This window comes from Melanostigma gelatinosum (genome assembly GCF_949748355.1).
Source record: "Melanostigma gelatinosum genome assembly, chromosome: 10".
In the NCBI taxonomy this organism is placed as follows: Eukaryota; Metazoa; Chordata; class Actinopteri; order Perciformes; family Zoarcidae; genus Melanostigma; species Melanostigma gelatinosum.
Window position 1 is genome coordinate 25213610 of NC_136643.1, and position 140281 is coordinate 25353890.

At 44.0% G+C, this 140281-nt stretch overlaps 3 protein-coding genes across 3 annotated transcripts; 1 reads left to right on the plus strand and 2 right to left on the minus strand.

Moving 5' to 3' along the window:
- Positions 1–40755: 40755 nt before the first annotated feature.
- tbx15 (T-box transcription factor 15) lies at positions 40756–76597 on the minus strand. Its single transcript, XM_079277595.1, has 8 exons — positions 76093–76597; positions 59920–60127; positions 57979–58080; positions 52664–52835; positions 49759–49926; positions 49352–49416; positions 44081–44178; positions 40756–42296 (listed from the first exon to the last, which is right to left on the minus strand). The coding sequence occupies exons 1-8, from the start codon at positions 76277–76279 to the stop codon at positions 41485–41487; spliced, it is 1812 nt and encodes a 603-aa protein (XP_079133721.1). The 5' UTR covers positions 76280–76597; the 3' UTR covers positions 40756–41484.
- LOC306783783 (uncharacterized protein) lies at positions 64742–73078 on the plus strand. The gene is made up of 11 exons (XM_079277594.1): positions 64742–64999; positions 66393–66481; positions 66721–66870; positions 67157–67290; positions 67467–67603; positions 67762–67855; positions 68443–68560; positions 68810–69033; positions 69179–69350; positions 69462–69589; positions 69744–73078. Exons 2-11 carry the CDS (start codon positions 66394–66396, stop codon positions 70059–70061), a joined length of 1563 nt encoding a protein of 520 aa, XP_079133720.1. The 5' UTR covers positions 64742–64999; position 66393; the 3' UTR covers positions 70062–73078.
- A 4060-nt stretch (positions 76598–80657) lies between the features above and the next one.
- wars2 (tryptophanyl tRNA synthetase 2, mitochondrial) lies at positions 80658–99211 on the minus strand (the record flags this gene model as incomplete). Its single annotated transcript, XM_079277065.1, has 6 exons — positions 80658–81433; positions 82677–82795; positions 83521–83603; positions 83961–84041; positions 88030–88290; positions 99119–99211. 6 exons carry the CDS (start codon positions 99209–99211, stop codon positions 80985–80987), a joined length of 1086 nt encoding a protein of 361 aa, XP_079133191.1. The 3' UTR covers positions 80658–80984.
- Positions 99212–140281: the final 41070 nt, after the last annotated feature.

Sequence of the window (140281 nt, forward strand, 5' to 3'; positions counted from 1 at the left end):
CACTATCATGATGTGTTCGGATGTAATCCTGTCAGATGATTGACGAGAAAAGAATACAGTTGTTTGAAAGAGATGTTTTCACAGCAACAGATATCATTATTAATGGTAATTATGACCCGTTTCACCTCCTTATATACTGCATTACGCTGTTAATGCACGAGTGTCAGACCGGAACTCAATATCAACAGATATACAAGTTCAGGTATCCGGAAGAAAAAAATGAAAAATGTTGTCAGATCATCTGCAGTTGTTTCATATCCAGAGAGACAGCTTCTCTCATCACACTCAGACATCGCTCTCCGTTATCTCTGCTGGGTTCTCCGGGGTTCCCCGCTCCGGCCCCCACCTGAAGGTCTCAGTTCTCCAAAGTTTATTCTCGTAAGGTTCTCACCTGCTGTGGCCATGAAACCCAAACTGGCAGTAAAAGTCCAAAAAAGAAAAGAGAAATGATTTCTTTGCTTTTGTTTCCCTCCCCGCTCTGAGAGCAGAATATGGGGGTTTGGTTCTGAGTGATGAACTGCGCTGTGCTCATGTGTGGGAGGCCATTTGGACCGGAAGTGCCGGCGGAGTTCTGGACTCGACTGTTTCCTGTAATCTCCCTCTGCTTCCCCCAACCTCTGGATATCTATCAGTGTTATGGTGCTTTTTACGAGGAGAGAGCAGGATAGAGCTGTACTCTACGAGGGTTATTTAAAAGGTCTCTCTCTCACACTCACACTCACACTCACACACACACACACACACACCATCACCCCTTCATCCCTGGCATGTCGGACCTGCAGTGGAGCGTGTAATCGTAACACCATGTCCAAGGCTGGAGAGAACTCACAGGCCAAATTGTCCGTGTCATCGCCCGCTTCTGGCTGTGAAATACTGGATCTGACATCATCGCCCGTCATGCAGGAGCACGGTGGGACTGGAAGAGGGGTTTTTTTTGGGGGGGGGGGGGGGGGGGGGGTCAAGAAGATGGAGGGGTGAAGCTGCTTGGAATGTCGTGTCTGTGGAAGTCGTTACGTCGGATTTTCCCAGGTAGACATCTGAAATTATTACCTGCTTCCTTTTAAATGTTGCTTCCTCTCTTTTTTTCCTGTCTTCCCACCATTACACTTGCCTCCACCGTCCTCTTCTGTCATTGGTCACTTATTCACTCTTTGGGGGGTTTATTTTAACGCAGCAGGACACATCTGGAGCATCTTCGTCGAGCATCGAGGCAAACAAAGCAACAAAGTACTTTTGGTGTGATTTCCTACCAAAGGCAGCAACCAAACTCAATTTCATCTCATTACAAACTGTCTTTTTTAAATAGACTTCAGTCTTCAGTCAAATGTTTGTGGCTGAAAATGAATTCCTGGCAGAAGACAACGTGGAGAACACATGACTGAAGTGTGAGGAAAGAATCTGCCTGCTGGACTTGATTCAAATCTGTCACCCTCTGAAGTTTCACAAATGTTGAACGCGTTGCTAAAACCGGTGACGGAACCAGAAGTCGATGACATCCGATGTGATGCTAAGGAGCTGCTGAACTCCATTCTTAAACTTGACTTTGCTCAGATTACACCCCTGTGGTAGAGACCTGTCAATCACAGTAAGCCCCGCCCTAAAGCATCCCCTGCTTTATGGTCTGTGTGACTCTAAATGGACCATAATGTACTAAATGAACATCATGCTGTATTGAAGAAGACTTGAAACTAGAGATTGAGACATAAACTCATGTTTACAATGTTTACTGAGGTAATAAATCAAGAGAGAAGTAGAGTCATTTTCTCATAGACTTCTATACAACCAGAGGAGTCGCCCCCTGGAGGTCAAAATAGTTTTGTACCAGACTGTAAACATGTTTAATTCTGCTGTGAAGTTATTTCTTTTAACACGGAGGTCTATGAGGATCGACTCGCTTTTGGAGCCTCGAGTGGCCTTTTGAGGAACTGCAGTTTTTGGCACTTCCGTGTTGGATTTATTTCTCAGCATCGGAGGTCGACGTGTCTCAGGATTCAGTGTCTGACTACTTTCCACTCAGCAAATCAACTGCTGGCGTGTACAGATGACAAAAAGGGAGAACATGTCTCGTGCATTGCAAACACCGGGGGTTCAATTCCAGGTATTTGACCTGCACACCCTCAGCCGAGCCGAGGATGAGGGTCCGTGTCCTTGATGCTGGACTAACTGCTCAAATAGATATTTTAAATATCACTGCAGGCGTTCTCTAAAGGCCAGTCGGTATCACATCAGCAAATATCACGTTTTCAAAGATGGGTGTCACGGGGTCCACTTCGTGTTTCAGTGACGGAGGTTGTGGACGGGCAGCTGCGACCCCGGCAGACCCGCGTGCATCTCTGCCCGGTGCTCACCGGCGCCGTGTTAAACGTTTGACAGGTTAAAATACGACAAGCTAATCCCTCTGCCCCCCCCAGGGGCACGGCCGGAGAGAAGACCATTAGGCCTTGGAGTTTCACATGCAAATACATTCTGGAGCAGACAACCAGCCGACCCACCCATAGACCCCCCTGCACACACACACACACACACACTCCTTCAGAAGCAAACAATCACTCATTTCTGTGAGGAAAATCGTAAAACAGCCACGCGCACACACACACACACACACACACACACACACAGGTTGCACACATGTTGATACTCATTCGCTTCTCATTAATCCTACAAAATAAAACCAATGACACCCACTGTGCAGAGATCTAAGTTTAGTTGATGTGGTACATTTCGCAGTCAGGCCTTGTCTTCACATAAACACCTGAAACACGAAACCCAGCGGCCCCAGGAGCAGGTCGGTGAATACATACTGCACATCTCTTCTATTTATAAGGCGTCTGCTTTACTTTAACGTGATGTCAGTGTGGCTCACAGGAGGCTCTCGGCTCGCAGGTTTATATTCAGCCGCTGTGAGAGTGAATCACACTGCGCGGCCGTGAAGACGAGGCTCGGTTACATTCTGGCCGGTTTGCGTGGAAACCCGTGAAGAGGCCGTCCCGTGTGTCTGTCCCGCAGGTTCTCATGAAATTACATCTGCTCTCCGTATTAGTGAAGCGAAAACACAAATCGTTCATCATTTTCTCACACAAACATATGCAGAGCAGAGCAGAGGAAGTATTCATTTCAACAGAAAGATCATAAAAGCATATCCAGTCAAATTTATACTTACAGAAATGGATTTTATATGATTTCATTATTATCATGACACAAATTACCAAAACCAGCTGGTTGGAAGAACATGTTTCCTTTTAAAAGGTTTGCAAAGATTACACCGTTTATCGTATTCAGAAGCTGTAGAAACAGACGTTATTGCCAGATTTACAACATGCCGACGGACTTTGAACACATCATCTGTGACGAACGCTTCAGGAAAAACAACCAAATTCAGGCTCAAAATAGTGATAATTCACGAAAATCATTTATTCTCCATGTCTCATTTAAAAAAAACTAAATTATTTAACCAGATTCTGTAAAAAAAACTTAAATTCTGAACTCCTCAGCACAACTAGGAAGCCGTGATTGATTGATTGATCTGAGACCAGCAGTCATGTGACCAAACAATCTGTGAAACTTTGACTGAACTTCAGGAAGTTGAGCACAGAGCGGAGAGGAGAGGAGAGAGAGGAGAGGAGAGGAGGAGAGGAGAGAGAGGAGAGGAGAGAGGAGAGAGGAGAGAGGAGAGAGAGGAGAGAGGAGAGGAGAGGAGAGAGAGGAGAGAGGAGAGAGGAGAGAGGAGAGCAGAGAGCAGATACTGACTCATTCAGTACGCTCACTGTCTACAGAGATAATAACAATATCAATTATTCAAAAAGATGGCAACAAACAAGCGTTTTCCCCTTGTGGCATAAATGCCCTAAACAAGATCTCCTTCGTCCTGCGGCTCATTGAGCACAAAAAACAAGCATGAAGAAAATGAAGTCATAGCAGAACCGATAAAAGCACATTTGCACTTGTTCATTAATTCATGATACGGGTCTTTCACACTTGTGTCACATGAATTTGGGTGCAAACTGTGACAAGACAGCGATGACAGTGCTGTAGTGTCTCTCCTCTGATCGCATACAAACAGATGGGATTACAAATGGGATGATCTGTGAGCTCTCTTTAGTCACACAAGGTAGACAGGCATGATGTCTGCACACTGAAATATGCTTCCAAGGTGTTAAATGAATTCATATTTTAGCTTCAGTCTCCAACCAGTGATGGTTCACACACCTCAGGTCATATTTCAGCTCTTCTTATTGCTAACGATGTTGGAGGAACGGTTCTGTTTTGGACATTTCCCTCCGGGTCTAGAAAGTGGTCGAGAATGACCAGATCTGGTTCATGTCATTGGGGAACATTTCCCCTTGTGGTGCTGATGGTTGTAGAATGATGTGAACTGTTCTAACTGCAGGTAAGAGGTGTTGAGAAAGATCATCTCAGCAACCAAACCAAACACACCTCGCCTATTATTAGAAGGCTGACCTCTGATGGCATCACATGCTAAAAGACTGGAACGTTTTCACGTGAGGAATATCAGGAACGCTTCCTCCCGTTAGACCTCCAGACCTCTACATCTGCTCCGCCGCGCCCCCTCACAGATAGTCTTTGTGGGTCTGTAAAGTCCGATGACAAGAGCCGAGGGACGGCCGGCCGAGTCAGCTCGGGGCTTGTTAACACGGTTTTGATGTTTTCCTTGTGGAAGAAGCTGATATGTGATCTGTTCTGTTTAAAGATAATGTTTGTGTTCTTAATCCAAACTTCTCTTACTTGGAAAATTCTCTAAACTGCCAAAACTTGTGTTCATGACAGTTGATCATCAGCATAATCAAAGTCCCAAATAGAGAAAACTTTAAACTTGCTTTCCCAACGGTTCAGACAGTAATGTGTGTTTGATGTTTGTTTGCTTGGAAAGAACAAAAGAAGAAGAGTTGTTAGCATGAGCAGAGCTAGTCCACCAGGGGGCGACTCCTCTGGTTGTATAGAAGTCTATAGAAAATGACTCTACTTCTCTCTTGATTTATTACCTCATTGTAAACATGAGTTTATGTCTCAATCTCTAGTTTCAAGTCTTCTTCAATACAGCATGATGTTCATTTAGTACATTATGGTCCATTTAGAGTCACACAGACCATAAAGCAGGGGATGCTTTAGGGCGGGGCTTACTGTGATTGACAGGTCTGTACCAGAGACGTATACGGCGTCTCTACGTCACTCCTCCAGTCCAGATGTGGTCACTTCCTGTTTAACCGTTTACATACAGTCTATGGCAGCGAGAGAACACTTATCTAACGAAGGACACGCTATAATAACACTGTAGCCGTTCGCAAAAGGAAAGACAATCTTTGATATCACGTTGCACTTTGTAGCGAACAGTCAGCAGCAGTTAGAAGCGTGATGCATCACGTAGCGTAGAGAACGGATGTAATGCGTTTGACAGTGCAGAGTGCGGTTGTGTTACACCGAGGGGCCTTTAGGAAGCCTCCGGTTGGGCCTGCTGAGGGAACAGGTGGTGGACACGTGCTGCAGCTCCTCTGATGCTCACATTCCTTATGATGAGTACATCTCTGCCATCAAAGGACTTCTTTTTTGGAAATCAGGGATTTTCCTTCTTTTTCGGTTCCAGGAAAAAACCTGGACGGCGAAGGAGCCAAAAGGAAGTTCTGCTATCAGATTTCTTGCTTCTCATCCTCTTTGAAAAATGCAATCTGTCAAGACGAATATCGCAAACACGTCTGTGGAAGAGAGTCAAATGAAAAGGGAGAACCTGAGGAACGGGGAGGAGAGAGAGAATATCCAGCGAGGAGATGAAAAATGAGAAAGAAATCTCTCGTTCTAACGAGAGAGAGAGGACTGATATCTGAGAGGAGAGCGAAATGACGGTAAGAGGTTAGGACCACACAAAACCTGCACACAACTCATGCTTGCTCTGAATCTCAAGGGGACCCTAAGCCGTGCAGTGATGTAATTCAGACCATCTGAAGAGGGGCCCTCCATCTTAGCTCCATAAAACAGGTTCTTGGCGGGTGGATTCAGGTCCACGCGGTGACACTCAGCTGTGATATCATGTGAAATAAAAGTGGAGAAGATTTCCACCGGAGTGGATCACAAAGTGGAGCTTCGAGAAAGAGAAGACCGGCTCGTCAACAGAGACTGAAACACGGCGGATTGTTCAGGGAAAAGAAGCTGCAGCAAAATACAGCAATCACACCTGGATCTGAGTACACGTTCTAGATTTTATCAGGTGTTTTTTGGTGCTTATACCCCGGCAACGTATCCTCATACAACGATAAGTTTGGCTTTAACAATACAGTCAGACTGGCCACATATACGGTGATGTCACTCATTGGTTTGTGGACGTTTTGAATGCTCTTGTTCGGTATTTTGTCCGTCACCATGTTTTTTTTTGCAACCAGAGAACAGGAAGTGACCATATCTGGACTGAGGAGGAGTGACCTGTCAATCACTGTGTAGCCCCGCCCTAAAGCATCCCCTGCTTTATGGTCTGTGTGACTCTAAATGGACCATAATGTACTAAATGAACATCATGCTGTGTTGAAGAAGACTTGAAACTAGAGATTGAGACATAAACTCATGTTTACAATGTTTACTGAGAGGATCTTCTGGAATCATCGGCCGCAAGAAATCTGCATTTCTTCAAATAATTATTCATAAAAAGTATAATTCGTACATGATTTCTGGCTCATTAAGTCCTGTACGTTCCAGGACATGAATCAGTGATATCAGTGGTGTCTCTTCCTAATGTGCACACCACATGAACACACACAGGAGTGTGTGCAGACACACACACACACATCACGCTCACTTGATCAGTGCACCTCCTATAGAGTGGACCTCACCACAGCCAGAAGTCACATTCAATTCGGTAGCGATCAGCTGGCGGATATTCTTGGATGAAGAACGTATATAGTGAATATGTGCATCCTTAGTGAAATGCTAGGAGAAGCCTTAATCTCATGTCCAGGAGGTGAGAGGATCAGTGGTAAGCTTAGCCATGTTACACTATCGGTCAACCTGTCAGAGCTTCTGTGTGAGGACGGCAGAGGGACGGACATGTTGTCCTCTGGAGACGTGTGTGCAGCACTACGAGCCATCAGACTTCAAAGAGGAACACCTTTGCTCTTTCATACAATTTGCATTCAAATAAATTGTGGTGTGTTCTGTATACTATGACAGTGTTCCTGATATTATCACAATATATATTGCCTTGCTTAAAGTATCGCAGTACATCACAATACGTTGAATTGTCCCCTGTATCATGATTTGTATCATCAGATTCTTGTCGACATGAAGTGAACAAGGTTTCATCCCAAATGAATTCCATGTCATGTTGTGACAGGAAGAGAAAGTGTTGCTCTCCTTCTGCCTGAGCTGAACCAGCCATGAGGTCAGCATCTGAGTCACGTCTTGACTCAGACTCCTCTCCATCTTTTTTAAAGCCCCTCAAGCCGGTTCTCACTCTCGCTTCCCAACACTGACTCACATAATCTCAACATCCCAGAAGTGACTTAACTCTCCGACAACAACAACGAATGAGGACAAAGGGATGGAGTGGGATCCGAGCGCTTTAGCACCTGAACCCTAGCGAGTACAATAAACGTCACGGGGATATTTATAGCGCAGTATATATATGGAGAATGTCCAATTCCCCTCTCCGCAGTCACGCGCATGCATCTGCTAACGGCATCAGGGCGAAAACCCTCTCGCGCCATCGAAAGGTCGGAGGGGGGGAAAGTGAAAATAGAAAAGTGCATCGCATCAGCTCCTCTCCGTGCCACTGTACACTTTCTATTAACTTACATTTAAGCCCCTCGTAACCCAAACCCCAGCCAACTGCACACCCGGGTCTGAGTTATATATACACACACACACACACACACACACACACACACACACACACACACACATCCAACGCTCACCTTTACAAGTGCCAAGAGAGCGCACAGATTCCCTCAGGAAACTAAAAGTAGGACGTGTGAGACGAGGACGTCTCCCTCAGGAACTAAGACGGTACCGACAGCAGAACCGATAACTCAGAACCGCATCGATACTCCGGGTTCTTACCGTCTCCCGTTAAGAACCGGGTTATGGGGCTCATTCAGCGTTGTTTGTCAATCATTTTCAATTGTTTTTATAAATAAAGTTGCTTTAGAAATGCTGCAGTTGGCACCACACTTGTCTTTTCCTGACTCCTTATGAACTCTCCTTCCCATCTTTTCTTGACCGTTAGCGTTAGCGTTAGCGTTAGCGTTAGCATTAGCGTTAGCGTTAGCGAGGTGGTGAAAGGCCTCTCACAAAATGACATCTGGCTCTCTGAGAAAGTGTGGATGTGGTGTGAAAGTGGTGTGAACGCGACAGCTCTCAGTGCGCTGACAGCATCACCGCCTCGCTCCGTCTCTTCTGCCAGGACTACGTCCCCCCCCCCCCCCCGACGGACCGACCGCTGCTCAGACCTGCTGTCCCGTGTCCAGATACCGAGGGTCCAGATTGTGTCGAGATCCACTCAACGCCGATTACAGTTCGCGTCAGGATGCTTCTCAAAAAACATCTCGAGTCATCAGATTTCATTTTCTCACTCATTTGATTTTGACTCTGTGGTGAACTGCGTGACCGGAGACGGAGCGGTCAGCTGTTCAGTGGAGTCGAGATGGTGGAACATCAAGTCAGCAGAGATCTCAACTGTAAAGACGTATGTGTTGCTTTCATGTTGTTCAATGCAAACATACGCTTGAGTGCCTAGAAGCTGAAACCAGACTTTGTTCACTAACGAGCATTCATGATGGTTTTAAATCCAGAGTTCAAACCACAGAAAGCTCTCCGTGGACTTCTTCTTCACCGCTTTTTATTGTCTTTGCGTAGAACTGAAATGTGACAGTTCTCAAATCATTTACACACTTTTGGCCCGATGATGTCATTTTGTTTTTGCTGCATTTCTGCCACTTTGGCTCCAAAGAGAGTCAGAGTGTCCTCGAGCGAGATACCGAACCCCCGAAGTTGCTCCTAACAATGCTTGGGATGGTCAAACTTCATTAGAGACGACAACATCTGCACCGTCGGCTGTGAGATGTGGAGCAGCGAACATCTGCCGAGCACAGTGAGCGCTTCTTGTCCACAACAAAAGGTAATAATCTGCTCACATCATTCAGCTTTCCGTCACAGACAAATGTGCAAATTGATTTTACGGCTAAGTATTCGTGTCATGTGCAATTCTGCTGCAATAATATGCACTTGTGTTTCACACGTCTGTGTGTGTGTGTGTGTGTGTGTGTGTGTGTTTCTGCTGATATAAATCATTTCAGCACAGCTGCAGTCTGCTGCCCTATCAGGCTTCAGATAAGCCGTCTCAAATCTCCCTCCAACCATCATGAGGCCTCGCAGCGCTCACGGCCTGGCCGCCTCTCAAAGCTCTCACGTGTGTGTGTGTGTGTGTGTGTGTGTGTGTGTGTGTGTGTGGGGGGGGCAGCATGTGTTTAGGAGAATGTGCAAGTGAACAGAATGCTTGGGAGCAAATGTGTGTTTGAGAGGACGTGTTAGTGTGAGTGTGATTATGGGCGTAATAGTGCTACTAATCCCTTTGTGTGTGGCTCATGGTGGGGCCAGGCCCCATGGCCCTCTATTGACCAGCCGCCACTGCAACAGTGTAGTCAGATTGCTTTATTTGAATCGTTCAAACCAGACAACTAGACTGAGTAAAGAGTGGGAACGAGAGGCGAAGGAGGCGAGAGAAGAAGAAAGGATGTGGATGGTGGAGAACTGGTTGTGTAGGAATAGGAGTTGTGAGTGAAGGTGTGTGTGTGTGTGTGTGTGTGTGTGTGTGTGTGTGTGTGCACAGAGGCAGATGGAGTTTGGATTTAGGCTCCTGCAGACGGACCGTCACATTTCATTCTTCACTACTACCGAGTGACTCTTTGGTGCAAATCGCTCACACACACTCACACACAACACACACACACACACACAGTTGACGCGCTCTGGGTGAGAGCGAGTGGTTTTTGGATGAAGGCCTTCTGCACGCGTAATATAGCTCAATGAGGACACATTAGCCGTTAGCTTCCCAGCAGAGAGTCCCTAATGAGCTGAGGAGAGCTCAGCACCACACACACACACAATGTGCATGTGTAGCACCCTAACAGACATTTAGGAATGTATGCAACAACACACACAGACACGCGCCGCTTTACTCCTGTGGGATTTTCATAAGGCAGAAAGTGGAAACATGCGAGCGGCAGGGAAACAGATTCCACCGTCTTTCCTCTGGAATATATTGCTGTAATTATCTGTCATCTAATCGACAGCAAGGGCTCCAGTGAGTTCAGGCTCTACTAACAGCAGACACAGAATAGAATGTAGGACACATGAGGTGACGTGGTGGTTCAGAGGACAACGGCCAGGCTTTTTGATCACATGGGTCATGTGACTTTATATGTGAAGAGTTTAAAGCGGATTCACTCTCAAAACAAGAATAAAGAAAGAGTCATCAGAGTCCATCCAGCACAATCACCGATATTTAGATTTTCAGGCTCCAGTAATCTTTCATCAACCCCTCCCTGTTAATACGCTCATCTTTAAAGCTCCATGCATCAGGCTTCTTTTCTCCCCATCCAAAGACATCATAACATGGTTTTCACAGGCTGAGTAGTCGGAGCTCGCTCACATTTCTCTCGTTCTTTGTGCCGAGTGGACGATATTGTCCCTGCGTTTAGTTTTTACGATCAAACACATCCCCGGGCTCAACACTGTCTGCTTGCCGGGGGAAAGTTAAATATCACGTGGCTTGGTGTAACCTTCCAAAATGGCGAAGGCGAAATCGCCAAACTCGAGGCTTTAAAACGACTAACCAATGGGAGACGTCGCGATGACTACGCCCACTTCCTGCAAAGGACACATAGAAAGCACTGGAGGAGAGATTCTTAAAGAGTATCTTGCTGTCACTCGCAGTAACTGGGGAAATGTGTTTTATTGTAAACGTGGTGGATAAATCCTGTGATTGCCTCACAGCACATTCCCCACAGAGCTCCGCCATTAACACGTTAGCGACTGAACGTTGCTCTCCTGCACATTTCACTGCAGCGACTCTGCATAGACACTTCAGACGACATGTCCTGGATGCAGAGTTGGACGCATTCCAACATGCACGGGCCGAAACACCAAAGGATCCTGATCACGTCAAGACATTTGGCCCATTATAACCAGTCTGATCCCAGTAAAACACACTCACTTCTTATTGTGTCCTTTACCTGCATTAAGCTCAACTCAAAAACACTTTGAACCGAACGGACTCACGATGATTTTCCCGGTTTCAGTTCTCGTAACGCGACAACACAAAACACGTGTAGGAGGAAGGGAATGCTGCTGATCAGCACAAAGTCACATGACGTATCGGCCCTCACATTTAACCACTCGCGAGCCGGCCACCGCTTTTCTCTTCCTTCGCACAGGTGTTAGGAGTTCATGCCTGCCGGTCATGCGACGGTTTGGCTGGGCTCTGGTGCCTCCGGAGGCCCCGGGAGGCTTCAGGAGACGAAGGGAAAGAGCGTCAGCATTATATCCTCTGAATGCAATTTAATTAAATATAAATGGATATTTGTGTTGCTTCTAATTTGTTATCATAATTTATTTGATTGTATTTTATGTGCTTTTATATTAACTGTTGTTTTTTTTTGTTGGAGCATCCCAGCAAAATCATAAAAATCATAAAAAATGTATGACAATCGACAGCTTTAATTGAATGTATCGTTAAATGTTGAAAAAAAACAGCAATATTTAAATATCCCTCACATAAAATATACATGTATGTATTTTAAGGTGCAGGTTTATGTGTTTTGCGGTTTGTTGTTTTTCATTACATGTATTATGTTAAAGAGGTTCCACTGACGGCAGCCAGAGGCCATGAACTGACCGATCATTGATCAGCTCTTCCTCTTCCAGCCCTGCAATACCGAAGTCCTTTAAAGATTAGCGACACACACACACACACACACACAGTTTGACCTCATGCCAAGGTATCAGTTCATCTCATTAGTGAATCCCCCTCTCTGTTGGGGGGGGGGGGGGGGCTAAATCAAACAACATGTTCTCAGCAGAGACACGGAGAACGTTAGATAAGAACAAAACGAAGAGAAGGAAGAACAAGTTGAGATGTTGGAGCAACCTGGAGAGACGAAGATGTTGAACAACTTTCCAGGAAGACATGGAGACAGACAGACCCGGGCCCCTAGAGGAGCTCTGAGGCTGGGCAGGCTACACACACACACACACACACACACACACACACACACACACACACACACACACACACACACACACACACACACACACACACACACACACACACACACACACACACACACACACACACACACACACACACACACACACACACACACACACACACACACACACACACACACACACACACACACACACACACACACACACACACACACACACACACACACACACACACACACACACACACACACACACACACACACACACACACACACACACACACACACACACACATAAATCCTATTATTATGAGATACCGAGTCTTTATTATGAGAAACTCAGTCAGTTATTACGTCATTGTTTTGAGATACGAAGTCGCTGTTTTGGGAACGTTGGTCATTATAATGACTCACAGAATACTTTCTTTTCATTGAAAAGTTTTCTTCTTTTATTATTTGAATGGCTGAAATTGGCTGACAAAACACATTTATGAAAATGAAACTACTTGTGTGTGTAATCAGTGAAAGGCAATAGAAGAGAGAGGAAGATGTCTGATATTTGCTTATTTACCAACAAAAGAATTAGAAATAATAATTCTCACACACCTGGACATAAGAGATGCCTGATGTCAACAAACATCTATGTTTTTGACATTTATGACCATTATGTATAATTTTAAATACTTTCACATCAATAGAAATGTGAAATATACACAAAATTACACCCAAATAGATTGTAGTGTAAAAGTTGTTTTACTGTTAAATTGAATAATGGTGCTAATTAAATTGATCTTCTATGTTGCTGTATTTCTAGACCTCCTTTACCGTCTCTGCAGAGACCATTGCTTCAACCTCCTGTTGAAGGGGTGCATGGACACTGACAGCCACTAGGGGGGAGATGCGAGTCTTCTTCTGCAGCCTGCAGGAGAGGCTGATGCATTTAACTCAAGATGAGGGAGGAAGTGAAAAGTTTGGAGCCAGAATTCTTCTTTTTTTTTAACCTTCTAATTCTGTCTTGTTCCAGAGGGGAGGCCACACAGCTCCCAGTGTTCCCAGGCCGGGCGCACTGGGAAAGGGTTTCCACCTCTGCTGGTAATAGCAACCTCAGCTAATTAACCACAGGCATTTCATTTGAGCCGGAGGAGACCTGCGCCTCGCTCCCAAATGTCCCTGGAGGAAACGGGGATGAGGGGGGGGAAAGGCAGGAGGACCAATACAAACGGGCAGGAGGTGCAGAGGTTTTTGGGGCTCGAGCACCTGTCACATGCAGCCTGGGAGCAATGAATGCTGTTGATGAGCCGGGCAAGGTCGGGGGGGGGGGGGGGGCAAAGCCAGGGGGATTGTTGGACACCTGTCAATCAGACGGGAGGAGGGAAACCATCTGGACTCGGCTACTGTGACTCGGACCCCGAGGAGAGCTCACGACATTCTCACGGAAACCCCTGTAACAAGATAATGATCTTACAACAAATTGATATTGAGAGATAGTTTTTGCACACAAGCACGTCATATGAAGGACGAGATGAGTCACACACTCCAGCACTAAGCAGGCTTTTTGATCGTTTGTTGGGAAGCTGAGTCATCCCACCAACTGTGTGATGAGATGAATCAAGACGATTTCTGTTATTTTATTTTATTTAAATTAGGATCTTTGAAACACATGAGTCCAATGGATGACAGCGAGTGAGAGCCCTTATGCTCCAACATGGTCCCAGGTGATAAAAACCAGGCGGCAACCTCCAATGCTTCATGTCTTAAAACCTGCATTCTCTCTAGTGTCCACCAGGGGGCGACTCCTCTGGTTGTATAGAAGTCTATAGAAAATGACTCTACTTCTCTCTTGATTTATTACCTCAGTAAACATTGTAAACATGAGTTTATGTCTCAATCTCTAGTTTCAAGTCTTCTTCAACACAGCATGATGTTCATTTAGTACATTATGGTCCATTTAGAGTCACACAGACCATAAAGCAGGGGATGCTTTAGGGCGGGGCTACATGCTGATTGACAGGTCTCTATCAGAGATGTATACGGCGTCTCTATGTCACTCCTCCTCAGTCCAGATATGGTCACTTCCTTTCACTGGTTGCCAAAAAAACAAGATGGCGACGGCCAAAACGCTGAACTCAAGGCTTCATAACATCAGTCCACAAACCAATGACGTCATGATGACGACGTCCACTTCTGCTGCAGTCTGTGGTAAAAACCAAGACATTCTTCATGTTTGCTTGTATGTATGATTGACATCTCTCTGACCCTCCGATTAGTCTTGCAAGAAGAAAGAGTTTTTATCAATTTGGTCTGGTAGTCATAAACCTGATGTGTTATTTATTCAGAAAATGTGCACTCAATCACGTTACTATGACTACGGGACCTTTGGGGGGCCCCTGAGGGCCCGGAGTCTCGGTGCGGTTACCCACTTTGAGTTAAATTAAGCCGAAAGAAGTCTTTCTGGGTGTCTTTTCACAGGTGTTAGTGTGTGCGTTTGATCATTCACACAGTGGAGGTCTCAGAGAGCTCCTCCGGCTTGCTGGCTCAGCTCCCCGTAGGAAATGGCATTAGTTCAGGGAGAAGATGGGACGTCCTGTGAAAGCCTGGGCGATCCCATCGGGGACTGACCCCAAGATGATTGAATTTTTGTTTTTAGGGTTTAAGGAGGAGTCCTCCTCCTCCTCCTCCTCCCTTGCAGCTGTCCCGTTTCCCTCTCATTTTTTTTCTCCGTCAGATTTCGGCCTATAATTAGCAGAAAGACCTCGGTGACTCTCTCCACACGCATGTGAGTGTGAGCCCAGAGCTAATGGTCTAAATCCACACAACCCCCACCGCCCCCCACCGCCCCCGCCGAGCCTCCAGTGACAGGTTCACATGTGTGTGTGTGTGTGTGGGGGGGGGGGGGGGGGGGGGGACTTTGAGGCCGGACTCGGTTCTCACTGGCCGTGCAGCCTTAAAGGGCAAAATAAACCTCGGCCTCCTCCCGCAGTGCCAAGGGGGCATCTCTAAGCCCCCCGACAGAGTCCTTCGCCCGGCATTCCTGTCGTGGCACGGAGCTCCCACCTGCTGCCCGCGTCGCGTCTGAAGGCCGCTTTCATAGAAGCGGCTCAGAGTCGGGGGTCCGCGAAGCTACAAAGTGGAGGCTTCAGTGAGAACTTTTCCATTACATCCGCCGTCCAGTTGTATAATACGAGAGCAAGGTCCTGTCGTTTGCAGGTCGGAGGTTCGTCCGTGGGGAGTCGGCGTGCTCTCGTCGTGCCGGAGTGGCCGGGCAGTGCAGTCGGGCCTCCCTAGAGATCCATCCTGTGATCCAAACACCTGCTGCTATTCTGCCTCTTAAGCCATGAACACATGAAAAACAACAACTTCACATCTACCTTCAAGTTCGTGTTCACCGAATTCAACCACTTCTCTTATCTAAATCTAGAAAGTCATCCAAGTACTTCAATTATTTACCGAAACTTAAAAGGAACAGTGTGAAGCATTTAGGGGATCTACTGGCAGAAATAAAATATAATATTATCAAGTATGTTTTCTTTACTTTATAATCACCTAAAAATAAAAATAATTGTGTTTTTGTTGCGTAGGAATGAGCTGCTTATATCTACATACAGAGCGGCCGCCATGTTTCTACAGTAGCCCAGAAGGGACAAACCAAACTAGATTTTCGTGTTTTGAGTTTTGAGTTTAACTTCACCGCTAGATGCTGCCAAGTCCTACATGCTGGCCCTGTGAGTAAGATTAGCAATGTCGAAATAATAACCTATAATATAATAATAAATATTAATAATAAATTAAAAAATCCAAGAGTAAAGGTGTCGATATATTACCAGCAAAATGTATGTACCAAAAGAAAAAGTACAATTCTTGTAGGATGGCCCATTTTAATATATTATCATGGGGCCCCCAAAGTCCCAAACGATGAGGTTTTAATATCTTTTCATTATTTTTTAAAATGTACTAAATACTAAATGTAAATGTATTTATTTACTTTCCACCACTGAGTGTAAAAAAGAAAGAAATACAGAAAGGTTTTGGGGCGCCTGGTTGTGTTGGGGTGCATTTGCTACACTTGCTCATGCGTCTGTATTTTGGGGGTTTAATATACAACAATGCATCATACTTTATAAGATTATCATATGTTTGTGAAAAATGATCTCAATCTGCAAAATAACTGGTCACCAGAACGCTCCTACAGGAGGAAGGAGGCCGGTGCAGCAGCAGCGCGACAGCTTGAAATCCAAGCGGAACTATTTACAGTGTGACACGTCAGCGTGCAAAATGAGGCAAATGCCGACGCGCATTTTTCGGACGCGGCAATATTTCCGCGGAAACGCGACACTCATCCCAGAGTACACCGTGTCGTTAAAGGTATTACGAAGTCGTTCCTTTCCCTCTTTCTCACACTTCATTTGGGCATTACTCTGGTTTACACTGGCTTTCTGTGCTTATGGTGGATTTGTGTGGTTTATCAAGTTTTCCTGGATTTTATCCCTTAAACCCACGACACTAAATCACACATTTGTCTCAACAGATGTGGTGTTTTTTTACCCTCCATGACGTGCAACGTGGACTCGGCACCTTTTCACGTTTTTAGTTACTCGCACGTTCTCATCGATTGACTGGCTGATTTAGCAGCATGGTCCGGCCTTGTGTTGTTGCCCGACGCGATTATTCATCCAGAAAACAATCTAAACATGAGGTCGCTGCAGCTTGATTGACAAGTTCATGTGGGGAGATCTTTACTGTGGCAACAGAACTTTGGTTGCTAGGAACAACACCAGCAGATGATGGAGTGTCTGATTTTCCGCGCTGACCGACAGTAAGAGATGGCATCTGTGTGCGTGTGCGTGTGTGTGTGTGTGTGTGTGTGTGTGTGTGTGTGTGTGTGTGTGTGTGTGTGTGTGTGTGTGTGTGTGTGTGTGTGTGTGTGTGAGCGTCTATCTATACGAGCGTGGTTATGTGTAGGGATCTTGATTCTTCATGCCCGCAGTTTTGGCACCAAGAAAAAGTATTAGATTCATGGGGGGGGGGGGGGGGAGGCAAATAATGAACTGACATCAGCTGGTGAGGTCCAGGCAGAAGGTTGCTACTACAAATATAGAAGCTTTTTCCCTCAATAAATCGTATCGGCGGAGGCCTCGGGATTGACAGAAAACACTGCCAGGCATCCGCTGCAGCCCTGATTGATGTGACAGAGAAGTCTTTCTGCGGGCGCTGAAATAGAACATCAGACGGTCGGACAGCCGCAGAACCACGGAGTCCCCACCGACCGGACTGATACAGCAGGATATAAATGTCTGGTGTCCCACAAACACCCCCTGCTTTCTCACTCAACCTGCCTTCACTCATCTGACATCTTTATTATTATTATTATTATATGATTATTATTGTGCCGGGCGGTGAAATATTGCAAAATGTTCAATATTGAGAGGATATTGAACCGTTGACTATTTGGTGCTTTTACAAAATATTTACAAAAGGAGATTTTACGTAAATAATCAGTAATGTGGATGTAATGACGAATATAAACTGTACTGTAATGAGCCTAACACCAGGAGAAGACGGCACTTTTGCCAAATTACAACATTACGATGAGCAAAATTAATTATATCATTAAATTGCCTGACCATAAAAAAACCAACCCGCCTTATAAAAGCCTAAAGTGTGAATCTCTGGTGTCCCATGCTGGTTTTTGAAAACAATAATAGTTTTTTTTTTTTTTGGCTAGAAAATAAACAAAATTGGCAAAACACCTGAAACTTCAGTTCGAGTGTTGAGATGTTTCTTTCTAGCTGCAGCATTCAAAGCAGTAAAACTCGTCATTATTCCAGTGGGAAGTTCGTTTTTTCGGGACCTTTAAAACCTCATGCTACCACTGGAGTGACCCGCATTCGTGCACACTTGAAGATTATCAGTTGTGAAAGTGAGTGCGCTGCATGAGTGTGAGCGACTGTAATACGCGTGTGAAGACGGTCAGTAAACACCTCAGCGCATCAGGGTGTTGAGAGACAGTACCGAGGTGGGCAGCAGCTAACAGGGTGACGCACGTGGGAAGCTGCTCCGGCACCCACGTCGGCGTCACCGACACCTGAAGAGCAACCGCCGCTTCTTCCTGCAGGTGTATCGGCGCTGAACTGTTTTCGGCGCACGGTATCCGCCGCGTCATACAATTAGCGCCTTTCCTTAAAGACGGCGGTGATGTTCTGGAGAGGAGCCTGCCAACGCGAGGGGGGGGGGGGGGGGTGCTTTGGCAGCTGTGGGTTGAGGACGAAGCCGATGATATTTCTGCTTTTATTGACCTGTCAGCTCTTATGAAAGATGTTCTCTGTAAACATGGCAGCGGTCGAGTCCCTGGACGGATGAACATACCTGCGCTGGTGACGGCGTTTAACGAGGTGGACCGTTGATCCGCGACCCGTATAGATCCTCGTAACAGTTCGCACGTGAACCTCGGATTAATTCATTTAAATCAGGGGTCTCAAACTCCCGGCCCGCGGGCCGAATTCGGCGCGCCACGTCATTTTATGTGGCCGCGAATCCGCCAGCAAAAAAAAAGTTTAAATTTTTATTTTTTAAATTTTAATATTTTTTAAAGTTAGATTAATAATCATAAAAATATCCCTATTGTCGAAATTCTGAGATAGAAAGTCGAAGTTATTCGATAGAAAGTCATAACTATGATAGAAAGTCATAATTATGATAGAAAGTCAAAATGATGAGATACTTAAACAGTCATAGAAGCAGCTCTTTGGCTTATTGTACATTTAACATGGAAATGTATTGTGAGCACATTGAAGACTACTTTAAGCTGTGAATGCAGAGAGTTATTTAACAATATGTTACATTTACAACCGGCCCTTTGTGGGCGACCATGATGCTGATGTGGCCCGGAGTGAAGATGAGTTTGAGAGTTTGATTTAAATACAGTTTAACCGTCATAGTGTTCGTATGAAGCGATACCACCGATCGTTACCGGCTGACATTCAGTGAAAACAACATGTGATCTGGAGATGGGCATTAATGCTTTCCAGTCAGAGCAGGCTAGTCAAGTTAGCCGCACTGGTGCTAACAGCTAATGTATGGAAGTTCCATTACGATGAGTTCAAGCTCTGCTGCCAAGGTAAATTGTACATTTTTGGGGAGAAACTTGAATAAATCCAGTTGTTTGAGGGAGACTTTTCTCACAGCAATATAAAGTGGAGATTATAACTCGTTGAACTTCCTTACAGTATCGCTAAGCAGCTTATACTCATCACATATGTGTTGTGATGATCTGTAGCACCCTTCTGGCGTGTAAGGAGCCATTTCAGCTCTGAAAAGGAAGAAAAAACTGGAAGATGTAACTTTGCGCTGAGTCAGCCAGAATAAATTCAGATCACAGTTGGATGTTTGAGTCAACTATTGGCTTCTCCTGCTCAATACACACACACACAACTACTGGAATCACTACTGAATTACTCGTAGTAAGCACTTTGTGATGGTATCAACTCGAGGCCTTTTCTGTTCCGCTTCAGAAATACATCCATCATTCAGCAGCGTCCTGCCAGAGTCTGGCTTGTTTTCTCTTAAAACCAAAAAAGTTCTTAATAAAAAAAGCTATTTCTACTCACACGGGCCAAATGCTGACACACCGACACACACACACACACAAGCCAGCTACACACTGTGGATAAGCGCACTCGGACAAGTTCACAAACAGGTTACGCTTTGTAAACAAGGTACAGATCCCGACAACTTTGCACACAAAGTTGAGCTCAATGTCAGCCTCCAAAGTAAACCGCGGTTCCCGTCCAGCACTCGGCCTTCACAAAGGCCCACTGTAGTTATCACCTAAAGTGTGAACGGACTGCTCTCTCTGCTTTTTCACAAACAATGTGGACGGCCAAGAAAAACATCATCATTCCATTTATTTACTTTGAAAAGAGATGAAATCTCTGGCGCTGGATATCTCAGAGTGTATCTTCAGGCCAAAACAGGGTGAACCTTTTTTACACACCTCTCTGACTCCTCAGCGCTTTTTATTTGGGTTTCACATTCCTCTGCTGGGGCTCGCTGAGATTGCAGAGGTTTTTTTTTGGTGGTAGCCTGAAGGTTAGAGAGGCAGACTTAGGACCAGGACCAGGTTAAGAATCCCCCCAGAAACGTGGACTCGTGGCCGGCAGAGGAAGAGCGTGGATCTCAGGTGTGAATGTGTTTTAATTGCGTGAGTAACTTTACGCTACGGCAGCCGCAAAACACCAGCAGTGAGAAACAAGTCTCAGCTTAAATGTTTGTGGTGGTTGATGTCAATGGAAAGCAACGAGACACCAGAAAAGATAAAGTGTGTGAAGAACCTTCTAAGATTCTCTTCCTGATATTATAATTTCAAAGCACCAAAATCACATCAAGCTGCACCGGGAAGTCTCTGAAGGTGGTGCTGGAGATATGAAGATCGTTGCTTCTTGTGACTCATATAAATATATTCAATGAGGACTCCTGGACCTGGACCAGGACCACATGTTGGCTGGCACTCATTGGACGCTACAGGTGGTTAACGTCCCTAAAAGTCGACGTCCCTAAAAGTCGGCGTCTCTTTCTTTGACCTGTCAATCACAGTAAGCCCCGCCCTAAAGCATCCCCTGCTTTATGGTCTGTGTGACTCTAAATGGACCATAATGTACTAAATGAACATCATGCTGTATTGAAGAAGACTTGAAACTAGAGATTGAGACATAAACTCATGTTTACAATGTTTACTGAGGGAATAAATCAAGAGAGAAGTAGAGTCATTTTCTATAGACTTCTATACAACCAGAGGTTGTTGGCTGACGAGAAGAAGACGTTCAGAATGAGACGGCAGAAAGATGATTGGTTGACGGACGCTGTGAGGAATTCAGAGAGAGGATAAAGTGCCAAATGCCTCCAGTCAGTTGAAGCCGGTAAGAAAGTGCTGATGGGAAGTTTCATATTCTTGCAGCACTTCATTTGTAATTTAAGTTGCGGGACCGGGTGTACTTTTACTTCAGATATTTGTCAAGTGAGATTAGAGGGAAACGCAAAGCACTGAAAAGTCACAAGTTGAAGCGATGTCACACCTCAACAGATCTGTAAGTTGCTCAATTAATGCCCAAAAATAAAGCTTATTGTTGTGAACGACAACACGATGCTTGTTCCTCAATCAGAGCCACATACCACACACCCATAAACATTGCACCATACTGTACGTCTTACAGTACGTTGTCCTGGTGACAGATTAATGGTTGCATGGAGGAGGAATCTTCATGCGATGTGACGATATCTGGACACATGAAGCGGCTGCCCACCTGCATGCCAGAGCTCCCCGTCCCGCTTTTAGATTTCCACTGGCCTTTCGTGTGAAAAGCCCACCCTGCTGCAGTTTGCGCGCTGCTAAAAGCCGAGAAGTGTCTCGATGACGGGGGAAAAGGTCGCGGTGACCCCTGTGAGGAGGTGCAGCATTAAAAAAGAAAAGAAATCGCGACTGACCGCAGACGTATAAAACAGGAACTTTATTGCGAGCGCTCCCATTGGTCACAATCTTTCCTCAGCTCGCATGTCGCTTCGATGAGGATTGTAACAGAAATATACAAAGATTGTTAATACGCTTAAAAAAGGAGAAAATGGCTGAACTTCAATTGAACATTAAATGCACCGAATACAATATTTTTCTCATTTCAACCTCGAGCTGCATTACCATGCAGGCTTTCTATTCACATGGTGTGTATTGTGGTGCCCTGTACCTTGCGGTCTATCTATACCCCCATCTGGCTGAACAGGTGCAACCTTACACGCTGCCGAAGCGCTCTGGAAATGCATCCCCATAAATCAATTTAGATATAATTACAGACAACACCATTCATCAGTCAGCATGGGTTCATATCACGTCTTCTGAAATGATTAGCATCGCGAGCTATTCCCACTGATGGAGTGATCAAATCGTGAACCACTTTGGTCGTCTTTTATCCTTCGCCAAGCCAACGTTTCATTCGCATTCTGAATTATTGTTAAGCAGGTCACAATGTGTTGATACGTACGGCTCACCGCGTGCAGCAAAGCACTGACGTTTTTATGATACCGACACCAGCGGGATTAAAAATGACATCCACTGAATGCTTTAATTTGCTGCAAGATTCTTTAAAGTTCAAAGGGTCAAACGCTTGGATCGTTCACAGAACTGCGACCGCACGACGTCAGATTTACTCCCGACTCCTTTTTAAGTCTTCAACGGCAACGTGGAGGTTCAATTTAGGGCGATTCGGGGAAAATCAAATATCAGGATGTTTTTGATCAAATGCCTCGACAGCAGTATGCATGAAGGTAAATAAATTAAGAAAAATGACAATACTTTAATCCAATGCACTTATGCAATATTACCGTATCCAAAACAATATCTCGTCTCATATCAGAATGTAATATCGATATATTTCCCAGCGTTAGTTCAATCCTTTACTAAAGGTATTTTCGGGTTCATGTAAAGTTTACATTGTAAACAATAATTTTAAAAGAAAAAGTGCAAGATACGATTATTGTTGAGGGTCCAATACTGCAAACAGCCTATTGAAATGATCATCTGGTCCCGGCAGTTGAAGATATATTCATGCATCATGTTTTCAGACGAAAATTAAGAAAATGGTTCAAAATAAAATAATCTAGCAAAAACATAAAATAGGCATAAGAATAATTTACAAAATAGAAATAATGTCCTTTATTCAGAAATATTAGAGAGAGCCAGAAGTACAACAAGGAGTACAAACACGGCCTTCGAGACAGAAATGTACTACTGTATTTACGAAATAGAAGTACAGCTAATACAGAAGTACAGTTACATCAAAAGTGACAGTGGACTGTTAAAGACGGCATGTTTACAGCAGCAGGAAGAGAAAGACCAGCTTTGAAACACAGCCAGCCCCATGAGGACGCGGTCCAACTGAACTAAAACGTGGAGTGGACCATCATGAAGCTACTGGTCCGGCTCCACGCGGCTGATGGAGTCAACTTGTGTGACGTGTGGAATCAGGCAGAGCGCCGACTAATTAAAAGCCAGCTAATTGGCAGTCGTCTGAAATAAACGTAACGACCTGGTGACACAGTATGAGCGGCGTAAACGATCACCCTGACAGGGGGGGGGGGGGGGGGGGGGTAGTGTATAATATTACAGTATACGCACAGATGACGAGCACCAACAGCCACAAGATCCCCTGTAGTGGATTAAATGTCTCCTCAAATGTGAGCTTGTGCCTGAAAACAACTCTGACATCAGAAGTCATGTCGTAGATCTGGAGGTATGAACTCATCGTCTCACTACTTATGGTCTTGCGAATAACAGTTTTCTATCAGGAGGAAGCATACGTAAGTGACTGTAACACCACAAAATCTCTTTGTTTGGGTCATCAGAATCCTCTTATTCGATGCAGGAAACTGCAGTTCGCAGTCCATCTCCAGCCAACTGTTAATGTCGGTTTCTTTTAACCGTGACAATGATCTTTCCCCGACCTTAAGCAGGCCTTTTTTTAAAACCACAGCCCGATTGAAGGAAGCTGCTCGTTTATCACCGAACTCTGCAGCAGCCCCACAGACCATTTCAGTACCTTTCAGCAGATTCTTTTGGTCTCTACGACCTGCAACTTTGGCTGTTTTGTCTCACTCTGATTGTGCTGATAATTTCCACTGTTTGGATTAAAAAGCTTGGTTGAACCCGCTGCATGCAGTCTGCTCAGCACCACACAAAGTTAGCGACTCGCTGGTGAACAAAGTGGAGAATTTAGCAGCTAAAGAGCCAGATGTTTTCCTCAGGGGCTGGTGGAGACCAAAACAGAGCGAAAAGAGTCGGGATGCTTGATCTATTGAACGTGAAAGGTGCTCACAAAATGACTCCAAATGTATGTTCAAGTTCTATGTCCGCTGGATGAGTAAAGGCATCGGTTTACCGTCGCGTATCAACGAAAAGGTGGATAAAATGTCTGCATGTTGATCCACAGCCCCAAAGAAAGAAAATCAGTTCATATTGATCAAAGGGTTGAGGTGGCAGAGAAGAAACTGATCATAATGATTAATGTCTGTGATGGTTTAGAAAGCTGCTCAAAAACAATGTCGGGAGGCCGGAACAAACGACAAACTCCAGCAGAGACCGGTCCACCGTGGACAGACCCAGATCCTCCAGCAGAGACCGGTCCACCGTGGACAGACCCAGATCCTCCAGCAGAGACCGGTCCACCGTGGACAGACCCAGATCCTCCAGCAGAGACCGGCCCACCGTGGACAGACCCAGATCCTCCAGCAGAGACCGGTCCACCGTGGACAGACCCAGATCCTCCAGCAGAGACCGGTCCACCGTGGACAGACCCAGATCCTCCAGCAGAGACCGGTCCACCGTGGACAGACCCAGATCCTCCAGCAGAGACCGGCCCACAGTGGACAGACCCGGATCCTCCAGCAGAGACCGGTCCACCGTGGACAGATCCTCCAGCAGAGACCCAGATCCGGCTTCACAGTACCTGGAATCTGGTACCAGTGCCTTTTTCGCACTTTCGTCTCGCCCACAACTGTTTCAGCTGTAAAAGAATAAATCGAAACTTCTCAATTTCAACCTTATTTGCTGAGAACATTTTACAGAACACACAATGATGCAAAGTTTCAGAAACCATCCTGACGTTCTTGAACATTGAATTAGACGTATTTAAAACTCTTCAACTCTATTTTGCCTGTAGATTCTCTTTGTTTCCCTGCAGAGAGTTTAGTGCAGACAGTAATGACATTAGCAGAATCATAGAATGTCACCAGACCTCTGTCGCTGCTGTTCTCCCCTAATATGGTGCAGTCTTACACTGCATTAACAACCGCCTCTCAACAGATCAGTCGGTCGTCTGTCTGTCAGTATTGTGAGCAACAACTGAGCACCTGCTCCTGTACACGCACACAAGTACTGACACACACACACACACACACACTCACCTTCATGCCGGGGTCACTGTCACATTCTTTAGACAGAGACAGATTGCCTGTCACACAGGTGTTCCCCCCCCCCCCCCCCCCCCACACACACACACACACACACACACACACACACACACACCCACACACACGTAACCGTCCTTTTGCCCTCCTCGCAGATGAGCTCAGGAGAAACATTCTGGAATAACTGAAGCAGCATTCATGAGACAGTTAGTTTGCTTTGTCACACAACAGCTAAATGCATTTCTGTTACTATATATATATATATATATATATATATATATATATATATATATATATATATATATATATATATATATATATATTCATAGAATCTTCTTAAATCAGGGCTCAACACTTATTTTTGAGAGATGTTGCCAGGCCTCAGCAGCTGGTTGCTGACACCGAGTTGCCATTTTAATCAACACAGATGCTTGTGCGCACTTATCAAGTAAACGCATCAATGCATGTGGAGCTTTGTCACGTGCTCCCCTGGTGCAGCAGCCCACTGCTCCTAACAAGCGCTTACGATGGGTTCAAGTTAATATATACCTGTATTTAAAGTTTTTCAGGATTTAAACAATTTTTTTTTAAATTCAGGCATTTAAAAAAAAATCATCTGTCATGCACTTAGCTAGTACCTAATGATAAAACAGGTCATATATTGGTATATTTCTCCTCAACACTAACAATCCTAATCCCCCCCCCCCCAAAACAGTTAATGAGCAAAGAAGACGTCGCGCGCCAGAGCTCCCCTCGCTGTGCAGAATCAAGGTGTTAAAAACAGGGAACTGATTTGTTGACTTCTAATTGTTGGTGTGGATGTCTCTCCGTCAAACAGGGGCTGAGGTTCCTGACAGACCTCCGCTGAGTGCTAACTTTTGTCAGCTTGCAGATTCATGGCCTGAAAAACCTCCCACTGAGAGCGAATATTTTGGAAAAGTCGCAAAGTTGTTGCCACCACTCGAACGATTTCCCCCCTGGCGTCCTGGAGAGGGTACCGTTTCTTTCTTCCTCTCCACCTCCAGCAGGCGGTGATTAATGAGGAGGGGGGTGTCGGCCTAAAATATCCTGGGGGGGGGGGGGGGGGGGGGGGGGGTCCCAGACCGGCATGGCTCGCTGTAGATAGCAGGAGATTGCACAGGCTCAGAAAAAATAGAAAAGAAGTGAGGCTTGTCTGGCCGAGCTATTTGTGGAGCAGAAATTCCGCTTTGGACACATACTGTCATCCGATGATGGATGAGTGGGAGAGGAGCAGATCAGATGGGAGGGGGGAGGGGGGGGGGGGGGGTAGAGGGCATCTTGTTGCAACACACAGAAGTTTTGAGAAGAAACAAAACGTCAGCCGCCCCCAAAAAGCCACGTGGCCCCCGGCCATCGAAGCCTCGGCCGATCCCAGACCGGCTCCCGGTTTGTCTTCTTTGGTCTGACCCACAGATGGAACGCTCACTTCGTGGGTTTGGTTCCACCGGCAGCTCGGTAACGGTTGACCGTCAGCTTACAGATTCAAAACAGATCTGACTCCAGACCTGTAACTTCATCCACGTTACCACATCTCTGGTGTTCACATATCATAAACAATAGTACTGTTCTCTTCTGGACTTTATGTTGAACATTACGTTGTTGTCATTTCCTGTTTTAGTCGTTATTTTACTGTATTTACTGCGCTTCTATTTTGCACTGGTGTCATTTTTACTTCTTATACACTTCATACTCTTTTGTTGGAATCTTTGATATTTTTTCGGCATGGCACAATAATTGAGTTCAGGGTTAACGAAGTTCTAATCAATCAAACATGGGTTGAAAACATCTGAGTCGTCTTGACTGACATCGACTATTCTGTTTATTTCACTTTGATGACAGTTCATGTTTTCTTCTTGCACAATCCCCCTTTTAACTCCCAGTGTGTTATGCAAACACACGTACACACAATCACACAGAAGTTATGTCATTTCATATCCCGTTAACGGTACACATCATGACACGGGGATTGTTGTGGAAATCAAATTAAGAAATGGTTTCAAATAACCATAAAGTACTTCATCATTGATTATTTTATTCTTGTATTTGGAACTTTCATGCAAACAAAATCAACAAAACAAAAACGCCCTCGCATGAGAAAGTACAGTGTCCTCCTCCTCTCACCGCCACCTTCCCGTCGGCCGATCAGCTCGACTGCGTTTGGAATAGCACCAGCAACCCCTGGGGCAAAACTCTGCGGGTCGCGGGCCCCCCCACACCATCCACCCCCCACACCATCCACCCCCCACCCTGAGCCGAGCCCTCTGTGATTTACACATCTGCTCTGAATTTACAGCTTGTGAAATACTCCCCGTTAACGGGACGGAGAACCAAAAGAACAATGGGCCTGTCCACTGGGACACCGACTGGAGCGCTGGTGTGTGTGTGTGTGTGTGTGTGTGTGTGTGTGTGTGTGTTTTCCCCAGTCAGCGGAGCACCTGGCGCAGAGGAGAGCTTATAAATTCCCACGATAAGGAGAGGGGAAGTGTCACATAGCTGGGTGTCATTTGTTTAAGATGTGAGGAAATGCCGCCCAGCTTGATCTCCTTTTGAAATACAGAAACGCTGGAAATAGTGAGACAGTTAGGTTTCCCATGCTGTGCTCACTGCTATTGCTGTAGCAGGACAGTGGGAAAAGGGTCCTAACTTTCCTTCATTGGTTAAAAATACTCCAAACGTTGCTTTCAGACAGTTGAAGCTTAAAGTATCAAAGATCCGGCAACACCTGTGGTCCAGAGAGCGACTTCATTATGAACCAGTGGAGGTGACCTGGTCGTCACACCAGTCAATTAAAGCTGTGGTGCAGCGCACGTTGGAGGAATATCGCCTCATTTAATGTTAGAGCAATGTGTTGGCAAACAATTGCCATATCACGACAAACAGCAGACACAGAGCAACATTAGCATTCACCACATAACCGTCAGACAAACGATTAACAATGAATAAAATATAAAGATCCGATCTATTTTAAAGGCCTATGGCAGCAGGGACACGAGTTCTCAAGTGTCCTGATGAATGTAGGTTCCAATATTCGTTCTATTAGTAGCTCCGGTTTTGTCGCCACCAAAAACGTCTTGGTCTGAACCACAGACTGTAAACAGCGGACGTAGTCATCGTCGGTTTGTGGACGGACGTTGTGAAGCCTCGAGGTCGGCGATTCTGGATCTTTGATTACGGCCGTCGCTACGGCACTCGTATTGAATGGTTCACTTCAATCAACCTGATGATTTGACATGATGTCGGACAGAGAAACTAAATAGTCTCTGATCTCACCATTGACTTTGTATTGTGAAACCAAAAATTTCACAGTTATTTCCCAAATGCTGCTTCCTAAAATAAATCCCCCCCCCCGCCCCTTGGTGAACTGCCTCCCGACATCACTGCACTGCCACCGGCCCTCCTGGTGTTGATGACACTCTCCTATTCGAAGAGATGTTCCACACACAATCTCCCCATTGATTGGCTGTCAGGCGAGGTATCCGTTGCCTGGTCAACTGAGACATTGCTCAACGTGTCATCTCTCTTTTCATCAGAGGAGGTTTCTATGTAAACGATGGGTTTACATAGTCTCTGTTGACCGGGCGAGCCGGGGTGGGCAGGTGGATTAAAGAGGTTCGGGGCCGATGAGAAGGCCTACAGCGTCCACGCCTCTTTTCCACCGCTATAACTTTACTTTTATATAAACCATAGAACATTTCTGTCGTCATATTGTGCTAAGACTGACTTCAACCAACTAAATCTTCAAATGCATCTGAATTCTAAATCTCCTGGAAACGTCAGGAAGCTAAAATCCCTCCTCGTACATATTTGCTAATGTTTCAAATACATATTAAAACCTTTTATGGTTCAAAGTGCTTCAAAGATTTCAGTTTGCTGAGGCCGCTCAGGGCAGACTTTGTGCTGGTTGGTTGGAAGACCAACTTGAGGTGCAGAATCTAAAAATAGGTAAGAGTGAAGTCATTTCCCCATGTGAGCAACAACAAGACAAACTTCACCAAACAGACCCAAGTGGCCTCGACCAAAAAGTGACATAAATCACAGCGTGACAGTAATCTCTACCGTACTCTATCGACAACGCGACACGCTGAAATCAGCAAGACGTGGTAGTGGGCGCTGTGGCATGGTGCACGCCATCGTGGGTGGGACAAATCGATCCTTTGTGGCCAAAGTAAGAGGTAAACAAACAAACAGTTTTGCCGAATGTCATCGTCTCCCAGTTGCACGTTTGTCGGCGGGGGTCAAAGGGGGAGGAGGGAAGACGGGAGTGGAAATGTCATCAATCAGAAGGATTTTAGAATCTGATGACAAACCTAATTCCTGTCTGAAAAGAGCCGAGCCGCCCACCCCTCCCTCTCTGACTGTCATCGAAGCTGGCCTATAAACATCGCAGCTGTCACCCAAACTCGCCCGGACCGCGAAGGACATGCCATCGTGGTCTGTCACATGCTCTTTCCCCCGGCCAATTCTGGATCGCAGTGGCCGGCGAATTCCACTTTGCATTTTGTCACATTCGGCCACAGTGGGGGCTGAACCAGGACCGCCCCCCCCACCCCCAACTGTCACCCACAACCACCACCCCGTCTCACGCCCGACCATCTGCTGAAGGGCATTTACTCCTGCGAAATCGCTTCATCCGTCCATCACGCCCAAAACAGCTTGTGAAGCCTTAAAAAGGGAAATGTGGATAAGGGTTGGTCGGGGGTAAGAAGCAGAGGGGTGGTGAGTGGGGGGGGGGGCACACCGTGCTAAATGTTGTCACTGCGAAAGGTGAGTAGAGCAGCTTTAGAGGCCATTTTCCACTCAACAAACGCTCGGTGCGCCCCTCCCCCCCCCCGCCACAGGCAGCGGTAACCAGATCGCTCCCAGCGCGCCCGCTCTGTAACCGACACAACTAAAGCTGGCAACTCACTCACTGGAGGTAAAGAAAGACAAACTAAAAAATAGAAATGTAGAATTACACGGACATCCATGCATCCGAGGAGCACGTCTGTTCCGTTACCGTTAACCTAAAGACACATTTATACCACAGGCATCGGCACCTGTGAGTCAAATAAAAATGCATTGTCGACTGGATTTTTAAATGGTCTGGGCACAGAGCTCATACTTTTATAACCATTTAAGAATTAACACCCAATTCAGGATTTCTCTGCAGCATATTAGCAGCTGTTGGCTAATATTTCTGGTACCTCATATTGTATGAACCAGTGTGCAGCTGTTAGCGCTGTGCTCAGCCAAGTGTTGCAGTACAACACCCGCCCGACGCGCCGAGTGAACACTGGACTCCGTATGGGATGCTCATGTTGCTCTGCTTTAAGACAAGTCAGCGATGCCGACTTTGCTTTTTTAATGTTGGAAATCTCCAACTGGTTAGATGTCTGGAGTTTCAGTTTGGGTGTTAAAACATCAATAGTGTGCACACTTAACTCCTGCGCGTGTCGTATTTCACGTTAATCGGACATGTTGGGTGATGGCGTAGTCGGTGCTCGGGCCATAATTTGAAGGTACCTCACCATGTCGTATATACAGTAACTGTACATATGTCAACAACCCTCAGAGCAGAGAACACTGCTTATTGTTTCACGATTTTGAAACGTCATTTTAAATACGTGGCAATTGTTTTAATGATTCAAATTGTTCCGTGTGGTTTATAACAGTTTTCTGTGGTGCGACAAACTTCATTTTGTCTTTGATGCTTTCAGTGAAAACAAAATGTCCTGTGACATCAGCTCAACACCAAACCCAAACACTTTCCAATGTTTGTTTAAAACTAATTAAAAGCGTCAAAGTGTGGCAGCGGTTGATGTGTCTGGCCTATCTGCCCTTTGACCTGTAAAGCAGCCCCACGAAACACTTTCTAGATCTCATTTTGCCAAAGTAGGAACTCATCCGTCAACACCTTCCGCCTCTCTGTAGCCCAAACAGTGATGATATCAATCGCCGCTGCTGGCGGCTAATTGAGATAACAGCAGCGCTGAGGGCTCCGGCTCCATTGTCAGGAAGGTGGTCACAGTAATAGTCTTGTAATTGGCTTTAAGTGGATTAAGTGCCAGGCGAGGCAGAGCAGCTCTGGCCAGAGATGTGCAGTCCAAACACAACCGGTTGGCCAGAGTGTGAGGTCTCAATCTGAACAACAGACATGGCTCCAAGTAACATATATGTATATATATATATATATATATACACACACATATATACATACACACATACATCATGACGTACATCTTGATTTGACGACTTTGTAAAATACCCAATGAGCACACACCTGTGACCACAAAACAACCACTGAGGTGTCACATAGCAACCACTTTGTTGATCTACTGTTTAGGAGTTACATTGTGTACCAGACGAATAACAAAGTAAGTAAATCACTGTTGTGTCAACGGTGGTTTTAATGCAGCCGTGAGGCCTTTTGACTGCTAGATACAACTAGACATCAGCCTCAGACCTGTATGTAATAAGTACTTTATAAAGTATGAAGTATAAAGTGTACACTAGACCGAGAGGACCAGGAAACACTCCTTGGACTCTATGGAAGAGTAGAAGAACAGCTGTCGTTACAGCAGTGACGGCTGTGAATGTGAAGCTCCCGCACCACTAATTCATCCCACGCACACGTAAAACCATCATCGCCGCCATATCTCAAGTCATCATCACTGAACGTCAGAAGGACTTTACAAACGGCTTCACAAGTTAGAATAAAATGGAACCAGTGACTCAATCAATGACTCAAAGAATAGCAAACAGAAAGTAAATGACACAAAATATGACGCTTTCTTCCCATTTTCCTAAGAAGAACGCTCCTAAAACCTATCAGCATTTCCCACATGTCTTCATGGGAAAAGGCTCGATTTAGAATTAAACCTAAATGGGAATATCCAAACAGAATATGCTGTTTACATGACCCGTATGACATTCTGAATATTGTCATATTTGGAATTTGTGTGCATGCGACGCGAGTTAACTCGCGTCGCATGCACACATTGCACACATCTATATTCATTATGTAGAACGGTCGTTAAGTCTGGGACAGTTGAAAGGAGTTGAAAGTTCATTTTGAGTCCAAAACTATGTGCATTAAAATATACTACGTATACAAATACGTCCATTGTAATTTGGTTGAACCGATGATTTAAATGAAGCGTCAACGTGCCTGTTGGCTTCTTAATTAACGAGCTGCAGAATCTACAATACAAACACAAGTATCTAGATTTGTTTGACCTATTTGTAGAATTTCTATAATAGAAGATAGAAAAGAAGTAGAAATGGTAGAGCTGCAGGACTTTGTAAACATGAGCAGCTCTTTTGAATCCAGCCATGCTTCCTGAAGTCATTGCACCAAACTCCACACACGGCAGTGTTGTGTAGTCCAAACGTCAGAGCCAGCCTCAATTAAAATCTTCTTTCCACTGGGTCTTTACTCGTGGTTGTGAATTTAACTTGGCATTCCTTTATGGAGCAGGTGTGAGGGATTAGGCTGGGGGGGGTTCATAAACTGTACATGCGAGATCTGAACTTGAACTCTTGATACACCCACAGAAGAGGCTCCACGTACATGAGACACTGTAAACGCAGACATTCAAAGATATTCTCAGAGAAACTGACAGCCGGAGACACAACATCACAACACCTGCCATCATTACTGAGAAGTGCAGCTGGTGAAGACCTTGTGCCTCTTGAAACTTTTACAGTTTCCTTTAAAAGTTCACCAGATGGATGCTGGGTACCCGCCTGCCTGAGGTTCCACTTATTGAACACCTGAAAATCTGCTGTCAGAAGTGCGTCTTTATGATTCAAATTCACCCGACCTAGTAGGCCGGTTCTGTTTGTTTACTTTCTCTTTTAACTTGCTCCACTCAGCGGCAATAAGTATGTTGTTATAACACCACATCACCCGTCGACTTCAAATGACGTTACATTCAGGCAGATACATTGGTTTCTGGTAATTGGTTTAGCGAAAACCAAATCCCACAGACTTTTGCCAGCGGCCACCTTTGCAGGTTTGTTCCGAGTGTGGCCATAAATACCCCGGGAAACACAAGCATGACACGACCACGACACGACACGACCACAAGCACGACACGACCACGACCACGACACGACCACAAGCACGACACGACCACGACACGACCACAAGCACGACCACAAGCATCACACGACCACAAGCACCACACGACCACAAGCACCACACGACCACAACACGACACGACCACGACAACGACACGACCACAAGCACGACACGACCACGACACGACCACAAGCACGACCACAAGCATCACACGACCACAAGCACCACACGACCACAAGCACCACACGACCACAACACGACACGACCACGACAACGACACGACCACAAGCACGACACGACCACGACACGACACACACCGGTTCTCAAAAGTGTATCCAACGCGTCATGTGTCAAAGCTGCATTCTCTCTAGTGTCCACCAGGGGGCGACTCCTCTGGTTGTATAGAAGTCTATGAGAAAATGACTCTACTTCTCTCTTGATTTATTACCTCAGTAAACATTGTAAACATGAGTTTATGTCTCAATCTCTAGTTTCAAGTCTTCTTCAATACAGCATGATGTTCATTTAGTACATTATGGTCCATTTAGAGTCACACAGACCATAAAGCAGGGGATGCTTTAGGGCGGGGCTACACAGTGATTGACAGGTCTCTACCAGAGACGTATACGCCGTCTCTACGTCACTCCTCAGTCCAGATATGCTCACTTGCTGTTCACTGGTTGCAAGAAAGCCAAGCTGGCGACGGCCAAACATCAAACGCGAGGACAAACAAAATGGCACGTCCACTTCTTACAGTTTATGGCAGCAAGCAGACGACTTTATGGCTTAATGAGTGTATTCCACTCCAGCTCCAAGATCAGAAGGTTAAAAATAAACGTGCGTCGATTTAAAAATATTGATAGAGATGCATTTTCAGAGTCAACATCATCGATTACGACGACTAATCCCAGCCGCCCTGGTGTCGGACACATGCTAAAGGCTAACCTCTGTGCGCCGGTACTTGACAAGTTGGGATGGGTTGGCAATGGAGAAGAAGCCATTTTGGATTGTATTTCAGCAAAATGAGTACAAGAAAACAAGTGTCCATAAACACCCCATGAACAATCCATAAGCAAAGCATTTTTGATTGATTAAGAGAAGGTCATTCTGGATTTATACAACCAAGGACACACGAACAGACTTTGTCCTCCAGCTGGGCATCTCAGGGACTTAAAATAAGGGTTTGGCAGAGTTCAAGCATTTGTTCAGTGTGTGGTTTTTGACACAGATTTAAGGAGCTCGCTGACAATGTGCAGGGAAAAGAGCGAGGACCCCGGCTTCCTGTTTTCCCCTCTAGGCGCATGTCGCAATGCGATCCCGGCCGAGCCGCTGAGCCAGCACAATGAGCGCGGTGTGATACGGCTTTCAACAGGCCTGTTACCGGGGGGGGGGGGGGGGGATTACACCAGCGCTGTGTAATATGTGATCCAGGCCACAATAGACTGTTGCTTTAGCAGAGTTATAAGTCACACACTTTGCTCACATCACCGTGAAATTGCTGCTGAATCCGTCCCTGGCGTCCCCCCAGCCAGTGCAGGTGAGGTCCACGAGCGAGAGCACAGCTGCCACTCGCAAACTCGCATTCAGACACGCACCAGCAAGGCATGTAGCCCCCATAGCGAGATTGATGGTGGTGATGGAGGTGGGTGGTGGTGTGAGAGCTGCGTGGCTCTCCTGAAATCAGCTTTAACACAGCGGACACGGTCAGAGGAACATTTTACGTGACAAGCATTATAAAAAGGTGATTTACAGAACGCACGTGTGTTGAGCTGAATGTATTTTCACGTCTGCGTTTTCGGAAAAAAATAAAAATCGAACTTGGTAGTTTCGCATCGTCCATTTTGCTTTGACCGTCACACAAACGTCCTGTGAACATAATGAGCGTAACGAATGATAAACGGTGACAAGGACAAGAGAGGCGCACTGTTTTTACGGGACGGCCCTTCATGTTCCCGCGCTGACCTCCGGCCTGTACTCGTTCGTGCAGGGCCGGCCCGGGGCCACGCTGGTTATAGCTTTGATGTGAAAACGCCTACAGAGGCAGCGAGTGGAGCTTCAGACGCCACGAGTTGTCAATCACACCACGTTTTACTCAGTCGGCTTTTTAAAACGCTGTCTGGCTCGTCGAAACTATAAACACCTTTCTGGTGGTTGCACCAAGTTCTTCACATCAGTTTTCAGCCAGTTGGATCTGCTCATGCCGTATCCTTGGCATTTGATTGGACAAATAAAACTTGGACGGGCTTAGAAGGTAGCACATGCTTATTGGTTGGATTTTAGATAGTTCAGTAGGTGCACAGGATGACCGGGATGTGATCTAAAAAGTGCTAAAAGGCGATTATTTCATCGCAACTTTACATAAAAGTATAAAAACATTATATTACAATTAAATGTCCTGAACTATTAAACTGATAGTATTACTAAAGTAAGATTAACAGTGAAATGTACTTAAAAGTTTTGAAAAGTAAAAGTTGTTTTTCTGCTCGAAAGACAACTTTGTCAAATATTCAAACAAAAGTTTGAATATTTTTTTATTTTGTTTTTAATCAATAGCAAATACATGCAAGAGCATCAACATTGTGAGGTTGTAGTTTGTCAATATGGAACCCAGTAGAATAGAAAAATAGCATAAACTGGAAATACTCAAGTAAAATAAAAGTACTTACTTAAACTTAGCAGCCAAGCACACCGTCCAGTTCTTCCGTTCTCATGGAGCCCGGTAGCTGGCAGAGCTGTGTCATCTCTGTTCAGGTGCAGAGTTTGTATACCTGGCACTCCCACCAGGCTCAGGTGTGTCCCATCAGCTGACGAGACAAACAGGACACAGACCCTAGTGGGAGGGAGGGGTCGTCCCACTGTCAGTATGGTGCTTTGCCAGGTGACGTTCAGCAGATTCAATCTCATCACTGAGCTACTCGATGAAGTCGTGACCTTTTGTCTGCATCACAGTCAGCTTCCAACCCTCTCTCGTTCTAATGGAACAACAAATCGATCCATAACATTCCGTTCAGCACGAAGAAATAACATAAAATAACATTTTTAATTCCTGCTCTGGCTTTTTTTCATGGGGGAGCTCCAGCGCCCCTCTTCCATCTTTTTTCATCATTCTCACATCATAGCAGGAAAATCACAGGTGTGTTCAATAACTTTAATGACCGCTCTGTTCCTATAAGTGCCCCACGAAGCCAGTGAGCCAACGTTCATAAGACCAGGGCCCCCTTAAAAACCTGCGCACCAAAATGAAATGCAGCCAGCATTATTGGCATCAATTACCGGAGCTTTTCCTCCTGCGACAAGTGAAAATGTCTGCAGTGGAAAAGGTCAAAGGTCAAAGGTCATTAAAATAGAAGAGCATCTGTTCTGTCAGAGGTGTGTGAGATGGACGACTGAAGAAAACGTGACTGAAACTTTGAGCCACGCGAGCACACACTGTCAGTTGTTGCCTCCACTTGGTGATTCTTTCATGACACAATAATCTGTTCATTCTTTTCTTCTGTAAATAAATAACCAAGTAACCAATAAATAAAGCTTCCAGTTGGTGATTGCAGCCAGAGCAAATCAGGGACTAAAAAGTATAAAATAAACCCCCATAACTGTACATAACATGATCTGACGTTGTCACGTTAACGTGGCGTCGCAGCAAAGTGTCTCAGTGTCACAGCCTCTCACACGCAACCATCTACCAGGTGACGTCAGATGAGTCCCCGACGGTTCAGGGTTCAAGGGTTTAGGGCGACATCGGGATCGGGCCTATACCTTTACTACCTCACGCCCTTCTCACACTCCACCACTTCAGTTCTCACACTCTCAACTCAACCCGGGTCGATATCCGGGTCAGCGGTCCCGGTCAGTCACGCTATCCGCTGTGATCTCCGAGGACCCGACCGCGAGCCTCCGCGCAGCACCGGACCTCTCTCATTCAGACACGGGGGCGTCCCAGCGGGGCGTCTTTGTACTCAGCAGGCACGGCACCGTGGGACGGGCAGGGCCGGGGCGTTTTATCAGAACCACCTGCCCGTGCTGGTGTCGACCATATCTCAAACATCTCTTTTCCCTCCTGAGGAAGAAGAGAAAAAATCATATGGACTGTTTCCTGTTGACCTGCATGCCATGGCTGAGAGTGTGAGAATATGTGTGTGTGTGTGTGTGTGTGTGTGTGTGTGTGTGTGTGTGTGTGTGTGTGTGTGTGTGTGTGTGTGTGTGTGTGTGTGTTTCTGCTCTCCATGTGTGCGTCAAACTGAACATACGATGTGTCTAAAACGATGAAAACTTCAGTTCTCCGTCCTTAAACTGGATTAATGTCAGTTTAAGGTTTGATTTTAGGATTACGTTTAGTAGAGGATATAGATGGATGTTTGGTTTGATATGAGAATTCCTTCTTACAGGAAGCTCTCAATCTTTTTCCAGATCTCCTTTTTCTCTGATCTTCCACTCGTCTGTACATTTCAAATCTGTTCTAAATTTACTTTTTCCTCGTCTTCTGGCATCCAGAGATTTAAAGAAAAGAAAGCGGGAGAATGTGACTGACTGTATGTAGAGAAGAACAAAAGTTTCACAGTTGGCCGGCGGTTTGATTTTCTTTAGTGGTATCAAAGGTTTTGTCTGCAAATAAAAAAATATCTGACTGTTGGAGAGAAACATCTTTGATTATTGTGTGTTAAATCTGTCATGTGACAACATGAAAGGCAGCCAGATGACGAGAGGAAACCAGAACAAGTTCTACGATTCACATTCTTTCTATTGCAGAATAAATGTTGACCTGAAACACGTTTATCGTTATTTACACAAACTGTCGTCGTCATGATTCTGACATCGCGTCTTTAACCGGCATTGTGCTGTATTGTGTTTTATTGGTAATAAATGAACTTTTCCACCAGACCAACGTAATGTGATTTGAATTCACTTAATTAGACTGAAAGGCCACTTTAATGCAGAATCTTTATAACCATGAAAAGCAGTTGCTTAAAACTAAAGTTGATGTTGCTCCACTGATTTGTGTCAGTAGAGCTGGAAGTACAAAGTGCAGTTTAGTTGGTCTTACTCAATAAAGTTGAGTAACGGAAGTCCAACTGTTAAGTTACATTTACACAAGTGAGTTAAGTTACAATAATGAAAAATCTTTATGTTGAGTAAAGCAAAATAAACTGCATTTTGTTGAATGGAAGTCAGTTTGGTTCGCCGAACATTGATTCACTAAATCCAAGTACTTCTATGTTGTTTCCTCCATGTTGTTTACACTTTGAGTTTTATGATTTTATCCAGTTTTTGTTTCAGTGTTTAAATCGTGTTTATGTCAGTGTAGATCATTGACAAAATGTCTTGTGAACAAACTTGGTAATAGTGTTCCATTTAAATTCAAACCGGATTTATTTTAGTTTAGAGGGAATGGTTAAAATTGTTGTTTATTATCATAAAATCATTATTTTCTATGAAAGTTCTTCGTCACTGTCAGTGTTTTGTTGAATTTTGTAAAAAGGAACACGTGTTGTGAAATGTTTGATAAAGAGGTAAAAAATTAAACTTTATAGTTTACATGTTGCACTCGCTTGTCATTTGCAAGTGTCGTCATCATTTCAAGAGTTGATTCTAAGAATAAATGTATTTGCACCTGTTTCCCCAAAATCAGAGCATTCCAACGGAATTAATCCTCGACAGTTCTGTAAATATAACTGTTGATTAACTGTCGATAAATCGACTTTCTGGGTCATCACGCTTCAGAGAAGTACACAACTTGCCTTCAGAGATCTCTTCTTCTGTGACTGTAGAAACATTGGCCACATCACCAGACTTGACATCTGTATCATGACTTTATCAATCCTGAAATAGTTTCAAGATGTTCCTTGAAGGAGAAGGAGAAAAAAGAAAAGCCACTGGCTGAAGGTATGCGAAAGCCCTTTGTGATTTAGTGCTCCATGTACAGGCGCACTGTAACACCTTGGAGAAGAGAGTCCACGTCTGCTGTCAGCAACGATTTACTGTGAAGATGAGTCGAGGAATCTGCAGCAAAAGAGAGGAATAAACACAAGAGGGCAACAGTTTACCAGGAACGTCTGATATGAACTCACACTGCGTCTCAGCCTAAAACCAAACCAAAGGCCAAGAAAGTTTCTTTTTTAGTTCCCCAGAGAGAGATTCTTGAGTCCGTTAAAATGTCTGAAGAGTGTTGGAAGGGAAAGATCAATGGCAGAGACAGGCGGGGGATTATGGGTAAACCCTCCAGTCCGCGTGCTGTCACTCAAAAATGGCCTGAAAGCTGCAGATTAGAGCGCCGGATCTCTCTCGTTAAAAACACCCGGTCCTGTACCTCCAATTGTTCCAGTTTCATGTTTTTGTTTTTCTCATCTCTCTCTCTGTCGTTAATACATCAATGTGATCGTCTTGGTTTCCAATGAAAGGCGCCATGATGAGAGACAGAGCGCTAACGCTGCTCACGGCCTCGGCCATTCTTTTCCACTTAAGGAGCTGATGGATAGTTTACGGTGTAAGAACAGACCTGCTGTGCATTATGTCACTCTGCTGCCCCTCTTTCACAAATACATCTCCCCATTTAACAGGCACTGAGTGAATCTACTGTGAAGACGGGCTGTGGTTTGGGGGGGGGGGCGAACAAATAACGTGAATAATTATTGGAAACAACGTCCAGATAGATGGAGCGGAGCCAGATTATGAAATCATGCGCTTCTCTCGGGTTGCCTGCTCATTATTTGAAGTCATGCTTTGGAACAGAACAGGTGTTTCCAATACTGGGGTCTCCCCCCCCCCCCCCCCCCCTCCTTTCCGTGTTTCTGATGATGGCTATGATATTTCATGGCTGGAGCCGTACGCATGATAGGAAGTGATTGGGGGGAGCACGAGCTCAGAAGACATGCGTGTAATGGACGCTGATTGGCCCCCCGGTTAAATCCCCGGAGGAGCAATGATCCTAAATGCATGTCCCCCCCCCCCCCCTCTCTCTCGGAGGTTCACATGATTACAAAGGGCATTTCTCTGTCTCTGTAAACAGGTGCTGTATTCACGTGCATGGAGCACAGCAGCAGAGCTGAGTGCAGTTGGCACAGACAGCTTTAGTCCTCGTCATTAAACAGAACCAGCATTTGGTTTATGATCGATGCATTTCATCAGCGTTTGAAGCTGAAGTCTGTGATGTGGTGCAGAGCAGATGTTTTGTGAGCGGAGAACGCTCCCTCGCAGTGATTAATAAATCATGTCATTCGTTGTTATTGTTGCATGAAGGCCGTGACCGCCTGCTGGGTCGACTCCCACAGTTCGCCTACTTTTAAAAACACAATTCATCAAAAGTTAATCCGTAAATATCTGCGTAATACAGACCATCCAGCGTGTTGAATTGTCATTACTTTGTTGATTGCGGTTGTAATTCGGTCTCGCTTCAAATTATTGTTTGATGAGCAACTGATGTCGAGAGAAAACACAGCATCCGAATGCTTTGCAGCACAACGTCTCACCTACTGACGATGAGAAGAAGAGGAACAACTCAGAACCATGTTCATGAATTAAAGCGTTTATTGAGCCTTTTTACGTGCTTGGCACCTGTATGTACATTTTTTAAAAATGCTCAAAAAAAGAATTACTTTGCCATTTATTTTTTTTCACACATTTTCTTGATGACAGCTTGACCTGTAAAGTGTTGTTATAATGCTCAGCACTTAAATACACATCTCTACAACACACCAAAACATACTTTAATTACTCTGGTTTTTGCTATTGCTTCTTTTTATAACTTTTCACACGACAGCTGTTTTAAGCTCGTTATTGATCGCATATCGCCATCTTTTATATGTATGCCTAAAAACAACAACACGTAATCCACTCAAAAATAGTGAAGCCATTCCAGTCCTGAGGATGCCGGGCCGTGAAGTCGTGTGGTGGCGGCGGGCTGAACGGGTTTTCAGTTCCTCCGCCCCCCCCCCCCCCCCCCCCCCTACTATTGCACCATAACAGCTGATAATCCCTTCTGAACCGGAGCATGTTGTTGACGTCCCTGTAATCTTCTCTTCATTAATACAAAGATAATTAAATAATAGTTTGGACTCCCTCAATAATGCTTTGTATGCGATGTCTTTTTAAAAAAACAAAAAACACATGATATCCTTTTCTGAAAGGTTTGTTTAAGGCTTCATGTAAAAAAAACACCGGTTCCACATCAAACACCGAACCGGGTTCATAGGTTTGCATTTTTCAGCCGAAAGCCTTTTCAGGCCCGATGCCAAGCGTCTACACCATGTGCATGGACATCTGAGAGGAGGAGCCGTACTGGCGGCCATCGCAGGAGCCGCCGCCCTGCTGGCCGCTGGCGTTGCCGATCATGTGCATAGTGTCCATGCTTCCGTTGGACAGGTACTGGCGCTCGGCGAAGGCCCCGGCGGGAGACGAGGAGCAGAGCAGGCCTCCCTGGGGCTTCTCGGGGCTGGCGGCCAGGCGGGGGGAGGTGGGGAAGTTGTACCCGTACAGGTTGTACGGGTTGTGCAGGGAGAACGCGTTGTAGGAGCCCTGCTGTACGTGGTGGCCCCCGCCGAACATGTGGGCGGAGGAAGGGGAGGAGCCGGACGAGGAGGACGAGCCGGAGCCGGAGCCTCCCCCGGCCTGCATCACGTACTGAAGCTGCGAGGCCGGGAAGGAGCCCAGTTGGCCCCCGTAGGCATCCATCTTGGCTCCGGGGCCACCGCCGCCGCCCGCGTGAGCGCCGCCCTGCATGCCGGCGGCGATCAAGGAGGAAGTCCTCTGCGTCAGGAAGGATTCAGAGGGCTGAGCGGAGGCCACGCCGCCGCCCGCGGCCTGGAGCCGTCCGTAGGAACTGTCGGCCAGGCCGCCGTAGCCCTGCAGGGCCGCCATGTTGCTGCGGGCGCAGGCCGGGTACTCGGACAGGCCCAGGTTGCAGAGCTGGCTTTCCCTGCAGCCCACATTGAAGGTGTTGGGGGCAAGGTGGAAGGTGGGAGGGGAGCAGGAGGGGGACAGGAGGTGGGCCGCACCAGAGGGGGAGGGGGTTCCTGTGCTGGAGGTGGTGGGAGAAGTGCCTGTGCTTCCACCTGGAAAACACACAGAGGAAGACATCGTGAAATACAGACGCTATATTCAACAGAAGACCACGACACATAATACTCAAAGACTTACATAAAAAATCAAGAGGGGAGACTCGTGGACGAGACACAAAGAAGCCAGTGTCGTTATGTTTTGTTCTCTAAACCTGACTGAGTTGTTTCTGTGATCAGATCGGCAGTAACCGACACGTGTTGCTGGACTTTCGTAGGAAATCTCACCAAAAACGACGAGTAACTTTTCGTAAGACATCGAACGAACTGTTGTATAAAGATCTGTAAAATACGTAAAGTTAAAACAGACAGAAACTGCCACATATTGGTTTCTATTCATGAAAAATAGCAAATGAAAGATGTATCATTCATTTAGATGTAACAAGCAGAAATGATAAAATATTGTTTTCTGATCCAAGAGGTTGGGACATCTCGTATTAAACCAGGAGGTATGAAATATATTGAAGCGATGTTACAGCACATCAACACAGAAAATCACCATTTAAAAAGGGGCCACAGTTGGTCCGGCCCTTCAGAGTGAAATGATAGCTGTGGGATATCGATCGCATATTCCTCCATTCATGAGAATCTGGCCGGGTTTCATCCGGCTGTTGGAGAAATTCAGCCTGAGCCGTCAAACGAGGAGCAGGAGGCAGAACTAAACAATCCGGGACTCGCTTGGCTGGGGTTCTGATTTTGCACCATATGCATTCGATAATGGGGGGATAAAGTAAGGGGGGGGGAGAGAGAGAGAGAGAGAGAGAGAGAGAGAGCAAGGTAGACTTCTAAGAGGAGAGAAGAATAGTTTGGTGATGTCATGTTTTCCTCGGGTGAGAAGGGCTCGAGGTGCTTCAGTGCCGGAGGGGAATAGTTGATTATATGAAGGGAAAAGGGTGTCTGGTGCCATAAGGGCACACACACACACACACACACACACACACACACACACACACATATATATATATACACACACACACACACACACATGGTGACGCAGAGGACTTTGATTGAACCCGAATGACTTTGAAAGCAGTTTAATGATAACAAACAGACAGAAATACGGAGCGCCACGCTGACCCTCCAGAGGTGACCGGTGGATGAAGCGGAGCGGCGCTGACGAAGACCTCGTCCCGGGGCCCTGGAGCCGAGACCAGGAAGGGGAGGGCTAGACCCCCGAGCTGACGCCAGACTCGTGTCGCGAGGAGGCCGTCCAACAAGCAACAGGGTTTTAAGTTTAAGAGTTGAGCAGACAGAGGAACAGCGCGTTGGAGCTCAAGCAAAGGAAAAGCGTCGCTGATGGAGCGTGTGCTGACGTGTGCTGACGTGTGCAGACGTGTGCAGACGGGAGAGTTCAGGTCGTGTTAATCAACACGGAGCATCAGCAATAACTCTTCTGCATTTGTGCTAAGCTGACAACAAGTTGACGCGTGGAAGTGAGCTGTCATAGAAGAGACAACAGTGAGTATTATGGGATACCACGGTGGTTCTCAGAGCGTTCAGATCTCATGTAAAATGAAGAACGGTTCAGTTCTCCGTTGTCCTGACAACAACAACGCAACATTTTTGATATGAAGACTTTACATTTCTTACGGAGCTGTGATTTTAGGCAACGTGCAACATTATGAATGTATTTGAATATTTAGAAGAAGGCTGATGGAAACATCCACATCCGAATGGAAAGCATCATTATATTCCACCAATATTGTTCTTCAGCAATGAACTGAACACATTCTGCAAAGAAGGAAACGAGAACACTGTCAGGCAGCACGGGATTCACACACCTTGCTGCTTCTGCATGTTGGTGAAGTCTTCGAACGTCAGGGTCCTCACAGGAGGTCTCCAGAAAGCATAGGTCTCCATGATGGCCTCCAGGCCCGTCCTGACCGAGACACAGACAGAGAGAGAGACACGTCAGAGAGACACTTCAGAGACACTTCAGAGAGAGACACTTCAGAGACACTTCAGAGACACGTCAGAGAGAGACTTCAGAGACACGTCAGAGAGACACTTCAGAGACACTTCAGAGAGACACTTCAGAGACACGTCAGAGAGACACTTCAGAGAGAGACACGTCAGAGAGAGACACGTCAGAGAGAGACACGTCAGAGAGACACTTCAGAGAGAGACACGTCAGAGAGAGACACGTCAGAGAGAGACACGTCAGAGAGACACGTCAGAGAGAGACACGTCAGAGAGAGACACTTCAGAGAGACACTTCAGAGAGAGACACTTCAGAGAGACACTTCAGAGAGACACTTCAGACACTTCAGAGAGAGACACTTCAGAGAGACACTTCAGAGAGAGACACTTCAGAGAGACACTTCAGAGAGAGACACTTCAGAGAGACACTTCAGAGAGAGACACTTCAGAGAGACACTTCAGAGAGAGACACTTCAGAGAGAGACACGTCAGAGAGACACTTCAGAGAGACACTTCAGAGAGACACTTCAGAGAGAGACACGTCAGAGAGAGACACTTCAGAGAGACACTTCAGAGAGAGACACGTCAGAGAGAGACACGTCAGAGAGAGACACGTCAGAGAGACACGTCAGAGAGAGACACGTCAGAGAGAGACACTTCAGAGAGACACTTCAGAGACACTTCAGAGAGAGACACTTCAGAGAGAGACACTTCAGAGAGACACTTCAGAGACAGACACGTCAGAGAGACACTTCAGAGAGAGACACTTCAGAGAGAGACACTTCAGAGAGAGACACTTCAGAGAGAGACACTTCAGACAGAGACACTTCAGAGAGACACTTCAGAGAGAGACACGTCAGAGAGAGACACGTCAGAGAGAGACACTTCAGAGAGACACTTCAGAGACACTTCAGAGAGAGACACTTCAGAGAGAGACACTTCAGAGAGAGACACTTCAGAGAGAGACACTTCAGAGACACACTTCAGAGAGAGACACTTCAGAGAGAGACACTTCAGACAGAGACACTTCAGAGAGACACTTCAGAGAGACACTTCAGAGAGACACTTCAGAGAGAGACACTTCAGAGAGACACTTCAGAGAGAGACACTTCAGAGAGAGACACTTCAGAGAGACACTTCAGAGAGAGACACTTCAGAGAGACACTTCAGAGAGAGACACTTCAGAGAGAGACACTTCAGAGACACACACTTCAGAGAGAGACACTTCAGAGACACACTTCAGAGAGAGACACTTCAGAGAGAGACACTTCAGAGAGAGACACTTCAGAGAGAGACACTTCAGAGAGACACTTCAGAGACACACTTCAGAGAGAGACACTTCAGAGAGACACTTCAGAGAGAGACACTTCAGAGAGACACTTCAGAGAGACACTTCAGAGAGACACTTCAGAGAGACACTTCAGATAGAGACACTTCAGAGAGACACTTCAGAGAGACACTTCAGACACTTCAGAGAGAGACACTTCAGAGAGACACTTCAGAGAGAGACACTTCAGAGAGACACTTCAGAGAGACACTTCAGAGAGAGACACTTCAGAGAGACACTTCAGAGAGAGACACTTCAGAGAGACACTTCAGAGAGAGACACTTCAGAGAGACACTTCAGAGAGAGACACTTCAGAGAGACACTTCAGAGAGAGACACTTCAGAGAGACACTTCAGAGAGAGACACTTCAGAGAGACACTTCAGAGAGACACTTCAGACAGAGACACTTCAGAGAGAGACACTTCAGAGAGACACTTCAGACAGAGACACTTCAGAGAGACACTTCAGAGAGAGACACTTCAGAGAGACACTTCAGAGAGAGACACTTCAGAGAGAGACACTTCAGAGAGAGACACTTCAGAGAGACACTTCAGAGAGACACTTCAGAGAGAGACACACGGTTTGTTCAGATTATCCTCGAATTGGATTAAAATCGTATTCATTTGTTGTCCTTCTGTTTTCCTTGTTTTATCTTAAAACCTGTTTCATCTTTATTAACATGAAAACTGCAACGTTAAATCATAAATGTAAGAACTGTGATGTGTTCTTATTCCCAGTCTCTTTTTTTGTTTGTACATTTTTCTTTCATCGTTAATAAAATAAAACATTTGAATCTCTTAATTTTTAGGATTTTTCTTTTCCCTTTTGGAGTATTTATTTTGTATTTATTTTCATATTTGTGAATGCAAATTAATGTGGATTTGTGATTCATTGTTTTGCGTAAATGGAAATTTACAAAATACTTACTAAATAGAACAACATATTTAAGGTAAAAACAATAACACTGTTCATGCAGTGCTGTAGATGAAGTCATTTTTATTATGTACTTCCTATTCAACTGTAACACACTTTATATTGACGATACATTTGACATAATAAACGCTTCTTTTAACTGTATTATTATAAAACAAAAGCCCAATGCATGACTGTCTGTGTTGATGGATGTAAAAGAGAGAATATTCGTGAATAAGAGTAAATTGATATGGAATCCATCAGCTGACGAGAGAGAGGAAGTGATGTTGTGTGAATGAGGGAGGGGGAGGAGTCTGCTCTCTGGAAACTGGATCCATTAAAACAAGGAGCATGTATTTTACTGCGCACATACATGTGGGTGACGTTTCCCCCCCGTCACCGTGTTATTTTAGGGCCACTAACTCCTCGGCCTCGTTAGTGCGGCACGTTAACCGTCCGGGGCCCTCGCCATCACTGCACTCATTCATACCAACCGAAACCCCACAAATGAGCTGTATCGCTCTGCTGCAGGCCGTAAAGTCTGTAACACCTCAGCTGGGGGGACGTTCACATTAAGACGCTGTTAAGAAAGTCAGAGGAAGGAAAACTTCATTTTGAGAATTGGCACTGCAGGTCTGCCCCGTCTATTTATGCTGAACTTCCCCTCAGTGTGGGATTCGTTGGTAACGTTCCACAGGAAACACTGCCGTCACTCTGAAGCTAAAACACAAAGAACTGACTGCTAACGTCGCTCACATCCGATACCAACACAGACGAACAAGAGATGCCTCACCTGTTTTTACGTCTGCAGCTTCTTGTTTTAAATTGATAAATAAATGCAACTTTATGCATCTAATATTATTAGAATGAATATTAATAATGATACATTCAAATAACACTAATAATACATTATAATCAATACATTTAATTCATATAAAAATGACCAGCAACACTTACAATGAGATCTGGCCCCATGGAAGGAAAGAGTGACTTCCAGTATAAGATCAATTAAACTCCTAAATGACTATAATTAGCAAAAGCAGCATAAAGGTCAAGGGTCAGAGCTGGAGCTCACTTACAATATTCTCGACTGATCAAAGATTAGAAATAAGCAGCTGTCGACGCAGAGAACAGACTTTTTAAGACGACTGTGAAGTCACACGCTCCGTTATCTTTTCATCTCTTGCTTTCCTGCAATGACATTCTGATGCCAGTTCATAAATCAAACAGTCTATTGTTTGAAAAAACGACAAAAAGAAAGCTCTTGCGTGCCAATAATGCAGACCAGATGGAGGAGGGGGGGCTGCTTTCATGTGCGGAGGGGTCTGGTGGTTCAGTGTACACCCCCCTCTGCTTCCTCCTCTCCTCCACTAATGTTGAATATGATAATTCAGAGACAGAGGCAGAGAGAGAGAGAGAGAGAGAGACAGAGGGAGAGAGAGAGAGAGAGAGAGGGAGACAGCGGCAGAGAGAGAGAGAGAGACAGAGAGAGACAGAGAGAGAGGGAGAGCGAGAGAGAGGGAGAGAGAGAGAGACAGAGAAAGAGGGAGAGCGAGAGAGAGAGAAGCTGGAGAGGAAGCGAGTGAGGAGGAAACTCATCGAGGAAGACAAACTCAAACGTATCTAAAGTTCTGTCTGAGAACAAACTCATTGAGAGGAAACGTCTTCAAAGACGTTTCGTTACATTACAGACATTTAGAGACTCTACAGGTGAATATTCACCACTTCATCACTCACATTAAGAGACTCTACAGGTGAATATTCACCACTTCATCACTCACATGAAGAAGACTCTACAGGTGAACATTCACCACTTCATCACTCACATGAAGAAGACTCTACAGGTGAATATTCACCACTTCATCACTCACATGAAGAAGACTCTACAGGTGAATAGAGTCACAACATGAACTCATAACTTAATGTGTATTTTGGATGTTTTCTTTCCTCGCGTCTGAAAGAAAACATGTTGCGGAAGTAAAATAGACGGGAGCATGAAAAGCTAGCCTGTAACGTCTCGCCTGTAACGTGTGCAATGAAACATCATGGTCAGCATTAATAACCCTGTAAGCATGGATTTGGTGATTTGCAGGTCTGAAGATGTCTCGACGTCGAGGTAGAAGTGATCCACACTTCAGCTCTGCAGCTCCTGTGTGTGTGTGTGTGTGTGTGTGTGTGTGTGTGTGTGTGTGTGTGTGTGTGTGTGTGTGTGTGTGTGTGTGTGTGTGTGCATGTGCACCTCTGTGTCTGTCCACGGATAATATCTCATCCTGCTGCAGCACACTGCACAATATTTTGGGTGTCCAGTGTTGGCAGCATGTTGAAGGACCCCTCATGGTTTGCGATGACGAGCACCTTCTCTGAACACCTTTACTGCCTGCTCTCATTGACTGCCTGCTCTCATTGACTGTCTGCTCTCATTGACTGCCTGCTCTCATTGACTGTCTGCTCTCATTGACTGCCTGCTCTCATTGACTGTCTGCTCTCATTGACTGCCTGCTCTCATTGACTGTCTGCTCTCATTGACTGCCTGCTCTCATTGACTGTCTGCTCTCATTGACTGCCTGCTCTCATTGACTGTCTGCTCTCATTGACTGCCTGCTCTCATTGACTGCCTGCTCTCATTGACTGCCTGCTCTCATTGACTGTCTGCTCTCATTGACTGTCTGCTCTCATTGACTGCCTGCTCTCATTGACTGCCTGCTCTCATTGACTGCCTGCCGACTCCTCACTCACCACTGTGAAGATTTGCTCTCTTCAGCTGTTCTTATTCGCTACGTTCTATCTTTACACCATCATTAAAGGTCACACAGATGATCTGTGTGGCTGATATAAAACTGCAACAGGCTGTGTTGTGCAGCTGCTCCGTCAACAAACAGACGTGGTGACGGACCTGTTTCTTCCAGAGTCCCTGAATCCTTTGGCGAACGGGTTTCGGTCGATCTTTAGTCTGGTGATCTGCAGACAAGAAGAACGTGGAGAGATGTTTGTGATTGTTGCAGCTTAAAATGCACTTAAATACGTCAACATTTCTCTGCTTTTTTTCCTGTAAGTCGTGGTAATACTAAAGGCTGCAAGTCATCCTTTGTTTGTGCTTCTGCACATTCTTTCTCTACACCATCAAGAAGGAAACGTTGCTAATTAGCTCCATGATCAGAATGTGAAGCATTCTTCTGATTCACCCATCAACCATTTGAAAGAGGTCAGAGGGATTGTTGAGATTCTAAGATTTGCACATTTGTGGGGCGCGTGATTAACGTGATGGAATAATAATGACAATAATAAGGAGAGTGAACACACCTGCTGGTTCTGGTAGGCAGTGACGGTGGTGAAGACGGTCTCGGGGAAGCTGAAGGTCTTGACTCCCTCTCCGCTCGGCACCGCCTTGTTTTGAGACAGCTCGCTGCTGAAGTCCTTCCTGATGACGTGAACACGAGGCTGATACTTGTGCATCGAGTGGAGGATGATCTGAAGACGCGAGAGGAAAAGAAGGTCAAGTTTTGTTCTGCAATCATCAGCTACGCCGTATATCAAGGTCCTTGTAGTGAACAATCATAAATAGATGTTTTATTTTTACTATTATGTGTTAATAAGACTATATAAGAGTTAAAGCATTATGAACACGTTATTGTTCGATAATAAGACATTTCTGTTCACAGTTTATAAACGTCTTAAGAACGTTAACAAAAGCCTTATGAGTTTCTCATAACAAAGCATGAGAAATAGATTTTATTTAATAAGTTTAACTTATTAAGGCATTGTTAAATGCCTGCATTAAGGCTGAAAATGCACAAAAAGAATCTTTAAAAAACGGTTAATTTGAGCATAAAAAAGGATTTATTAACGTTAAGAAGGCATTCTTCTCGCTTTAGATTCTGTAGCTGCAAAAAGCATAATTAACTGTTAATGAATGCAAAATGAAATATCTCTTGATCTAATCATGGAGTAAAAACGTTGGTAAAGGTTTGATGATGATATAATAAATATAAATAAATACGTTATTATAGACAATCATAACAAACTCATAAGGCTTTTAAGTAGTCAATAAACTGTTCTTATAAATGATTATAAATGTCTTATAGTATAACAATAAACATGTTTAAAATGCTATTATTAACACTTAGTCTTATTAACACGTCAATAACTAATGAGGGACTTATTACCTATTAATGAAGCTCATTATAAGGACCTTAACATGAAGAGTTACTCAAATATCTTCCTCTCTTTCTTTAATCCCTCTGAAGTCATAACTGCAGGTAAAAGTCTAAATAAATACATTTCTATGAATCTGTTTTTGCTTGTAATACAAAATGAAATTACCGGAGAAAACATTGCTTTAATGGCCCGGTGACAAGCTGCATGAGTAAAAGATGTTAAACGTCTGTGGATCACGTTTCAGAGGATTGGACGAGTAGTTGTGAAGGATCCGGGTTAGGAAGTGATTTTGGTCTTCAGACATTAAGAGGTACAAATCTACACGAGCCTTTATCAACTCTGCACAACTTAAAGTCTCAGCCTGTAATTCCACGCTCTCAAAGTCTTTCTGTATATTTCTGCAACAATTAGCTCCACTGCTCCATCAGAGCCACGTGACGCGAAGCGGAAACCGAGTTCTCACTGCGACGACGCTCGCCGGAGGGCCGAGGATTACTTCACAGCGGAGCGGCGGCGTCAGACGGTGTCGGCCTCAGCCTCGCCTCGGGGCCTCGGTCTGCTCCTGATTAATCTGAGAGCGAGAAAAACCTTCTCAGAGCCGAGAGGTCCCTCAGCTCTGCTGCGAGCAGAGGGGGTCATTTCAAACAGGGCTGTGGGGGGGCAGAGTCCCAGAAACTCTACTTCATGTTCCAGACCTCAGATCACAGTATGATGGGAGGCTGCTGGATACACACCATTCATGCTAATCATCTCCCTCAGCATGTTCGCCTCCATCTGCCCAGAAGTCACCTGTCAATCAAACTGCGTGGGCGGAGCTGCGGAGTCCTTCTCCTCACACGCTCAGCAGATGTTGTGCAAAAATTGTGTTCACCAACAAACAGAAAATGGATGTCGTCAGGCTGTGGTTTTACAAGAAAGGGAGGAAATACTTCCAAATGTTTCCCGTCGGTGCTCTTTACGCCGTTGCAGACGTTAGAGGAGAAACAGCGAATCGGTTCATGATGGAGGTTGAACCACAGTCATGTTTTAGGAATAGAGATTTCACTCAGGGCCCTGAGGAGCCTGAGCTGATGTCGACTCTGAACTACAGAAGACTCGGAGGGCGGCTGGAGGACAGCTGACCGCCGCTCAAACACAATCAGGCTGAAGAGCCGATGTTTTCATTCAGCGACGCGCTTTTTCAACACTCTTTGAAAATCCTCTGGACGTTCACACCCTGAGAGACAAGACGCGTCCCGCTCGTGTCTCCGCTCGTTACCTTTAAAAAATAGTTCGGAAGAAAAGTATTTTCTGAGCTTTATTGCCGGTTTAATCATAACGGACCGACCAAAGTTAATAATCAAAAGCTAATACACTTTCTTCCACCTGATATTGCCCCTTTTTCCCATGAAACCGATTTCTAACTCCAGAACAGCCATAAGCGCCAATAAGGGACTGACTTTAGCTCGCTGCCCACTCGCTGATTACACACGAGGACGGCAGTAAATCCAGCAAATTCTGGCCTTAACTTGATGCATTAGAGTTAAATATTCACCTATAACCACATGACACATCCAGAGCAGCCAAGAACCAATCAGAGACTGACTTCAGCTCGCCACCTCTGTTACTGACTGGCTGCAGGCGAGGCAGTAAATCAGGCGGATTGTGGTCGGACTTAACGTTTAGCTCGGCGGTGTGGCTGCTGGAGCGTCCTACAAATCAAATCCAATCATTAATGCCTTTAACGAAACCGTTTAGTTACAAAAACGCTCACGTGAGAAATATCAGAATTAAATGTGCACAAGCGAGCAACACGTGCAGAGGAAAAGTCAGCTCTGAAGATGAAATAAAGAAAGTTATCTTATTGCTGTTTATGTGCAAAACAAACAACAGAAATGTGCAACTCAATATCGCTCCCAGCGTGGGAAGAATTAGCATATCTCTCATTAATATGGAGGTCTCTAAAGATGCTCTAAATATCTAAATGGAGTCATATACAAACACAAAGATGCCGTAACAAATGTTCAGTGAAAACATCCAGCGGTGCAGATAAGGAGACGAGGTCTCTTACGTGTCCCTGGTCATCCAGCTCGTTGTTGGTGAGTTTGAGCTTGTCGAAGCTGACCACCTGCCTCATCCAGGTGTCCCCCGAGGACAGAGAGTCCGGGTGGATGTAAGCCCGCGGAGGCACCGGGGAGTCGGCGTTTCCCGCCACCATCCACTTGGAGCTGTGGTACACGTACCTGGAAGACAAGACGGGAGGGGAAACTTAACACAGACGCACACCTGGAAGACCAGAAAGGCGGGACTTAAAAGCACCACCGAAGAAGAATTCAGAAAGAGAAAAGAAACACTCGACTTTTATTTTAAAGACGGCAACAGAAGAAGCAGATGTTCAGTATTTGTAACCTGCACATTAAATGATTACACCTCGACTACATTTGGTCGTTTACAATTTTACAGTCAAAGTTTTGTCAACCATATTAATGAAGGGTGGATGAAACATGAATGAATGACTACATTATTTCACATTTCACTTAAAGTGTGAACGCAAACGTCCTCCTCCAGCAACGTTATTGGATATATACTCTGAGAATGTTGTTATTGGGCAGAAGATCAGAACAATCTGCAGGATTAATATCCTGCTCGTCTCTTCCCTGTTCCTGAGGCTCATCGGAGTCTCGAGGTCGCTTCAGGGTTCAACGGTTTCTTCTCGAGGCTGTTTGGCTCCAAACAGTCGGCCACATTGCCACAACACGGGCTTTAAGGACCCATGTGTTGTTTCTTCATTGTGCTTGACATTTCTACAAAGAGCAACATAAAGTATTCCATATGCAGTCACACACTCCGCCGCATACTTTCAATTCAGCAAAGCAATAACATTTTGATGATGTTGTGTGTGAGTTTTGGGCGTCGACTCGCTGCGTCCCACCCGTTAAACAGCAGGGAGAGAGAAGAAAGACGCGGAATTTTGACTGAAAACAAGTCGACAGACCAGCAGCCAACACTGGAGGCATTGTTTGAAAAGACAAAGACAAAGGGAACAGAAAGGAAAGGAAAGGAGGGCAGAGGAGTGTAAGGAAAGGAAGTAGCAAAGAAATGCATGGACAGAAAAAAGGGCAGCAAGGAAAAGAAAGTCATCAAGAGAGGACGGATGAAAGAGAAGGTGGAGGACAGGAGGAGCGGCAGAGCGAGGTTGAGAATAAGTGGAGGAGAGCGAGTGTGAAGCACAGCTGTTTGCCTTTAGTTCTGTCCAAAGTGTTTTATCTGCAGCGTCTCTGCCAAACTCATCACTCACTCCTGAAACATCGACAAAACTCTCATTTGGTCCTTTTGTTATTGCCTCGAAGGGGCTGCACCACCCCGTCACACGCACACACACACACACACACACACATATATATATAAATATAAGAATATTATTCAAGCACAAACAAAACAGCTCACATCTTCACATATTTAAACGCATCAGGGGCGTAAAGTGAGCTCAATGTGACTTTGAACATTTAGTTTGACTGAAAATGAAACTTCTAGGAAGTGTTTCAAGTCTTCTTCAATACAGCATGATGTTCATTTCGTACATTATGGTCCATTTAGAGTCACACAGACCATAAAGCAGGGGATGCTTTAGGGCGGGGCTACACGGTGATTGACAGGTCTCTACCAGAGACGTACACGGCGTCTCTACGTCGCTCCTGCTCACTCCAGATATGGTCACTTCCTGTTTATCTGTTGCCAAAAAACAACAACATTGAAACGGCCGTATTCCAGGAGTGTGTCGGCAAAATCACCGAACTCGAGGCTTCAAAACGGCCGTTCACAAACCAATGATGTCGTGATGACTACGTCCTCTTCTGACATAAAGGCTTTGGTCAGTATGTGCAGCACAACACAGGTCTGGACTCGAGTCACTGACTCACATTGAAAATATCAGTTAATAGGTGACATGTGGGGCAATGAACCTTTAACTAGCTGCTTGTTTTTTACTTTATCTAACACCAACACACACCTCCACACACAGCTCTGACTTTTGACCTAAACACACACACACACACACACACACACACATACGCACACACACACGTACACACAAATGGTGCCAGGCGTTTGTGTAATTTCCTGTTTGGAGCTCTGTTTAGGGTTTCTCTCGGTGTAGCAGGGAAAGTGTTAAGAACGAGGAAACTTTAGCCCCAAACAGGACTGGAAATCTGATTAGCCCCCCCCCCCCCCCCCCCCCCCGCTTTCATCTTTCATAAATCTGCCATCTGGCACCCGATCAATAAAGACTGGACTTTATGTGACACTCTTATTGGACAGATGGGGGGGGGGGGGGGGGGGGGCCTTTCCCTTCTCAGCCAACACGAAAACCACACAGCTGACAAAACCACAAACTGTGATACACACTCTCATTCTCTCCCACACACACACACAATCACACCCACTGGGACAAACACACACTCAACAATGCGCTCTCACCTCATCACACATGCTAACACGGGCCGGCATGCACATAAACACACACACACACACACACACACACACACTTTCCAAACCGAGGCTGTATATTGGATTACTGTACTGACAGAGTAAATATTGCTATTGAATTACCATTCAGGGTTGACTGGTGTGTGTGTTCTGAGTTTGTAAGAGAAGACCAACAGCTTTGAGTGAGTATGTGTGTGTGTGTGTGTGTGTGTGTGTGTGTGTGTTGGATTCTTATGAGGACCAAATGTCCTCACACAAAGACAGATACGTGACATGGAGAGCAGGATTAGTGTTTATAGGATGTAAGGTTAGACTGAGGCTCAGCTTTGGGTTTGGGGTTGGGATAGTGATCTCTATGTATTTAATGATGATGTCCTCACAAGTATAGTCACACAAATGCATGTGTGTGTGTGTGTGTATGTGTGTGTGTGTGTGTGTGTGTGTGCGCTGGAGGAGCCAGGCGGCCCCCACGTTCAGCGGCTTAGAGCTCGGAGCAAACCGAGCGACTGTCCACATGAAAGAGCGGTAATATATGGAGCTTTAACGAGCGCGGTACCAATGTTCCTAAAGAGGGGCAGGGAGCCCAAGTAAAGCAAGTCCATTCCAATAAAGACCTTATTTCCAGACCCCTAAACTCCCCCCAGTCCCATGAGACACACCAGTGGCAGCTCAGCTCAGCCTGCAAAGGACTGCGGTAGATCCCCCAGCAGGAAGAAAACCCGATTCACGTTAATGAGATCTTCTGGCCTCTAAAGAGTCCTCCGTGGTGTCTTGGTTCATGGTGGCAGAACGCGATGAACGCCATGAAATGTAACGAAAATGCACACATGGCAGAGGACACTTTATTTGTGTTAAATGCGCTCAGCTGCAAAGGAAGGCCTTTAAAACACTGTTGTTAGAGACACGTCCCTCATGTTACGTCTCCTACAAAGTGAATTACTGTCCCGGTTTTTCGGATATAAATTCTCTGACTTTACATTTGAACTTAACAGAACAATTCTGGTGATATTCTATATTTTTCTTCTTGTCAAAAGAACCCACGTCTTATTCCTCTGAGCCATTGAGCTCATGATGAACATGGGTAGTTTCATAAACTACCCATGATGCGTCCCGGTGTCTTAAATACTCAATAGAGCACCAAATATGTATCATTCCGCCACTGAAAATAGTCCCCAACAAATGCACAGTGTACACCTGTTTGAGTGAAGTTTGATAAAAAACTACAGCGGCCAGCTGTTTGAGGACATTACTACGATTTAATATTCATGAGCCGTTTTTAGAGATTTACATCTTCAACAAGTGAATAAATGGATTCATGCAGTGCAGCCGCCGACAGCTGCACACGTGCACGACATCCTTTGTTTGTTGTGTTTTACTGAACGTGAGAGAGAAGTGTGACTGCGTGGCGATGAACGCAGTGAACACATAACCTGCCGTCACAGGCTGCCGACAGACGGGACTCACTACGACCCGGTCGCCACAACAAATGTTTGGATCGTGTGTTTCTATAAACCACAGGACACGTTGGATGTCAAAGCTTTGGAACCAAAAATATGTTTCATAAATGGTTCACTCAGAAACACACAACGCCAAAGCGATTGGTCGGGTTCAGGCAACAAAAGGACTGAGTTAATGTGAGAACAGAGATCATGTGGTAAACTAATAACGCGAACAAATGGTGAAGTGTGAGACCCTTCCAGCCGCGTGACAGCTGAAACCATGCATTGGCATGAACTCCTTTTGTTTTTTTTGCAGAATTTGAAAATATGTAGTCGATGTCCAGCCTTGTTCTTGTAGATTAATACTTCGCTGAATGAGGTTCATCTTTCCGCTTCACTCTTCCATAAGTGTCCAAAAGCTGCTTCAGAGGCTCATTTTGCGAAGTCTCAACAAAAAAAAAGGAATTTCAAGCTTCAATTCTAAACAGCATCACAAAACACACGGCCTCCTCATTTCAGATGGAACTGGCAGCTCTGGGTTGTTTGCCACATCATCACTTCATCACACAGTCACATCCGGTTTCTGCATCACTGAGTACGCAGGTAAACGTCACATATCTCACTCTGTCAAAACACCTGAAAAGATGATATTGAGCCACAGAGGCCACTCTTTAAGAAACGGCCGGCAGGTATACGAGCAGCATCGCACATTTTCTTTCCATCTCCGCCTCACGTTTCCCCCGTTCCCGTCATTAGACGTGAATGTTGAGCGTTGTCCTGTTTGCAGCCTCTGCTCTGCTGCCAGAGGCTGCAAACAGGATGATGAATACATTTCAATCTCCTCTCTCTGCGCTCGAGTAGCGCGGGCCAGGATATCCGTCTTATTACAAACCCAGAGAGGTCCATCATGTACATGCAAACCGTCCTCCAGCACATGCACACTTTAATCACACGCTCGCATCCCTTCACTGACGCGGGGTTGGAGTAACTGCTTCCTGCGTGTTGCCAAGAAGAAGACGGGAACATCGCTCGTTGGGAGTTACGAGAAATCTGCTCAATGGATATCTTTTGTTCGGTCCGGATCCTGTTTACACGGCACGAGAAAACCGCACAAAGATGAGCGAAAAATCCAACCGGGTTCAAAATGCTCGGACCGACATCTTAGAATCATCCAGGAACATACAGTTGTGTGCTCCAGCTGTGGCCTCGGCACAAGTCCGGGCCTCGATCGTGCCTTTCATGCAGATATGTGACTGTGCGTGTGCACATTATGTACAGCTGTGCGTTTGTTAACATTCCTGCAAACTAAAGTGGCCGAAAGCTGCTTTTTCTCTTCTGTGTGTGCAAAATACAAAAAAAAGAGCGTAAATAAAAATGTGCAAACATCATTTTGTGAGGTTTTACGATGTAAAACTGTTCATGAGGACACCGACGCAGCCATTCACTTCCACTCATGAGGTACCTGTATCTCTTGTTGTCCACGGGCACGATGTCCATGGCGATGTAATACTGCTGATGAGGGTCCAGACCGGCGACCTTTACTCTCATGGCAGGAAACATCCTCCTGAAGGAGAAAAGGCAACATGTAGGTGAGCCACACTTATCCGTCTCTCTCCATCGCTTACGTAAATGAACAAATAAATGAGCAGTGTGCTGAAAATCACAGAAACCAGACTGATGGAGTCAGCAGCTGTTGTAAAGCAGCCTGAACACATTCAGAGCAAAACAACAAACAAGACAAAACCAAATCACGTAAACATTCGCATTCCTGAGCTGAGACGTCTGCTGAAACTGAGATTATTTGATTGAAGCAAGTGTTTCCCTTCTTTTCATAATTACAGTTTTGATAAAAACAAACATTTGTGCAGAGAAATAAATATTTTTAGGTAAAGAAAACTAAAATAGCCACACCAATTAAACTGCAGGTATTTTTACATCATATATTTATCAAAATACAGCTTCATGAAGAGGCTGCACGTGACTGAGGGACATTTCGATTTCTCTCCTCGTTCTGCACTTCAAACGCTGAATTCCGCTCCGTTTCATTTGAAGCTCGTAAATCTGAAGCAGCTAATGAGAGCACAGCGCTGCTCTCGTTAGCTGCTTCAGATTTACGAGCTTATTATGAGCAGGCCGTGAAACGCGCACCAAGACGTGTCGTGTCCACCTTCATGTTTGTTTCGGCGCAAATGGAATTATATTCATATTTATGAGCTGATTACCAATTTAAACCCAATTCACAAAAAAACAGACAAGTCTGTAACGACACGAGAAGTGAGACGTGAGAGGAGGAGCTGCGACTGTTGGAAATTACAATAAAAGTCTGGTTTTAAAATAACATTATGAACAAACACAACTCTTCTGAAGTTTCATTTAGTTTCAAACATATTGGACATATAAACCCGTCCTTTAATAAGACTTATGCACGACCATTATGTTTTAACCATTTTGCAAGAAGAAATATTTCAAACATAAAACGCGTTATTAGCAACATCTTAACCACTTTGAGGTGGAAAGAAAATTGAGAAGAATATCCTGAAAATGCATTTCATAAAGTGCCCTGAACGGTATTTTCCTCGTTGTTAAACACAAAGTAAAGTAATGAAGCGTTTGATCAGAAGTATTTCACTTCTGTTGTAAATGTAAAGAATATTCTCACCTCACTGAGTTTATTCACTTCACCTGAGAACCAAAAGCGTTACGCGATCATACCTTGTTAAAGCTGAACATTAACGCTGATGTGTGTCGTGCGGATTGATGTGAGCAGAGGGGGGGGGGGGGGGGAAGTGTTAGTGGCGCAGAGGAGCGCTGAACAAAAAGGTCCTTTCCTGCAGACTCCGCAGGTCAACTTGCGCGCGCGCGCTCTGGTTTCGACTTGTTGGCCCGAACAGAGAAACACGGAACATGTTCGAGGGAGATTAATGAGAAGCAGCTCTCGTTGTTCGGAACCTTCCGCGTCACGAGGGCCTGAACGCAACACAGAGAGGCCTGCATGTGCAACACATTAACACCCGCCAAACACAGAGGTGTGTGTGCGCGCGTGCGTGTGTGCGTGCGTGTGTTCAACGCTAACTCAATGTGTCTGTGAAAATTACGCATTTGTGTTTGTGCGTCTTCAGATTTTCGGTCTACGCATGCGCTGAATCTATGCGTTTGTGTGTCTTAATAATCTTACCCCATAATAAATATAGATATATTTTAAATAATCTCTTAATTGGAATTATAAGGAACCCAATTTTCTGTTTGTCTTCACCAAATACAAAAAGAAAGAAAAAAACTTTGTAAGCGTCAAAGTTCGCCTCTTTTACGCACAGTCTGTGTGCGCCAGAATCTGCCGCAGAGCTGCACGTAGACCTCCTGGGGGTACTTCCAGCAAACGAGTGTGTGCGTGTGCCTGGCCTACCTGCCCGCCTTGGTGATGATCATCTCCGTGCCGATGTCATGGAAGCGCTTCCAGAGGTCTGCGCACTGCAGCTCCACCTGGATCTCCTCCATGGAGGCCGAGGGCGACGGCTCGCAGGCGACGGGGGCCAGTTCGGCAGGTGAGCCGAAGGAGCACGACGTCCTCTCGGCCAGACCCTCTCCGTCCGAGCCGGGACTCGCCTCCGAGTCTGCGAAGGGGGAGAAAAATGAGGAAGATGATGAGAAGGCAGCGCTGAAACAGTGGGATACGCTTTATTTTACGCAGGAAACTTGGCCCGAGTGCGCAGAGCACAGTTCTCTCTGCGCTGACTCCCAAATCACCTGCAGCTTGGAGAGAGACGCGGCTGAATTTGGCTCGCTGGCCCGACTCGTCGTGGAGTTCTGGGCCGGAGTCAAAAGCAGAATAAATGTTGCGTAAAATCTTTTGAAACGCGATGGAGAAAAATATAAAATGTCGTTCAGGACCGAGTTCAACAGACTGACCCGTTCAAACTCATCAACGCGTCACGATGTCACAGCTGATAGAAACCTTCATTCATCCTGAAACCGTTCCAGACCTACAGGGAAGCTTTCCATCCGTCTGAGACCCGAACCAGCATGACCTCAGCCCCGTTACATTGAGCCGGTTTCACTCCATTGTTAAAGGGACAGTTCACCCCAACATCACATATTGTTCTTGTTACTTGTAGTTGCTGTGAGTTATATAATGGGACAATATGGTGCATAAAGCCCCCCCCCCCCCCCCCCCCAAACCCCATTTCAATCAACAGTCTAACTGCCACAGCAGGGTGGACAAAATAACAAGAACACCTGCAGGGTTACAAAGTTTGCAGTGAAGGTTTTCCTTCTATCTTGTCCTCCACACACGTTCATCTTCACTCAGTGGCGGCTGGTCAATAGAGGGTCATGGGGCATGGGCCCACCATGAGCAACACAAAAACAAAAAAAATTATAATAATCATAAATTATACAAATTCTCAATATTTGTGTTTTTGAACTATGGAATGTACCCAGTAATGTGTGTAAAATATGATATCTGCGCAAAATATATGCCTTCCTGCTCGTGCTCTCTGTCTGTGTGCATGACACTCTGAGAACGCGCAGCTTGGGGGGCCTGATCGTTTTGGCCCAAAAGAGGCGGGTCTATGAAGCAGTTTAGCCAATTGCTGATTCAAGATATAAATGAGTGACATACAATTTAGCCAATCAGCGCCCTCAAATAGATTCAGCTTGGGGCAAGAACGATCAGGCCCCCTCGCTGCGCGTTCTCGTCAGGAGAAGTCTCTACAGGCGAGCACTCCTCCTCCAAGACCCGTTTGAGAGGAGAACTTTGAGGAGATTCTGCAGCCAAAGAGCTGATATCAGATCAGCCTGACCTCACAATCAGACAGCAGACTCGCGGGAAAGGGAAGCAGTACATGAAGCTTCTGTACTAGCTGAACACCAGACAGGTTAGCTAGCTGCATGACGTCATGCTAATCATTTATTTAGCTTTTTAAAACAACGGGGACGGATCCAGCACGGACAGTTAGGGAGTGAGGGATGAGGAGGTAAGGAAACATGAGAACACCAGGGTAGGGAGTGAGGGATGAGGAGGTAAGGAAACATGAGAACACCAGGGTAGGGAGTGAGGGATGAGGAGGTAAGGAAACATGAGAACACCAGGGTAGGGAGTGAGGGATGAGGAGGTAAGGAAACATGAGAACACCAGGGTAGGGAGTGAGGGATGAGGAGGTAAGGAAACATGAGAACACCAGGGTAGGGAGTGAGGGATGAGGAGGTAAGGAAACATGAGAACACCAGGGTAGGGAGTGAGGGATGAGGAGGTAAGGAAACATGAGAACACCAGGGTAGGGAGTGAGGGATGAGGAGGTAAGGAAACATGAGAACACCAGGACACACATGAGAACTCTGTCAAGCTACATATTAGACAAAGTGAACATCTTTTCTTCTACATAGTTGTCCTCAGTCTCATCTGCTTAACTTGGTCATGGAGGCATCAACATGTAATAGAGATGTTAAATTAACAGTGAAAACTCATCATAGCTTAATTTAACATCAGTATTCATAATTACACTTCATGTTTACTTCTCCTGATCTTTACCTCACAAGGTCCATAGCGGCATCTCAATAAATGAACATGTTACATTATATTATATAAGTGTTATTTACTGATTGTTTTCGTGTTGGAATACATATTAAATATTTAACTGCCAAGTAATAATGCGTGTTTGATACATTTTGTTTTGCATTAAATCATACTGGGATGTTTGCTGACATTGATAAGATGGCCCTACAGAGAACATGTTCACCAGCCGCACTGTCGTCACTGCAAAACAACCTAAACTGAACTATTCATCCAGAGTGACACAGGAAATAAAAAATGACACCAGATTCTAAATCAAAACTTCTTTTTCTTTGTGCCAATTAACAACAGCACTTCTCAACAGAAGACATTCCTCAACAAAGAATTACTCGTCTTGACTGTGATGTTTAAATAACACGTGTGCTGTTGATCAAAAGTAAAATGGAAACCTTATGGGGTCAGAAATCAAAAACACGCATCATCGTTTTTCCAGCTGGGATGTCGAATCGCCCAAATCTCAACACCTCAGAGCTGCACTTTGCATAAGATCACCACATGATCCGTCTTCCTTCACGTTTCTCAGAAATAGTTTAGAACTGAAGTTCCTCCACCACCACCACCCGAAGTAAGAATCTAATAAAGGATTATTTATTGGGAGCCCGTGACACGAGGAGGTCGACTTGGCAGACCGATGGCTCACAAACACAGTTATGCAAATGCAGAGCTGCTGCTGAGAGACTGGGCAGCGTCCCGGGCACAACGCCGCAGAGCAGGCCGAGCCAACGCCGCTGGAAACAAGAGGAGCTGAGAGGAGTGATGGAGATAGGGAGAGAGGAGGGAGGAGGTGGGCGAGGGAGGGGGTGGGCGAGGGAGGAGGTGGGCGAGGGAGGAGGTGAGGGAGGGAGGAGGTGGGCGAGGGAAGAGGTGAGGGAGGGAGGAGGTGGGCGAGGGAGGACTATAATGACCACAGAGAGACTTTCCATCGTCTTCTCAGGGAAATCCTTCCGGTGTCACTGCAGCCAGCGAGGACTGTCACACATGATTACTTTTCCCTTCTTCTGCTTCTTCAGACTGTTCCCACACATGCAGATACACCGTCTAAAACACGTATCACTGCTGGTGTTACAGGAAGAGGACAGGAAGCAGCTCAGGAACCATACGCCTGCACTCTGATGTAAATCTCAACATGGGGCCAGTGAGACTGGACGCTGCTCTTCATTCGAGAGGAAGAGCAGCGATTTGGGATTTAACGGCCGGACAGTAAACAGAGTCACGCCTCCGTTTTTCATTTCACACAAATGTTCTTATGAACGAGGTTTTCTGAGAGGATGAGAATGTCTGCTGTGACACAAACTGAGTCAAAGTGTTTCAGACTGTCGTCCACAGACGTACTGAAGGCAAAAAGTTTGTTTTTACATTTCTAATTAATGTTTCATTAGAAATGTAAACATTTGTGACGAATTGATCATTTAAAGGCCATAAATCTAAAGTCAAACTCGGGGATATTAATAAAAACAATATATAAACCATGAGCATATTTCTAATAAATAACAGAGTGTACGATCAACATCCCACTTTAAACATTATGTCTAAAATCTGTCTTTCCATCTTGGCATTGAAACCAATATTTTAACTTTTGTTTTTGCATTTCTAAATATTAGACTCAGATTTACATCTTAATCTTTGAAGTAAGCCCTTAAAGCATTTGTCCATTTCTGTCTGTTCTAACTTTACTGAAGACATATTGATGTTCTATAAGTGCAATGTTTTAGAGTTTGAAAGTATTGAACGAATATTAAATACAATGTAAGCTACTGTATCAATTACAGTGTTAAACATTAAACTGTTTAATTGTGTTGTACAGATATTTATACTTTAGTTTGACCTGTGAACTCTTATTTGTTATAAAGTTATATATTTTACAACACGCAAAAAAAAGGAATGTCATCAGTCAGAGATTTTTGGGGTTTTATAATCTAAAGTTGAGTTCCACTGTAGCAACAACATTCAACATTAAAAAAAAAAACTGAAAACATGCTTTTAATATTTGCAACAAACACAGAAACGCTTCATTGAGCCTCGGATCTGCTCTGAGCCTCTAAAACCTGTTTGCAGGGAACCGACTAAACACTCTCTCACACACACACACACACACACACACACACACACACACACACACACACACACGTATACATATGTATACAGTATATACGGGTCTAAAGCAGGAGCTGGATGCAGCCAGACGAACACGCAGCATGGAGCATAAATATTCATCTGTATGCAAACAGAACAACACTTTTAGTTGAAGGCAACAACTGAGATGCATCTTTATAAGTGAATCCAACTCTCGGTGCATTATTGAGTGAAGCCAACGAGTCTTTTATAACCTGACTAACTCGATTCGTTTAAGTACAACCAACATGATTTTAATTAAGTTATTCAATTAAACCAACTCAATATTAATCCAAATGTTGTGGTTGTGAAATTTAGTTGGTTCAAAAAGCCTGAATTTATTACATTTATTTATTGTTGAACAAAAAAATGTGGCCACTAAGCAGAAGCTGCCCTGACATCAGCTGTGGTTATCCTCTCTCACACACACACACACACACACACACACACACACACACACACACACACACACACACACACACTTCTTGCGGTTTAAGGGCCCAATCAGCTCGTACACAGGAAAAACGGGAGAGTAATTTTTCCGGAGTTACAATTATTTTCCACTGAAGGAGTCATATTTAATCATTTTGGAGTGTAATTACTTCCAGTAGCCAGTAGAGTGTGAGTAAATATTCAGAATAAAATCTATTGGAGTAAAACAGCGTGACCACGCCCACAACGGTTCCTTAAGTTTCGTTTCTGCCGCCATGACACCTCTCGCTACACTGGAATGAGCTGACGTTTTATGGAACGGAAGGGCTGAAGTGAGGAACAGAAGACGGCATTTGAAATAACATGTCAGGTAAGGTCATTCGTTTTGGTTAACTTCATGTGTGTAAGGTACATTGTGTAGCAACATTGCAGCTAACCTAACGTTACTTCACTATTTGCATTGTCAGATATGAGCCGTAGCTTCTGATTGTTCGCGTTAGCAGATGCTAACGGTAGCTTCTAACGTTTTCACATAACTTAGTCACAGTCAAACGTTAGCTTCTAACGCATTAACATCAATTCGCAAAATATTTGGTGGTTTATGGACATATTAACGTCGACACACCTGGATTATATTTGGTGGTTTATGGACATATTAACGTCGACACACCTGGATTAAAGTCTCAATAAAGTAGTATTAGCTATCATCAGTAGCCAGCGGACTTCACTGAGCAGGTGCATGTGTGTTTTATTCTGTGTTTTACTGTGAAAATGGCTATGTAGAATTTGCAGTTTGTTGGCGTCAACACGTGTATTTTACTCAGAAAGGAGCTGTTAACGACCGTTTTAAGCTGCATTTGTTGGCGCTAACCTGTGTATTTTACTCTGAAAAGAGCTGTTAAAAACCGTTTTAAACGGACTGTTTCTAGCTGCGTTTGTGGGCGCTAACACGTGTATTTTACTCTGAAAAGAGCTGTTAACGACTGTTTTAAGCAACTGTTTCCGGCTGCGTTTGTTTGCGCTAACACGTGTATTTGACTCTGAAAAGAGCTGTTAACGACTGTTTTAAGCAACTGTTTCCGGCTGCGTTTGTTTGCGCTAACACGTGTATTTGACTCTGAAAAGAGCTGTTAATGACTGTTGGACTGTTTCTAGCTGCGTTTGTTGCCGCCAACACGTGTATTTGACTCTGAAAAGAGCTGTGTTGATGGACTGTGTTTCGCTGCAGTTCATCAGCACCCTGGTCGATGCAACATGTGTGTTATACTTTGAAAAAATGCACTTCACTCTGTTGACTGCTAAAACTAGCTGGGCTTGACATTGGCACGGGCCACTCGCGAAGTGCGGGTAGAATTCCGCAGCATAAGCTGATTGATCTGTTGCACTGTGGCATGCTAGAGACGGCCAAGTCGGAGACAACCAGGTGAAGTAGACATTGTTCAAGATGAGACAACTGGTTACATTTCTGATGATGTGTTCACGCCAAACGCAGTAGATTACATACAAAGTCTATGCACAGCCACTATGAGACTGGAGTGACGCGAATTGGCGATTCAAGCGAATGAACAGGTCCCTTTAGTACAGCGTAATAAAGACGTGCTTAAAATGTCCCTCGTTTTTATAATGAAATAGTTTACCCTTGTGGAGACCTACTATTAGTCCATGCATCATGTCTTTCTAATGTTGGCTTACTGTGGTATTACTAATGTTGGCAGTCAGCTGTTTCTGATAATGAAACTAATTTAATTGTTTTTGTCATGAAGGATGCAAGCTGTAAGAGTGAAGTACAGAGATCGTCAGAAGTACATTTGTTATGAGGGGCAACTAACCTTCAAATCATTTTTGGATTGTGGTGAGTGAAAAATATTGCACACACTAACCTGTGGAACAATACACTTGGGATGTCACTCTATGTTTTGCATACCTGAAAGTCTTTTCCCTGGAATAGCAAAGGTCTGCATGGAACACTGTCAGTTTTGGGATTACAATGTTCAAGTGAAGATGGCCTTCTGATTGCTGTCTGTTATGTTTTTCTGCAAATACACAACCGATTCATCACTAAGCTTGTCCCTTGGTATTTTGTCTTCACAGTTGCCAAGAAATTTGACCTTCCAACCTTGGACTTAAAAGTCTATGATGAATCAAAGACCGAAGTTGATGAGGAGGTGTTTGAGTTTCTACTAAAGAAACAAGACATTGGTGTGCTGGAGATTTGTCTACCCCAAGACCCAAATCTTGAGGGTTAGTTACTTATTAGCTTATAACTTCATATTTATCTGTACGGCTTGGTCAATCTAACATGTTTTGAATATGCAAGACAATTTAATATATCTGAGTTGGGGTTTTTTAAAATCTTATTTAGATATTTTGAAATCATCTCTGCTCACCCTTTCCACAATTTCTGGAACTGTTGTGGGCATGATACAATGTGAAATATTTGCATTCCTCTAATAATGGATGTGTGCACTTATATTGTCTTATAGTCACATTGTTAATCACATTAGTTCAATGTTAATATGATTTCTAGATTCTTTGAGCTCCCCTTCATGCTCCTCCTTTGCAAGCTTCAGTGGAGACAATGAGAGGGACTCGGACGACACCACTATATTGCAGCATAGTCCTGCTACAAGACAAAGAGATGAGGGAAGTCATCTAGCTCAGGTAAGCTCTGCAGTTTCCCTTGCATCCTTTCTGAAGGTTTAAAAAAAATGCCAAGGTTGAATGGTAAATGGCTGAATAACTGAAGTTGTAAAATTGTGGCCATTCTGTTTGATAATACTTGATGTCATTATTGTTTTAAACGTTTCATTGTGTTCATTTTTGTTCTTCCCACTTAGATGATTGAAGACATCCTGAAGAACAAACCTGGAGGAGAGAGGATCATGAATGAGTATGCCCGAACAAAAAGCCTAACGGATGCCAGAAGACGTGATATGGTCAAGATATTGGTCGCACATATGACAAGTGAACATGGGTATGTTGTCATGTTGTTATTATTACATACCTGCACTCCTAATACACATGTGTGTCTTGAATTGACACAGTACAACACCCCTCTTTTAGCAGGTGGAATTTACACATCAATACTTTTGATTGGAGCACATATAGTAAAGTCTGTGTGTTTGTGTGTAGGACAAGTCCTTCAAGGCGCGTTAAAGAGGACTACGCAAGGGGCATCACTACCTTGTACCCATACCTGGCCGATCCTAGGAGCAAGTTAGGCTATGTAAGTACATTAAAACGTCTAACTTATTTACTTTTCACTTGCTTGGAATGTAAATATTTCAACTGCTGTTTTACAGATGGGTAGTGTTTTTATTTCAAATAAAGATCTGTAAACATTACTGCATGGCAACAAGGGCTGTCACTTTTTGAACATTTGTTTGAATGTAATTAACATTCAAACTCTAATGACTCATTTGAATAAAAAATGTACAGTCTATATCCACAGCTGACTGTTTAACGTAGTTTACTTTGTCACCCAACAGAGGGCGCTCTAACGTATTGCGTGTCATTTCATATTTGTTCGAGTGTTATTTTTGGAAAAGGTGACAGCCCTAATGGCCACCATCTCTGCCTTCCCCGTAAGTTGAACTCTGGCGGTGTTAAAGCTCAGTTTACTTTCGCACCGCAAGGGTTAGCCCATTAACAAGACACAACACTAACCGTGTAATACAATAACCTCTGTTTTTCAAAATAACTGTCATTAGAAAGAAAGGCCTCATCACAATACTAGGAAATATGATAGTTTTTGGGGAAAGATTAAACTATTTCAACTTGTTCAATCAAACTGAATAACCCTTTTTACTTTAGGAGCATTATTACAATGCAGAAGATGGGAGTGGGTATCTGGCATGGAGACTGAAATTTGTTCAGAAGGAAGCATCGGAGGGAAAAAAGAAGACCTGCAGTCAGTCACAAACACTAACTGGTATGTGTGAAGTCTAATTCATAATGCATGATGAGGGAATAATCATATAATGTATATATATATATATATATATATATATATATATATATATATATATATATATATATATATATATCCTATTTTTCTTCTGGAGACGTAAGTGCCTGCATGGCCATCCTTGCAGAGTTTTCCAAGCCTTATTTCTTATATCTTAGGACATAATATCATATACTAACCCAGTAATTGATAAAAGTGCCACCACTATTACAGGTGGTCCAAAAGCAGAAAGAGACTCATTCAGAGTGGAAAACGGGCTAACCACAGAAAGCCTGTGCTGCGAGGCCATTGCGCTTATGAAGCATACAGCTGATGAAGCAACTGTGAAGGAGAAGATGAAGCAGACCTTTACCTATCGCCAAGACATGGTTCATGACCCAGTGAAGTCCTCTGAACTATTCACAGCGTTTCCAAGATTCCTGGACATGGCAGGACTGGTATGTGAACGTTCTACTGCCACTGTCATGACAATATTATTTCTGTTCTACAATAGCCTGGGTAGGGTTGTAAGATCTGTCATGACCATGGTGCTACACCATAATGTTTACTGTTCTGTTTTGACCAATTCTATCTTGTCTGCAGATTGACCAAGACTTTGGTCTGATGTTTGGGGATGCTGCTACTACAAAGTTCCTGGAGAGATGGCCTACTATCTACAAACAGAAAGTCCTCGAACAAAGCCGTGGCCTCACACAGACAGCCGATCTTCAAGACCTGGTTCAAAATGCTGAATGCACAACAGACGTGGAAAATGGTATGCTAAAAGTTAAGGATCATAGTTATGGAAGAGAGAATAGTTTTTGAATGAAAAATGGATTGACTGTTCGCTTGTAGTAAATGCTTGTTTATGAATTTTTACTTCCAGGATGGGACAGTGACATGTCATCCATTTTGGTTCTTGTCCACCTTCTACCACCATCACCACATGGCCGCAAGAGACCAGGAAAACTCTCAGCCAGACAAGCCAGTGACCGTCTTGTGAAATTCATTAAGGTGAGGTTACAGTTCAATTAAACTGGAAAATCGTCACTGTTCTGTCCCCTTTTCTAAACCTTTCAATCCTCTTTTTAAGATTATGGTCAATTAAGACATTTCCTTAAACTGACTAATTTTATAGCTGACTAATTCATTATTTTTTCTGTCACAGACTGGGATGAGCATCCAGGGGCATCTGGACGGCATCGTGGAAAGCCTTCAACCATACCTGCTAGCTGTGGGGACCCAGAAGAGTCTGATTCACAAATACTTCATTGTGATTGACAAGCATGCAATACCTTGTAAGTCACCAGACACACTTGCCTGTTTTGATGAGCTTTTCAAAGCTCATTTTGTCTTTGGTACTTCGTACAACCAGGATCTGGTAAATGTGTACAACTTCTTGCAAACCACGATCTTTGAAATCGATGTTGATACCACTAAGGTGAATCCAAGGGTTGCAGAGTTGAGGGCTCGGATGCTGCATTGAGTTGATACGAAGATGTTTTGTTTTATTTGCAAAATCCCCCAGGCAAACACCAATTCCCTGACAAAACACTTGAAGTTGATCCACGGACTTTGTTCAGGAAAGACCCTTCGTCTTAAATGTGGTCAGGCTGGTTGTTCACTAGTTTATGGCACTTTTTCTGGGTTTCGAAAGCATCTAAATAAAGCACATGAACCTTGTTCTGATCCTGGTGAAGGCCCATCTACATCTGAAGATTTAGCAGCAAGTAATTTTGATGACTTGCCAGCAAGAAGTTCACCTTCTGACTCAGTCCTTCTCAAAAGGAGTCTTGTAGACAGCTGCGCTGCAACAGTAGCCGAACTTAAAGTGGCAGGCGTAAGTGAAACAACTGTTAACTCTTTGGTAATTTCGATGGAAGAGATTGTTGACGATATCCATAATCAAGCAAAAGAATCTGTGAAGAAGTGTCTATCTTTACAGGAGCCTATCAAAAGCGACATTGAGAGCAAAATTGATCAGTGTTTCGAAAAAATGGAAAATCCCTATGGTGTATTAAATTCTGAGAGTAAAAGAAGGCAGTATTTTACAGAGAAGTGGGGAAGGGTAGACTTAGTTGAATATGTTCTTGGTACAAGATTTGATACCCTACGCAATCGCACCACTGGAACTTATGATCAGGTTGTTGTCACTGATAAATTAGTTTACATCCCTATTTTGAAAACTTTACAATTTATTTATCAACATCCTAACATAAAAGAGATGATGCAGACTTCAAGTTCAGGAGAAAATCTTCATGACTTGTGCGATGGAGATCTTTTCAAGAGTCATGATCTATTTTCAAAACAGAAGCATGCCATTCTGATTCAGCTTTTTTATGATGATTTTGAAACTGCAAATCCTTTAGGCTCAAAACGGGGAATACATAAATTAGGTGCACTCTATTTCACCTTGCGGAATTTTTCTCCCAAGTACAACTCAAATCTGCTTAATATTCATTTGGTCGCTTTATTTCATGCCCAAGATGTTAAAACATATGGCTTTTCTAAAATACTTGATCCACTTATGCAGGATATTAAAATACTTGAGAAGGATGGAATTCGGGTCCCCTTGTATGATCAGCCAGTGTATGGAACTATTGTCCAAGTTACAGGTGACAACCTTGGTCTTCACAGTTTGTTTGGTTTTGTTGAATCATTCAGTGCCAGATATTGTTGCCGCTTCTGTCTTGCTGAGAAAGAAGACTTTCAGACTGAGTTTAATGAAGATTCACCCAAGATAGTTTTGCGAACTCGCGCACTTCATGCGGAACATTGCCAAATGATGGAGACAAATCCCACTCTTCCCTATGTGATGGGCGTTAAACGTTCTTGCATTCTAAATTCCTTGCAATATTTCAATACATGTGAAAACTTCTCTGTCGATATTATGCACGATATCTTGGAGGGAGTGGCACAATATGAAATGAAACTTCTATTACTGCACTTGAAAGATAAGTACACAACATTAAAAGAAATAGACTGTAGAATTAGGAGTTTTAACTATGGCTATATGGAGCAAAACAACAAACCTCCTACAGTTAAGTTAAGGGAGGACTCAAATGACTTGGGGTTGAATGCAATCCAATCCTGGTGTTTACTTCGCAATCTACCACTTATCTTTGGAGACTTGGTTTGTCCAAATGATCAACACTGGTATTTGCTACTGCTTTTGCTTCAAATTGTAAACATTGTATTTTCACCAAAGTTATCAAAGGGTATTACTATTTTTTTGAAACACTTAATCGTGGAACACCACAGGTTGTTCAAGCATTTGTTTCCAAACAAAAGGCTGCTACCAAAACATCATTTTATGGTGCATTACCCTATGTGTATTCTTAAAATTGGACCACTTTTGCATAGTTGGTGCATGCGCTATGAAGCAAAGCATCATTTCTTTAAGAAACAATTAAAAAGCTTCAAAAATATCACTAAAACTTTGGCCAAGAAACACCAAAATCAAATAGCATACAGGTGGCAGACATTTGATCCCAATGAAGTGATAATTGGTCCAGGTAATATGGTAGCTTTAAATGTGCTAGACTGGGGCTATGAGATAGCTGAGACTATTCAGGTACCAATTGACACCAAGGTTTTAAATATTAGATGGGCCAAACACCATGGAAATATGTATCGGACGGGTTTAGTCGTTTGTCTGAAGGTTCATTGTGAGATGCCAGTTTTTCACAAAATCCACCATGTAGTTCTGAAAGATGAGAGGTTATTGTTTGTTACATTTGCCCTGCAAACAGTGTGTCTTGATGAGCATTTTAATGCATATAAAGTTGTGTGCACAAAAGACGGACCTCATGTAGTTGATGTGAAAGAGATTTTCTGTTATAAAGCATTTGATGTACAAATGTCATACAGGTGTGATGATGCAAGTTTGTTTATTGTGCCATACTGTTTCCTATGATGTCATAGTGAAAAGGCCAAAGTGTTCCAAAGGTCCAAAATGTATTCTGTAAAATATGTATGGATACATTGCACATTTGTAATACAAAATAATAAATTGTGCTTTGGTAAATACTGATATCTGATTTATTTAACTTGTTGGGTTTAATGATAACCTTCCAGAGTAAGTTCTCTCAGGTTTTAATCATAATTTAGTTCTCTATGGAGTGTAATTTAGTTCTATATGGAGTGGAATATAGTTCTATATGGAGTGGAATATAGTTCTATATGGAGTGGAATGTAGTTCTATATGGAGTGGAATATAGTTCTATATGGAGTGGAATGTAGTTCTATATGGAGTGGAATGTAGTTCTATGTGGAGTGGAATGTAGTTCTATATGGAGTGGAATGTAGTTCTATGTGGAGTGGAATGTAGTTCTATGTGGAGTGGAATAGTTCTAAGTTGAGTAAAATGGCAGTAGAGTTGTTTTCATTTTATGCTACATAGAGTAAATTATCATCATCTAGAGTTAAATACAAACACTGAATAGAGTAAAAAATACTCTGAATCATTAACTCTGAGGCAAGAGTAGATTTTACTCTATATAGACTGGGACCAAATGTTGTATTTTATTGAGTAAAATTTTATTCAATTTGAGTAAAATTTACTCCGACAAATTTACTGTGTACCAGGCTTCATTAAAACGAGGTTAACATCCGTTGAAGGCCACTAATCGGTCTGAATTTAATCAAGTCAGTGTTGTCCTTCAAACTGTCCTCTGGGTCAAAGTTCACGAGCAGTACTTTATACTAAAGGGATATATATTATAAATATATATATTACAGAAAGAAAAAGTGCTATTAATGACGCCATAAAGGTTTTTAAAATCAGACTTTTACCAATATAATCTGCATTATATTAAATTGTAACTATTTTTAATTGAGGAGCAATTTGACACTATTATAATAATAGTTATTTGTCTGTAAATGATCTTGTGAGGAGATGGTTGTTTTTAAAGTGTGATCAATCTCCATCATTAGATTTAACATATATCTTCTTTATGTCTCTAATTTTAGAAATAATTTTAAAAGATTGTTCAAACCTACAGGAGTTTATTTTGATGCAAAACACAAAATATATCAGCCGTAAATTTGGAGAAACTGTATCATGTATCATCTGCGATGTTTCGATTTGAGGTGCAGTAATAAAACAGGATCCTCTCTTCCATGAGCGCCACATGGACACAGAATGTGCAGCGCGATGCTCATAACAGCGCATGTTGTATAGATTCTAAGAGAGGAAATTAAAAAGGTTTAGGAGGTTAACACATTGGAGAGTGAAGCTGTTATTTTGCATTGATCGTGAAAATGGAAGTTGATGCGTTCAATGAAGTCGCAGCAGATTGCTGACGTGGACAGAAGCAACGTGCCCAGCATGTAATCAGTGAGTAACTCAATCATCACACCTGCTTCCTCGCCAATGCAGTAACAACTTCACGCACACGTCTCTTTCATCAGCCTGCAATGAGAAATGACTCAACGTTTGGGTCATTTTAGTATCAGTAATAGTTTATTATCGTGCAGTATAGTCGTGGAAACAAATGAACAGATCCCTGCTCAGGATTCTGGTGTTTGTAGTGAGTTACCTCTTTGCGTAATCTGTGCGTAAAAGTGAAAAGGGCCACCTTAAATGGCATGGTTTGGGTCAGGCCTTTTTATAATTAAATATCAAGTTACACTAGATGTAGTTATTCTTGTGAATTCGTGTCTTAAATGGTAAATATTTTGGACATGTGGTTGTTTCTGGAGGTCGAACTAAACCACTTTGTTTCCTCTGCGCTGACTGAACGTTGAGCCGTTAAATGGAGCCTCGTGGTTCAGGCCCGCGCTCAGTCCTGCCCTTGTGTCTTTGGGGCTAATAAACGTGTTATACGACCAGCCGGCTTCCAGCCTCGCCTGCAGCTGAGTAAAAATAAAAAATCACTCCGTTAAGGATTCCTCTAAACCACATAATCTGACCACAGAGACTCGCTGTTCTCGGTCACCGCCGCTCGACGCGCCAAATCGGACCCGAACAGGACCCCTCTGAACCTGCCAGGAACCCGCCTGCTAATGAGCGGGACCAGGAGAAGGAGGGGGGGGGGGGGGGGACTCTGTAATTGAGCCACAAATCCTAAAAACTCTCTGAGACAAAAACCTGCAGAGACGATGAACAGGAGGACGTCTGAGATTGAATTTTCCCGGATAATCGTTGCCCTTTTATAAACAAGCTGGTTGACACAACGCTGTAATCAACGTTTAGTCTCAGCTCCCTCATTGGCTGCACAGCAGACCGTTTACCGTCAACAACAACAACAACAAGCTCCCCGTGACAGCCTCAATCGCCCTCCTCCTGCTGGACAATTATTTTACCGAGTTTATTCTGTTGTTTCTAAGTTTTCGGAGGTCAGACTGCAGTGGGCCGCGTGCAGAGAGCTTCACTTCTCTACATACAGAGATGTAACGAGCCCTGGTGGGATCTTCAGATTTAAAGACAAATTAAATATCAGGGTTATAATATTCACGAGGATCATTCATCGCCATTCACCAAATTTAATAATGTTTTGAAGACGACTGAACTTCATCACCTGGTTTTAAAACTAAATGTCATGTCACATGTTAGTGTCCGTCAGCGTGAAACGTCTCAGAGAAGCGTAAAGACGAAGCAGCTTTATCTTCTAAACCCTGAAATCTAAACACGCAGCAGACATGTTATTAATTCACAGTATGGAGTAATATAATAGTTCATATGCTAAACAATACATTTTCGTTTAAGTTGAGGCAGATGGCCGTGACTTAAAATATAAAGATATAAATGAACTGCGAATATAAAATGTGTGGTTGTTGCAGAAAGAGGCCTCATCTCATGTTTGTTATTAAAATAGTAAACAGAAACAAAATAATAACACTTTTTCATCTTCCATAAAAAGATCCTCTTAATATAACGTCTTTGTATTTTTGTGATGTTTTAACACGTTTCCTCCTCCGCAGTAGTTCGACTCACGCGGAGGTTTGATGGTTGTTGATCTCCAAACATCTTTACTCTGATTTTCTCATTTATCTTTCTCACAGCTGAGAAATGTTAGATGTTTGTGCGCGTGGTGCAATGAGGGTTTTAGTGCAAAGTTATTTTGTATGTTGCGGATATTGTAATTGCGGGAGTCTGGAATCTGTTTGTCGGAGAGTGAAACTCATTGGAAGACTTTATTTACTTCATTACAGAACAACAAGCCGAGGCCTCCAGCAGCCAAACTGACAGCAGCTCCACTTTACGCGCTGGCTCACATTGTTTTTATGGCACTTATAAGTGATGTGGGTTCCACCAGTCCGGATTTAAAACCTGGACTAAACCACTGAGCCTCACTTTGAGTCCTGACATCTATTTTGAAGTAGTTTGAATTAGTTCGTAAGAACTCTTTCTTGATGCGTATTGTGTCATATTCCTGACAGACGTCCTCCCTCCTCTTTGTGGAACGGCGCCTCTACAGCTACGTGCCGTGTCGGGTCACCGAGCGTGCGCTGCAGTGAAACAACCGGACATTTTTGTTTTGTTAAAGCGGTGTGGTGCATGTCTGCGCACTGACCCGGGTCCATATCCAGACAGTGCGCCGGGTCCTCTCCGTCCGCGGCGAGGCTCTCCATGGACAACTCCAGCTCCTTCTCCTCCCAGCCCCGCAGCTTCCTCTTCTTGTTGGAGCCGATCAGGGCTTCCACGGAAAAAGCGTGGGCTCTCGAGCTCAGAGCTGCGGCAGATCGCCTCCTCTCACTCATTTCTATCAAATCCACCCGAATCGGGGGGGAGGGGGGGAGACTTCTCGAAAAAAACTCTCTCCGTGCGTCCAACGCAGTGATCAAAAAACGGTGAAAAACCAAAATAAAAGAATGCACACGTCAGTGTTTACAGCGCGGCGCAAACTCACCAAGTGTCCAAAGTAATCCCAACTGTGACTAGAAACGCCGCGTGAAACTTTTGACGGCCCGCTGTGCCATCCTGGCTGCGCGTGAGATCGAGTCCGGTGGTTTTGTGATGCGGTGCGCGCGTCTCTCCGTCCTTCCTCTCCGCGTCTCTCTTTTTCTCTCTCTGTATCCCCGAACTTCTCGCTGATTGATACTCACTTCTGGGGGGAGTATTTTCTTTTTTTTTCCTCCAGGCGCAGAGGGGGCCGGCCCTCGCGCGCGCGCAGTCTGTCAAACAACCAGCGGTCCAATGGGAAGTGAGGAGAGACAGCGAGACGGAGTGCTTCGTCCAATGGCGGCGGAGGGAGACGTGCGTCCTGGAAGAGGAGCCGTCATCCGGACTGATGAACTGACTCCACAATGTAGCCTAGAGAAATATACTTATTCTATTTACCCTCATTGGATGAACATTTTCCTGCAAAACATAATAATACAATAATAACACGGTGTCAGTTTGAGTTGCTGAATGATGCATTTATTGACCTGACATCTCGGTGTCTCTCTCAGCTTCACTTCTGCTCTGAAGCTTCATCGTCCAGGTCCGGGTCTGTCCGCAGAGGCCGAGGAACCCAAAGTCCTTCTCATCTCTGCTTTGGGAGAAGGATGTTAGGTAAAGTCACATCAGGTGAGGAGGCCGCGTGGAGCCGAGGCGGCACAGGTGGGCTGATCTCAGGTGGGCTGATCTCAGACTGACACGAGGAGGAACGAGGAGTTCAGCGAGGGAAACGGTTCAGAACACAAAATATGATCAGACAATACAGTGGAGCGTTCCCTCAGTTTATCAGGAGGAGATGAAGAGATTATAGATTGCAAATGTAGATTCATAACAACTAAATAATAAATAATAAAGTAGACTAATATAATAAACATATGAGTCAACTGTTTACTCTATTTAACACACATTGCACAACATAAAGTAAATACGAATTAACTCATTTTACTCAAACACATTAAACAATAATTAAGGAGAATGACCATAAAATATAATTTCACTCTGAACCCAATGAGGACAAATATTCGATTCACTTCTAACCAACTATTTCATAAAAAACAGAATGTTTAATATTTATGTTGAAGTAAAAACTAAAATATGTTTACTGCGGTCTAAAGCAAAGAAGAGTTGTTCTAAATAGCAAGTAAATGTATATATACTACTCCGAATAAATACTAAATAGAATAATAGAACAATAATAAGTGAATATGAAGTCAATTAGATTATATTCCTCAATATCAAAAATCACACATTTTTCTCAGCGGGCTGTTATACTCTAATACGAACATCATAATAAATAACAGTTGAAGGTGTTGATCTGTTTGTTACTGCTGCTTCTGAAAAAAGCAGCTTTCCAAAAGGTCAGAGAGCTTCATTCCTCATCTCTAAAACGCATTCGAGCGCGCGCGTGGATTATTACTCAGCAAGAAAGTTATGAAAGATAAAACACAATTAAGAGACAGATTTAAAAATATATAATTAAGCGTAAAAACACTACTGAAACAAATACATTAATTCTGACGCACTTTACGTTGTATGGAAACATGAATTTAGTGCGTAACTTCTCATCAGCTTCTACGTAAACTGACGTCATTATGAGCAGAGAACGAGGCAGTATTTTAAGTGTGTAAAACAATCAGATACTTAGGGAGAAATTACGAGTTTTAACTTATTTTAATATAATTGTATTGTAATTTACAGAACTACAAGCCGGCGATACAAGCCGAAGTCTTTATATATTTTAAGATGTTGGATGAATTTTGCGCGTAAACAAGTAAATATTCTTCGTGCACGCGCAGCGATGGCTTTGAATCCCTGCGGGAGGAAAGTCGTTAAACACGCGCAGTAAAAACTAAAACCAACTGTTTGCAGTTTGGATCCGACGGCATCTCAGTGCGTGAGAGGCTTTCCAATCAGACCTCCACATCCGGGACATTTAGATGAGGATCAACGCATTCAAATACTTTCTGATTCATCTTACGATCATTATTTTACATTTTGACGCCAAAAACACATTTTTCTACCCAGATTTGTTATTTCTTTGTCTTCTTTGCGCAAAAAAAAAACGCGTCCAGATTTGGTTTTCTGACCTCATTCCCACCAGACGGGCACGTGGAGGGCGGGCGGACACGTGCCACGTTAATATTCAATTAGTGAAAGAAAGCGGTTGACCCCGCGTGACCCCCGGGGGATAAAGCGCGCGGTAAAGCATCCAAAGTGACAGCAGCTCTCCGGCCGTTTCAGCACCTTTCCGCCTCGAGCCAACGACGCTGAATACACCGAGCAACTGCAGCAGCACCGGGAAGACGTGTGTGTGTGTGTGTGTGTGTGTTGGGCCCGCGTGCACACATCCTCACCTTCACCTGACCCTCTTTTATTTTCGCGAAAAATACAAAAATAACGAAAATGAGATTGAAATTGTGCATTTTGTCTCCTGTTTGATCCCAAACAGAGAGGTCAGAGTTCATCTTCTGAAACCTCGCGTGGCCAGAGGACGCGCGACAGATAGAGCTTTGTTTTTAGGGGTGAAAGACAGAGAAACAAACAAAGCAGGAAATAGAATGATTGTGTGACGCATCGACAAGAAGACATTATTTATAACAGTTTGAGTTTAAAGTGTTGTTATGGAGAGTAAGTCAAGATTATAATTCAATAAACACACTCATGAAAGTAATAATAATAAGACTAAGTTTAGCCCTCTCGGAATAAAAATAATGAAAATAAAAAATAACTCCATTTTGGGCATTTTTTGTGTTGTCAGTAAATTATGTTTTTAATTCAGATCATTCCTCATATTGTTGCATTAAGCAAAGCAGCAGCGTATAACAGCTGATTACATTTAAATATATATTATATACAAGATATATATTATATATATATATGTATTATATATATATATATATGTATTATATATATATATCAAACGAGTTTATTTCCGGATCATTTTCAGTAAATGAGCTTTAACGTTCTCCACCAAAGCTCTGCTGTTTGAACATTTATGAAGTCCAATACCGTAACGACTCTTCAATGAACGTTGTGAAAATGACTAGAAAACCATTCAAGTAAATAAATACAATATTATTATCAGACACTGTGTTCAGATGTGCGTGTTTTTATTGTCTTCTTCAACTAAAGCGCCAGAAATAGAAATAAATAGAGTAGAATAAAATTAAACAATTCTAATATAAACAAATAGTATGAATACATATCTTTTTTAAATCAAATATAAATATATTAGATATTATATATATTATAATAAAAATAGCTCAGGACAGGTAGATGGAATAATAAAGATTTTCTAAAAATACACTGAATTGAGGCTATATATATATATATATATATATATATATATATATATATATATATATCCAACACATACTAAATGTGCTATATTTTTAGGAAACACTTTTCATGATGTCATCACTGTGCGATATAAAAAGGCTGACAAGTTGTTTGATTAATTAGTAATAAAAGTGCTTTGACACAGCAGCGTTGATGTCTGAAGGTTAAGAGCTTCGAGGTTTATAGTTTCCTTCAGCTCGCGACAACATCTCGCTTTTCTTCTCGATCCGGACTGAGGTGTTTCCGTTCACCTCCATCTCTTTAAAGAACTACATTTATTACCGCTCTATTGAAGCTTTTACCTCCGCGCGCAAATCGGTTCAGTGACGGTGTCGCGCTCACATGAAACCTTCTCATTACACCACCGGTGTCACGGCGGCCTCACGTTGTCATAATGCGGGTCGCAGTGATTTACAGCCTGGTGGTGTGTGTGTGTGTGTGTGTGTGTGTCTATATAGTATTATTTATACTCTGTCATCTGCAATGGTCTCATGTCACTTGTTGCAACACAGAACCTCTTCCGTCTTCTCTCTCAGTCTCATTGCTCATATACACAACACACAGTCCAGTAAAGTCACTGAAGTATTTTCACTCTCTGGCTTTTAACGGTGCCTGTATTACTGCATCTGTCTGAGACCGAATATTATCTTCTGTATATCTGTGGGAGTTTTATTAATTTGTATTCTCAAACATCTCACTTGCTTTGTCTTTCTAAAGCACTTGTGATGAACTGTGTTTACAGAAATCTGGTCAAAGTGGTCGCACTCACAGGAAAAAAATTATTTTCAGTTAAAATTTATGTCCAAAAATCGATTTTATTTTTTTGTTTTTCATCTTCAGCTCAACACCTGTGAGCTGAATCCAACTTCCATTTGAACATCGTACAGTTAAATCAGTGAACGTTACATCTTTGAATGTGTTTTTCAAAACCTTTCCTTATTTCGATGGAATAACAGTTCGGCTCCGCGGACAAAATAATGGAAACCATATGAAAGAATATAACTGGTGTGGTATTTGGGGAAACTGACAGCCAGAACTCAAAAGAAGAACAAATAAATAAGCGTCGAGTACCAAAACAAAAGTCACATCCTTGAATATTCTGGAGATGAAAACAATCGTTGGAATAAAATCTGAAATCAGCAGCATTAAAGAACTGAGGACATCCTGCAGCATAAAAGCGTCCGCTCAGCAGAATCCCACTCTCTGTCGGACCTCTCTGAGGACCGGCGCCGCCAGCTCTCGAGCCCTGCGAGTCCCCCGAGCCAGCACCTCCTCCAGGTGAGCCCGGTCCTCCCTCAGCCTCCGGATCTCCTCCCCGATGGGCGTCAGCCTCTGGACCAGGACCTCGGTGACCAGCGTCTTATAGGCCGCCGTGTCCATCCCTCGGGCCCGGAGCACCGCCTCCTCCACGCCGATCGCCTCCATGGCGGCGTGGATGCTCACCAGGTTGGACACGCCGGGCCGCGTCTCCGGGTCAAAGGTGACCTCGGAGGTGAAGTCTGTGACGGCGCGGCGGACCTTGAGGGCGATGGCGTCGGGGGAGTCGGTGACGGTGATCGTCGCCATCGTCTGGGGGTCGGATTTGGACATTTTGGCGGAAGGGTCGCGGAGGGACTTGACCTTTCGTGTAGAGCCTGAGGGAGGAGATCAGACCGAGGAAATGATTAATATGATGAGAGGAAGAATATTAAAAAACTACAACAAACATGGCCACTTCCTGTTTATCGGTTGCGAAAAAAACAACACGGCGACGACCGTAATTCAAGATGGCGACGGTGAAATTACCGAACTCGAGGTTTCAAAACGGCCACAAACCAACGGGTGACGTCACGATGACTACGTCCACTTCTTATAAACAGTCTACGTAATGAACAATCAAATGAATCGTTCATGACTCAGACACTAAAGCTCGGGTTCAAAAACACCAACGGCGCCCTTTAAGACAAAGCACACGAGGAACATTCAGGGTTTGGATCGAGTCCATCGTCAGCCAGAGAGAGACGATGAAACGAGTCTTTGTGCAGGAAAGAATGAAGAATTACAGTTTCATTACAGCTGCCTGGTGTGTGTGTGTGTGTGTGTGTGTGTGTGTGTGTGTGTGTGACGCAGACGTATCTCGGTGTGAAGTGATGAGCCGACTGCAGGCGCCGGGATTTCCTTCCCTTGATGAAGATGAGACCCAGTTTGAGGCAGAAAGTGCACACATGAAGCCCCTGAAGTCATCAGATCTATTATTGCTCTATTACTCTGATACAAGAGGAGGGACATGTTTCTCTGATCAAAGCTGCACTGCACACATGACTGACTTCACTTTGTGCTTCTATGAATGTGATAATCAGGGGGGGGGGGGGGGGGGGGCTCTGAACATGTTCGCCATGTGTGAGCACCAACTGGAAATCAGAGCTAGCATTTCAAAATAAAACTAGAATAATAAGGTCACCTCAAACCACAGATGCTGTTCAGACATATAGAAGCAGGAAGCAGCTTTACACTGAATATATAGATATGATTTAATGCAGAGATGTTCCAACCAAAGAAGATGAACACGTCACAAAGCAAAGGAGATAATCCCATGAAGCTAGAAATAATGAATGAGATAAATAAACATGACAGTAACCTTGGTTCGAATGCATATCATCCGCTTTAAAATATCATAAAAGTTTGTTTGGTTTTAACTCCAGCAAAGAATAAGTGATCGACTTCTTCTGGTTACAGAACTGGTCACTTCAGTTACGAACAAAAAGTATTTTAAAAAAGAGATTTAATTCACAAATCACCGTCACACGCATGTCAATGTGCACAACTCACAGATTAGAGCTTCAGTCCGGAGAAAATAAAATAAGAATAAAATGACTGTGCGTGTGTGCGTGTCCTCACTGAGCAGGGCGGCGGGTTCAGGGAACAGGTCTCCGTAGCGGTGGTTGAAGATGCGAGCCAGATCCTGAGCCAGCTCCAGATGCTGGACCTGGTCCTCTCCGACGGGGACGTGAGTGGACCTGAAGAGACGGCAAACCCAGAAGGACCAACGTGAGCCGCCTCGGCGCGGTGCGTTCAAAGACACAGCGAGACGCAGCAGTGGAGACGCCGGGGAGTCAAAGCCGGAGCTCTCATCGTCAACCCGGGAGGAAGTGATTTATGAATTTCATCTTTAATAAAACCCAGAACCTTTCTCTGCTGCGCAGGAAATACGATTCTTTCTGTTTGATGAAGTAGAAATGCCGGATGAGATGAAGGCATCTTCATTTTTCTCTGATACGTCAGAAAACCAAATAAACCAGCTTTGGCTCCCGTGTTTTAGATATTTTAACGAGTATTACAGGTCTGACTCACACAAACCCCATACAAACATGTTGTGGAGGAAATGGTTTTGTTTGTACAGGTTTTAAAGAATCTGTGTTTCTGCCTCCCGATGTAATATTATCGTCTCTTTTCACATATCTGCTGGAGTTGATATGATTCTGAAGGAAGCGTTCGTCACAGATGATGTGTTTGAGGACCCTCGGAAAGATGACAATCTGATGATTACGAGACTTTTGACAGCTCGTGGCTGTGATGAACGATGTCGTTTTGCCGATTGTTTAAACAGAACATGCTTTTCTGTCCCGCTGCCGGGTTTCAGGAATTTAAGGGAATGTTGCTGCATGAAGCCAAATGATTCTATGTCTTGCATTCGGAGATGCAAAATCAAAATGTTTCTGCACACACACACACACACACTCACTTGTAGAGGAGAATGTCGGCGGCCTGGAGGACCGGATACGTGTAGAGACCAACACTGCCTTCGTTCTTTAGTTTGCTCTTCATCTGAGGAAAACACAGAGCAAAGGAAGATACGTTGAGATACAAACTAAAAACAAGCAAAGACAGGAGAGGACAGAGGAAAGGACTCATTCATTTCCTCCACAAAGACGTTTTCACCGGCGTACAGACGAGTTCATGTGACATTTGCCACCAGATGAACCAGTCGTTCTTATAGTCACATTTAAATATGTTCACTAATCAAGTCAATGAACTCGTATTGCTGCAACACAGAAATCTATAAGAAGGATTATATGAATAAGGAAATAACGTGTTGCTTCTGAATCACAGGTACTTCTCAATAATATAAGACTGATTATTTAAGGCGTCAGTGAACGCTGCATGAACTCTGGAGAGTCTCACCTTCCACTGAGGGAGGTGTCGGAGGCGGGGCATGCTGGTCAGACAGCCGAGGATCCAGGAGAGCTCGGCGTGCTCGGGTACCTGCGAGTCCACAGAGAGGAGAACACACATTAACAGCACGGCCCACGCGTTTCACTGGGTCACATGTCGAGGTCCGGTCCTGGTTCAGTTGTCTTTGGATCCAGAGTTGTGACAGGAATAAACTTGATGGTTTTTATACATTGTAGATTTGATATTCTGAGTTATTGAGTGTTTGAGTGAAAAGGTACAGACAGCAGAAGTGTGGCTGCTACAGTTTATGTGCGTTGTTGTAATTCTGTTCTCTTAGGAGACATGATGAAGGAGAAGAGGAAGAAGAAGATGAAAGAGAATAAGGAGGATAAAAAGAAGAGGAGAAGGAAGAAGATGAGGAAAGAAGAGGAGAAGGAGGAAGAGGAAGAGGAGAAGAACAAGAAGAGTTCTGGTACCATGAAAGTCTCATGCAGTTGCGACCTCGTTTGGATCGTTCATATTTGACCCGTTCATATTTGACTCGTTCATATTTGACTCTAATATAACGCTTCACTAACGCAGCAGATTTACTTGAGATCAGAGTTATTCACTCAGAAGCATCAACAGATCTTTTGACAATTAGGAACTCAAAGTCGGACAAATCCAGATCTGTGTGTACAGGAAGTGAAATCTTTACCACCACATGAGATAAACATTGAACACACCACTGCTGCATGCTGGGTAAGAACAAGTGATAACCATCGAGTGGTTATATTACATTATTTACACTATAATTGTTGGTCTGTGTGAGGCGAGTAATAATACATACAATGGACAAATAATATGTGCACATTACACACATGTGTATTCTGTGTGTTGTACAATATTCAGTTGATGACGCATCAGAGAGAGAAGAAGAAGACAACATCACTAACAAACATGGTGAGAGGTCTCAGAGACCGGAGGAGAGCGACGCTGTAGCGCCTCCGAGTGGCAGAGAGGAGTACTGCGTCTCCTCCGGCCTCCTGTCAGACAGGTGCAGCCGCTCACACCTGTGTTCACCGGCGAGTTTACAATAAAAACGACTCATTATTCAGCATCTCCTGATATTAACAGAGCTGATTCAGAACAAACACTTTCTTTGCAAAAATGTTGATTTCAATTCTTTGATGTTGTTCTTCTTAAAGAGAGAATAAGGATGAGAAATAGTTTTCAAAGACGTTTTGTTCAATGTTATTGACTCCCGCGACAACATTTCTCTTTTTCCATGTTTGTGTGAATTGTTGGGGCATAAATGACATCGACATGAAACAATCCTGGATTTTGAATCAGCCGTGGTCACATTAGGGTTTATCAGCTAAAGTCACTGGAGAGTCAGATATCAGCTAACAAATATGAAAAACTACAAAAACAGATCCATCCCTTGAGCTCAGACATCATCATCTGCTTTCACCGTCTTTGCTTCCAGGACGGTGATAGATTCCTTTTTCTTGACTTTTAGTTTAATTAATAAAACAGTGTTGCATGTGGTCGTATAAATCAACATCTTGTGAAGCAATGAAAAGGTGAATGTTAATGTACTGTAGCTTGTGCATGAGGCAGCGGTACATTAACGCCAACATCTCCGCTTTTATGGAGGCTGAAAAATAAATAAATCATATGAGTGAGTGAGTGAGTGAGTGAGAGAGAGAGAGAGAGAGAGAGAGAGACAGAGAGAGAGACAGAGAGAGACAGAGACAGAGAGAGAGACAGAGACAGAGAGAGAGAGAGAGACAGAGAGAGAGAATCCTGCAGATTAAAGTTTATGGACGCTGGCTCTGGTCTTTCTCTTGCTGCTTGAAAAGCATTCTAGTCAGCGTGACGTCAACACCCACACAGCGGGCACATAAACCAGGATTTTGGCTAACATGTAGGGGGCCAGTGTTCATTACAGACTGAGAGACACGAGATGGGACAGATGTGGATGAGAGCCCAGAAGAAGAAGAGCAATAAAACTCCACAAGTCCTCCATTCATGGTGCTGGTGAATCTGCCCATTTGTTCACTTCATTTTTGCAAGCTGTTCTCACACAGCGTTCGTAGCTATACCTACGAAAATATAATGCGCTGTAATATGTAGCTATCGCATGAAATCAATATGTTATCATAAAGCAGGAAGTATAAAAGCCTCAGAAACCAACATACAGGAGCGAGCAGGGGCGGAGTATTTCACGATCTTTCCCTAAACCTAACCAAGTATTTCACGATTTTTTCCAAACCTAACCAAGTATTTCACGATCTTTTCCAAACCTAACTAAGTATTTCACGATCTTTGTCTAAACCTAACCAAGTATTTCACGATCTTTGTCTAAACCTAACCAAGTATTTCACGATCTTTGTCTAAACCTAACCAAGTATTTCACGATCTTTTCCAAACCTAACCAAGTATTTCACGATCTTTGTCTAAACCTAACCAAGTATTTCACGATCTTTGTCTAAACCTAACCAAGTATTTCACGATCTTTTCCAAACCTAACCAAGTATTTCATGATCTTTTCCAAACCTAACCAAGTATTTCACGATCTTTTCCAAACCTAACCAAGTATTTCACGATCTTTTCCAAACCTAACTAAGTATTTCACGATCTTTGTCTAAACCTAACCAAGTATTTCACGATCTTTTCCTAACCCTAACAAAGTATTTCACGATCTTTTCCTAACTAAGTATTTCACGATCTTTTCCTGAACCTAACTAAATATTAGACGACCTTTGTCTAAACCTAACGAAGTATTTCACGATCTTTTCCAGAACCTAACCAAATATGTTGCGAACTTTTCCCAACCCCAACTAAGTAGTTTTGTTGCATAAACCTAACAGTTGTTGGAGTATCTTTCAAAAAAATATTTTTAATAAGCTATAATACGAACCGCTGTACGTTCTTTCGTACCGCTCACTAGATCTGCTCTTTTTTCGTCAATGAAGTGGAGTATTTTCGTGTTTTCTTTGGGCAGCCGTTGTGTTTTTACATGTGGAGCAGGCGTGTTCAACAGGAGGGTCGCCTCGCTGCCAAGTTATGTGGCATGAAGCTAAACGGGAATAAAAATAGGACTGTGTGTGTGAGTATGTGTAAGGGGGGGGGCAGAGAGACACAGATGGATTGAACTCTTTCACTCACACACACACACACACACCTAAACCTGCGAGTAAGAAAACACACCGTGTCAGAAGAGAATCAACCAGCTGTTCTGATTTCTCTCTCCGTCCTCACTGAACGTCCCGTCTCCTCCTCACCTCCTTCATGTGGCCGAAGTCGGACTTAATTTCATGTTTAACAGCTTCATGTGTTTTTATGGCTTCTGTGTATTTACTTACAGTGGAGATAAGAATCAGGAGCATATCAAATAAGCGTTCTGGGTGCAAGCCCAACAGGTAAACACTACAGCAGAGTGGACAGCAGTAAAACAAACAGCCGAAAGACTCAATGAAAATATTGGAGACCAGAAGCTGCCTTTCTAAAAACCATGTACACACACACACACACACACACACACACACACACACACACACACACACACACACACACACACACACACACACACACACACACACACACACACACACATTAAGTCCACCGCAGAATTCATCATGCTGATGTTTTGTTCAATAACCACAGCAAACATGTGAAATAAGTGTGTGAGCACATTATGCATGTGTCAGGCATTCATATATGATTTTACATCTTACTTTGCAAGAAAGGAGTTTATATTCACACTTATGATGTGCTCATACATTGCACATCAATTCAAATTTCCGATTAGAGAAGATAAATTAAGGAGCATGCATAGTAATATTTTGTTGTAGAAACAAATCTATGGTTAACATTTACAGATTTAGCATATGAATTTTTGAGTTGTGTCCAAAAACATCAAACCTTTTGACCACTGATGGACGGACAACCCCGAACACAAAATTGCCACGAAAATCCTGTTAGGGACACACAAATTCCAGCTTGTAATGAAACACAGCAGACATTCCATCCATCCATCCATCCATCCATCCATCCATCTATCCATCCATCCATCCATCCCTCTTCTGCCCACCTGAGACTGCTGGAAGAGTATCGCCCTCTCTGGGTCGATGCCACAGGCCAGCAGGCTGGCCGCCATGTCCAGGATGTTGCTCCTGAGTTGTGCCGGGTCCTGAGGCTGCGTGATGGAGTGCAGGTCCACGATGCTGTAGAGCACAGAGGGATACTGGCGCTGCAGGCCCACCCAGTTCTCCAGGGCGCCCAGGTAGTTGCCCAGGTGGGGCACCCCGGTCGGCTGGATCCCCGAGAACACGCGTCCGCCTCCTGGAGGCTCCTGGAGGAGACGGGGAATGTGATCAGGGTCGATTTATTCACATTTTGTAAGTTAAAGACGCCAACAGTCTGGATCTCACATATTAGTGTTTCCCAAACTTAAGATGGTACATACATTAATCTGCTTAAAGTTTCCAAGACATCCAAATGAATGCAGTAATGATTTTAAACAAGAGGGGAAAAAAGAGAAGAGAAAGTTGTGTTTGGAGAGAGAGAGGGTGAAGGTGGAAAGGTGAGAAAGCCTGCAGAGACTGAAGTGTCAGTGCTAAACTATTGGCAGGTCTGTGAGGCCAGCAGCCGTCACGCTTCTATTACCGAGATGCTAACTCCATGGCTAGCACCTCTGTTCTCTCCCAAACACATCCAGCACAAAGAATGCATCACCTCGCCGGCCAACAATAACACTCAAACATCAGTACGGCCAACTTCAAGGCCTCCGTTACCACAACAGGAGGGGGGAGGACAGTGGAAGAGGAGGCAGAACCATAAAAACACCAACATTTGAACCTTATTTAACTGGCGCAAGAATAGCAGCGGGCTCTCCAACCCCATCTGGAAGGAGGACGGAGATCCCTCGTTGTGTTTGCACCGCTGGGCAAACATTATGTTTCTCTTTCTGCCATGCCGGGCCAGACCGCCGCCTCGTTTCTTCTGGCATCGATACCCACCGAACTTTGGCTTTGAAAATCGGTTTCAAACCACTGCTTGTGGCACCGAGCACCTCATCATGCAATTAGAGGGCGAGCGGAGCGGTGCCCGACGTGAAACCGCAACGGCGTCCAAAATCTTAGGGCTTCTTCACCGACGCGGTTACACGGTAGATTTGGGATTTTGATGGAGCAGAAACCCACAGAGACGCTTGGTGCTCGGTGTTTTTGTTGGGCAGCTCGTAAGACAAAGTGTGTGAGTGACGCACGTGTGCCTGCCCACCGTGGAGGCCCGGGTTCAGTTCCCGGCAGAGGTGCTGTGGCTTGGCCTCGGTTGCTCCAACTCACAGGTGAGACGGTGGTGAGGGATCGTGGTCTTGTTGGCGTGGGGAGGAGGAATATGTGGCGGCGATAACGTGAACCCGACACGTGCACAAGGTTTAGGATTACACAAGGTTTAAAAGATCCAGGTTGATGGAGGGACCATCAACACCAGGCATTTTTCTACGTACTAAGAACACACGAACCAGGAAGTTGAGTTATATGTGCAATGATGACATAATGATGCGTATTATTATTCTATTTGTTGCAAAAATTCTCAACACAAGCTAAAACCGAGTTAATTACGTTTGCAATGGAAAGCGCTCGTCCCAAACGGTGAAAATTATTTATATATATATATATATATATATATATATATATTTTTTTTTAAATTTATTTATTTCACCTGATGATTGCGCTAAATGAAACGTCAGGTGTCCCAAAATCGTTACACTTCACCCGATGAGGGACACGAATGTCCGAACCAAATTTCATGGCGATCCATCCAACAGTTGTTGAGACTACGTTGAGGCCGACAGTGTAATAACCGTTTAATCTCTCTCAAAGAAAATGACCCACAAGTTTGACGAGGTTAAGTTTGTTTTAGCTTGACGTGAGATGTGTTGATGGGTTGTAAACGGCAACAGCTGGACAGACGAGCCCATTTTTAAACGCTCTCATCCCCCCCCCCCCCCCCCCCCCCCTGGGATCTCAGTGTTATCACCTCAGATCTGACTGGCGATCCCGTGCTGCACTCCTCAAGTTGATCATAACTAAATCACTAAAACCTGAGGCTTTTTGGAGGATAACCTCTCAAGTCGCTGCGGAGGAATCGGTTATCTTGACAGCTAGCTGAGCTCCATCACATTCAATCAGAGTGAGGGACGGGTCCCAGAGCAGCCGGCGAGATCAGATAGCAGCTGCTCTCTCGCCAGCGTGGCCCAGAGCTTCTCCGTCTCTCAGCGCAGACGGATCGAATAACAACTGTTCTGAGGCCAGCGTAGAGGTCCACAAAGTCTCCATCTACTGGCCTGAGGGAGCTGGTCACAGAGAGAGAGAGAGGCAGGAAGGAACTGGGTGCTTATGTCATTACCGACGGGGTAATTGCACTGGAGTGCCATTGATGCTGAGAGCCTCTTAAGAGGTGTGCGGATGGGGGCCCCCTCGAGTTTGGCTCATGTGTGTTCTCACCTCGAGCTGACACACCAAACGCATGTTGCTGCGGCCCCCCCAGGGGAAGCCATTAGCCATGCAGACATGGTAATGGTGTCATTTGAGCCAATCAAGTGTCAAATGAGAGTCAACGCTGCGGCTAACCAGCCACCGGGCAACCGCGCTATCACGCACGCCGCTGCTTTCGGCAGACGCCTCGGTGTTCCAGTCGGGGCTCATGTTCAAAAGAGACTTCGTGGTCGCTGGAAGTGAACGTAGTGAATCCACTGAAGCGTAATGACAGAGGAGACAGCAAATGCTGTGAAGCAATTAAATGTTGGAACTGAACACTGCGCTGCAAAGCCAACAGTAATAAAACATTATCAAGCATACTTTGGCCATATTACACCTGTGCACAACATTCAAATACGTGTTTCTATTCATATGTTAAGAGGTGATTTAAAACAACTTCATAAAGACCTGAAACATCAGAAGATAAGGGGTTAAAATGTGGCTATTTGCACACACTGATAATCAATAATACTTTAATTTTACTGTGATTGAATTTACATACATTTTCATTAATTCTTGCCGTCTGCTCCAAACGTTTTTGGACCAACTGTTTTGTGTTTAAACTGCTATACACGTTAAAATGTTCAAAGCACATTGCTCTTTAGGCCACACCCCTCTTCAGTGATGTCACAACAGGTGTTAGCTGTTGAACACCTGCAGAGGTGCAACCGTCCATCCTGTTACTCAATGCTGAATTAACCTTTAACACGACAACACACCAACATGATTTTTAATACGCTGAAACAATATCTGAGACTTGTTTGTCCTAAACGCTAGAATGGAACCAACAGCACAGGTATGACGTGCTATTTACGGTGAAGTATTACTGAAGTCAAACATTGGACACCATGCCAGCATTAATATCCCACAATGCAATGCGGTAGTGACAACAACGTTCATAATAGACAATGGCGTACAGCCCTGTTTTTGCCGACTAATCGTTTAGTTGATTTAATGGTCAGATCTGTAAAACTGAGTTTCTCCACAAAGACTCACATAAAAGCACCATTTTAAATCTTGATGTGATGGGTTCATACATTTCCTGTAAATAAGTAATTTAGCATTAACAAAAAGCATAAAAAAACAACTTATAAATATTAGTTGACCGAGACCAAAACGACCAATCAGTCGCCTAACCGACTGAGATGAAGAAGCGCTCGACGTTTCACCAAAGTCCACACATGGCAACCGCCCGGTGACGTCAGGGAAAAGTCAGGGGTTGACCAAAGTCATCGGGGATCATCGTATGAGATACACGAACGTCTGAACCAACTTTGAAGGCAATCCATCCAATAATAGTTGAGATATTTCAGTATGGACCGACCAGACAGAACGACGTGTGGATAGCTTCTCGAAAAACAAGAAAAATGCTCGAGGCACAAAAAGGAAATATTATCCCTTTTAATTAGAAAAGAAAAATCACGTTAAAAGAGTCAAACCCTGGTTGTTCTTTCCTCATATCCATCTCTGGCTGGCTGTTTCATTTTATTATATTACATCGTCACCACAGTGACGAAAGCTTCCTTCAGCCACGTCTGCCATATGCTGAACACACAACGCACCATGTGTGTGTGTGTGTGTGTGTCATTGACGCCAACAAGCTAGAAGGTTACATACATTAAAAAGAAAAAGGCCATGTTTTCACACTCGCAGCACCATTCCCGGAATACGTGTTATTTGTCTGCGTGTGTGTGTGGTCATCTCCGGGGGGACGGCGGTCGTGTGCAAACGTTCTGCCCACATCAACACGAGCTAAGCTGTGAAGGTGTCCGTCCACATGAATCTGACAGCTCACATTAAGGATCCACACTGGTGGAAAGGGAGCATCAGACGGAAAACATTCACTTCATTTGAAGAACAAACAGACGGTCGTCTTCTTCTCTCCCACAATTCCAGAGGAGATCCAGGACTCGGTGGAAACATTTCCCCTTTTCTCTTCCTGGAACCACTTCATTGTGGGAAGTGAACGACAAACGTTGGATTCATCGTGTAAGTGAGCGCAACATCTTTACAGAGGAATGTATAACAAAATCACACTGGGGCCAGACGGACGAAACACACCAGAGTTTGGTCTGGAAGCATCAAGTCAGACTTATAAAGCCGTGCAGTCGGACAAGTCAAGTCAACACAGTTGAACTGGGCAAAAACCAACGCCTTCTATTAAGAAACAACATGTGGACTCGCAGGTTCATGAGCCTTTATGTAGCATCATTCAAAATGCTCGGTGTGAAGCTGCTAAACATACACAGTTAAACTGACAAACAGCTTCAAAGACTAAAAGTTTTTCGGTTTTTACTTGACAAGATGACGCTTGACTTGCCCGAGAAAACTTTGTCCACTTGCTCTGAAGTATCCACGAGGTGTGCACGTTCTCAGTTTGCTAGCTAGCTCGACGTGAAACACGCTAACGTGAGTACATCCTGCTATTTCAAGAGTTTTATTTCAAGAGATGTATATTGCATATTTAATTCCTGCATTTCAACTGCTGCACTATTGTTTTTCATGTTTGTTTGCACATTGTTGGAGGGGAACTGCTTCACTGCAATGTGTTTTTTTTATCTGTATGACAATAAAGAGCATGAACTTGAGATTTGCCAGTAATGGTACTGAGCAGTTGCAGCTTCCAGCACGTCCCGGCCTCCATTCTTGACTCGATGTTATTAATCACAGGTTTTTGGACAAAAACAGTGGATTTCTCTCCTCAGATCCGTCCTGGGCTCATTTTCCGGCCTCATACATCACATCAGAGCTCCGGGAGTCCCGGAGTGGCCCACTGACATCTCTCTCACTACCGGGCTGATGAGCGGGGGGGCACGACGGACACCACCATTTCACCAGCGCCAATTACAACACATCTCGAAAAACACACCTCCGCAGGGGGGGGGGGGGGGGGGCATCGCCGCTTACCCACGCTGTGAGCTACACCATCAGCTCTTTGTGGGCCTGTTAGGAGCTCCAGATCTGGACCTGGCTGCGCCGAGATGCGTCAAACAGACTGATTTTTTTCCACGGGCCTCCTGCGGGGCGTCCCGACACACAGGATTCAGTGTTCCTCTTCTGTCCCAGCGCCTCACGTACCCCATTAACACCGGCATCATGCTGAAACACACCTCCGCCCGCTCCGCTGTATCTTCTCTTCATCTCCGTCTTCCTCTCACTTTGGGACCTGTTAACGCTGGCGACCAACAGAGCTGCACTTCAGTCAGCTATCGCAGAGGAAATGGGGTTTAGTGTATTTCCCCCCCCCCCTTTATCCTTAAAAGCCTGTGTATGTTCAGCCAAAGTGGGTGCACGCCACAGCTTGAAACAAAGTGCATACGACCACAGAGAAAACATGAATGTATAGAAAACACACGGCAACAAAACGGAGAGGTGGGTAAAGCAGGAGAAAGAAGGTGACGGAGGAGGCAATGTGGTGAAAGATAAATAAGAATAAAAGTGTGACTGTGGCCCAGTCAGGACTTTTCTTGTTCCTCCTCCTCCCTGTGAGTGTGTTGGAAGGAGAGCAGAGGCGAAAAAAAGGCCCCCGAAAAAGGAGCGTTTGATTAAATCTGCGGTTGACGTGTGGGACAGGTGAGATTGATGAGGTTCCTCTGAGCGTCACACTGTGCGGAGAGCAGGGGTACAGGAACAGAACGCTGCAGTGTGGAGGGCCAGGGCTCGGGGCCCGCTCGCGCCGTGGGGTCCCTCTGGCTGATTAATGGGACTGGATGCCCTTCAAAAAACAGCACTCCCCGCAGACAGGGGCCCACGACGGTGCTCCAAAAATAACCAGGGCAGGGGCGGCAGCGCCAGAGTCCAGCCCCTAAAACAGGCTGCAGACTTCAACACAGCCGGGGGGGGGGGGGGGCGGCAGCGCCCCTCAAGACAGGAAGCTTTACGACCTTTCTAGTTTATGGGAAGTGACAAACACTGACAGCTGACATTCCACCAACCACGGTGTCACGTTACCTGCTGATGTAATTGTACGTGACGAGACGTTAAAACCAAAGAAATACTCGATGTTACACGACAACAAAACAGATTTACAAAGTAGCTCTGAGAGAACTTTGAACACTTGTTCCTGATATATGCGTAACGCCAATGTGTGGAATAACAGGTAGCAATGGGGGGTTCCCGTCTAACCCCAAATAGGTCCATGAACCGATGCTTTGCGCAACCTGTTTCAGCTCTGGCTGGAAAATCTTCTCTCGCATTTGCTGTTAATATGCTGCAATATATAAATATATATGTATGAATCTCTGGTAGAGACCTGTCAATCAGCGTGTAGCCCCGCCCTAAAGCATCCCCTGCTTTATGGTCTGTGTGACTCTAAATGGACCATAATGTACTAAATGAACATCATGCTGTATTGAAGAAGACTTGAAACTAGAGATTGAGACATAAACTCATGTTTACAATGTTTACTGAGGTAATAATTAGAGGATTTTTGAGCTTTATTTATTTCAAATCCCGTAAATTGGTGATAGTTATGCTACTTATGCATTTACACCGTCTTTTTGCTGTAATTCTTGAACGTTATATCAACTCATTTATTGCTGTGTGTGGACGGTAAGAAAAGACTGATTGATTGATTGATTGAACAGGTTACAAACCAGCCTGATAAACTGTATTATTAACTTTCTCACAGTATCACTGGCTGTAGGTCCAGGCCTGTTAAAACCACATTATTACACGTAAAGCAGTCGTGTGCAGCTGGAAACACCGAGCTGAACTCACTGTTAAGACAAACACGTACATGCCAGAGCTACTTGTTTCCTTCCAAATAGTTTCATTAAACCACTTCCTCCTCCTTCTGTGTCGACGTGTGTAATTTAATTTCACTTGCAGGAAGCAAACGACTGACGGGAGAGCCAATAATACCCCAAAAAACACATAAGTCACAAAAAATAAAACGGCACAAGCACTGAATTCATACATTTATCAATATGAGATTACGGTCCGCTGGCAGCTCCTCTCCAGTCATTTCCGGTCATTTCCTCCTGCAGCGTCAAAGACACTCTCAGTACAGTTTAATTAAAAGTGCCAGACGGTCAGCAGAAGGGTGCCGGATCAGTAAAAACACAGGAGACGCAGACCCATTCTGTAACTCGACAAAGCTCGAGTGAATGCGTTGACGTGTGGGACAGTTGTTCAGAAACGCGTAATGGCCCAATTACACGGGACGGGACTGCTGAGAATTAGCGGGTGCTTTTCTGACAGTTGAAAATAAATAGCGAGCAGTTAATGAACATCCTCAAAAGGCGGCCATGTTCAGCTGACAGGAGGCTGGAGGTTAGCATAAGGCGGTCGGGTTGTACGCACTTTCAATTCACTCTAAAACGAACAAACTCAGGTTCTATTAAAGTATGCAACGCCTCAAACATAATCGGAGTTAAAGGAGGTCATAGTAGAGCTTTAATATCTATTCATGTTGCTGTGAAAACATCTTCAAACAACTGCATTTATTCACGATTACAATTGAACACATCATGAAAAAGTTTTAATCTTCCAGAACTCATCTTCACTGAAGAGAGCTTGAACGCATCTCAATGTAATTCAATGCAACCGCTGTTAGCTCTGTTATGTAGCCAAGCAGGACGGTGCTGGCCACCTGCTGCTAACAGCTAACAGCTAACGTTAACTAGCTCTCCTCCTGCAGATTTCAACACACAAAGTCGATTATCAAGGAAACAATAGGGTGCACGACAACGTTTAACCTCAGGTGTATAGCACTAGGTTGCACATGCTCAGTAACGATTAGGCAGGATGTACGGATCAGGTCTTGTTGTTTATGTGTAGCGTAAATGAGCTGATAATTGATATGATCGCGTCAATATCGGTATTGACACAACTCTACAAGAAGCAAGACTTTTTAAGAGACTCTTAGAACTAATTTCAGTAGACAAACAAAACCACAGAATTCAGCAACAACACATTTTCACAAGTTAATTTAAGACGACAAACATTTCAAAACCACTTCTGGTCCTGATTACAGTTCACTGAATTTAGAAAACACAATTTAAGACATGCTACTCCCCCATGATGTGCAGACATTCAGCTGTGGTTCATTTTGATTACAACAAAGACAAACGTGCAGTTTTCTATCTGCGTGTTGAAAGTGTGAGGTATTTCAAGACTTTACTTTTGGATACTACATTTCCCACAATGCAACTGGACTTTCCCTGACTTGGTGTCTCTCAATGAAAAATAGCCTGCTGTGAAAATCAACGTGTCTACTGTCACATTCATTCATATCATGTCTCCGATATTTCATGAGCAGCAAATTTTAACCTCCAGTGACGATATTTTAAAAAGCACACACGCACACAGCTGCCTCACAAACATTTATATTAAACGTCAGAGACAAATGTCGCACTTCATCTTTGTGTCAGTCCGTTGAGGTTCGGCGACTTGTTTAAAAACACATTTTCCAGCACAGAAAACGCGTCTTGTTTGACGCACATCACACCTCGGGGCATTGTGAGCGCGCTGCTGTTCTGCACTCACATTTGGAGAAAAAAAAAACAATTTAAAGAAATGAAAAGCAACACTTCATTTCTGATGTTAGTGCTGGTAATGAAGCACTGCTGTGATGCTTTTCAACCCCCCTCTCGTCGCACACCTCTGCGGCCTCTCCAGAGACGTCGCCTTAACTAAACACAGGCGGTGAACGTGCATACTGTGTTACAGCTCGTACATCAACCAGCAGGGAAAACGGTGCTTTTGGGCAGACGGTTGAGGTTTTTAGTTAACTGCACCGTAATGCAAGACCGGCTCAATAATTAGCAGCGTTGTTGTACTGAAACACACTGGTTATTCTTACACGTGCCGGGGGACTCGTTGTTTGACTTCACACCCCATTTGCTTCTCCGAGGCAGCGAGAGGAAAACTCTCCGCTGAGTTATGAGCACCTTTAAAAAAAGAGAAGAGTGCTACTGAGGATATGACGTCACGTGCAGGACGAGGAGAGGAAAGTGCAGCGAATGAACTCAAGATAGACGAGGAGGAAAGAAAGAAAAGATCAAGTCACAAATGAAAGCGGCCACAGAATAATTCTAGGCCATAAAAAAAAAATTCTTAATAACAAATAAAACAATTTTGTGGTTTTCTAAAACCTAAATAATCAATGCATCATGTTGAACTCATGCAATGACATGTTGTAATTGTTTACATGGAGAAACCATTTTGCTTTAACTTGTGAAGCTCAGCTTCAGCTTCTGATTTACTCCATTTCCCAGAATGCCCTTCCCCCAGGGATTGGGGCGTAACCATGTTATCGTTCATCTGCTCTCTAAGGAAGGAAAACCCTCCCCTCTTTGAAGTCTCAGAACTCTTTCTGCTGTCAGCTTTAAACACCAAAACGTCCTGCAACAACTCAACCAGTGTTCTCTACGTACAGTTTAGAAGAGACAGCAATAGACTAAACCGAACAATTATGCTTCTTCGTCCCCAGAAGAGATGAAAAAGATTGAATTCTTTCACTCAGCTTCTGACGGTCGACTCCACAGGAAAGGACAAAACTCCAGCGACACGTGTAGTTTATATTCATATTTATTATTCAGAACAACACGTTTCATCTTGTGGCCTCCGGTTCTGCCGAGTGAAGCCGATGCTTCATGTGTTAAAGCTGCATTCTCTCTAGTGTCCACCAGGGGGCGACTCCTCTGGTTGTATAGAAGTCTATGAGAAGATGACTCTACTTCTCTCTTGATTTATTCCCTCAGTAAACATTGTAAACATGAGTTTATGTCTCAATCTCTAGTTTCAAGTATTCTTCAACACAGCATGATGTTCATTTAGTACATTATGGTCCATTTAGAGTCAAACAGACCATAAAGCAGGGGATGCATTCGTTGTGCTTCCATTATTTGCTTTGGTTTTAGAGCTGGACCATCACATGATTTTTCTCTCATAAATGTCTTTTACACAAAGTGCAAATGAACGGCGCGATTACAAATTGCTTGATACTGGGAGCAGTTACCTTACATCTTTACATTATCATTTAAACACAAACTATGATCTAACGTTAACCAGGTAGTAAGTAAGTAGGTTGAGTAAAAACTACAATATGTACCTCTGAGATGTAGTACAGTATAATGCACAATATGTATCCCTGAGATGTAGTACAGTATAAAGTACAATATGTATCCCTGAGATGTAGTACAGTATAATGTACAATATGTATCCCTGAGATGTAGTACAGTATAAAGTACAATATGTACCTCTGAGATGTAGTACAGTATAAAGTACAATATGTACCTCTGAGATGTAGTACAGTATAATGTACAATATGTATCCCTGAGGTGTAGTACAGTAAAAAGTACAATATGTACCTCTGAGGTGTAGTACAGTATAAAGTACAATATGTACCTCTGAGGTGTAGTACAGTAAAAAGTATGTACCTCTGTGATGTAGAGGAGGAGAAGCAGTAATAAAAGGAAACGCGTGTACTGAATATATCATATTAACAGCTGAAATGCTGCTTTACAAACATCCAAAGTCACGACTGAACTAATTCAAATGAGTTTGTTAATTGAAAAGAATAATAAATGAACGTTACATGACGTCAGCTCGGGTTTAACAGGAGACAAACACGAGTTTAAACCAAACTCAAACTCACAAAACGTTAACCGATAACTACGTATGTTCACCTACCGTGTTTCCAGACGACAGTGCTCTTTTAGGAGAACTAAACTTGTGAATGAATCGGGGGAGATGTTTGAAGCTAGTCCGCACGGGGAGCGCCATCTTGGATTGTGACCTCACACTACGGTGGCTTTGAAGGGACAAACACGAGAGCTTCGTTTTGCAAATTATTTAATAGGGATAACTCCTTTGATATGTACCATCTCGTTTTCGAGGGGGGTAGAATTCAATAAAACATTAAATACAAATAAAACATAACAAGATAAATTGACGACACCAAATATTAGAACACAAAAAATTAAAAATTAAATACAACTTTAAAAAAAAATCAAACAATAAGCCAAATCAGGAGGTCATACTGTCAGTGTCAGTGACAGCATTACGTAATATAATAATAATAATATATAACAATAGACATGTCATTATGCAGTACTATACTAAGTATTTAAAACTGGCTACACATTGATGAACTATGTATTAAAATGCTCTTACATGTTTTCTTCAGTGATAAAAACAAAGAACAATACAACCCTTTAAAAGGAGCCACAATGAGTGCCTATACTTTTTTACATGAAGTACATTATAGTATCAGCATAATGTACTTCATGTAAAAAAATACATTATGCTGATACATACATTTAATTAAGCAACATATTTAATTCAGGACTTTTATATGTAATGGCATAAATTATGGTATTTCTACTTTTACTATAGTTACATATTTAATATAATCATAAAATTATGAAATATTTGCAAGTGTTACAAAAATCAAGAAACAGATATAGAATAAAAGAATATACAATAAATGTGGAAAAATAGTCGAATTATGTGCAAAGTTGCCCACACAGGGCATGTCGGCAACTTCTGTATGTAAGTAACGCCACTTCCGTAGATATTTGAACCCAAACACAAATCTTTTCCAAGACCTAACAAAGTAGTTATTTTACCGAAACTTAACTCAGTATTTCACGATCATTTGCCAAACCTGACTCAGTATTTTAAGATCTTTTCTTAAACCGAACTAAGTATGTTGCCTAAACATAAATAGGTATTTCAAGATCTTTTCCGAAACCTTAAAATTTGCTTTTTTTGCCAAAACCAAAGTGAGTTGTTTCCTGTGAAGACGGATGTTTATTTTAAAAAGACTGTATTCATGTAACGAGTGTAAATTGACGTGTGTTGCTGGACTTTCGAGGGCAAACTCACGAAAAGTGAGGAGTAACTTTTTCTGGTAGGATTTCATAGGAACCGTTGAGGAACTTGCACTCCGTCCTTGCTGAACTGAACACCAGCTGCCTGCACGTCTGAACCCTGTGCAGCCTGTATGGAAGAGGAAGATGTGCAAATGACACCCTCTCCCCCACATGTACAGTCGGCTATAGAAATGTGTCAGGCATGTGCGGTTTCCTCGTCGTCTGAGGTCCCTATGTTAATTGGGTGGTGTTGTGTCTAGGCCAACTGAACTTTCCCAGGGAGGCGTGCAGCTGCAGAACCATTCCATACCATACCTCATTACAAAGTGGCGATATACATCCTATAAGTATAAGTGATTATGCTACACGCTGGGTAGAGTTACAATATGTTTGCAGGGCACGCTGGCCGCTCCTCTTGTTTCTCAGACATCTGCTCCTGATTTTTTTTCTTTTCCTTTTCCACCTTTTGCATCTGGTTGCATTTGCAGCACAAAATACAGACTATCATTCCATATTCATTATTATTTCCCGAGGCGCTGAGGCCGAGCTCTTTGGTGTTTCACATGGGAGAGACCTGAGCCGGGACCTTCTCTCACGCCTGGGTGATGGGAGATCTGGTCAGAGGAGCAGAGACCGACTGCTGGGAGATGGGTTCGTATGCTGGTGTGAGTGTGAGTGTGTGTGTGTGTGTGTGTGTGTCCTCAGCTCCTGTTTCTTGGCCACCCAGAAGACGTTGGTCCTCCTGCTCTTCTTTTCTCTCCTGCGTCCTCCTTTCTTCAGTGTGATTCATTGATATATTGTGTGCGTGTGAATGTCAAGGTACAAATATGTGAGTAATATGTGGAGCAGCTGAGTGAGGTCAGCTGACCCAGTCGCCAGAAAAAGATGTTTGCACAACCCCGGGATACGCTGAATGTCAACGTTTCTGAACCAAACGCATGTTTTATGTATATGTTTCACATCAGCCGTGCAGCAATGCGGCTCATTTTATTTGTATTAATTAAACTTCTGCAGCAGGTTGTACCTTTGCACACTGATTGGCTTACATGATTTCTTCCAGGAAGTGAAATGTGGTCATGCGATTATTTCTTTGTCTCGCTGGGATTTAAAGTGTTAAACAGAAAGAACCTGTCCGTCACTCAGTTTGAAGCAGCAGAAGAAGAAACAGTGAACTCAGCAGTGTGATCTCCAGAGAGGAGCGAGAGGCCGTCAGGTGACGAGTGAAGACGTTGTGCTTTCATCACAAACCTGCTCTCCTTTCACCATCAGGGTGATTCATTCTTCTTCCTCATCAGGCTCTCTGCACCTCCTGGTACTGCTCCTCCTCTTCATCCTAAATCCTCTCTGCGCCTCCTGCTACTGCTCCTCCTCTTCATCCTAAATCCTCTCTGCGCCTCCTGCTACTGCTCCTCCTCTTCATCCTAAATCCTCTCTGCACCTCCTGCTACTGCTCCTCCTCTTCATCCTAAATCCTCTCTGCACCTCCTGCTACTGCTCCTCCTCTTCATCCTAAATCCTCTTCTCCCCTCCTGCTACTGCTCCTCCTCTTCATCCTAAATCCTCTTCTCCCCTCCTGCTACTGCTCCTCCTCTTCATCCTAAATCCTCTTCTCCCCTCCTGCTACTGCTCCTCCTCTTCATCTAACACATTTTAATGCAGGACCTTTTCTTGTAACAGAGTATTTCTACATGGTGGTATTGCTAATGTCATTTAAAGTTACTTTGAGGAACCTTTAACTGGTTCTAAACCAGTCTCAGTGTAGTCCTGATCCTCTATGTGAACCAGTCTCAGTGTAGTCCTGATCCTCTATGTGAACCAGTCTCAGTGTAGTCCTGATCCTCTATGTGAACCAGTCTCAGTGTAGTCCTGATCCTCTATGAACCAGTCTCAGTGTAGTCCTGATCCTCTATCAGACCTCCATCAGTAAAGAGACCATCAGAGAGAAGATGGTCTGTTTCTATAGAGTTATTCTTAATGCTCATCATTGGACCAGCTGGAGGGAAGGGAGGCACGGGAGAACCAGGACCAGGACTGAGAGGGGCAGACTGTCAGACCTGCTACAGTAAGATGAGAGGATCCTAAAGGGACTCTGGTGCTCAGAGACACTACAGCTTTAGTCCACAGGGACCAACAGAACCAACACCAAGTGAAGGTTCCTCGTAGTAACTTTCAAGTACTTCTGCTTACTCTCCATATTTTCCTCCTCCTGCTCGTCCTTCCCTCAGTCTCTTCATCTCCTTCTCCTCCTTCTCCTCCTCCAATCAGACCAGCCTGGCTTTCTTACTGTGGCAACCTGTAGCTTTTAGAATTGATTTTAAGATATTACGAAGCCTGGAGAGGCCTCGCTCAGAGTTATTTATCAGCATCGTTCCTTAATGTCCCGACGTCCAGATTCCTAAATAAAGGAGATATAAACGTAGCAGTCAGTGCTCCTACACTTGAGTTGTAAACTCTGACTTGTCTTTAAAATCACTTTTAAAAACAAACTTTTTTAGAATTTCTCTTCTGTGATTTGATTTGTTTTACGATATTTTAGCTTGTTTTACTCTCCGTGAGTTCAGTTTTTAACTTTTGATTTCATTCTCTTTGTGTTTTGTCGGAAAGCACTTTGTTTCTGCATATTGAAAGGTACTAATACAGTTTATTGTTATTAACACATGTAAGTGTTCACATGTACAGACACTTGAATGTACAGTTTATATTGCTACAGTATGCGTAGATGTACACACACATGCTGACTCTCTGCAGCAGAGGTTAGGAGAGATGCTGGTAGGAAAGTCCGGCTGGTGGCGACCGACACTCCACCTGTCATAATACAACCATGCAAAGCATGATGGGAAGGTGGTGGTGGGGAGGGGGGAGCTGCTGAGTGAGGGGCCAAAGATGTGTGTGTGTGTGTGTGTGTGTGTGTGTGTGTGTGTGTGTGTGTGTGTGTGTGTGTGTGTGTGTATTCTCTGGACTCTGGATCCTGATGCTGAAAGACAGGGTCTCCCCTCTGACACTGCAGGCATTTCGGAGTCCACAGGACGTCCACCACCCAAGTGGACGGACGGACGGACGGACGGACAGCAGGATGACGGACACCTTGACAAACAGAAGATGTGTTGGCTGAAGAAGACGGACAAACGAATGACGGATGGATCAGACACACGGAGGCACGGACACGTGGACGGACGGACGGACAGTCAACCAGATGTGGAGACGGAGGAGTCGATCACTGGGAAGGATAGGATTTGGCCGGAGGGATAAAATAAGTAATAAAGTCAGAGGACGTGTCAGTGATTGAATTGTCGAAGCGACCGCACACAGCCGGCGGCGTCCCTCCCTCACCGGCCCGCTGTTCTCAGAGCGAAGCCTCGCAAAGCATAATAAACATTCAGAAAAGTATTTTGTGTAAAGCAATGTTTGCTTCCCCAGAGGAGAATCTGGATTTCATTATGTCATCATGTGACCGAGCGTGTGAGAAGCAGTGTGTGTGTGTGTGTACAGAAAAGGGTTTTATTTTAACGATATAACGATATTTATTGCTGCAAATTATTCTGCACGACGGCTTCCTTCATCGGTGTGAATATCTTTTTCTAAAACTGGTTTCATGATTTCTGGACACTTGATCAGATTCTGTTGATGTTTAAAATCACGTTCACCAGAACTGAAGATGTTTTCTATGTTGGGCTGAAACAATAAGTTCAATCGATTAACAGGAAAGTATTCGACAATGTTTGATAATCATTTAAGTCAATAAAGCAGAAATAACAGACATTCTCTAACTCCTAGAAATATCAATTTGCTGCTTTTCTTGTGTTATATTATTGAAAATGTAATATTTTAGGATTATTGACATTGCCCGCACTACTTTTATGAGATTTTACAGACAAAATGATAAACATAGATGTAGTTTTTGCACACAGTGTCCCCTGACGGTCCCTTTAGGTTTCTCATGCAGGAGACTTTGTACTTTGTGCTCACACACAATCACCAGAAACCTTCTTCTTCTAGTTTTTTGTATTTCTCGCCGTCGAGCCTGAACTCTGCATGGAACCTGAACTTTCCACCAGTTTCTAAAAGCTGCTTCCAGCCAACAGGCCCGAGCTCTTTTCTTCTCACGAGGCATCTGATTGGTGCTGCTGCCAGAGACTCAGGCTGAGTGAGTCGTGTGTGTCGGAGCTGCTGATGTGATGTCACTGACGTGTCAGAGGTCACCTGACAGCCACGACGACAGAACGTCAACAAACACGGCGGCACAAAGAGCATCTCTGTATTCTCTCCGCTGTGATCCACGTTATGAAAACACGGCAGATCTGTTTCTTCCATTCTTTACATCATACACTATTTCAAATATCATCACACAATAAATAATATCATTTACAGTCGTAATAAATTAAATAAGATAAAATGTTACAACATAAACTTTCTTAATCCCAGTCAAGTCAATTCAGTAAAATGAAAAAAAACTAGAATATAAAATCCAAAATGTCAAAGACGGAGTTTTTTTAAATAAATTTAAATCAGAAAATCGGATAAATATTTGGTAAAAGAACAGAAAACAACGATCTCTGACACTAAAACTTAAATCCTGTACATATCGTGTACTTTAATTAAATAGAACATTACGTAGAAAGTTCAATTTAAATATTCATGTTTGTAAAGAAGTGGAAAATAAATAAATAAAATCTATTCTTGGAAAATGTAAATTGTTCAGAATTGAGAGTCGAGATTCTAATATGGACAATTTTTCCAGACCAATAAATACTCAATAAATACTAAACTCATGAACATAAATAGTCAGCGGTTTATTCATTTAATTTGTCTTGAGGTCTCTACTTCTTATTGGAGACATCTCTGTGTCCTGTCAATCAGGTTCAGCTGTGTGTGTGTGTGTGTGTGTGTGTGTGTGTGTGTGTGTGTGTGTGTGTGTGTGTGTGTGTGTGTGTGTGTGTGTGTGTGTGTGTGTGTGTGTGGGTGGGTGTGTCCCTCTGGGAGATGTGTGTTTCAGCACCTTGTCTCATTGGCTGTTGTAGTGCTGACAGGACAGGGGTCGGGGGGGCAGACGGGGTGAAACAGAATTACAACCGATCAAAAGGAAACTTCCTCAGCTTCCGTATGAATATCGTCAATATTATCATTCGTGTAATTATTACTGTTATTTCATAGAGTTTTGAACAATTGTTCCGTACATTACAGTTTGACTGCAGCATGTGAACTGGTGATAACAATAAGCTTTAAGACAGAGCCGGAGGAGCGGAGACATTACTGATTGTATTAGTTACACCTGTGTTTGTAACCTGAACTTGTGTTTTATGTGAGAAACCTGGACTCTGCTAACCTTTACCATGTTCATTTATGAGTCTTCAACTTAACAAAGATGTCTTCTGACAACACTCAGCTGAGAAGGTTTATTAGACCGTCAGAGTTAGAGGAAGCCACAATAAATTAGTGAGTTGAACATTTCTGGTATTCAAAGCCGTAAAAGCAGCAGTTTCTTATTCCAGCTAATCTGTATAATCTACAGAGCACAATCGTCCAAATCACAACCGTTCACACCAAAGTATGCAGATGTTTTTAAATGACAATGGTCAACGTTGGAGCAGCACAAACACAATTATATTCACGCCCACTGTATTATCAGCTAAGTCGCCGAGAAAAAAAGTTGACATTGTTTGTTTCTGCACACCAGACAAACATTGTATGGCGGCGTTTTTTACGCTACGTCGTCACGCTACGTCGTCGCGCTACGTCGTCGCGCTACGTCGTCGCGCTACGTCGTCGCGCTACGTCGTCGCGCTACGTCGTCACGCTACGTCGTCACGCTACTTCGTCACGCTACTTCGTCACGCTACTTCGTCACGCTACGTCGTCACGCTACGTCGTCACGCTACGTCGTCCGCTACTTCGTCCGCTACTTCGTCCGCTACTTCGTCCGCTATTTCGTCCGCTACTTCGTCACGCTACTTCGTCACGCTACTTCGTCCGCTACTTCGTCCGCTACTTCGTCACGCTACTTCGTCACAGTACTTCGTCACGCTACTTTGCATTGTGCGTTTCGGCAAGCATGTTGTGAGGCTCATATGAAACGTATTCATGTTTTGTTCTTAGAAACGTCGTCATTCAACATATTCATGGTTTTCGGACACGTACACTTTGTAGATCTACATTTGGACAATACGCTTTCTCCATGACGGCCCGTCAACTGTTGAACACATTACCAACTGAAATTAAATTAATTCCAGATATCCAGAAGTTCTTTTCAGCAAATGCTGGCGCTGGCTAGAAGCAAACCAGAGTACAGTAAATTACCATTGTGTGTATTGTTGGTGTATTTCAATATTTGTAGAGTATTGTAGTTTTATGATATAGAAAGTTAGGACATATTAGTTACACTGTACATGTAAAAACCCAACGCGGGACAAGATCTGAGAATTAGCAAAAGGTAGAAAGTCTCTGTGCAGCACATCAGTTTCACGCCCTGAAGCAAATATGAATAAGTTAAAAAAAACATCTGGCGCCTGGGTTGGTATTCATTTGGAGCCAAAAAAATTGCTTGACGTCAGATATGTCATGTTCTGCGAGTACTGCACACAAGACAACGTGTATTTTGTATTGTTGATCATCACAGTGTAACTCAAAGAAATGAGTCCACTCGGAGTCTCTGCCTCACACCAGTGGTGTCGTAAACGTTTCTCATAATTACAGCCACATGTCCCTGATGCCCGACGCTTCCTGTCATGAGGAGGATGTCCCTCCTCCTGCAGTGATCACAGCTGAGCAACACTACATAAAAGTCACAACAAAAGCTTTTCGCTCAGTCTGAATGCAGCAGTGTGATTTGTGGAAGTAGAGGATACATACTTTATGACATTAGTGTGTTCTTTAAGGTCCTTATTAGCCATCTAGCATGAGGAAAGAAAGAGCTTTCTGGAAAGAGCCGAGCTCCGAGAAAAGTGTCAAAACTGATGAAGACTGCAGAGCTGCAGCAGGCGTGTGCATCTGCATGTCTGCTGCATGTGTGTTTATTACCCGTTTCCACAATAACAAGAGGGATCGGGGGATGAGTGGATGCCAGTGCAGCGTGTAATCAGAGCCAGATCCTACGATCCATCAGCGCCGGGTCCATCGGAGGAGGACTGACATCGGTAGACGGACTTTCTCCTGATTCCACCGCAGCAGAGACCCGGTCATTAGTCAGCCTGACAGTCTCTTTTGGTATGAACCCCCCTCTCTCTTACCCCCCCCCCCCGACCTCCCCCACCTCCCTCCAAACAGCCCACAAACTAGAAATCACGCAGGCAAACTCAATCTGGATGACAGTTTATCCTCCTTATCCCTGTGGGGGTAATTCCTCCGGACTGCACCGTTCTTCAAAGTCAGAGTTCTCTGGATATGTTCCTTCTTTCATTATGATGAAGCAAAATACATGTTTGCATCTGGACACAACACATTGGGCCACTTGCTAATATGTTCTACTTGCTCACTAACAACACCCAGATCAGGAGAGTCACCCACATTGTTTCTGGTTGACGTCACAGACTGTATGTAAGAAGTGGACGTAGTCATCGTGACGTCACTCATTGGTTTGTGGACTGATGTTCTAAGTTCACCGTCGCCATCTTGAATTACGTCCAGACATATACTGCGTCTTCACATCACTCCTCCTCAGTCCAGATATGGTCACTTCCTGTTTATTGGTTGCAAAGAAAAACAATATGGCGACGGCAGTAATCCAAAATGGCGACGGCGAAATTGCCGTACTCTCTTCCCAGCTAGATGCAACAACACTTTACAGCCCCACCGACATGTGTGTCACTGTAACAACAATCACTTTTCTTTTGTACATGATTTTGTAAATCACTTGATGACGGAAACCAGTTCAACGTCCGTTCGACTTGTATTCTATAGAGAGACAGACACCCGATGTTTCAGAAACTCTGCCTCCGTTATCACTGTAAACTCCAATGCACTCCAATCCACTGTGCTCCAATGCAAAACCTGCCAAGCTTAAAGAGCAGCAACCGAGGGAGACAGGATTTACTGTATAACTGCTTTAAAAAACAAAAAACATGGTCATGTTTATATGTACCTAATATACACTGGCTTTACTACGTGTGGCCAAGCTTCAGATATGTGCTAACACAGAGTAACGAGAACCTGAAGCAAAAAATGATTTAACCGTGAAAGACCGGCAGCACGGGCCAAAGTAAATCCTAAATCTGCAAATGTGACCTTGTTATCCAGTTAGCTGAGTGTGTGTGTGTGTGTGTGTGTGTGTGTGTGTGTGTGTGTGTGTGTGTGTGTGTGTGTGTGTGTGTGTGTGTGTGTGTGTGTGTGTGTGTGTGTGTGTGCATATATCGCTTGCTTCCCCTTCAACCTGATGACTGATTAAGAGTCAGAACACTGAATAAACTGTCTGCCCGAATATTAGCGGGTGTGTACAAATATGTGTGTGTGTGTGTGTGTGTGAGAGTGTGTGTGTGTGTGTGTGTGTGTGTGTGTGTGTGTGTGTGTTCTCAGCAGCCACTAAAAACAGCCGCAACATTATCACACCTAATTTACTCTCATTTAAAAGCAGGAAACAGTGAAGGAGAGACCGACGGTATTTGCTCTACATACAGATGTGAAACAGGAAGCTGCTTCAGATCAACACATCTGAGAAACGTGCATCCATAAACTGGCTTCAGTGTTGTGACTTTTTAATATCTTTGACATTTGATGTTTTAATCCAGAGCAGCTTGCAGGGAGGTATCAGGCAGAAGCAGACACCCCTGACAGGATGGATGGATGGATGGATGGATGGATGGATGGATGGATGGATGGATGGATGGATGGATGGATGAATGGCTGGATGGATGGATGGTGATCAGACGGCCGTTCTGCTCTCTTTTTCCCACAGTAATCGCAAAAGAGTTTCATCTGGTTTCATAACCACAACGGCCGACACCCACACCCACAGCCCCACAGAGCTGAAAGGGTTTCTCCTCTTGAAGTGGAGACAAAAATAAAAAGGCTTCATGTCGTCTTCATTTGCTGTGACTTCAATGGGAGTCAAACCCCAAACCTCCCAATATCAGAGGGGACAGCGACCACAGAGCTATCAGTTATGACTATATTACAGTTATTGTCGTTACATTTTACTGCTGTGTACTCACTCAAGCAGCCCACGCACCATGTGTGCTTCAGCCTTCCATATGCTTCTGCACAGATACATGAATATGACTAAAGGGTATGATCAGGACTGAGAGGATGAGGCTTATATTATTTTGAGCATAACAAAAGCCGTGTCAAGTTGATGGTTCATTTTTTAGCTTTTGAAATGTAGAAAATGGTACATTTTGGTTCCCATTTCATTTCATTTTGAATTGGTAAACTGTTATTCATACAAAATGTGAGTGCATTGATAGTGGCTCAACACTGGACATAAAAACTGCAAAGTAGAATCGACTGCAACTAAATAGTGAGTGAGAACAGCGTGGACTGAAAAACAATGAAAAAAAGGACGTTTTGAGTTCCCTAATTAGATACATTTAAGCCAGCTGCAAGCACATTTAAAACCATTTAACCCCAAACCTTCGGCCGTATCTGAACATGATTTCCTCGTGTGTGTGTGTGTGTGTGTGCACATGTTAGGAAGAGACAGGCCCACTGATAGCACTATGTAAGTGTGTGTTTTAGTGCACGTGTATGGGTTTGCTCACATGTGTAATAGATGTGTAATAGATGTGTAATAGATGTGTAATAGATGTGTAATAGATGTGTAATAGATGTGTAATAGATGTGTAATATCTGCTCATCGCTGCTCGTCAGATCTTCAGCCTTTGTGACGGAGGATTTTTTTACTGAAGTCAAACAGCCGAATCAAATTTAATTTCAGCTGAAATTGAATTTCTTTCGAAGTTTTTAATGTCATATTTAATATCTGCAGTTCACCTCTGAGCCACATGAGGGAGCCTGAATGTTCGTGTTGTTCTGATAATTGTAACTGATACTAATAACATTGAATCTAATATGAAAGGCTAGTGCACATTACGTTTGTATGACTGATGAGAACAAATGAAAAGAAGAGATAGCCTGTAAACTACAGACTACTTTGGATGTGGTTGGTTGTGATTTTGGTCGCGATGGTTTATCATTTAAAAAAAAAGGTGGATCCCAGTAAAACAGTTTGGGAAACACTACTGGGGACTAAAAGTCAAGATACCTCAACCTGAGATGCTTTTATTTTCATATTCTCCTTTAATTTAACGTTGTATTGACTCAGGGATGCTGTGATTTGTTTACATCTGTGTGTGATATGGAAGCCCATCTCTGCCACAATACAAAAGTATTTAAAAAATATTTCATTCATTTATTTCTCATGTTCTGATATGTAAGAATGAGAAAAATGTGTACGAAATATGACTCGTAAATATGAGAAGAAAGAGACAATGTACAAATTTACAATGTTGACATAATAATAATTATTAGTAAAACTGCTGAAAAAATGTTCTGATGTCAATATAATGTCTTGATTACAGGAAGAAAAGTCAAATAAATGACTTAGTAACTTATTATTATTATTATTATTGGTGGGAGCAATATAATATTTATTTGGCATAATAAGCTGTAATTAATAGTGTTGGATCGGAGCCTCCGTATATATGTTGTGTATTGATGTGTGTAAGCGAAAGTTACGGACGTAACTACGGTTCTATGAATCCTGGATGACCGCCAGAGGCAGTGCTTAACACTGGATGTATCCCGTCTCGCGCATGCGCAGGTCGAATATTTATATCAACAAAGTCACGTGTGACCTCGGATGACCACCGTCATCTATAAGTTCCGGTGTCATCCTGAGCTCAGTCCTATGGAATCTTCTCGCGAGTTCACGGGATTCCGAGTGACCAAGAACTCTGGCGGTCATCCAGGATTCATAGAACCGTAGTTACGTCCGTAACTTTCGTTCTATTTCATCCTTACTGACCGCCAGAGGCAGTGCTTAACACTGGATGACTTATACCAAAAGAGTCACGAGGAAGCACAGTAACTACCCCTTATAGCTCCGGCAGAGAAAATTGGCCAAGAACCCTCCCCAGTGGGTGAGGGCCGGCAACGTTAACTCTGTAGTGTTTGGTGAATGTGCTCGGCGATGCCCATGAGGCCGCCGCACATGTATCCCCCACAGGCACACCACTCAGGCTTGCCCTCGGTGTGGAGACACTCTTGGTAGTGACCCTTCACCCCGGATGGCCGAGCGCAGCCGCTCGCCTTGTATGTATCGGCAATGGCCTCCACTATCCAGTGGGACAGGTGCCGTTTTTCCTTTTCCCTTAAAAAGGAGCACAGCCCTTCTTAGGCTCACCATAACTGACTATGCAGGCGGTGGCTGCCATATAAGCTCTGAGGGCCCACACTGGGCACAGCAGCCTTGGCCTCTCCTCTCCCGATGGGGGAGGGGGGGGGGGGGGGTCAACTTTGCCAGCTGGATAGGCCGGTTTATATGTGACCGTATCCACCCCCTTGGGAGAAACACTGCCTTAGGCCAGAAAGTGACACCCAAGCCATCTGAGTTCCACCTCAGACATGATTCTTCCACTGATAGGGCATGCAGCTCGCCCCCACATTGAGCTGAATTGACAGCAAGGAGAAAACCGTCTTGCTGATAGCCATCTAGGCTCCGCCTGTGCCAGGGGTTCAAAAGGACAAGCATAAGCTGTCCAGTACCAAGGGTAGGTCCCATGCAGGGGAGACCGGCCCTTATCCAGGAGAGACTGTAGAAACTCAGTACAGCAGGCACGGGGCGCTGTACTGGGACCTTGTTCTGAGCCGCACACTAGTCGGAGAACAGCTTCCACCTGTTTCTTGTACTGCAGGCAGGTAGACCGCGCACTGGCATTCAGAATAGTCCGTCAGACTGGTTCTATGCAGCCACTCAGCATCCGGTCGGGCCCTCCCGTGACCCCTAATTGAAGGCGGCAGGGATTGGAATGCCAAATCCGACCCTCTAGTTGCGACAGGAGATCCCTCCTGTCGGGGAAGAACTCTGACAAGCTTACAGCAAAAGCAGAGGGAATGGTGGAAAGGCATAAAGAAGATCCTCTGGCCACGTGTGAGCCAGAGCATCTTGACCCAGAGGGCTGGTCCTCCGTCAGGGAGACCCAGTGGGGGCAGTGGGTCGACACGTCTGGCTGCAGCCGCCACTCTCCCGGTGGAGGCTTGTAACGGAACAGGAAAACCACAACCTTGTTCCATTCTCCTGGTGGGTACATTGCCCACAGGCTGGTCAGGCGAGGGGCCTCCCAAGTCAGAAGGCCACGGTGATCCCCGTAGCAACTTCTGCAGATCTGGTGCCCCATCGATAGTTCATGGGAAATCACAGCAGAGGTGCTGTCCACCGGACAAGCACATGCTTTCCCTTCAACATGGAAGGAAGTGCTCGAGCGCTAGCTCTAGAACCTGGACCTGCGGTCTTTCAGCAGACAACTGCCCCCAGGCTGTCCCGTTCTGTCCCCCTGCACCCGCCTTGAGAGGCAGGTAACTGTTGTGACAATCTCCTGGTGGAATGGAACCGAGCCCCTGGGGCTCGGTTCCTGGGACACTGTTCGCCAGATATGCACTCCCTCCATGGGGATAGTGAATAGATGAATAGACACTGTTTCGATAATATTATTGCCCTGTATCTGTGCCACTTGGCATCCAAGTGAAGGCTGTTCAGCCATCCGCACTGGGGCGACAGACAGGCCCTCATAGGGCCACCCTAATGAAGGTTATGCTCTGAGAAGGGCTCAGGTAGCTCCTCTCCATGTTCACCTTGAGGCCTACCGGGCCACGTGAGAGAAGGCGAGCAGTGTCCTGTGGCGCCTGACGCCGGGACGGCGCCTAGGTCAGCCAGTCGTCTAAGTACGGCAGTATGTTCACGCCCTGCGATTGCAGGGGGAAAGGACAGCAGTAACACACTGTGGACACCCATGGGGAGATGGGAGAGTCCGAATGGAAGCACCCAGGACTGAAAGTTGTGGTGACGCACCATGGGAACAGGCGTCGATAGACGTGCACCACTCTCCCTTGGAAATCCGCTGATGGGAGAAAGAACCCTGACAGCCGGCCTGGAGACATCTCCTGGCACCCCTGCCGGGGGGGGACGGGGACGTAAGTAGGGTTGTATAGGTAGCGGTCCGGCCTCTCAGCAGGACGCCGAGGCCTGTTGCGCTACTAGGGTAAGCTGGAGGCTGAGAAACGGCCTTGTGGGCCAAAAATGGGACCCCTAGGTCTGGGGGTGCAGGCATGTCCCTGCAAAGACCAGAGAACTGCTGCCAGGTCTGGCTAGCTCTAACAGTCCGCTGAAGCGCCTGTACAGCAGCTGACTCGAACAGCTCACCAGGCTCCACTGGGACAGTATGGAGGGTCCTCCTACATGTCTCAGATAGGGGTGACTGCGCCAGCCAAACCTGGCGGCGAGTCTGAACCAGGGTGGACATCATCCATCCACGTTCCCTCGATATGAGCGCAAACGCCTGCAATGAAGCATCACTGAGCAGAAGCGTCGAAGTAGCCCGCTGCAGAGAATCTGCGAGGGAAAGCATGAGGTGGGAGAGGGAGTTGTCGATACGGTGCACAGCGCTGCTGTGTCCTAAGCCCTGGATAGCAGGTCATCTTTGACCCGACATTGGGTCGAGGGCACCTGGCATCGGGCCTCAGAGTCTCCTCAGGGGAAACTGATGGACGCCATAGTCGTCGAACTGGCTGGCATACGTGCAAGGCCAGATTTGCCACCTCCTGCATGGTCTGATGTAAGGCGGGAGAGAGCCCTGGTGTCTCCACCATGCACGCAACTCCCTCAGATATTCCTCGGAGGGAGGAACAGAAAAGGTGGTGAGGGCGGGAAGGTGCCTGAAGAAGGCACTCACAGGTGGATGTTCCAGCTGCTGTGTATGCCCGGCGTGCAAGCGCCATACCAATGACCAGGGTAGGTTGGTCTGGATTCAGCTGCCCTGACAGGGGGAGGTAGACCTCCCGCATCAGGTGTTCCACTTCGGCCAGCCTAGCAGACCTTACTGCTCAAGGCGTGATGCCGCAGGTCCTGCCTGGGTTCTCCCTGCTAGGGCAAGAGGTCAGGGCCGTCCTCCGGCTGAAGAGGAGCTATACAGGTCCTACAGCCGGGAGAGTTGAACATGGCCGCGATTCTGGTGGAACCCTTGTCCCACTAGTTTATGCGGAATTCCCAATCAGTCCGAGCGAGAGCGCTCTGCTGAAGGTTGAGAGAACAGGCAGGGGGCAGTCAGTGGCGAGTGATCCTTCGGACACTCTTCCCTTAGCCAGCCGCTGCGGATATTGGTGACCCACCAGTTAGCCTGAGCGAGAGCACTCTGCAACTGCGGAAACAGGTCAGGCAAAGTCCTTATAGTGAGAGGGGCGAGGACACTCTCTAAGCCCACTCTCTTCACTAAGATAGTTGCTGCAGATATTAGTGTCCCCCCAGTTAGCTTGAGCGAGAGCACTCTGTTACCGTAAAAACGGACAAAACAGACCACAGTCCGTACAGTGAGAGGGGAGCGAGGACACTCTTCACTAAGATAGTTGCTGCCGATATTGGTGTCCCACCAGTTAGCTTGAGCGAGAGCACTCTGCCACTGTGGAAACAGGTCAGGCAAAGTCCTTATAGTGAGAGGGGCGAGGACACTCTTCACTAAACTAGTTGCTGCCGATATTGGTGTCCCACCAGTTAGCTTGAGCGAGAGCACTCTGCTACTGTGAAAAACGGACAAAAAGAACACAGTCCTTACAGTGAGAGGGGCGCGAGGACACTCTTCACTAAGACAGCTGCTGCAGATATTGGTGTCCCACCAGTTAGCTTGAGCGAGAGCACTCTGCTACTGTGAAAACGGACAAAAAAACCCACAGTCCTTACAGTGCGAGGACACTCCACTTGGACAGGCGCTGTAACTCTTGGTGTGCTACCAGTTAGCCTGAGCGAGGGCACTCTGCTAACTGATATCCGCTACCGATATGTCCATAATGTTTACAACACTCAATGGACACACCGAGTATTAGCTTCTAGTTAGCCGGAGCGAACTCGACAGCCGTAATGCGTCAAAACCATCCATGGGCCCAACCTCAATGCTGATTTAGTACAACTAGCATTCACCGAGTTAGCCTGAGCGAGCACATTCCGCTAACTGTGATCGTTGTAATGCTACAAAGTTGATGGCCACAGCCCCAGTACCAGCTTTGTTTATCTAGTTTCCCACTGAGTTAACCTGAGCGAGGACGCTCTGTTAACTGTGACAGCCGTAAGGATACAAAGTTGCTGGACGCAGTCCCAGTCTCAGCTTTTGTTTAGCTAGTTTCCCACTGAGTTAACCTGAGCGAGGACGCTCTGTTAACTGTGACAGCTGTAAGGATACAAAGTTGATGGCTACAGCCCCAGTATCAGCTTTGTTTAGCTAGTTTTCCACTGAGTTAACCTGAGCGAGGACGCTCTGTTAACTGTGACAGCCGTAAGGATACAAAGTTGATGGACGCAGTCCCAGTATCAGCTCTGTTTAGCTAGTTTCCCACTGAGTTAACCTGAGCGAGGACGCTCTGTTAACTGTGACAGCTCTGTTAACTGTGACAGCCGTAAGGATACAAAGTTGATGGACGCAGTCCCAGTATCAGCTTTTGTTTTAGCTAGTTTCCCACTGAGTTAACCTGAGCGAGGACGCTCTGTTAACTGTGACAGCTGTAAGGATACAAAGTTGATGGCTACAGCCCCAGTATCAGCTTTGTTTAGCGAGCCAGCTAGCATCCAAGTTAGCCTGAGTGAAGACACTGCTAACTGCGAATTACGTCAGATGTAAAGATTAAATCTCCATGTACACAACGCCAATGCGGACTAGTGTCTCACAAAGTTTGCCTGAGCAGGAACACTCTGCTAACTGTGATAGCCGTAACACTGTGAAGGGCGGGCCGACAGCGTAATTCTACGCTCTCGTTAGCGCGCCACTCGATTACTAGAGCGGAAGCGCTCTGCCAACCGTGGAACAAACAACTGTTTATAGAAAACAATGTTAATCGATCTTACCGATTGCTGTCATCACGACTTAGCTGACCCTTATCAGACTGGTGACGACCGATGATAGGGGCGGCCACCAGTCCGGGGCTCGATGTCCGAACGGCGAACACACCGTTCCCTCCGAAGAGGGACAGCTCGTCGCAGCCTTTGGAGGGCGAGAGAACCGCAACTCCGACCGGTAGTCACAAGGCTACAGCGACGAGCTCTAATATGTCTTGATCGTAGACACATCCTTGTTTAAGCTACCATGGTAGCTAACCTGCGACGCGAGAAGAAAAAAAGGACTGAGCTCAGGATGACACCGGAACTTATAGATGACGGTGGTCATCCGAGGTCACACGTGACTTTGTTGATATAAATATTCGACCTGCGCATGCGCGAGACGGGATACATCCAGTGTTAAGCACTGCCTCTGGCGGTCAGTAAGGATGAAATAGAACGTCTTTTTGAGAGATCTGTGTGTGTGTGTGTGTGTGTGTGTGTGTGTGTGTGTGTGTGTGTGTGTGTGGTTGCTCCAGCTGCAGTCCAGACCGAGAGGATCTGGTCCAGATGGATGTTGGGTCGAGTGGCAGAGCAGCAGACACACTCAGGAGCATGAAGAGCCACAGTCACAATCAGAGGAAGAGCAGCGGCTGTTTACACCCTGCAAACCAACATGGAGGCCGGTGACGCTGACGAGCATCGGCTTCAATCATATTGAGTTTGTTTCAACGGACAGCGAAAGGTGTTAAAATCTGCATATTTAAAGTAAAAGAAAATAGCATCAAAACTCCAATCGTACAACATTTGCTTTGCTTTTTCTGAGCTTGCTTGATATCAGCCCTCCAAAATATCACGTTACAAAACTACATCGTGAATTTAGAGAGAATCGAGTTTGTCGACTAATCGATTAGTTGATTTAATCAACAGATCCAAAAAGCACCACTTTAGTTCTTGTGTCTACCAGAGATGTGTTTCTACGTTTCTAAGTAAATCAGTATTAAAAAAGGATTTAAAAAATGCTCCAATAATCCTTTGTTAGGTTTAGTGGAGAACAAAGGCGATTTTAGTCCTCTAAGACCGAAAGGACCTAAACCTAAGAAAGTAGTGTCGTAGCGTTTCTTGTTTGGTTTTGTTTTAATTCTTAGTCACTTTAAGCCAAATCTCTATGTTCTCTACTAAACCTAACAAAGGATTATTGGAGCGTTTTTGTTTCAATTTATAGTCATTTTAAGGCAAACCATTGTTCTGTAGTTGTTTGAGTTTGTACGAGCTTGAACAGGAATGAAGGATTGTTGGAAACTTGATGCACTGGAATAGTTTTCTTACTCATCATATGAAGCACAGAGATGAGAGTAGCTACGTAGCCTGGACCATAAGGGCCAACTCGCTGTCAAAGATGTTGAATTATGAAGTTATTTTTGAGTCCAACACTTTCCTGCGGTTCCACAACCGAAGACATGAAAAGACATGAAAAGACCTGAGCGACGCTTCGCTGCCACGAGAGGAGTCACGAGTGAGACTTCTGTGAAATTATCGCTCACACGCCGGGAACTCAGAGTCGCTGTCGCACTCTTTTTGATTTCCCCGGAGTGATTGCAGCTATTTCAGGAAGTAACCAAACACCAAGGATTGGATGACAAACGTCTGACTGTGTTTATATGTGCAGCACCTCTAGCGTAATGCTAACGTCTGCTGCAACATCACCTTCTTCAGGTGCATAAAACACAATGTTATGCATGTGTCCTGAAACAATTTATCATCGAGTATATTTTCATGACGAGCAAATATAAAAGGAAGACTTTGAGCTGCAGTGTTTGATTCTTCGTCCTCTTCCTCACCCCGAAAGGTACATTCACTGTAAACCTGCAGCTGTTCTCATGACCGCCAAATTAAAAGCTCCTCCACTCAGAGAAAGACAGGCCGAGCAAAAACAGACACGCCAGCATCAGCATATAATTAGCGGCATAATTAGAGCACTCACAACGTGGTGTCAGCCAACACCTGTTTTTATTCACGGTCACTTAAAGACTTGTGTCTATTCTCCAACTCTTGATCGCAAAAACTTGCAATTTGCAGAGACAATATTTTAAGACATTTCCTCCTATAATATATAAATAGGATATATTCTAAATGCAGGAATTCAATTTGCTTCTAATAATTACAAGAAGTGATTTAATTTAAGACATTAGTCATTTCATCTTATTTGTATGCAACACACAATTTCCGAAAACTTGAAATGCAAAAACGAATTGTCTTAATTTAAGTAATGAACTGAAGTTTCATGATGATATCTTTTAGTCATTTTCTTTATTCACCTGTAGTGTCTCCCCTTAACTTAAAACACTTAAAATAATGTTAAATTGTACACAGATGTAATATACTTGTAAGTATATATAATAATGTTATGAGGTATTTTTAGTTACTATGAATGTAATTAAAAACACACCTTAAATAATCAGCAGGTGGTCGATCCCTTATATCCGTCACACATAATCGCACATCCTCAGAATTACAGCGTTCTCTTCTAATGACTTTCTCTGCTGCTATTCTCGCGCCTCTACATTCCTCCGCCGGGTTTATTCAGCTGCCTTCAGGCCTCAGCAACGAGGGATTCGCACCCGCGACCATCCGGGGAGGCCGACCGACGAGCCTCTGCTCACTGTCCGAACTCACCGGCGCCTCGAACCCACAACGCATTGATTATAATTACATTTCCAGCTTCCTCCTCCTCCTCTTCTTCAGCTTACATCTGCTCAGAGCAGCTCACTGTCACTTCATATATCTGCCTGAACCCTCCACCAATCTGTCACTAGCCGGGATGATTTATCCCGTCGGGGAGCTACAGTACGAGCAGCAACGGCTCATTGTTTGGGTTTTAATTGACTTTTGTTGGGGGGGGAAGGTGGGCCCACCACGTCTCGGCAGTGTTTTATTGGTTTTGTTTCGCCCCGAAGACGGGAACGTGTGGAGTGAGAGAATTATGGCGCCGCAGGTTCGAGCCAGGAATCGAACACACGCAGTCCCGAGTACATTCTTTCCAGGCGGGAGCGACACTCGGGCGGTCAGATTCTGGACCGACTGAGCGGCCGGGGAGTTCAACGCCGGCTCATCTCGTCAGCTGAAAGGTCGCCAGCGGTTCACATGTTGGTCTCTGGACTGTAAATTTGAATATAAACTGCCAAGACGTGTTTTCTTCTGTAAATCTGTCAATAATCAACACAGTGAGACTCTTCTGAGCCCACAGGAGCATGACGAAGACAACTTGTCCTTCATTTTCCTCTCCAGGGATTAATAATCATCTCAACCTGGTCCCACTGTTGGCCTCTGATTAAAGACTGTTGTTTACGCTTCATTGAATCTCCCCTGAACAAATCCAAAGAGCCTCATCATTCTGGGCCTTTTACCAACAGATAATTCACTTCAATTCAGTGCGTTATTCATGTTGTTGACGTTTTCTCCACTAAAAACAAGCTGTAATCACAACACCTGACCCTTTAGATACATTTGGTGAACTTGTAGCCAACAGTTGCTGATTAAACGGGGAAACGTTGCAGTTTCTTTTGAGTCATGTTTCTGACCACTTGACAAATGGAAGTCCAGTGTTCTCTCTCTTGTAGCTCTGTGTTTGGTCTCCACCACCTCCTGAGGGAAACAGCCGTCTGTTCCTTTTGTAAACTCAGTTCAAAATATTGTGTGCAGTCGATTATTAAAATGTCTTCTGTCCACGGACTGCAGGTGGAAATTAATTTAATTAATTTGTTAAATTAACATTATAGGACAACTTATGTTTAAAGGGCATCATCCCCTTACAAATAAACGAATTAACTAAATAGCATAATTACGATGGACAATGGTGTGATCTTTAAAGTACGAGTACGCTAGATTTTAAAATGATCCAACTGTAAAACCCAGCCTGGTTTTACCAACTCTTTCTCAATGAAAGTAGCTAAGCCACTCCCCCAAAATGATCCTCATGAACATAAACAACCAACACATCTATTGTTAGCACTCACAGCTGTAAACGACATTGTGTGTTTATATGATTCAGTACATTTTTTCTAAAGTGTATAATACCCTAAAAATAAGATTTGTGTTTACGTTACCTGAGAAAGAGCTATTAATACCTAACGAGCAGTCCTCTTAACGGAGCCTTTGAGTCGTTCATTGTTGTCAGGAAGTATTGGTCATTTAATGTTTTTGAAAAAAATGACCAACCCATAACTTCAAGAGCCGCAGTTCTAAACAAAACTTATTCAGAAATGTAAATGATAAATTCCACTGGATTGAACAGACACTCTGATCGGAACAGATTTCGATCTTTTGTAATAATCGAATTTGTTGAGTACTGCTACAAAAAAAAAGTATTGTTGCGATTGGCACAGTCGAAGTCTAAAACCATAAGGATGTCAGCCTCTACAGAACTGTATCAGTCAAATCCTTTACACACACACACACACACACTCACTCACACACTCAGTGTACCTGGCATCAACTACTCTCAGGTCTAAACATCCTGCGCCAGCCTCCTCCGTCTCCCTCGCTGCTACAAGTGGAAAGACGCACGAGGCGAGCAGCCGAAGGCTTTGACTCCCGGGCCAAGAGGAAGACGCAGAGGAGGAAGACGGCGAGATTTGGCAGAAGCAGAGAGATCTCCACAAGCGTGGTGGGGTCGACTACTACGGAGCTGTGGAAACAGGGGAAATACGACAGCTTTGAGCCGTCCTCGCGAGGCCTGAACGACCTCCACGCGGTTGCGTCCAGACTCCACAGCTGACTAACCTTTTGATAAACAAGCAGCTGAAGCCCTCACAGGAATCCCCGTCCCTGCTATCAGATATGAAAGCCTAACGTGTCCTTTGACCTCTTCTGTCCCTGCAGCCTGCTGCCCCCTCCTGATCTCCTGAAACACTTGATACTGTGATTAAAAGAAGGCAGGCAGTGGATGTTAACTCACAAACATGTAGAGGTCTCCGCCTGCCGGAGAAGTTCTGCAGCATGTACGTCCTCGTCCACCCGGCTGCTCGTCTCCTGAGCGTAAAGAGACAAGGAGGGACAATTAAGGGTCATGAACGGAGCCAACTACCCGTAACCACACTGAGAGCAGACGGGTAATGAGTCCCAAGGATCGCACCGCAGGTCACGGCTGAACGAAGGCTGGGCGAGCTACGCTAATGGAAACGACGAGCGCTGATCAGTGCACGATGCACGCCCAGTTTAGGGATTGAATATCATAAGGAAACCCACATGGGGGGGGTATCTGCTGGAGAAGGTGCGTTGGAGTGACACCACATCTGTGCATCAGTAGCGTTCCGTTCCACGAAGGAGATCCATCTTCTCGGGATTGTGCGCTAATCAAGGGCCCCGGGTAAGAAGAACAGAAAAAGACTCGGGTCACTGAACCCAACGATTGTACAACGGAGCAGCGTTGCCTTGGGAACCCCGAACACAGCCGATGTAAATAACGTGATCTATCGGTGCCATCTGGAAAAGATTGGGCCGAAAAGGGTGCCTCAGTCTTTAGCCTCTTCTCTCTGCTGTGTGTGAGGGATCCATTACCCCGTTTATTTGTGCAGCTAAGTCTCGGTGGGCGAAGAGGATTACATAGTGGGGAGATTGAGAGTGGATCCTACACAAACAGCGCTGGTAAAGCTGCATTTCTGATATATCCTCAACAATAATGGATTTACAAGGCAGGAGGTTTTTTACCCCTCTCTCCTCCTCACAACCTCTTCATTTTCTAGAAATTGAAACCAGACCCGCAGAGAGCGAGAGAGAGAGAGAGAGAGAGAGAGAGAGAGAGAGAGAGAGAGAGAGAGAGAGAGAGAGAGCAAGCCAGATCAGGGTTTTCTTTAAAGATTCTGGACTGATGGAGGAAGTGGAGAGAGAGAGCTCCATACATGTGGCAGCGAGTGTTATTCTGTGGTTTTCTTATTGTCAACAAATCCCCCGCTAGTCTCTCAATAATCCCCAATAAAGCTCCACTGGTTCCTACCGAAGAATTCAATCTTTGAAACTCGAGCACAAATATTTATTTTCTTCATGAAATCACGCAATTTAAATGATGAGGAAGGAAACAAATTGTGTTTTATTGATAAACACATCTTGTCATTGCTAGTTTTACTACTTTATTGTTAAAGTTAGTGTAAACATGTCAAAATTCATCTCTAATATCTATTTTATATTCATGAGAAAACATCTTCAAACTACTGGATTTATTCTAGTTTATCACTAAAACTACATTTGACAGATGACATGTGAACACATGATGATGACGTTATAATGTACCTTCAGCCAGTACTTGTGTTCACTGAGCAGAGCCTGAAGGCATCATAATGTAACTGAAGTGAACCTCTGTTGGTTCGCCGTTAGCGGTGCTGCTAACGTTACGAGCGCTCCTCCTGGCGGTTAGCCGCTAGCGGTGCTGCTAACGTTACTAGCGCTCCTCCTGTTGGTTAGCCGTTAGCGGTGCTGCTAACGTTACGAGCGCTCCTCCTGTTGGTTAGCCGTTAGCGGTGCTGCTAACGTTACTAGCGCTCCTCCTGTTGGTTAGCCGTTAGCGGTGCTGCTAACGTTACTAGCTCTCCTCCTGTTGGTTAGCCGTTAGCGGTGCTGCTAACGTTACGAGCGCTCCTCCTGGCGGTTAGCCGCTAGCGGTGCTGCTAACGTTACTAGCGCTCCTCCTGTTGGTTAGCCGTTAGCGGTGCTGCTAACATTACTAGCGCTCCTCCTGTTGGTTAGCCGTTAGCGGTGCTGCTAACGTTACTAGCGCTCCTCCTGTTGGTTAGCTGTTAGCGGTGTTGCTAACGTTACTAGCTCTCCTCCTGTTGCTTTAAACACTGATTGGTTGTTTACAATGAAACATGATCAGAGACTAGAAACACATGTTCTACTGAATATTGGAGGAGAACCATCGTCAGTAGTCATTTTCTCATAGACTTCTATACAACCAGAGGAGTCGCCCCCTGGTGGACACTAGAGAGAATGCAGCTTTAACACATTGAGCTTCACTTTTCAGGACATGAGGTTGTCCCTCCAATACTTCCCTACTGTTTAATACTGATGTTAAGAAGCCTCAGAAATAAAGAAACAAGGAAAAAGTATGTGATGACGGTTTAGATTTTGTTTAAAAAACATTGTTTTAATTTAGTGTAAACTGGAATCGAATGATGGAGGAGTGAAAGAGAGTTCCTCCACGAGTGGTTGAGCTTGTTTTCATTATTTTACCTTTTTCTGTGTGTCATCAACGTGACACCGCTGTACCAAAAACTTACTGTAATGAGCAACAGATTAAACACCATCAGTGAGAAAAGCCGGCCGCATCTCAACAGGTCGTCTGAACTATAAAATAACTTGATGGCTCGTGTTGATTTCTGATGAAATCTGCAGACCTCAAAGCCGTCATCCAGATGTGAGTGTCAACACCAGGAAGGACCGGTCACCAAGAAATAGAGAAGAGAGAGGCGAACTGTCAGCATCACGCACACACACACTGCAGAGGCTGAAGACAGGAGATACGAGATAAGAGAGAAACAGCGCTGTGTTAAGTTGCTGTAGCCGTGAATGAAAGACTGAGAGGAGGAAGGAAACACTGACTGTTGACAGAGAAAGAAAAACAAAGAGTAACGTCGATGATTTCTACAATTCAACTGTGGTTTAACAGTTATCCTCTTCGTGAAAACGTTTTTCACCACGGAAATAATGTTTCTGCTTTATTTGAAATAAGTTAAAACCAACTGCTGAACAGAAACAGTTTAAGATGTTGTCAGATAATGATGGAAATATAGTTAATGTTTATGTGTGCAGGCTGTTCTCACACGGTGTTCGTAGCAGACGGCAACTTCCGAATCTGTCGAGTGAAACCAATGTTTAAGTGTGTTAAAGCTGCATTCTCTCTAATGTCCACCAGGGGGCGACTCCTCTCGTTTTCCGTAGTGAAACTATATTTAACTACGGAATTATTTAAACCTAACTGAGTTGTTTCTTGTTAAGACAGAAGTTTATTTTGAGAAGGCTGCTTGCATTACGCCTGCTACTGGACTTTCGTAGGTAAACCCGCAAAAAAATGAGGAGTAACTTTATTTGTAAGATGTCATACAAACGGTTGTATGAGGACACTTTGCTTCGTGACGATCATGATGTGTTACAAACTGTACCGGGTAGCAGCTGCATGAGGTCGGTTCAAGAGAGGAGACGGGGATGGAGGGAGATTACACCACAAGAGCAAAAGAAGCCTCTGATGGAAAAGATATGAAAATACAGAACGCGAGGCCGAAAAACTAAATCCTGGAAACCGTCCGAAACTCCACAAGTCAGTGCAGAGGTTTGGAGTTGTCAGCGGCACCGTCGGAGTCAGAGCTCCTCCGTGAACATCCACCACTATACGCCAACATAATCAACACACTGATTGTCAGGCCTGGTGATTTCTGGTTGTCTCCCTCTGCTCGCCAACGACGTGTGGTTAAGAAATCATCTGGATTATATTTCTGTACTGGAAACCAGTGGCGTCCACCGTGGAGCCAAGAGGAAGTACGGCTGCCATGTCTCCTTTCCCCCACAATCCCTCACCTCGGCTGGCAGCAGGACCGCAAAAGAATATTTAGCGGCCAAATCAAATTGTTTACAGGATATTCAACCGTCGTTTCTTTAAAGGTACAAAGGCAATAAAAGTAGTCCATGAAAATGAGATATGAGTTCACAGATAATCATTGTGGCGTCTGGTTTATGGCTTTATGCAGGTTACACCCACAGCCAATGGGCAGATCTACACTCGTTGTCTTTTTTATTCTTCGCGGTTCATTTTGTTTGTTCTGGTGTTTTGGAGAATAATGCAGCGAACACCTGATGGAGCGTAGACGCCTCTGTTCATGGAGTACAAACAAAGCTTTATTTCCTCTCGCTATTAGTTGAACTGGGATTCATCCGTCCGCAGCAGAGTGACTGAGTGGGATTGACCTCCCTCCTGTTCTGCATTATACGCTGACTTGTTAATTTGACGCCTTTGTGCTGACAGAGAGAGAGATGATGTTCATCGACAGCGTTTATAACCAGGACGTCACAGCTCGTCCACAAATGTCAAACACTGATGTTTTGACCCAGTTGGTCACTTTTCTTACTGTGCTGTCCAAAGTCACGTTCAGGAACTGCACGTCACTCAAAAGTGATGAGTGGGCTATGAGCAGTTTGATTAAATAAAGTGATTCAATTATAAGTGATATCATCACAGCAGAAACATTCTCCTACAACCAACAGTACGATGTTGATGGATAGTGGCTCACTGCACTTATAGAGAAGCGTTTCCACCACTTCTCAGAAAATACTGTGTCATGCTGATAAATTACAGTTATCAGTTATTTTTTATACATACATAAATATAGATAAATATATATATATATATATAGTAATAAATACATATCATCTTCATGGAATCAAGAGGAAATTAGTCATTTCTATATGAACAGTTGTAAAAATGAAATAACCAATTATATACAGTATATACCTGACTGATTATCTTGTATTATGTTCTATTTATTTACTGTTGACGGATTTGAACTGATATCAATTTAAATGTACTGTGGTGAGGAATACTTAAATTAGAAATAATTGTTTGTATCCGACAAAAAAACTAAAACAAAACATATAAACACGTGGTGGTACTTTTTAGCCTAATTTGCATAATACATGTATTCAGGTACAATATGCATCATATCATCATTCTCACACTGTTTCTCTCAACACTCACCTAAAATGATTCACACGCACCAAAAACACAGATATCATCCAAAAACACAGACATCATCCACGCCACATGCGGAGCAGACTTGTGGAGCAGAGCGGCCTGATGCTCAGCCTGCTCTGCAGATGTTTGGAGGCAGAGAGGGGAGAGCCTCTCTCAGAACATCGGTACGAGCCAAGTTAGAGATGTGAGATATTTTCGCGGCGCTGCAGCGTCCTGACACTTTTGTGAGCTTGGCTATAAAAAAGTCAAACTGAGATACAAATTTCAAAAAACAGATAAAGGGAAGATGTGAGAAAAGATCTGGGATAACATCAGACGGGCTGGCTCTTAAACTCAGCCATAAGCCTGTAAGGCAGCATCATCACAGACTAATTGCATTCATATATACAGCTACGTAGCTTTGTTTTGAAGCACTTTTAGTGTTCTTTTAGTGTTCAAAGGTTTTAAATTGGATATTTCTACAAAAGCTCACAGGCGGCGGTTAAATGTTTTGGGAAACACTCATCTTGGCCGTCTTCCCCACTGTGAGACGAGGAGATCAATATGTTATTATATTAGTTTATAGCCGGAGTCAAGATGTGTTTAGCCTCATACAGGACAGAGACAGGGACAAATATCTAGCCGTGATCCGTCCAACACCTCTAAAGCGCACCAATTAACATGTTGTACACAAACAGCAATGTAAAAGTCTCGAAGTCTCTGTGTTAGAGCGAGGATGCCAAGTTTGGTACAATGGTGCCTATTGCAGCAAAACCTGAGCTCAACATCTGGATCTGGCAACCTGCACAGCTGGAGACGCAGCACCAAAGTGCTGGGGACAAAGGAATTCATTTTTCTATTTTTGCTTCTTTTTACTTTGGGCAAAGCCAGAGTAGCAGTTTTTTCCTTATTTTCCAATATTCATGCTAAGCTAAGCTAATCGTGTCCATCTCTGTACTTCGATGTGAGAGTGAAGTGAATCCTCTCATCTCACTCTCAGAAAGAAAAAGAAAATAAGCAAAATTCACAAACTAAAAAAACTGTTAAACTGGATTACAAATGTTTACAGACATGAGTGTGATGGTAAGATAATTCAATGCCACAATTAGCTAGCTAGCAAATACATATATTATAGTCTGACAAAATAATATAAGCGTTCAAATGCCTCTCTTATCAATAGATGCTCAGTTTTCAGTTATGCAACACATTCTCAATCATAACTCATCAAATAGCGACGCTTGGCCAGTGGCCCTACGCCTCAAACTATGACGCTCTACATACTGTTACATGTATCGTGTCTTTTCAAAATAAACTTCAGTGTTTACAGGAAACATACAATTTACGATATTTACATGCAAACATTGTCTTTTCAAAATAAAATTCTGTGTTCCCAGTAAATTAATTTTCCACTCGTTACGTGCAAAGTGTCTTTTCAAAATAAACTTCCGTGTTCACATGAAATGAATAGGTTTTTGCCCGTTACATGCATAGTGTCTTTTTAAAATACATTTCCGTGTTAACAGAACGTACAATTACCATTCATTCCACACATAGTGTCTTTTCAAAATAAACTTCTGTGTTCACAAGAAATCATACAGTTTTACCCATCCACCCTCCCTTCCTCTCCACCCTAAGTTCACGTACCTCAGTTGCTCTGACTGTCTAATCAGATGGAGATGGGTTTATATTTGAAAGCTCGGTGCGTCTCCGAAGGCGCCTGAGAATGGAACGAGAACAGGTCGAGTTTCGATGATCAGTTACCAGAAAACAGCCACAGAAACCACGTCTGTAGACCTTTTTGCAAGCGGACATTTTGGCATGTCGCTGCAGGAGAAGCACGGGTGTAATTGATCAAATTATAACGAGCGCATTCCATTGAGGTGATTTCCAGGGTATTTTGCATGCTGGCTCACTGGCAGAGCTCACTGGAAACTCACTTAATGGAACTGAGTGACCCTTAACGGAATTTGTTTCACCTGTGGTTCTCCGTGAAAACAGATCTATAGAGCTCTGATGCTGGCTGCCTCTTGTTGAACCACAATTGGTCATCTGTTGTCCATATCAGTTCTTCTAATGAAGATTTTCCAAACACTTCCACTTGGGGGCAGTGCCACGGTTTGATGGCCGTGGGTTTTCTTGCTTCATGCTGCTGGAGCAGTGAAATGTGGAACTTGTGTGATGGCTACATCTGTAGTTAAAACAGCATGCAATCCTCAATACTTCCCCCCCGAAGCCTCCAATGCTGGACGGGCTCCCAGCGAGGAAGAACCCCGTCGAGTCAGCTCCGTAACTCAGCAACAACTGGCCCACAGGCAGCGCTCGGCCCTTTGTCTGGCTCCTATGTGGCATACATATGTGAGATGGGTTTCAGCACTTACAACTATAACAACTGCAACACATGGTTGAATCCCTTTCAAAGCTTTGAATAAACTTCAAAACTCTGGCCAACAGAAGACAACAGGAAAAGAAGCATGCATATGATAGAAAATGAAGAGCCAACGTTAGTGTGCTGTGTGCTTTCTGCACTCTAAGATGATCAGTTTCTTTTTGGTTAAACATTCGCTTTACACCTCTTGCATGTCTAACAATCCAGACTGTCACAATTATATTTTACAAGATCTTTAGCCTCTTAATAACATATAGCAAAACTTTTTAGATCTTTCTCTCTCTTCTTACACACATATGTGGATACATTTCCCGTATTGTTTGATGGGACATAAAGATAGAGATGAGAGGAGGGGAAGAGTCAAGAGGTCGAGGACATGAGTACATCTCCTCTTGGAGAACGCTCAAGGGACGCTCTATCAAAGCCGCTTTCCTTCCGCCCATAAATACCAACTCAATGAATAATACAACGCGGCCATCAAGTCAAACTCACAGATCTGCTCAACACATGAGACTCAAGAGCATCTCTCCAAGGAAAACTCAAGGCCCGTTCAATATGTATCGTACAACTGTACACTGTGACAGAGCCTCATGTTCCACTGAGGCAAGATGGCCTGATGGTTACGTTGCAGCTCTAAATGTCCATCAAATATTCTGTCTTGATAAAGTTGAAAATGGGATGTGACATTCTTTCAACAATACGTTTACAACAATTTTAACATAAACCTATGCCACAAAACTGATTTTTAAGCCCAGTCGCCAAGAAACGTTTGCTGGCATTGTAGGTTTCTGTAAACCTCGAATATGTTGAATGTTTATAAGGGTGATGTGAGGGGAGGTGGATGGGTCAAACAAACACAGGACGTGCACCCAGAAGACCGCCGTTTGTGTCTCGCATGTTGCATTGTTAAATTGTTACGTTATATTGTTACTTTACATTGTTATTTTGTTACGTTGCGTTGTTACGTTGCGTTGTTACGTTACGTTGTTACGTTACGTTGTTACGTTACGTTGTTACGTTACGCTGCGTTGTTACGTTGCGTTGTTACGTTGCGTTTTTCCGATACGTTTTTCCGATACGTTGTTACGTTGTTACATAAAGTTGTAATGTTATAATTTTGACATAAATTGTGATCTTCTTTCTAACCCTAGTCAAGTAGTTTTTGGCATTTTGCGTTTTTGACAACATCAACACTTATTCTGAGATGTGTTTCTGCCCACCTGATGAATAGAAGTCAAATATTCCCTCTCCTTTTAACTTTGTTTGGAACTCAATCAACTCCAGAGGGAAATATCTGCCTCTTAGCATCTAAATGCTCCACGATGTTCCCCTGCTAGCTAGCTGCTGACTGTGTCAGATGTTGAGTGCTGGGCAGAAAAACAGCTGAAAGCAGCTGCCTGCTGAAAGAGACATGGTCGGAGAGAGCGAGCCAGGACAGTAAAGTTGAGGGCTGTAAAAGTAAAGGCATGAGCTGAAGGATACTAGAACCCTACGTTGACCCCTTCAACGTCATACGGTCATTTCATACACTGTAAGTATAAAAATATTGGTTCCCGCAGCTTTAAAAAAGCTTTCTGATCCTCAAATACTACAGGCATCAAAGAGTTTGTGATGTAACTGATTCAAAAGCGATCACTTCATAAATCACAAGGATTTCAGTGATAATATTTGAATAAATCCATCATCACCTGTTTCATGTGAACAGAAACATGATTCAGACTTAAACGCTGTAATAATTTAACTGTAATCCTCAAGAGAAGAGATGACAGGTGAAATAATTCATACTTTTTTTACTTTTAGATATCCCAAGTTGATTTTCGTGTAACAAGACTTCAGAAAATGTTTAAATATGCTTATTAAATATGAGCTAATATTCATACATTTCCAGAACAGAAATTTGAACATTTGACAAAGTCAGGTTCTAAATTCTTGTTACATTTTGTTGACATATTAGAGTCAAAGGTTTTTACAGAGGCAAGATATAGATATAGATATTTAGATATATTTTAGTGTCATCAGAAAATGCTGTCCAAAACCATTAAAAAAACAGTTTTCTCTCCATGTTTTTATTAATAAATGTAGTATAAATGAGTGTGTGAATGATGTGTGAACAAACCCCTCTGTGTGAACCTTCAGCACACAGAGAGGAATGAATGAGTGAAGTTTGGTGAATGTAAGAGCTGCTGAAGTGGAGATTTATCATCAGAGTCTGAGAACAAACTCATTGAGAGGAAACGTCTTCAAAGAGACGTTTAGTTCCATTACAGACATTTAGAGACTCTACAGGTGAATATTCACCACTTCATCACTCACATGAAGAAGACTCTACAGGTGAATATTCACCACTTCATCACTCACATGAAGAAGACTCTACAGGTGAATATTCACCACTTCATCACTCACATGAAGAAGACTCTACAGGTGAATATTCACCACTTCATCACTCACATTTAGAGACTCTACAGGTGAATATTCACCACTTCATCACTCACATGAAGAAGACTCTACAGGTGAATAGTCACAACATGACCTCATAGATATCACCATGAAACTTCACCACTTCATCACTCACATTAAGAGTATTTACTGTATTATAAGTTTTCTGAACATTTTCGATTCAAATATGTAAATGAGGCATTATCTGATGATAACATTTGATGAATTTTGGATAAATCTACAGACACAAAGAGACAAAGTAGTAAGTCATCTCAGTGCATTCAGCACCAGGACTGGAGCAGGTCAGCGGTTCAGTGCTGAGCTCAGAGGAACGTTGGAGCCAGATCGGTGCAGGACATTCTGCTTTGGTTTCTGTGTTTGTGGCGAAGTAAAAAGGGTTAACCAAAATACTGGGTCAAGTTCGGATGATTGGCTTGTTGGCAAGTGCATTGATTAGACCTTTTCCTGCGGTGAAGTAGTGATGATTTGTGAATTTTGCTTTAAAAGGCAGCATAAGGAGTTATTGTGGTTACAGAGAGGCAAACGGCCAATCTTTCAGCAAACTGTTGACTTGGTGGGAAAAGAAACCTAAGAATTATGAAATGCTGTAGTGTGGCAGAAAGATGATTTTCTTCTCTATGATTATGGTCTCGAGTATTTTGACTGGAGGATATTTAAGTGTGAGGTGATAGAAAAAAATAGAAATTGCACGTTGTTGCTGGACTTTTGTAGGAAAACGTACCAAAAATGGAATCCTATGAACATGAGGAAGCGTTGCGCAGGTGAATCCTGGAAGGTAGCTGAGCATGTGGGACTGTATTGGGCAACGACAGTCTTCCCCTCCACTACATCCACCTCGCTCCTGTGCATCTCTAATACTTGCTGGTAGAGGATGGAGCATTGTGTGCGGGGAGAAAGGGATTCCCAAAGAGATCTTTAGGAAGCCACAGGACGTAAACAGCCTGTCTGAGGACTGACAGAGGAGTACGGCCTCCAACACATCAATGCTTCTTTTATCAGCCGTGGCACGTAAGACGGGCATGTGGGGACTTTTTTTTCACTTCTTTTTTATCAATTGTTTTCGGGATGAAGGGAGGAGAGGCGGAGGGCGGCGTTCCTTCTTTTCCATCAGAGATGCGGAGCGGAGGACTTCTGCCAGCGGAGCCGAGCTTTGAAAGTGAAACGTAAGAATGGCAGATCACAGAGGCCAAAAGAAAAATGATATTCTCCTCGTTACGACTCCCCCGGCCGGGGCCTTTGTTGTGGGGGCTTCTGCTTTTAACTGGAAACAGGTCCAGGCGCCTCCTGCGTTTCGGCAGTGTCCCGCACACACACACAAACACACACACACACACACACACACACACACAGTGTACATGTGCTTGGGTGTACAGTACTTTTTTTTTAGCTCTCCATCATCCCTCCATCCCCTAAAGCCTGGCGACAGCTTGTTAAACCCCCGATGCCACGTGCAAAGCCTCGCTCTCCGCAGGATCTTTGTCCTCACCTTGTCAGTGAGGACGCCGGGTGGCCAGGTGGGGGCGTCCCACTGCAGACGGGCAGGTGGGAAAGCTAAGGCCACGTGGCAGGTAGGATCAGGGAAGGAGAGGAATCTACCAACACATCCATCCTGAGCACATAAACCTGTCAACGGCATCCTGTTCTCGCCTCGCTATCTGCACCTGAAACGTATTTCACAACCTCAATGAAATGTTTCTTTTTGAGATTTTGCTATCAGATATTTGTCCTTTACTTTTAAACTAAATGTGACATCGCCCACTATTATGCATATAACTATTTTGTCCTTTTTATGGACTGATAATAAAGATTAAGATCAAAAGAGTGAACTTAGAACTTTATTCTCTCATTGATGAGACCTGCAGAAAGATGTTTTGCATCAGAAATAGATTTTTCCTTTTCTTCAATGAAGTCGAACTGCAGCGGTCTGTATTTGGATTAAATGATCCTCGTTTAAATGGGGCTTTTAAATGAAACACCCCAGGGCCAAGTACAGCACAACATCTCACTTCATCCAAGGGTATACCAACACACACACACACACACACACACACACGCGCACACTCATGCTTTCCATTTGCTATCTGATATGGCTTATTTTTCTGGATTAAATGCTTTGTTGAATCAAACAGAAAATGTGTAAAACTGATGTGGCGCCACTGTTCATTTGGTGAAAAGCTTTCTGTGCCCGGCGCCGCTGGTTCCATATTTGTTGTTTGGAGAGGGCAGAACAGCGGGCGTCAGTGCCAAAGCCTTCGGCGAGGTGGGCGTACAGCTTTAGCATGTGAAAGGGAGGTGATTGACAACTTTTAGTGATGGCCAGTGGGGAGATTCAGGGACCTCATTTTGATTCATTCACACACACACACACACACACACACACACACAAACACACACAGGCATGCATGCTTACGCATAGAAGAAATGCGTGCGCATGCATACCCTTCCCGAGCCAACTGGTGCTGGGAAAAGAGCACAATTTGTCCAGATTTCATCAGAGCATCAAGAGTTTAGCATATTGTCTGTAATGCATAACAAATCCTTCGCCCGCTCTGCCAAACCCTGCAACCAAAGGCCCAGATTCCACAAAAACAACTGCAGTCTTCTTGCTGTAAAACCCAGTTATTTGGGGATGAAGGGTCTTTGGTTTGTACATACAAGAGCCCCAGTAGTACATATTTATCCTTTCACTTCTTCAATGACAGCTTGAAGGTCTGCTATTGTTGTCTCTCGCTGGGTTCTTATTGGCAGTGACACAGTCAGTCAGTGAAGTGATTCCCGCGCCTCTCGCCTCCATCTTGTTCCACATCTGCTGCATATCATTAAATGGAAAAATCCAGTAAAAATATATGTATTCCCCCCTCAGGCTCTGAGAGCTAAACATACTTCTCCAGTTGTGTTCGGATTGATTGCGCTCTGAGAAACGTTCTGTCTTCATGTGCAGCTGTCACACATCAGGTGTCTGATTCCCGTCAGCGGAGTCCATCCTGTGACGGATTAGTGCTGCTCAGCAGACGGACCAATGAGGAGACGGAGGCCGTTTACTTCAAGACACTAACAGACTTGAGTATTTCATTTTTAAATCTTAACTATTATTGCTCATTTCAAAAGGATAGTTTGGAGGCTAAAATACATCCACAGCAGAACATCACTTTACTCCATCTGCTGTAGTAAGACACAGACGGTGGAGAAGAGCCTCATACAAACAATCCAACCTGCCAGCTGCCTTCATGACATATTACGATCTCACTGCAGACAGTAATACATAATGTTGTGGTTGAAATACTTCATTCCTCCAAAGCCTGGAATGAGTCTCCTTAATGAGGCGTGTTACTCCTCCGTCACGTTGCTGATGGAGAGGACACGTCTTTCCTCTGAATTAACTCAGCATTGCGTATTTCGTTCACGGATTCTTCTAAATAGTTTCACATCTGCAGCGTTTATTTGGTTTTAGATGTGTTTGGCATTCCGCTGGAACTAATACTCCCAAGGTGATGGCAGTTGGGAAGCAACGTGTAACACTAATAACATAAACACAATCAGTGTTTGAATACAAATAATCTAAAACTAAAACCACAAACTTGGCTTTACTTGGGTTTGTTTTAGTGTTTCAAAGAGTTTTAGTGTCCCGCTAGCAAAAATGCATTTCTGCTTTGTCTTCCAAAGCAGGTTTTTTATCGAGACGACATTATTCCGTCCTGGATTTAAAGCAAACCCAGTGCTGCAATACTTCTGAGACAAACCAGACCAGATCTGAGAGTTTCCTGACCTTTGCTTTAGATTAGGAAATAAAAATGAAATGAAGGTTTTGGTCCATTAAATCCCAGACGACTTTGTTCTCCGAGGTAAAAGGTATAAATAAAAGACTTTATGTATCAGCTGAATCTCGGCCAGCTCGGCCAGAACAACCCACTAATCCAGCAGGTCTGCAGGTAATAAGTGTGTGCTTGTTGCTTTGGGGGTTGCCGGTCTCTGTTCAACACCATCCAAGAGAAGATGTGGAGGTCAGAGACTCCACTCAGTGGTAGAGAAGAACAACCATGTACATATATAAAGAATATATATATATATATATGTGTAGTGGCCTCTTCCTCCCCTTGAGAGCGAAACAAGAAAGAAAGCGGCAGGAATGAGTTTGGAGTTTGGTTTGATTCTAATAGGTCGGGTTATTACGCTGTGATTTGCATAATCTATACGAAGGGAACGGAGCGAGCTGATTAGAGAAAAATGTCACAGTGGATTCGCATTTCAGCAGCAACTGATTGGACGTGAAGCTTTCCAAATGAACCCCGAGGACACACGAAACGTCTTCGGATGACGAGGGGGAAAAAGAAGAGAAGAAAGCTGGAGAGTATTGTTATCCCATTCTTATTTCATGGAGGCATTAAATCAAAGCTTGCAATGATCACAAAGAATCATTCCAGAGTATTTATTACATTTTGTGAAGTAGAAGAGCAGCGCACCATGAGTTTTATGTGTCTTTTATTATCGTGAAGTCTTTGTGTCCCCAATTGCAGTTCAAGTATTCACCCCAGTAAAAGAGTTCAGGCATGACGACAGAAAGTTATGAGACTGCTCGAGCTTTTGGCCCCCCGAAAAACTTCAAACGGTTTATTTTTATTATGGAACATTATTTCCCCGAGGAGAAAAATAAGTGATTATTCTGCAGTTTTTTTTTGCTGAAAGACAAAATGACAACAGCAGACACGTTAGCGTGTCTCTGAGACTTTTCCTCATCTGTGCCCACGCAACGCAAACACAGCGATTTCACGTCTAATCCGTCACTCAAAGAGCAGGAAATCTGCTCTGCACAGGCAAGGAAATATGTAATATTAACAGTTTAGTTGTTTAGAGGGAACGTGATGCTATGCATCTCAGATATATGCCAGCCTGCTCACAGGAATAACGTATGAATGACGCGACTATTTGTAACCTAACTAAGTATTTCACGATCTTTTTCTAAACCTAATTAAGTATTTCACGATCTTTTTCTAAACCTAATTCAGTATTTCACCATCTTTTCCTAAACCTAACTAAGTATTTCACGATCTTTTTCGAAACCTAACTAAGTATTTCACATTCTTTTTCTAAACCTAAGTATTTCACGATCTTTTTCTAAACCTAACTAAGTATTTCACGATCTTTTCCTACACCTAACTAAGTATTTCACGATCTTTTCCTAAACCTAACTAAGTATTTCACGACCTTTTCCTACACCTAACTAAGTATTTCACGATCTTTTTCTAAACCTAACTAAGTATTTCACGATCTTTTCCTAAACCTAACTAAGTATTTCACGATCTTTTCCTACACCTAACTAAGTATTTCACGATCTTGTTCTAAACCTAACTAAGTATTTTACGATCGTTTCTTGAACCTAACTAAGTAAATCACGATATTTTCCTAAACCTAACTAAGTATTTCACGATATTTTCCTAAACCTAACTAAGTATTTCACGACCTTTTCCTACACCTAACTAAGTATTTCACGATCTTTTCCTAAACCTAACTAAGTATTTCACGATCTTTTCCTAAACCTAACTAAGTATTTCACGACCTTTTCCTACACCTAACTAAGTATTTCACGATCTTTTCCTAAACCTAACTAAGTATTTCACGATCTTTTCCTACACCTAACTAAGTATTTCACAATCTTTTCCTAAACCTAACTAAGTATTTCACGATCTTTTCCTAAACCTAACTAAGTATTTCACGATCTTTTCCTACACCTAACTAAGTATTTCACAATCTTTTCCTACACCTAACTAAGTATTTCACAATCTTTTCCTAAACCTAACTAAGTATTTCACGATCTTTTCCTAAACCTAACTAAGTATTTCACGATCTTTTCCTACACCTAACTAAGTATTTCACGATCTTTTTCTAAACCTAACTAAGTATTTCACAATCGTTTCTTGAACCTAACTAAGTATTTCACGATCTTTTCCTGAACCTAACTGAGTTGTTTCCTGTGAAGTTTATTTTGAATGTAACGAACAGAAATTGACACGTGTTGCTGGCTTTTGTTGGAAAACAATTGTAAAGATATTATTCAAACCGTTGTATGAGGATACATTATCCTGGTACGTTTTTTACGTACATACAAAGTCGCTTCACAACATTAACTCTCTTATTGACAAATCACTTCTTTTGCAAATTGTTGTAGTTGTTAGAGAAAAATCCAGATATGAAATCACGTCAAAGCCATTTCACTTTTGATATGTTTGCTGGATTTGTTGCCTTTCAAAACTCAAGTTTGCAATTTATTTTAAAGAATTTAACAAGGACTGATGGAGACACTTGAGCAGAGAAAATGTTTTTCCAGGAGGTGAAGAAGAAGAAAAAGAAGTTTCCCTCAAACAAGACCGTGAAGAAGTGGAAGACAACCAGCTGTGTCTATGAAGTATCACTCACTCGCTTTCCCACCGGCCATGTCTGTATGTTTTGATGCAGCATTCAGATAACTAATAGATGACACTCTAGATATCACTGCGTGTTAATAGGAGATGACAGCAAACTGTAACAACACAAAGAACCGCCAACTGTCTTTGACTTTCCGCCGCCTGTCGCCGCAGATTTACAAACTAGATGTGGAGTCTGTGAAACTCTGCTCGTCTTTAAACTAAAGCCTCTGATGACATGCAGGGAAACGGGGGAGAAGCTCCAGGATCCTTTACCCATCACAATGAGCCAAATAAAACGAACCATTCATAGTGAGGTACCACAAAGTATCACTCCACACACACAATTGTGATGTGAAGAAACAAGTCAAACAGTAGCCAACTTTTAAAAAAATCTAATTTAAATCTCCTACAAGAAACGTTTATTGAGTCTCGATTCTTGCGCTCCCTGTGGACTAAAGCTGTCGTGTCTCTGAGCTCCAGAGTCTCTTTAGAAAACCTCTGATTCTACTGCAGCAGGTCTGACAGTCTGCCCCTCTCAGTCCTGGTTCTCCCGTGCCTCCCTTCCCTCCAGCGGGTCCAGCAATACGTCCTGGGTCTCCAGCAGCGTGGTGGACCGGTCTCTGCTGGAGGATCTGGGTCTGTCCACGGTGGACCGGTCTCTGCTGGAGGATCTGGGTCTGTCCACGGTGGACCGGTCTCTGCTGGAGGATCTGGGTCTGTCCACGGTGGACCGGTCTCTGCTGGAGGATCTGGGTCTGTCCACGGTGGACCGGTCTCTGCTGGAGGATCTGGGTCTGTCCACGGTGGACCGGTCTCTGCTGGAGTCTGAGCTGAAGGAGGTTCTGGTGAACCTGCATGAGTTCATCTGGTTTCACCAGAATCCGACCCGGTGGCTCCGATGACGAGCATCAAGAATAACTGTATAGAAACAGACCATCTTCTCTCTGATGGTCTCTTTACTGATGGAGGTCTGATAGAGGATCAGGACTACACTGAGACTGGTTCAGATAGAGGATCAGGAGTACACTGAGACTGGTTCAGATAGACGATCAGGACTACACTGAGACTGGTTCAGATAGAGGATCAGGACTACACTGAGACTGGTTCAGATAGAGGATCAGGACTACACTGAGACTGGTTCAGATAGAGGATCAGGAGTACACTGAGACTGGTTCGGGACCAGTTAGAAAAGCTGTTGTCAAGAGAAAATGAAATAAAAGTGGAGTGAGCGTTAAACGACTCACTTTTCAACGAGCCGTTCTACTTCCTGTTTCATGTCATGTCCAACTCACACTTTCCTGCAGAAACACTGACTCGAATTCTGACTTGTGCATTTGAACACATCGGGTTCCTTTTACAATAACTTCACAGGACAGGGCTCCAAATCATCTCTGGACGCATGAATAAAGAGAACACTCTTGACGTTCACCATAAAAAAAGCAGAACTTTGATGGACAAGAAAAAAAGGAGGAGGAGGAGGAGGAGGAGGAGGAGGAGGAGGAGGCGTTTATGTGCAGCATGGAGACCAAAGTGAAAGTCTTAATGCCCTCGCGGAAGAGTTCACAGTCGTCACATTGGCTTCCAGCGTGCTTCAGGGAGGAATGAATCGCTCACACAAATAAGGCTTTCAGCCGCCGCTGCATGGATGGAATCATAAGAGTCTTAACATGGCTGTGAGTTACGCTCAGATCTCTCCCACAACATCAAATGCTCTGGACATCCATTACTCTGCCGCTACATGACATTTCCAGCCACTGATGTGTTCGCTCCTTTGCCTTTTGCTTTGGCACCCTGAACAACGCTGCAGCTTTACTTCACATACAGACGATTGAAACGGCTTCTGTTAACTTATGATTCCAGCTTTGAAAGTCGACTTTGATCAGGAATTCTCATCTAAAAGAGTCCAAAACTACCGGTCATTTTAAATTCTTTCTCATCATCACAAAATATATATATAATATATAAAATACTTGTACATGATGCAGTAAGAGGAATCGATTCAAGTTTAAACCGTATTCGAGAAAGTCTAATATCCATCTATCTTGTGTTCAGCTGAAAAGACAGATCTGTCATACGAGTCATTTTTATTTCCCACAAAACATTTCTAAAAGCTTTTTAACATAAAACGTATGATATTCATTCTGTCTTCAGGCTAACTCATAAAATCCAGCCAGTGGTTTGATAATATTTCATTGATTCCGGTACAAACAATCTGCTTCATCTTATCATTAAGATGTTGACAATAATTTAAAGAAAATTCACAAAACTAAGAAAACTGCATTCATAACTTGTGCACAAATGTTAAGTTTCTTGTGAAGGTGTGAAATTTTTTAATGTCATCTAAAGGTGTCTTTATCAAGCGACGCCCTAAATATAATGGATTTAATATGTGACTTTATTGATGTCAGTCTCACCAACGAATATCACTCCAACACATAACTCACAACACACAATATCATGAACACATCTCTGAGACCAGTTCTTCTCAAAGTGGGGTCCGTGGCCCTCTGTCAGGGGTCCTTCAGATAACTAGCTTGATATCATAAGATTGTGCATCTACAGATGGGAACCGTCAAGCATGAAACAAGCACATTGTGTCCATCACGGCCACCAACGTTAGATTTGGACAATTAGAAACTCTGATATGACTTTGACTCACCAAAATAACTGATGATCAGTTTTAAGGCCTTTAAGGTGACGTGACGATTAAAAAACAATCGGAAAATGCTGAATAAGTTGAATTACTTGACATTGCAAACATTGCAATTTGAATAAAACCACGTTCTGTCCAAACGTTTATAAGTGATGTTAATATTTAATGAATACAAATGTCACGTTCTCTGCTGTGTGTGAAAAGTTAAACCACGACGATGGACAGCCGCCAGAGTCCGCTGAGTGACCGTGGACTCTGCACTGTTTAGTCTGACAGTGAACCGGGAGAGATAACAACTTGACAATTCAACACACATGCTGGGCCTTTTCTCTTCTCGGCCTTCAGGGGGGCAGAGCCTCCGCCC

What these genes read in the sequence shown, in the direction of transcription:
- LOC306783783 (XM_079277594.1), top strand. Translation starts at nt 66,394, where the DNA reads ATGCAAGCTGTAAGAGTGAAGTACAGAGATCGTCAGAAGTACATTTGT. An exon ending in CCAAGACCCAAATCTTGAGG is followed by an intron (nt 66,871 to 67,156) that starts GTTAGTTACTTA and finishes TATGATTTCTAG; the next exon opens with ATTCTTTGAGCTCCCCTTCA. An exon ending in CATATGACAAGTGAACATGG is followed by an intron (nt 67,604 to 67,761) that starts GTATGTTGTCAT and finishes GTTTGTGTGTAG; the next exon opens with GACAAGTCCTTCAAGGCGCG.
- tbx15 (XM_079277595.1), bottom strand. Translation starts at nt 76,279, where the DNA reads ATGAGTGAGAGGAGGCGATCTGCCGCAGCTCTGAGCTCGAGAGCCCAC. An exon ending in ATCATCACCAAGGCGGGCAG is followed by an intron (nt 58,081 to 59,919) that starts GTAGGCCAGGCA and finishes TTTCTCCTTCAG; the next exon opens with GAGGATGTTTCCTGCCATGA. An exon ending in CAACATGCAGAAGCAGCAAG is followed by an intron (nt 42,297 to 44,080) that starts GTGTGTGAATCC and finishes TGTGTTTTCCAG; the next exon opens with GTGGAAGCACAGGCACTTCT.